The 138785-nt window shown below is 38.3% G+C and overlaps 3 protein-coding genes across 4 annotated transcripts; 2 read left to right on the top strand and 1 right to left on the bottom strand.

Moving 5' to 3' along the window:
• Positions 1-29962: 29962 nt before the first annotated feature.
• nsmfa (NMDA receptor synaptonuclear signaling and neuronal migration factor a) lies at positions 29963-84780 on the top strand. The gene is given in 14 exon segments (XM_059358653.1): positions 29963-30274; positions 45061-45122; positions 45366-46283; positions 47021-47093; positions 60435-60487; positions 63317-63406; positions 69537-69667; positions 70923-71006; positions 71126-71159; positions 72794-72864; positions 73104-73183; positions 76182-76284; positions 82424-82499; positions 84241-84780. Coding segments are annotated over 14 exon segments (1944 nt in total). The 5' UTR covers positions 29963-30203; the 3' UTR covers positions 84339-84780.
• Positions 84781-100743: 15963 nt separating this feature from the next.
• Positions 100744-104861, top strand: LOC131992914 (uncharacterized). Its single transcript, XM_059358625.1, has 7 exons — positions 100744-100920; positions 101057-101156; positions 101524-101766; positions 102848-103034; positions 103386-103513; positions 103781-103860; positions 104663-104861. Exons 3-7 carry the CDS (start codon positions 101716-101718, stop codon positions 104859-104861), a joined length of 645 nt encoding a protein of 214 aa, XP_059214608.1. The 5' UTR covers positions 100744-100920; positions 101057-101156; positions 101524-101715.
• A 4419-nt stretch (positions 104862-109280) lies between these two features.
• Positions 109281-138302, bottom strand: LOC131992231 (calcium/calmodulin-dependent protein kinase kinase 2). Of its 2 annotated transcripts, XM_059357725.1 has the most exons (18): positions 137971-138302; positions 130531-130824; positions 129256-129591; positions 126421-126468; positions 125428-125481; positions 123583-123634; positions 123273-123406; positions 122188-122224; positions 121946-121967; positions 121755-121843; positions 120124-120323; positions 119828-119881; positions 119643-119716; positions 119226-119313; positions 118293-118424; positions 116600-116703; positions 115700-115753; positions 109281-113486 (listed from the first exon to the last, which is right to left on the bottom strand). In XM_059357725.1, the coding sequence occupies exons 2-18, from the start codon at positions 130756-130758 to the stop codon at positions 113414-113416; spliced, it is 1779 nt and encodes a 592-aa protein (XP_059213708.1). In that variant the 5' UTR covers positions 130759-130824; positions 137971-138302; the 3' UTR covers positions 109281-113413. The 2 variants fall into 2 exon arrangements, with proteins under 2 accessions (XP_059213708.1, XP_059213709.1); XM_059357726.1 differs by lacking the exon at positions 115700-115753 and having other exon boundaries at positions 137971-138301.
• Between the last annotated feature and the right edge of the window lie 483 nt (positions 138303-138785).

Raw genomic sequence — 138785 nt, 5'->3', positions numbered from 1 at the left:
ACTTTTTTCCCCTTCAGAGATGGACAAGCAAACAGGAAGGGCCTTTATAATAAGCACCTGGGTTTCAATTTCAGCCCCAGTCCTTTCCCTCTAACTAAAACCAGTAGTGGAGAAAGTAAAGGTTTTTACATTTTTATATATATAGTATATAGGGTTGCATTCAGGAATTTTCAAAGTTGGAAACTTTCCCATTGAATTTATATAATAAAAAGGACAAAACTGAATTTGCGAAATTGAAGGTTGGCCTTTAACAGGGAACTTAAATATAGTTGGGGAAAATAAATATTTTTTTTAACATAATCTTGACTAAAACAACCAGATTTCATGCAAGTAGACTTAAATATCTGCTATCCCTCAATCACATGCACATAGCACACTGCTTACTGCAGGGCTGCTGAGGCCACGCCCCCTACATGCACTTAACATTTACATGTTAAATGGGACTTTTTTTGGAAGAAGGGGGGCTCTTTCATTTAACATGTTGAATGGGACTTTTTGGGGATGGGTACATTTTACTTAATTTTTGAATGGGTTGGGTCAGGGGGATGAGTAATATCTAACTCAACATTTGTGCTTTTGTTCAATGAAAGAATTGATAAACAACAAAATCATTCAAATTGATTAACTTCTACTTTCAAATAAATCAGTTGAAATTTCTTTTTTTTTCTTTTCTTTTTTTATGAGTATTACCAAAATTCCCCAGCTTAATTTCCCATGGAAAGTTTCTGGGTATTAACCGGAAATGTTCCACCCCTTTGCAGCCCTAATAGTATATAGTAAAAATTAAGTATAATCAGGACAATGTACCAAAATATTAAAACTAAAAGTATCAAATGCAGGAAACCACAAAATGATTTTATTTTTTTAAAATAATTAGAAAAGGACTTACATGTTTATTGACAGAAAGAAAAAATAATTACCTGTTAATCAAGTAATGGATTACTCAACTATTGTTTTACCTCTACTTATAGCAAAACATACTTTTTCATTACCTTTTTTTAAAATGAAAAACTCTTATTTTGGAAATGTAAGCTGTTGTGAAGAGTACATGATTTCCTGTAAATATAAACTGGCATAAAATGAAAAGACTCAAGTTAAGTACAAATAGGTTTACCCTATACTTGTACGTAAGACTTAAGTAAAGTAAATGTACTTAGTTACATTCCACCAGTGGGTAAAACTAATGCAGTGTAATACCACAAATCCCTGAAAATAAATCCTATCTTCATGTTTTTGTTGACACTATAATCTTTTTTGTATCCTAACAATCATCCTGTGACCCCCTCAGATTCACTGTAGAATCACCTTCCAACCTTTAGTTTGGGAAGCACTGCCTTTTCACTAAATAAAGCATAAGGACCAAAATAAACTGATGCAGAGCATGTGGTTCAGCAGGGTGGCAGAGCCTCTCAGGATAATGCAATACACTTCAACAACACCACAAACTAAGACCTTCAAAATGACTAAACTTAAATCAACAACAATAAAAAATTCTGTTAAACCTTTGTGAACATATGTCTGTTCAGGATGCCTTTCAGTATGTCCCAATACAAATATATTTCACATGCAAAAATACCAAGATGCTCTACTGCATCCAGTTACATTTTGCAGTTCAGAAGCCAGCATGCTTTTCTGGCATTTTTTATCCAAACGTTACATCATCAAAACTGCCAAAATTTCACAGACTAATGACAGCTCATTGACAAAAACTGCTGCTGATATATGAGCAAGAAGGTCAAAGTTCAGTGTGCAATGATATGACATGAATGATATGAAGTAATACAGTCTGTCCCTATTGCATGCTTACTTCATGCAACAGTGCATACTTTGTAAGGGCAACTGTGGTCCGTATTAAAAGTTAAAAGAAAAAGTGTGCTATTTGGAATGCAGCACAGGAATGAGAATAAGTAAAGACAATTTATGGCTTCAACCAGTCCAGAAGACTGAAGAAAACATTTGATTTATGTTACATTGAGCTCAAGGGAGACAGCCAAAGAAAACAGAGATTATCATAAATGAAAAGCTATCGCACCTGCAGGCCTGTTTACGAAACACTCCGAGCTACGGATCGCACATACCGATGGATGATTAATCCCACTTTATTGATGTGTCCTATAATGAGCTTTTTCAATCCCCCACCCTCCCTGGGGAACGCAGACTTGCATCAGCTAATTAATGAGCACACTGGGGGGAATTTAGGTCACGAGAGGAGAACAAGAGGGGAATAAGTGGCACTCGCTTCGATCGATACATCACAGGGAAGAAATGGGACAAAAAAAATGCGATGAATGAGTACAAGCCCTCTGGATATTAGAGTCTTTTGACAGAAAGACAAGGTTTAGGGTGAACAAGAGGTACTGGGGTGCTGCTGTGTTGGCGAACAATGACCCCGCTCTGGACTGAATTACTGCGACAGGCAGCAAGAGATTTGGAGAGCCATTTATGGGAAATGAGGCAGGGGAAGAGGGGTGACAAGGGGAAGTTTCTGTCCTCAATGAGACAGACAGTTTGATTTATAGAAGGTCACATGTAACAGTCCAGGACCACATACTGTATATCTCTCTCTCTTTCCATCTTTCCATCCACACAGCCCCTCTCTGGTTTCATTGTATCCCATTCTTCTTCCCCTGCCTACGGGCCTTTAGAAAATGGGGACAAAAAGGACTTAAACAGGGAAGTGGGTCACACTTTTTTGTTGCTGTAGTGAAAGTACCTCTGTGACGTGTGAATACAAAAATAGAGTGTCAACACACACAAAGGTCCCCGTGCGAAAATGTATTTACATTAGAGCCGGTCGATATATCAGCATGGCAAATAAAATCAAAGATATATCTATATCTAATGGTATCTGTGTCTATATGCACCGACATGAAAACTGCATCGGCATTTGTCTCAAAAACATATATCAGTCAGGCCTTAATAAACACCACTTATTGAACCTAAACTCATTGAAGGTTCATACCATATCTCACATATGTGATTCTCTGTCTTGGTCACATTTTTAAACTAGAATGAGAGCACAGACCTCCACCAATGGTGCATTAAATGCTCCTCAGGTGGTCCTGAGCTGGCAAGTCATTAGGAGTGTGTGTGGGGGGGAATTGATACAGCAAAGTATCGTGATATTTTGCGTGGCGATATTATATTGATTCATGGCTGCTAGGTATCAATGCTTAGCGTTCCGGCAGTATTTTAGCTGTTTTAGGCCATAGCAGGCTCACTTTTAAGAATACCATGGAGATACTAGCATCATATGAAACTAGAAGATGCATCAGGATATTGTGTCAGGAAGTTGTCGAAATAATGCTGAAAAATTTGGCTTTTTTATGTTAATGAAAAAAATTCAGAGCAGTGAAGCTTAAAGTTGAGGAAAGTTTGAGAAAATGCTGCAGTTGGTGTCGTCCATACATCCGTCCGTACATTTAGCTTTCGTATTGTCCAACTTTAAGACGCTTCATTTGATGTTGTCTTGGTCATTCCGATAAACTAGATTATGGACAGGTAGTTTATCTCAACTGATGTATTCAGTTTGACTGAATACTTTGTTGGTCAGTCTGTAGGTTTGACTCTCATTGTGGAGAAATAAAAATACTGAAGTGAGATGAATAGACTGAGAATTTTCTGTTATGCGACAAAACAATTCTTGATTGAATTCAATTTTGTGGACCCAAAAACAGTTAAACAGTGAAATAGCAATATATTGTATAGCAATAGTCACCATATCGCAGAGTGCTTAAAATCCCAATAATATCGTATCGTGACTCAAGTATCTGGATAAAATTGTATTGTGAGGCCTCTGGTGATTCACACCTCTACAAGTCAATCTTCTGATTTTAGTGTCTTCACTGCCTTCGTCATAATGAGAAACAACCTTGATGCTACAAAAAAGATGTGTTGTATTTTATTGCTCAGATCGACAACACCTTGATAGCAGTTATTATTGTTCACTTTAATTTTCCTGTTCGAGAACAATTTTTCCTCCATCATTCTGGCAGCATAAATGCTCTTTTGTTGTGATCCAAAACATCAGTAGTTTTTTCCTTGGCCTAATCTAATTACTCCATTCTACCAACCTCCTGCAACCCAAACCTAAAACTTGACATGCTTAACACTGAAATTGACATTAATGAGTAAAGGAAATAAAAAACAAAAAAATGGAACCGCCAACAACTAACTTAAGATAATTTGATTTTCCATGTGTCGCAGCTGGACAGTCGTCACCATTCTGAGACGGATGCAGGCAACCATCAACAGTGTTATGCAATTATTCTGGGTAACAATTACATGCACAGCTAAGTCAAACACAATACCTTCAGACTGCTGTATCAGTCAATTTTCTTCTTTTATTCCAACATTTTAACCAAAAATGCGGCCAACCTATGAGAGACCCATTTCTGGTTGAATCACCTGCATTTCCATTTAAAATTAACAAAGACATTTGAAGGGAGAAAGCAATGTGAGAGTGTTTTTTTCTATTTTTCTGAGACAGATGCTGTCCTAACAAAATCGGGTGTGGGTTGATGTTGGACTACACTTGGGATTCTCCACAAAAGTACAGTAACTGGTTTTGACTGTTATTGAGGCCTCGCAGCTGAAATCATTCTGCTGCAGTCACTTTTCTTCACTGCCTCCGAGTTCAGAGTTCTGTCAGCCCCGCAGCTACCGCTTGTGTAAACCTTTCCCCCTCAGTTTGCCTCTGCCATCCATAACATGTGACACCTTGTTCCAGGACAGAAGCAGCAGCAGCAGCAGTCTATCCAAACATGTTTCCTTCTGAGAGGAAAAAGCTTTTGAATATGTGATTTTCCAAACTGCGGCACCAAGTGTGTTTTTAAAAATTTGTATTTGATAGAGAGAGAAAAAAAGATATATTTAGTGAATAAAGTTGCTGCAATTGCAAATGGGAACATAAAATGAGCACTCGTCATTGAAGTTTCTGTCTGAATGTTACCGTTTATTTTTTGAAATCATACATGCTGGGGCTGAATCAAAAGTATTTTCAAGTGGGTTGTGTAATCCCTCAATTTCCCTTCCTGTTTTTCTGACCTCGCTGTTGAAATACTGCAAGTAAGGATGCAAAGAAAACAAGCCAAGGGAGACAGATGTTGTTTCATCAGATGGTCAAAACAAAAAACAACACAATGCTATAGACATATGTAAATGCCCATAAAGTACATCTGGCATCCTATAAGCTCCTTTTGTGAAAGCTTGTGCTATTCATCTATGTTTGAAGTTGTTTGTGTGAAAAGCAACTGATTCCAATTAGTGCTGAAATGATTAATGGATTATTCAGTCAACAGATAATTAATTCAGCTGCCAGGGTCATGCCTGAACCCGTGATGGACGAGTGGGGAACTGAACCCGGCTCAGCAGTCTCTACGGACATCAGGCCAGAGGCAAAAAGACGAAAGAAGACATTTACGGAGGAAGCTAAGGAGAGAAAAGGAGAGGGTGACCGAGCAAGAGGCCGTGAGACAAGAATATCTCTCGACAGGCTTTTAGCTTTGCTAAATAAAAGACTGCAGGCAGACGCAGAGTTGAGAGTTGATAATACTAGCTGGCTTGCTATGTCTTGTGTTGCTGCACTGGCTTGATGTTTAGATGTTACCAAACTTGTAAACTCGCTAGTTCTGATATTAAGTTATCATACAAAAAACAGGCATATAGCTGTCCATAGTTAAAACAGCAGTTATATAAGTATATATATAAGTAAATTGCACTCTTAAAGTGTGCAAAATCACAAAAATAATACCAGTTAATGCGTAATGCTGCGATCTGAACAAGTTTGATAATCAATTAATCAGTTACGCCAATAGAAATACCAACAGTTTGCTTGTTCTGAAATGTGTTAATTTGCACATTTTCTCTGGTGTGTATCATTGTCAATTTAATGTATTTACATTTATTTTTGTCAGACAAAAAGCTATTTGAAGAGGTCATCCATTTTGGACCTATAGGAACAGGTGATGTGCATTTGGCACTATTTTCTCTTATATTTTACAGACTAGACCACAAATAAATTATGAAAATAACCATTTTTATCAGCCTGTCAGTGGCAAAGATCAGAGAGCCGAATTTAAAATTTCCAAAATATAATCACACATTGGTAACTTCATGTGTTGTGTTGTGTACAGAAACTAAATGTCATTTGATCTGTGTCAGAGATGCAAGCTCGAATAAAGAAGAAAGTTTCTCACAAAAACCTAAGCAACGGTGTGCTCCATCAGCTCCGGGCTCTGTAGAATCCAGTAATTTAAGGCTGTCCGTTATCTCTAGATTTTCCCCTTCTTTTGTCTCAGTTTCAATCTGTCTCAGTGTGAGTCAGTTGATCACTGCCTGCGGCCTGTACAGGACGGGGCGATAAGAGCAAAATGAGATCGTCTGTTGTTCCCGTACAAACACTATCAACGTGTAGCTGTTGCCTCCAGGTTTCTTTTTATTAGTATGTGAGGACACGGAGATGATGATTCACATTTGACTTTACATAACACACATTTTATCTCCCAGACATACAGTAAATGATGTGCTTAAACATTTGCAGCAAATGTAAACCCCTGCTGCATACACTACCAAAGCACTCATAACAGAATAAATCTGTGCACGACTTAGCTGCTCTCATATACAGTGCAACACTTACATTAAAGAGACACTCATACAGTCATCTAGCACCGATTACCTGATTTACATGCTAAACATGCTGAGATATGTGTGAAAGCTGCAGCCCACCTGTGAGCATCTCATCGTCGTGAGTGAGGGAGATATTTCTAGAGTGCTACTGTCTGTGAGGAAATTAGTTAATATGCAACCAGCGGAACAGCACACGAGGACGTAGGAACAACAAGACAACATTCGCCCACCACGCAGGGTTTAGTGCTGGTTATTGATCATAGCGCAAAGAAAAAATTAGTATACTGTCTAGAGAAACATTTTAATAATAAAAAGAGTCAACAGGCAAAGTCCTCTCTCTCTCCCTCCCCTTATCATATCAATATCTTTCAGCAAATGTCTGTAAGCAGCCAAAATGTACATGCAGAAATTGCACTTAGTCAGACAATCTACAGCTTCACTATTCAAGAACAATTAGGGGGGAAAAGTGGCAAATTTACTTTATTTTATTTTTCTGGCCATCAGCCTGAAAAGCCAGCAGCTATCCTCTACTCTGCCTCTGATTGGTTTACCCTGATATTCTTACCCTAACCCTAACCAATCATACACCTTATGTCTAAACATAAAGGAGGGTCATGACTTCGCTATCTTATGAAAAATACATCACTGGGGCAACGGTCAGTGTTTCTGGGGTTCCGGTGCAGTTAGCTAGTGTCTGTAGGCCTAGATAGCACATTTTTTAGGACGATATATTTTCCCAGAAACTATGACGATGAATGATAGTATTGTTGATGTTTCTTGTTGTTTTTTCATGCCGCTAATATGATATTAGAGCATAATAATTCAAGTACATCCTTTTTAAGAGCAATTAACTTTTAATTCTCAAGAATATTGAGCATTGGCATTGAAATGCTGCAAAAAGTCTCTAAACGCTGGTTTCTCAACAGTGTTGAGTGGCTGCATCTCTTTCGCTATAAAGTGAGTAACGCTATTTGTGAGCATGCGCCATTTTTGCTGTCACGTTTATATTTGCAATTTTTGGCAAAAATATCCTTAATTGCAAGTTGTCGGTAGGTGGAGGGCGCTCCATGTCCAGCGGCTAGGCATCTGTAATGGATATTCAGGCCGAGGCTTCCTCTTCCTCATCCAATTTGTAATTTTCTCTCACAAGGGGTCTCTCAATTTAAAACAATAAGAAAAGATGGTGCAAGGCAGTCATTGTAGTCAGCTTCTCTAGGATTCCTTTACTGTCAGTCGTTTTAACCAGGAGTCAAATTATCCACAGAGGTCTCCTCCTCTCCAAAACAAATTAACCAGGTGATTAAACCACTGAGACAGTGAATAGCAGTCGTGCACTGGCCATTGTTAGCAATGTGATCAGATTAAACTTTGAGATAATCTCTATACAAACAGATATCTTCACATGAATGCATATAAATTAAAAAATAAATACATAGAAAGCTATAATATTGTTAGACAACAGCCAATGGGTTCCAATATTACATTTTGGCTAATGCCTTACAACTCTTTCTCTTTCCACACAGACTTTACATGCATTCAAACACCGAAATGCACCTGCAGATACTGCTGGGGTCAATGTGACGCTCAACAGAAGACAATTCACAGAGGACACAAATTGACCAAAAAAAAAGATGTAAAATGAAAAAAAAAAAGACACAAATTGACCAAAAAAAAGGCAGAAAATGACCAAAAAAGACACAAAACACACAAAATGACCAATACTTGGCTGGGGCTGTTTGACTTGAATTACTGGAAATCGACTTTTAGCAAAGGTGGTCAATACTAATCAGAAAAGAAATGGAAACCAGAACGCCTCAGATACTAAAATATTGCCCCATCACCTATAGATTCTGCATTCATATGCATATATCTGTTTACAGAGATTAAACTGCCAATAACAAGACTTGAATACTGGCTGTTAAGGTCAACTACATTCCACACAAGAAAACAACCAATATTTATTGAAATATAATTTGCAGGATGGTGACCTTACAGTCAAGACTTCTCATCAGTGCACTCTATGTTAATGTTGACATCAACCCTCCATCTAGATGTTAAAGTATGAGGATGTATCCAGCTGAAAATAACATCATGTCCTCAACTGGCATCTTGTGTGGGTCTGAATATGAGTCTGCAGAAACCCAGTAGGAATATGGCTGCAGATCAGTGTGTGGGAGTAAGGGTCCTGTGCGCTGTGTTCTGTGTAATACGCTCACAGACACACAGCATCTGAGGTCAGGATGAAAACAAAGATGGAGTCACAGCTGCTGGTTGATCCAGCATAAGGTCTGGGCAGAGCCGCTGCCTCTTTCAGCTCTCTGCCAGGCTAATAATATCCCGCTAACGCGGAAGATTGGGAACACGAGGTGAGAGCACCTCGCCGCCAAAGTACGTCACCAGGGTTTGCAGCTGCTAAAAAAGAAGCATAACTTCTCCCTGGATAGAAACAGGGTCATGGGTTTCTGAATATGCACAACAGAAATACTCCCACATTACCTGATATAGCGAAAAAGAGCAAATAAAGACTGAGATGACGCAGATAATGTATTTTTACAATTATCTTCTTCAGGTTTGGTTAGAAGTGTATTTTAGATAAATGGAAGATAAATTTAAAAAAGGTGTGACCATGTGTCACCACTTTTTATTGATATGCTGCGTTTGCAGTAAACTTCTTGTTTTCTGTACAAAGTGTATGAAAGTTCAGTTACATTGTTGATTTATTTCGGGCTATGGATTGTCTCCAAGTTTGCTTTGAAGGCAAAGAAAAAAGTTGATAAGATTTCCCGTCCATCCCTAACCTGCTTGAAAACAAACATTTCAGAGCGTCTAATTTAGAGCGATTTAGAGTCTCCAGCCCACCTAGTGTGCAACTCTTTGAGAGGAAACCTTCAGAAACGTAAAATACAGTCTTCTGTTTTTGCAACCAGACTACATTATACCAAGTAAGAGCAAAAAACCTTCACTCATGGAAGAAAAGTGTACAGCAGCGGAAGGGAGGCTAGTTGACAGAACTTTATGAAACTAAACTTACTGAATAAAACACCACATTTGAAAAGAAGCAGCAACTTGTTTTGGTAAAAACATTGCCATGCAGTTCACTTCTGTTAGCATTTTAGCTTTATTAAAGCAGCCACAAGGAGTTTTTAACTGGGTATGAATATAGTTATTCTTTATTCCCCGTCAAATCAGAAAAGTTTTTTCTTTACAGACTTTTAATGTTATATGTTGTGGTTATGTCCGGTACTGGGACAGGATCCACAAAGAGAAAAAGAACATAAATGGCCGAAGAACAACAAAAGCTAAAAGGGACAGTGACAGTTACGTTGTGTGACAGGGTTTTATAACAAAGTTAGTTTCACCATCTTCATATTACAGTTATTCATCTTACATCACCTCAAATAGACACATTACTTCATCACTATGCAGCCTGCAAAAAAAGACAAATGGTATTAAAAAAAGGTGCACTTGACTCATGGAAACACTTCTGCTTTTGTCCACAGGCGCTGCTAAAATCAACACAAAATTATTATCATTTTCCATGTTATCTCATGCATTCAATGTATTCTATTTTTGTCTTATTTTTCATCCAGTTTTATCAATTGTGTTTTATTTTCCATTATTGAATTATATCCCTTTTTTTCCCCTGTTTTTATATCCCTGTTTTTATGTCTATTCTATCTAGTCTTTTTCTATTCTAATATCCCATATTGTTAATATTATAATTCTAATGATAAAAACTATTATGATATAAATGTGAGTTCCTTATAGTTGCTATAGAGGCTAGAGGTCTCACTTTTCCTTATATTTTTTTGAGTATTAGGGCCACATTTAAAAAAAAATAAAATAAATTACAAGATTAAAGTTGGAAATATTGAATTAATTACGGGAATAAAGTTGAAAATATTTAATTAATTACGAGAATAAAGTTGAAAATATTTCATTAATTACAAGAATAAAGTGGTAAATATTTAATAAATTAGGAGGAGAGTTGTTAAAATGTGGAGCATTTCTGTGTTTGTAAACAAATGTACTTTAAGATAGGTTTCACAAACAAGGAGATACTAAATCTTTTGGCACATCAGCATCACATTATCATAAGTATAAGCACTTTAAAAAGAATATGCAAGAAATTGCATCTTTTCTGCAGAAGGAACCAGATGGACTTGGAGGAAATTGCTGCTTATGTGGAAATGGAAATGGCTGGGAGTGGTCGACTGCAGGGCTATCGGTGGATGCATCAGCGGGTTTTGTGTCTCAAGAAAAAATCTGACTCATTATTAAGATTTTGGATCCAGAGGGAGTCGAGCTGTGGCATTCTCGGCTTTTGTTGTTAAGTTTAGACCTACTTCCGTTATTAGTAGAACAACCTTTTATTCTCGTAATTAATTCAATATTTAAGACTTAATTCTTGTAAATAATTCAATATTTACGACTTGAATCTTGTAATTAAACATATATTTTTTAAATGTGGCCCTAATACTCTTTTGTAACAATTTCAGAAATAAAAAAAAAAAAAACCTCAAATATTACAAATGTCTGATGTTAGATCCATGTTCATCTACACATATGTGTGTGTTCCACCCTGTTAACCAGAGCAAAACTGTAAATACGGCTCCATTTTCCTAAAAGCTGTCATCAACATGGACCGTATCACTCTCCTTCCCCTTGAAGCTGGTGTGTATATGTGTGTGAGAGAGTGTGTACATGTGTTTAAGTGTGTGCATCAGTGTTAGGGTCTGAGGGAGTGCAGAGTCTGTCAGCACCAGGGTCTCCCATAGCTCACCCCCCCTGCTTTCCGATGGTCGCTCGTTTATCACTTTCTCCTCTTGTGCTCTGCTCGCCTGTCTGTTCCATTCTGTGCTGGATGGGCTGTCAACCCCAGCCCCCTTCCCTCTATGTTTCATTTCTCTCCGTTTTCCCCCCTTCTCCCCTCTTCTCTGCTGTCCAAACATCTCTACATAAAGCCACTATCTCATTCACAGGTTCATTCATTCATATCTTTCTAGTCCAGGCCTTAAATATTTCCTCTCTCCACTTTTCCATTTCTCTCACCGTGTATGCTGTTCTCTGATTTCTGTTTTCCTTGCAGGAAACTCCCCCTTCTCCTATAGTAAAATCTATCTTTCTCTCATTGTTTGCCAGCACACAGTGATGTGAGGCTTGTTGGCAGGGCCGCCCTCAGAGGCATCAGGCCACTGTGAGTGAGAAACCAAGTCAGAAAGAAATGACCTTTCCCCAGCCGAGCAGCGAGAGGGAGAGCACCGGGAAGCAAAGGAGTTTAAATCTGATCAATGTGCCCTTTGTCATCTCGCTGTCTGCCCTGTCACTCTGTGTATCTATCTGCCCATTTATTGTCTGTTTGCCCATTTTCTGTGTGTCATTCGTTAGACTATCTTCTGCCCGTCTTTCAATCTGTTTGATCTGTTTTGTCTGTGACACAAAGGTGTCTGAGCATCAATATCAATATAATAATAGGTTGGCTGATATTCTTTTTTTAAACTTTATGTTCTTGTAGACAAACTATTTCATAGCAGCACTGTTTCTACACTACCTTAACCCTTTATAGGCCACTCAATGAAATACTTGGAAATTGAAATTTTCAATCCTAAAGTGTTATTGGAGGATGTTACAAGACTTTTATTTTTGTGACTTTTTACAATATCTTTCATTTTTATGTCGCAAAAAAAGGTCAATTGAGTTATTATTATTATTATTATTATTATTATTATTATTAATAAAATAAAGTACGCACATATTTGAATAGAAAAATAAAAGAGAACAACATTGTGGTTACTGCACTCTGTTTTTGTATTACTATTAGAACCTTTTATAGCAAAACCAGAGTGCAGTAACAATGTTTTTGGGGTCAAAGGTCAAATAAATAATCATGATTTTTGAGCATAAAAATTACATCATCAATACATGTAGAATTAGGTGTCATATCCCTTATCTACATATAACCCATTTGGCTGACCAGTTATAACACTTTAAAAAACTTTAAAGCAGTTTTTCCTCAATTTTACCTTTTGCTTAGTTACTGCAGTTAGACTTTGTAGGGCAGTACAGTGTTATCATTTTTTTTATTTTACACTATTTCTGATGTAATTTGACAGTGTTTTACTGTAATTTCTACAATTTTTTTTATTTTATTTTTTACAGTGTACGTGTGTCCATTCCCGTCCTGTTTCTGGTTTCCTCTGTCCGTCAGCTGTTCTGTGTCACTACACATTGCTCTATATCTGCCTCTTTGTCCAGTTGTCTCGCCCTCTGTCTGCTGTGGTTGTGCAGGGACGACAGATGCTTTCTGGCACTCCGGCTTCACATTCAGCTTCATCATAATGTCCCTGGAGCTACGGTAAATCACTAGCCTTCCTGCAAGGACACATTGTTCCTGAAATTTTTTTTGTACCCATAAAGAGATTTCTCAGAATAAAAGAGCAGTTTGTTTGTGAGTATGAGAAGGAAATGCTGTCAGCCGTCTGGTGACATCATTTATACCTTTTGCGTTTCTCTCTCTCCCTTTTTCTCTTTCACATGCAGACTGGAAGTGAATGAATAAAGCAAGGCTACATTTGTATGAGTAAACAGAGACAAACAGGCCTCCATAATTCATTATTTAGCCTCTGGGAGGACAGCCAGCCCTGGTCTCACTCTTTCATTCATCTGCAGTGTAACATCGCTGTAGTGGAGCTCCATTCACTTTGGGCAAAGCCTAAATATACCCAGTGGACACCTCCCAAAGAACCACTCAAATCTGTTTACATTCTAATACCTGCTAACGCTGCAGGAGTTACAGTAAAGAGCGTCCCACTGGATCACAAATAACACATTCATGCTGTTCTAGTCGTAAATATTGACACAATAATAGTCCTTTTTACGGTGTCTTAGATTGTTTTACAGTTTTATATGATGCAAACACACCGAAAAACATCATAATCAAAGCTTGGCAGAGGTGCACATATTTACTTTTTTACAGCTTATTGAAGTTGTAAGTTCCCTTCAAGTGCTCTGTTATTGTCTTGAGGCATTTGCCACTGAGACAATTTTCTAAATAATCCTGTCGGTGCATTCAAGGACAACATCAGCATGATTTTATATTTGTCTGCCAAACACCTTTTAACCTTTTTTTACTAAATGATGCTCATTAGTTCATTAACGGAGTGCATTTTGGTCGCTCCCTCTCAGACGTCAGGTGTCAAACAGCCCTTAAATAATAGTTTTCAGACTAGTCCGTGCTTCATAAGGCTGGGGATCTGTGCTCGATGCGAACATAAAAATTAAACATTTTTGAAAAAGTCACAAAAGTGAAAGTCTTGCAATATCCTTTAATAACACTTCAGGGTTTTCAATTTTAAGTATTTCAGTGACTGCTCAATAAAGGGTTAAGGTATTCACGTAAATAACCCACTACTAAGTAAACTTCTCCAGTCAAACAGTACCTGCATTCATTCTTTCTTTTTTATACCTTCATCTAGAAAAAAAATGAACTGGTTTAGATCAACAAAGCTGCATGAACTTACTTTTGTCAGAAAATAGCAGTGTAATGTATTACTGGCTAATATGGCAATAAACCGTAGAAGAAGAGATTGAGCAAGAGAGAAAAAGTAATAAAAAAAAGAAGTTGCTAATTTGGCCACTCATGAGAGAAAATGTCTCACCTCAAGCAAGCATAAAAACTTGTATGCGCATTTTTGAAAGTTTCCATCAACCTTTTACATGTGAATCTTCAAAATGCGCACAGAAATTTGTTGATGTAAACGCGGTTACTGAAACACATCAACATCTACTGGATGATTTGGCATTATATCTTTTAGGGAACCCCTAAATGGTTATTTTTATTATTTCCTCATACATTTTTTTTTATTTGGCAACTGTTGAGATTTGCACTTCACACTACATTTTAGATTTTTATTTATTTATACAGACAAAAAAAAAACATATTTTCTATATCTTTTTAAGTATTTCGTAATATCGTCAAGAACATCGTTATCGCAAAAATAGCCTGAAATATCGTGATATTCTTTTAGGGCCATATTGCCCACCCCTAGTTTGATACCATGAACACAGAATTGATAACTTTCTATAGACGTTAGCTACAAATATAGACGGGAGAGACAAAACCAAGCCACATAGTGGAAAAGGTCACCCCCTCCTTCACCTTCCACCTCAACATTGCCATTACTCCTGCAGATGTCGCCCACACCTGTGCCCTTTATGTCCATTACACATTAGCCATTTCAGTTTCTCCTTCTCCACTTTTATTCCCATTTCATCCAATCTCTTCCACTTTCCCCTCCCCATCTCTCCTCATTTTACACCACCTCACCCTTCCATCAGCTCTCTAACCGGCCTCTCCTTTACCTCTCAGAGAATCAAACCACCGCTCCTCAGCCAACCAGCGCGCGCGGGAATCTATTAAGCATTATAGTGGAAATATGTCACCTGGGAGTCGATGTTACGAGCGATTTAGTATGGAGGGAAGGGTGGAGAAGAAGAGCAGCACTGGAAGAGGGGAGGTGTGCTGCAGTACCAAGGTGAGACAAGGTGGGGATAGACATGGGTGTCACGTACGGAGAAGGCCTTCCCTGCCTCTCTCACACACACACGCGCACGCACGCGCGCGCTATTCATCTCAGAGGTGATTCTGTATCAGTAATGAGATTGGAGGACTGCCCTGTTCGAGTTATATCATCCTTAACAACACCATGAATTCACCTGCTTACACCGCAGCGGACAGACAGACATGACATGTCGATTTTTTTCCAATTTCCTTGGACTTGATTTTTTGTTTACTCCTAGATGCTTCATATCGTACAGAGCCAGTGAATCAAAGTATTGGTTTATCGCGTTGCGTGTAGACAAGAACAAAGGTTTTAAAAGCGATTAATACAACACTTAAATACTGTTCTGATTTGAATATTTGGACTATAATTGAGACTTTTTCTTCTCTAGATTACATGTACTACATTGCACACTTAGGAAGTTTTACTGCGACAGTAAAGGATCAGTACAGAAATATACTGTATATTACCTACTTTGCATAGTTTTTTCATTCCAATATACATTTGAGGTCATAAAATACGACGTGTTGATGACTTCAAATTAGAAACCTGATTGATGGTAATGTGTTGGCTTCATATTTTAATGCTGACTGATCTAAAGCAGTCGGCCTTTTAAATGAATCTGAAGATGTTAATCATTTAGCTTTTATCTGAATTTGATTTAGAGAGATTATTTTATTACAGCCTGACTGTAATTCTTCAGGGTCTATGGGACAAATGGAGCATGTGCTAACTTTCCACACCAATATAAAGTATTGTAAGTAAAAGTATTTACATTTCAGATCATTGTAAAAGAAACCATAACACTACATTTTATATTAATATGTATGGATATGTGTTGTGATATGCCTTACTTTTGACCCACACTTTAGAGAAAGTTGTCAAGTCCTGTTTTTTCAATTTATGCTCCATCTCCAAAATCAAACCTATGCTGTTACCCTCTGACCTGGAAAAAGTCATTCATACCCTCATATTCTCCTGTTTAGATGACTGTAACTCCCTCCTCTCCTCTCCGGCATCTCCCAAAAATCCCTTTCTCACCTCCAACTGGTTCAGAACGCAGCAGCTCGGCTTCTTACTGGTTTTTAACAGACGACATCACCCTGATTTTAGCTTCCTTGCACTGGCTCCCTGTTCGTTTTAGGATTGATTTTAAGATTTTACTGATCACTTTTAAAGCTCTTTTAGGTCTGGCTCCTAGCTATTTAACAGAATTACTAACTCCATAGGAGCAGACCCGCGTCCTTAGATCCTCGGGTGGCGCCCTTCTGACCGTTCCAAAGTCAAAACTAAAAACCAAAGGTGACCAGGTTTTCTCCACCAGAGCGCCCGACTCTGGAACGGCTGCCCGAGGAGATAAGGTGCGCAGAGTTAGTAACTTCTTAAAATCACGTAAAACCCACTTTTATGTAATGCTGTTTATCTCACCACTCCTTTTTACTTCTTCACTTTTTACTTTTTCACTCATTTCACCTTTTATTTTCTGTGTATCTGAGAATGTCTTGTGATTGTTCCTCCTCTTTCTCTTATTATTTTTCTCTTAATGTAAGAATTGGTTTTAGCCTTATGGCATCATTCTCTTTGTGATTAACTGCTCTCTATCAAAGCACTTTTTAAGATGCTGTTTTTAAAAAGGTGCCATATAAATACAGTTATTATTATTGTATTTTTAACCTGAAAATCTCAATCTCAATCAGATCTGTACCTTAAGAAACAAGGTCCTACACTTTTCTGTTGAAGCTGGATTCAGTACTGGCTTTTCACATGTAAGATTTCTGTCTGCAATTTTGAATTTGAACATGATGTATTGTATAAACTGCTATAGGTTAAGTAGAGATTATCTGGTAAATGTTTCAGCTTTCGTTCTCCCTGTACATCCCGGCAGCTCCTCATGTTTTAATTACTGTATGTGCATCCCACATCTCAGTGATATTGAATGTGTCTGCTTGAACATGTTCTATATGTTCTTTAGAGGCTTCAGAGGCGTCCTGTGCTGCAGCTCGAGCCAGCACGGAGCTCCAATAAGAGCAGAGATTATTCTGTCAAATGACATTTCTTAGTTAAAGAAGAGTAATTATATGCACACCACGTAGGTGCGAGAGTATTGGAAAATCGTGACAGTGGAGAAATATGTAATGCCTGCCCCCTTAATCAAAGCCACAAATGTTTAATATTGACATTGTTTTGATCATAGTTGGAGCTTTGTCAGGTCAGAATGCTTGAAAAACAAACCCACATTCATCAGGCTGACAAGCTGTATGATGGCAGGTTTGGTCCATCCAAAACATCCATGGTGATAAAAAAAAATGCAAATGTTTATGTATATATTATGCATGCATTATCTATAATTATATTTCTTTAATGTATATAATATTGCATGAATCTTACAAGTCATGCATGTGTATCAGTGTAACTTGTGCATTATTCCAGATGCTAAAACAGCTAAAACAGAGCACTGGTGCATTCAACTTTGTGACCCAGATTTTTTTTTTTTTTGGCACATTAATTCTACTTTCTTGGCATTTCTGCAATGACTTCTGCCATGACCAAAATTTAAGAAACCTCTTAAGAAAAAAAATTATTAATTTAATTTATGAGAGTTTAAAAATGAAGAGGAGGTTGGAATACAGTAATGTGCCGTGAGTCTACGTCAACTCTACTTAAATTGTATATGGTAATAGGAACATTATAAACAGCTTTTCAACAAATATAGAAACGTTTTTAATAATTATTTCAGCCTTTTTGCCAGCCCCAAGTACTGGTACCATACCAATTACAATAAACTTGCATTAAAATTCAACTGCATGTGAAAAGTATCAGTTGTGTGATTCTCTTGGTCAATGCATGAGAGTTGGTGGAACTGTAAAACATATTTTCTGGTCTAAGTTACATGCACTGGTGCATGTAGAGCTGAGAATTACATGCACAGCTCAAAGTCTAACACGCACTACTATGCATAAATGGTATTTCTATGCTCGGAGAAGAGTAACACAATCTTTACTCGACTAAGAGCTTCGTGTGTGTATTGGCAGCCTCTTCTGTCAGAGAGCCCTGCAGGGGAAGATGTGACTGTTTGACCTTATAGCTGAAGGAGCTCTGCCCTGGCTCTTCTCTGCTTCTTTGTTAGGAAGAGAGCCTGCTTTTGTTCAGGAGAGTGCAGATGACAGAGCTGACAGTGATAACTGTCTTTGTAGAGCAAAGGGCCATCTCATCACTGTCAACACCATGCAGAGCTGTGGTATGAAGAACTTGCAGTGGCGCTGAGGCAATTCAAAGTACACACAAGGGAGGAAATCTCTTTTTATGCGGCCGATATCAAATGTTGAGTAAGTGGCATCTAGAAAAACTCATAAAAAATAACTATTATGAGTTAATTAGTGAGGCAACTGGTCTACATGCTTAATCCTACTGGTCCTAGGTGAACAGATTCAGTCAGAACATTTGTTGGATAATGATAAAATGATTCCAAGTGTCTCATGAGGAGGTCTGAGGAGTAGAAGATGAGGACTGAATAAATGAACAAGAGAAAGAAGTAATAAATGGCAGCGTGCAGGATGATATCTGAGCTTTGCCATTCTCTGTGTGCTGTCAATCCCTCATCATGCCACTGAATTAAGACCTTAAATCCTCCGCATCATCTACGGGATTCCGTGGCTCATTTCTATCGCTGCAGTCTGAATGTCACGGGGGCGTCGGGGGGGACGACATAACTGCGGGGATTCCCGTTAACCAGGGAGAATGACAATTACCATCAAGCCACCTTTAGCCCAGTGGAGAACAGACGTGGAGCGATGGCGGATGAGTCACCAGGAGAGGAACCACGGTTTAGCTCTCTAATGAAGCTCATGTCCACTGGTGATAAATAATGAGGGCTGTCCTGAGTCTCGGGGGAGGCGAGGAGGAAGTGGAGGTGGGCTTGCCGTGTGACGCAGGTTCACTTTTGAGACTCGGTGGACACATGTAGTCACCGGACATAAACTCCCCCTTCTTTGGGGATAGTCATACTCTCGATCTCTCTTTATCTAACATCTTATTTCATTAGTTGTTTCATTCCCCCCGGGCCCTCTCTACCCCCGTCTATTAAATCTGTGTTTCCCATCTGCCCACTTACTGTCCTCTATTTTGAAGTATCTGTTCTCTCCTTTCTGTTTTTCTCCTTGGGCTCATTTAGGGTCAGCCATCTTTTTCCAACACTCTGCCAAATTCTCTGTCTAGGTCATTCTCAACATTAGTATTCACAGCACTCATTTGCCTCAGTGGTTCTCCTTCCAGTCCTGGAGAGTGTCTGGTTTCAGCACCATGGAGAGCTACACAGACTTTTATTTCCACATCAGACAATCTTTTATTTGTAGTTCCAGCGAATTAATTCCCCAGAGGTTTTAAAACATTCCAGTGGATTCCTGAGCACTGGTGACATGGCAGAGATGCTTCCAGCCTGTCTGGTGTTACCACGTGATGATACCAACAACACACCTGCATTCTGTCTGAGGATTAAAAGTAATCCTCAAACAGTAATTTTAACTCAGAGTTTACAATTTTCTTCTCTACTTGTGGCTTTTTTAGGCTTTTCTTATTCAGAGAATAGATAAGTTGTGGCATTGGGTTGTTCAGATGAATTGGGGATTTACAAAGGATGAAGAAAATAACAAAAAAATAAATAATGTAAACTGCTGATTTTGTCAGCTATAAAAGATCACTGCTTTCATACAGTAGGTAGTTTTTAAAGAAATAACAAAAAACGACAGTGAACAGAGCTCCAGAGAGGCCAAATCATTTGTGACCCCAATCGCAAGCACATCGGTCCAAAGAAATTGCAGAGTCATTAAATATAGAAAGGGAGACAGTCAATAACAGAGAAATTACATCTGACAAACAAACCCCATCAACAAAAAGCAGTCACAACTTAAAGGATAATGTCTAGTACACACACAGTCGGGTATTTTGGAAAACAGGCGTTTTGAATCTTTCTTCAAAATGAATCCCATCCACACAAGCTCAGTTTCTGTCAAGAGCGTGCCAAACCAACAGGTGCAGATATAACCCTGAAGCCGCGTCAATCATGCAAAGAAGAAGAAATGTTGGCCAATCAGAAGTCTGAAAAAAAACTACTACCGAAGGCTACCTGGCTGCAATGGCACATCTTAAAACGGTAGTTGAACTGTACACTTATGTGTAGATATTTCAAAAGTCCTGTTAGCAAGGTTAGAACAATTTTGGCCACATCTGTCATTGAAGGAAATGTTTCCTCATTTGTGACACCTCACAAAAGGAGATAATGGTGCATACTGACATTTCAAAACCTTCAGCTCATACATGACTACGAGTGAGTCTTTGTGGCATATTTGAATTATATCCCACGAGGCATTCCTGAGACACATACAGTATGAATGTGTGTGTGAACGGGTGAATGAGCGCAGTCTGTAGTGTAAAGCGCTTTGGATAAAAGCGCTATATAAGTGCAGTCTATTTACCGTTTGCCATTTAGATACCATGTTCACAAGTGAACAGACGACCTGACACATAATGTCCAACAAGTTCTCCAACCTAAACGACAGAAGAGGTAGTGTGTCATACCACAAATTATGGCCCGTATGTACGTATCGCAGCTCGCTTCTCACGGCTCACAGCGTGTTCTAAAAACAGCACACACATCGCACACGGCTGCAGTTTCTGTGGATTTATGTTATAAAACCACTGACCCTATATATATATATATATATATATACACACACATATATTACTTCCAGCTTTATCCTTTAAAACTAACAGACATGATGTGTTAAGCGAGTGCTGTAATTGATCTGCAAACGAACATGATCCACCTTTGTAGCAGTGTTTGAAGTGTTAATTCAGTTTTTACATTATTTTATCTACACGCAGAAGTTACCAGGCACTAAAATCAAACAAATCCAAAACAAATGATCAAAACAGCTACTTCGCCTGATGGTGAATATAAAATAATGCTAAAATGACAATGTCATTTCAGATTGAACAATTTGTAAAAAGCCACATTAACATAATTCCCAATTACTTATTTAGACGGAACAAAACAGCTCATTCAAGCTGCTGCTGGCAGCTTGTCAGCTCTGTTTAGTGGACAAGTACGAGGCGCTGACATCAAGAACAAATCTGGGTGCATGCTACAGTCAAACCCCATGATAGGGATCTGCTAGTATGGCAGCTTATTCCCTGCACAGCCTGCCTGCCTGTGGAAGTGCTCATGGTTCGTTTATCAGCTACAGTGAGAGTGTGAGCCATCGTAATTGTATTCACACAGGCTTCTTAGGGTGAGATTGATGTGGTGGCTAGTCCTCGTATGCAAAAGGGGGAATGAATGTCTCTTGGCTGACCTTGTTTGTGAGTTTATTTGCCACTAGCTGTGTTTGGCTCTGGAGAGAGGGTGGAGAAAACTGAATCACTGCACCTGAGAGAAATGTGTGGTTGGGATTTTTTTTCTATGCTTATTGTGCTGAGGAGCAATTTATCAGAATAAGGTCAAGATAGCCATCAAAGGAGTTTAGTATTCTAGGCCTTTACAAGGACAAGTCCTGACAAAAACACTGTCTCCAGCGAGCCGCAGCCGGAAAATACAACCACTCCAACAGATTAGGAGTCATTTTTTCTCAATTTGTAGCGATAATCTACATGTTATTGAAGCATCAGTAATGGGATGTAATATGATTTGTTTTATGTTCTGGTAGTCAATCTAAACGGAGACTTGAGACCTCTCCGCTTCACCCCCCAGTTAAACCTGACACACACACACACACACACACACACACAACCCACATTCTCTCTCCAGGCCCACGGATTGCACTATCCATCATCTGCCCGTGAAAATCTCTCGTCCTCCACCAGCACACTTCATTTCTGTGCCTCTTTTTCTGTCACTTTACTGCCGCCATCCATCTCCTCTCGCCCCTCCCTGCTCCGCTCTGTCAGGTGAGTGGGGTCCTCACTTACACACAGATACACATTGCTTTTTGATTCCCCCTCTTTGAATACAGACAGTGATGTGACAGTGATTAACCAATACACTGAAATAGATGTCGACCTTTTCTTCTGTCTGTTTTAATATTCGTTCACACAAAGTAATGCCGGCAGTGAAACACATTTTTTTTCACTCTTCTCGCCCATCTTTTTTCACCCTCATTTGCCCTCCAAGCTGCATTCCTCTTTGCTTTATTCCCATCACTGTCTTTCTTCTCCCTCATTGCCTGCCTCAAGAGAAAATCGCTTACCGCAAAAAGTCCTTGATGTTATTACAGAGTAGGATGTAAAGTTTGTGTAACAAAAGTTCTACACAGCAGCGCGGGACAGATTGATGCACAAATCAGAAGCCTATTTGCTTAAAGGGTTAGAAAAGCTTCTGAGTTTTCCCTTGATATATGGAAGCAGCGGTAGTGGTAATGGAGGTACGAGCAGAGCCATCATTTACAGCACGCTTGCCCATTTCCTCACTTAAGAAGCTGACTAGTTATTCTTAAACAAGACATATAGACATGCCAGCAACTCTGTTAAGCTGTACTGAGGCTCAGTAGCGCTGTGAGCTAAATGCTAATGTCAGCATACTAATATGGCCACAAGCGGCAACCTCCTGGTCTGAGCAGTGAGGTAAACCAGGAAGTGCCTTAAGCTGCATTCTACCAAAAATTCCATCAGGGGGCGCTGACGAAGGTTGTAGAAGCATTTGGGTCCATTCAGTTCAATACAAAATGAGAAAATTTCCCACTTGATTTATTACCTCAGAAATAAAAGAAAAAAATCGTCCTCAATATGATGTTAATTGTGTAAAAAATGGTCCAATTTAGAAGAAAATAGAAGATAGAGGATTGTATGATTTGGGGCGCGGCTACCTTTGATTGACAGGTCACTAACAAGCGAGCCGGCATCAGGAGAGAAGAAAAGCAATGCATATCCACATCACTGTGTCAATAAAGTTAAAAAAAGAAAAGAAAAAAAGGACATTCATTGGTTTGGTCTCATTACTTTGACCCTTTCACTGTATTTTCACTTAATGACAGTTTATTTGAACGTTTTGTTCGTTAAAAATGTCTTGTTCAGTGTTTGGTTGGATTAATAGACATTTCAAGGAGTCACTGTCCATTTTTTCTTAGGTAAGTAACATACATTTTGTTTTTTGCTAGCCAAAATGAACATCCCAGTTAATGCTAACATGAATTAGCAGCGCCTTCGCTCAGTCAGGTTGCGGTGTAGAGAGGCGTGTAGTCAGTGATCAGATCCCTCTCGCTCCTCCACAGTCCAGATATGGTCTGCTCCCCGTTTCCAGAAACAAGAAGGCGATGCAAGATGGCAACGAGTGTTAAGCCGAACTCGATGCCTCAAACAGGCCGTCCATAAACCAATGGGTGACATCACGGTGACAACGTCCATTATTTATACAGTATATGTATGGCCAAAATGACAATGCTAACATGCTGACGGTTAGCAGGTGTAACATTCATTATGTTTAACATCTTATATTAGAGTGTTGGCATGCTAGGGTTTGCTAATTTCCACTTAACAAAAAGTACAGTTAAGGCTGATGGGAATGTTATTGGTTTTGTAGGTTATACGGACATAAGGCTGGAGAAATATTGTTTTCATGGCACTTAATGGAGGATTCAACTAGAGGGCACACCAGATAAGTTAAACCATATAGAACTCGGAAGATACTATATTGTTAATTCTGAAATCATTGCAGAAGTAATGACAGCAACACCATCGTAGATGATATGTACGGCCCTGAAATCAAGCATGTTGAACATTAATTTCTGAGGATTGCACAACCAACGCTCAAACCAACAAACACAGTGATGCAGCCATCATGCACACAAGAATGCAAAAGTAAAAAGTTTATCTGCAGCTCAAAGCACTGTAAAAATAGAAATGTTGACCTGATGATGGTGCTATATGAAAAAGTCTGGGATCACCAAAGTCATTAGAATATATAATCTGGGGAACATGAATGCCTGTACAAATGTTAGTACCAATCTATCAAGCAACTGTTAAGTTATCTTACTCAATATTAAGAATGTTGACCTACTGGCAATGCTGGACGAAAAGTCCAAAAAAGTCCAAAGTTGTTTGGGTTCATCCTTTCAGGACCTTGAATATCTGGACCAAATGTGACAATTGTCTGGACATTTCACTCACAACCAAGACTGTTAACCTCATGGTAGCTCTAAATGAGAAGTCAGAGGATCACCAAAGTCATGAGAGTTTATCCTCAGAAGACCATGAATGTCAGTGTCAATCCAGGCCACCAAAGACTAATCAATAAATAAGTGCATACTCATGACAGAAATTAACACTCAACTAATTGGAACAGAGAGACGGGTAAAAATATAATAGACCAACCATTCAGCACAATGGGCAGACCATTAAAATCTAAAAAACAAAGTTTTGTGTGACATTTCCCAACAATTAATAGATGCATGTCTTCATATTCTGCCATGTAACAGACAACGAAAATTAAATAAAGGTTATGAAGTACTTGACTATGAAGCTTTATGCAACCGTCCTCTCTAATGGTCATGAGACTTAATTAAGTGGTCAAATATAGCAAATGAGATTATAATGCACTATCAAAGTTCATTACCAATGGGACACATCATTCTTTAATGCGGGTTGGACCCTCTAAATCATCCCCCTTCAATTAAACAGTATATTTCAAGAAACAAGGATTTTAAAAGAGTTCAGTGTTATTAACGCCCTCTTGGGTCAGAATCAGACTTTAATATCGTCTCACTTAAAGCCTTTCCAAGCTTTAATCCACTCTTAAGCTTTACTACCCCCCACTATACCATCTACACACACATTAATCACCCCCTTCCCTGAATTTGATCCTAAAATTTCCTCAAAGTCTCCAAAAATAAGGCATGCTTCACGGTTTTGTTTCACGTTTGCCTTTACTGTGTGTAAATTAAATATCCGAAATGCCCGAGAGGGACATTCACAATTCATCATCGCAATTTCTCACTTCTTCTTTGGCCCGGTCACCCAACTTCTGCCTTTGATGGTATTTTTATCGGCTGGTTTGCACACTTTTTTTCACTGTCAGATGGACTGATACAGTCTGAGATAAAAGCACTGATGGTATGTGACAGCAGAATGTGTTGGAACAGTACAAGTTTGACAACGCTGACACAAAGTGGAGCTGGGTTTGATCTCTAAGGAAAAGATTCTATGATCCACCAAAATATCAAGACAAAGGATGTGCTCACACCAAACGCAAAGCAAAACTTTCCTGTGGCGCGATTAAATACAAAGTAGAGGTGTGAATCAGCAGAGGCCCCACGATAGGATTTTATCCCGATACATGAGTCACGATTATTATTATTGCTATTTTAAGCATTTTCGATATGGTGAGTATTGCGATACAATATATTGTGATTTAACTGTTTAACTGCATTTTGTGTCCATACAATTAAATTAAATCAAGAATTGTTTTGTCAAATAACAGAAAATTCTCAGTCTATTCATCTCACTTCAGTCTTTTTTATTTCTCCACAATGAGAGTCGAACCCACAGACTGACCAACAAAGTATTCAGTCAAACTGAACTCAACTGATAAACATGTATGGACGACAACAACTGCAGCATTTTCTCAAACTTTCCTCAAATTTAAGCTTTGCTACTCTGAATTATTTTGGAAGAAACATTAAAAAAAACCTTAATTTGCAGCATTAATTCGACAACTTCACGACATGATATCCTGACACAATCAATCATCAATCGGAACTCCATCCAGAAAAAATATATTTTAAATTTAATTTGCTTGTCATCTTGCAGGTGGACCTCATAAAGCATGAATACAGTCTTTTTACAAATCTGCATCATGATGACGTTATTTCAGCATACTTTTAATCCAGTCATTGCAATGAAATCAGAGCAAAATGTTTATTTTATGTCCATACAGCTGTTGTAGTGAAGTAGCAAAGTTCCTGGAGAAGGTGGTGAAATACACCAGACTGTGTGCACCTCCGAATGAAGTTATAACTCACATACATTGGTTTTCTGACCAATCTTGGACTTCCAAAATAGAAACAAAGCAGCAATAGTTGATAATAATTTATTTCAGCCGTGGCTATTGACGAAAAAAATATATATTATAGGTGATAGAGCTCTAGACAAATAAAATGATCTTTCTTCTGTCGTAGAAACTAGGGGGATGTTTGCACCATTTCTAAATCACCATCGTTTTTTGCATTGGATGTTGTCCATATTGGTGCATATCACACAACATTATATACTGATACCAGTTGATACCAGTGTATCTATGAACGGCCAATATCGGCCAACTAATATATCAGTCTTGTTCTTCTACAAACGGACTACAAACACAAACCAGAACACTTAAAATACCAAAATCTCGGCCCGTTGTGATAGATCTGGTAAAAATATCTGTTTATAGAGATTAGCATGTATGTGAATGACTATTGCAGTGCCTAGACTAACAATTGATGTACTGGTATGGAGAAGAAGTTTCCATTTTCATCAGGGGGCCAATTGTATATGAGTCAAGTTAAATTAAACTTACTCTTCACATATAAAACGATATATACAGTGTGTCAACTTGGTTATATTGTTCATTAATAGTGTATGAATTTCCTTCCCTAAACTGAATCAGTATTTGAGAGAAATCAGATTGAGAGTGTAAACTCATCCCCCTCAGAGTGACTCTCGGACCACTTGGCTGGCTGCTGTTGTAACCGCCGCAGACTCCAATATTGATCTGCTTTGCAATCAATCAAATGGTGAGTGCTTGTCAGGGTCAGAGGAGACACTAATATCTTGGGCGGATATAGATTTATGGCTGCATGTGTCTTCCTTGTCCTCCTTTTTTTCGCTCCCTTTCATCTATTTTGTCGTTCCTTTCCTCACCTCTTTCAACATATCGTAGCACAGCGGTGTCCCGCTGGGTTTGCTGGTACCAGACACATTGCTGCACTCCTCTAATAGAATGAAAAACATGAATCGCTTCTTTCATTCATCCTTGTGGTTCCCTGTTTTTTGTCATTCCTCTGCACGCTGCCTCCCTCGCTTCGCTCTTTTTTCTGATTTGGATCCCCGCTGCCCATTCATGCCTCCTCTTTCCATCATCTTTCTCTTCTTCTTTTTTTCTCCCTCGTGTGGGAGCTCCACCGTCCTGTTCTCCTTCCCTCCATCCATTCATTCATCCCTCCCTCCCTCCCTCCCTCCTCCCGGGCTCATCTACAGTCCATCCACACACGTTCACCTCAGTCTCGTCAGAGCTGCCTGGAATTATTTACTGCTTAACGGCCCACAGCAGCTCACACCAGCCTTGCAGTGCTTTGCTTTATTTATTGATTTTCATTCCTTTTGTCTTAGTGTGTGCAAGACACTAAAACTTAGAATGTGTGTGTGTGTGTGTGTGTGTGTATGTGCAGGCAAAGCACATTTTAAAAGGTATAAAGCTCAAGGACAACCGGCACATTGGAGCTGCTGGTGAAATGACCTGTGGATTGAAAGATTGATTGGTTTGATGTTTGAAGGCTAATCGACTGTTACTGGGTGATTCACCTGCTCCCTGTGCCTCTTTCTGTTTATATGATACGTGTGTGTGTGTGTGTGTGTGTGCGTGTGTGTGTGCGTGTGTGTGTTTGCGTGCACACACCACAGCACCCAATCTTACTATCTTCGATCATTGACTAGAGATTAATTATCTCTGAGTAGTGCGAGTTAACACATTGTCTTTACTGCTGGAACGTCTACTTGCATTGATTTTTTAAATATATTTCATGCATTTGTTTAAGTGTTTAATGGATTGTTTTGTACTGCATGTTTTAGAGCCCTTTATTAAGTAAGGCCTAAAGACATAATGAAATTTACATTTCTGGTTGCGTCAATTGATTTAAGTGAGAATAATAATTCCCTGATTTACATGTTTATATGTTACATGATTTACACATTATTTAAATCCGTTGTTCTCATTTGTAATGTTTTATTTGTACAGAAAAAGCATTGATTCATTCTTGATTGAATGCTACTTGGATGAAGAGTTTGACATATTTTGGATCGTCGTGTTTGAATGTGCATCCCACTACTACCCAATTGTCTTTTTTCAGACTTGATGCTCAGCCTTTTTGGTGTTGATCCCTTAAAACAAAGCATGGTGAGGTCTACTGTATTTGTCTGATTATCATTAACTCTCAGACTATTAAAAAGGTGGTGATACCTACTAAGAATATTGCACTCAAGTTCATATATAATCCACAAAATCAAGTAGCCATAGAAATTATAAGGAATGAGGAAGTGAGTAGTATAAAGAGCAAAAAAGTCCGCGAAGGGAGGAAATCAGGGTGGGATGGGTCAAAAACAAGACTTAGTTAACTTCCGCATGTTGCTACATGTTCTACGTCACCTACGTAACCATTTATACAGAAGAAGTTATTTTAACCCAAAACATTTTTTTTTTCAAAACATAACCAAATAATTTTATACCTAAACCTAACCGAGTAGTTCGGCGTCCAGTGCAACTCAGGAAACTCAGGTCAAACTAGGCAGCAGTGATCAATTATGAATCAAGATTCTGATTCTGTGTTAACCATTTCTTGCCTCACATGTCAGAAACACATTTGTGTGTAAAATTAGGCTGGAATTTGAGAAAGTTGTGACCAGGCCGCCGCGTTATTCCTGCCTGAAAACAGACCAATCACCATCCTAACTTACATATATCACTCACATGTGATTGGTTGTAGGTCTATCCATTGTCTTTGGTCTGCATAAGTATGCACAACCGTCCAAAGTTATCTTATGAACCATTGTGTATACCTTTTCTTATGTTATGACATCAAACAAACTGTTGAATGTAAGTATATTAAAAAGGCTTGAAGAAGTAAAACTATTTCACAAGTTTAAAAAATAAAGTCATGAATAACTTTTATTATTGTTATGTGAACTACTTCTTTTCTTCTTTACTATCCCATTAATAACGTCACAACCTCTGAGATTTATCGTGTGACTGCTTGGAGAGGTCCTCACCACCAGGTTACAAACCAGTGGGAGATAAGATACTAATCTTGAGATTTCAAAGGGTGACAAAGTGCGCTGTTTTTGAAATAAGAGCCATCTACAATTGCTTTAATTAAGCATTTTTATAGAACTCAAGTCACGGATCATCAGCTGTTTACAAAGTCATTGCAACTCTTGCATTCACAATTGCATAAGAAAGTAAATACAAAAATCAGAGCACTGTGGATGACTGAAGAACAAAACATCTCACAGGAGTGCTAATCAGTAGCTGCAAGGTAATTCTGCTCTACAGATACTAGCTGCCCTTTATGATGTTCCTGTCTCATGCACTCTTTTGAATACTGATATCAGTAGCAAGAGCAGGAAAAAAAAAACATCACAGTCTGAAGCTATTGTTATCATGCTATTTGAAGTGATGCTCACAGAGCACTGCAGCACCTCAACCTCACTGCTCCCTCTGTCCTCAGCTGTGGATCAAAACCATTTCAACACACGTGTGAATGTGTGTGAGAAAATCACCATTTATATAACAGGAGGTGATAAACTAAATAAGGATGCACAGATAATGGTCCAAAAATGGAAGACATGAAAGACAGAGGTTCCTACGTGGATGGCACCATGCAGTGCCTCCCCTCCCCTGTGTGATGATGGTGATGATGGTGATATCACCACCCCAACCATCCTCCCATTCAGATCAATGAGAGAGAAAGAGAGAGAGAGAGAAGGAGAACGAGAGAGAGAGAGGTCTGTGTATTTTCAGCCACACGCTGACAGCTGTGCAGCTACCCCACGTACGTGCTCATATCCGGAGAAACACACACAGAGAGGCTGACATTCCTCTTGTTTTGCATCTTTTGCTCTGCAGACGCGTGCGTGACATATCTGCTCCCGGATTCCCCTTCAACTTTTTTCCCTTTTTTTGCAGTTTTTTTTTTAAAATACTGTTTTCCTTGTCGCATTCTCTCCAGAGGCTTTTGGAATGAACTGTTTTCCAGCCTGCGTCGTTTCCATGTCAGCATGGGAACTGCCGTGTCCAAAAGGAAGAATTTAAGAAACGATGCGATATCCTCTGTGGCAGCAAAAGTTAGGTGAGTGACACCTGGAGCTCTCCGCCTTTCTAACTCCATCATGCAGCAGCCCCCGGGGGACACTTGACAGGTATATTTTTTTAGACCATCAGGTGCGACCCGATTGAAGTTACCATGTGTGACAGTTTGAATTACCACTGCGCTATCCCGGGTGTGCTAGCCCTTCTTTGTAATGCGCAGAGAGGCTCTTTGCGCTTTTCGCACGTCTGCCGACTGTCCCGTCTAGCCCCGGGGCGTGCGTCTGAGCCAATGTGTGCTTAAATTAGCCTTTGTTCTCTCCCAAACTGCACCTGTGATGAGCAAATGTAGCCAACTATAGTATAAAGATTTCAATTTAATTCCACGAGGCTGTGTTTTTTATTTAGCTGGAAGAGGGTATTAGCCCCTGGCGCGTCGGAGCTTTTACTGATGTTGTGAATGAAGCATCATTGTGTAATGAAAGTCATGCAGAGGCAAAGCGAGGGCTGCCTGTGACTCACAGTAACACTCATGCGTTTCCTCACTTTGGCATCACCTAAAATAGACTATCATCTGCTATAAAATATAGCCTGTCGTCTTATTTTGAATGGTAATTTAAAAGGAAACGGCTTTCTGTCTGGCCGCATCGACCCGAGCGGAGCGCGCACGGAGAGGGGAGGCTGCTGCCTTCACACCCCGGCAGGCAAATGATCCAGCCGTCAATTAATCAATCAACGCGATCGATTCGGTCGTTTGCAGTGATCACCGATCACGGTCAGTTATTGGAGCGGTCACAGAGGACAGCGCTGCTGGTAAGCGGCTGTTAATTTATTCACTGGAAAAAAGAAGCAGTGGGACTCAGACTGTTTGGCACGAGTCCAACCCGTTAAAAGCTGTAAACGACTCTCTCGTTCACTGTATGGGGGCTGTATGGATTTTTTTAATGGCTATGTCTGCACCCAGCAGTTCTAGCACCATCTTCATCCTGGCTGCATGACTGAGCTGAAGCTGCAGTTTTTAGCCGAAAAAGCACGTGTGACTGTGCTCATGCGTCCACACATGAAGTGCGGACAGCGAAGCTGAGTGAGATCAGAATACAAATTTAGCCTTTCTGCGCTTCAGCAGTGGCCTCAGAGCAGGCCCTGCTGTGTGACTTTAATTCAATCAATGAATGACCTTGACTTGTGCAGCAAGTCTCCAGCATCCACAGATGTGGGGCTGATGTGCTATTACGTCACTATCTCAGTGTGCGTGTGTGTGTATGTGTCGTCCTTACATTGCACAGGGTGTGTGTGAGCCTTCTTTGCATGCATTGCAGTGCGTGTTTCTTCTGTGTGTGCCACCTTGAGACGAGGATGTGATGCTCATACACAATGGCAAGTGACTACAGAGGCTGTCCTGGGCAGGTAGCCTACTGTAAGTGTGTGTGTGTGTGTGTGTGTGTGTGTGTGTGTGTGTGTGTGTGTGTTTGTTTGTGTGTGAGGGAGGGAGGGAGAGAAGGAGTGAGTCTATCTCAAAGCCAACAGTCTTGTCTTCAATGGAACTGCTGAAATACTACTACACATCTGGCACAACTGGTTCTGAGCATGATCCCTGCCCTACACACACACTCATGCACTTTTTTTGGGTTATTTATAATCCTCATCTTTCTTTCTTGCTCTCTCTCTCACACACACAATTCAGAGTTTAATTTTTCGGAGTTAATGGCAGAATGAACCTTGCCTCACTCAGAGGGGAGAAGCAGCTGAATCGCATCCAATATTGATCAGCCTTTCACCTGCGCACGACCTCATGAATGAGGAAGCATTCAGAAGTGGTTTCTCTGCATCTCTCCACCTCACACACAAACATATACATGTCTACAGTCATGTGCATGCACCGCTCTCTCCATTTCATCTACTCGCTCCTCTTCCTCATCCTGTCTGAGTGGCTGGCCGGACTCTGAATATTCTCTGCAGATTTTAAATGCTAGTGTTCTGTCTGCAACGTTGCATGTCTTGATATATTTCACACATAGAGAGCAATATATGTTTGTATTTAAGATTTCTTCCCTCTGAAACATAATTTTTAATTTGTTTTATTCTTCCATACATTCTGTACATTGTGTGCTCATTTTGTGTCATGCCAGAATGAACTTTACAACCAGAGAAATTAAGCAGCTGGATGCACAACAGTGTCCCTCAGTGAAAAATCTGGAAACAACTGCAATTATCTGCTTAGTAATTGTTTGGGTTTAAAACTCTTTCCCTCTCTGTTTTACTGATGCACAGTCAGACAGCTAATTATTTTCTTATAATATGTGGCGAGACTGTGAAATGTCTGTTTACTGCTATTTGGTTGCAACTCTGGAGGAAAATAGAAATGTTTATGGTTGTGGTAAATGTAAAATGTTCCTGCAGCCTAGCATATGGCATACATTCATCTTCCTGCATGCTGGGAATTGTGTGATGGGTGAGGCTAGGTGTGCATGCACGCACACACAACAGTCTTAGCTGAGTTTTGACTCATCAATTTCTTATCTGCACCTGTAGTGTCCACACATGCACGCACACGCACACACACACACATTTTGCCAGTGCAACCTCCTTTCCGTCTTTCCTTCTCTCTTTTGCATACTGTACACTCAAAGCCACACACTTTTAATCAGAATCCTGAAGGCAAGTGACAGCAGGTGTATGTGTACATCAGTCTGAGTCATCATCCTTTGCCAACACATTCAAACATACTCACATAAACACCTTTTCTCTTTCCAATAAACACTTTTGTCTCACAAGACCTGCCACTGACTTTAATCACTGTTTTATAACCATTCATACTACACACATAACCACCATAACCCACTGTAATCTTAATTACCTAACACCATGAGAAATGTCGTCACTCTTCAGACTCACACAAAAGAACCCGCAAACTGCACATAGAACACAGACTAATTTATCATTCTTCACAGCTTTTGTAATCTGTTTTTCTTGCATGAACCTTGGGCTGAGAGAAGCTTGTGAAACCATTTATTGAATAAGTCGACCTGTTTGTGGAGGTCATGGCATCGACTGAGTTTGTTGCGCTTCAGTGATTTGTGCAATGAAGCAGACCATGCACCGCATACTGTGAAGACAGCAGTGGTCATTTATTCAAATGGCTAACACAAACTCATATTTACTGTATGTTTTCCTGACTGATGGCTTCTTGTGGTTGTGCAAATAAATACTGTATTTTTCCAAAGTAACCAAAAAAATTGGTAGTCTGACTTGCATGATGTAGTGTGAAAGATACGCTGCATCCTGGGGTTAGCACCGCCCAAGATGACTGTGATGGGTTTAAGAAAACTACAAAGAGCCCTGAACTGTTTTTTATTCTTAGTCCAAAATTATAATGGGTTCAGCAAGACCTTCCTCCAGTGCTGGCTAAGTTGGTTAAATGGAGCTAGGCGTGGTCATTTGTTAATTTGCTAATACCTCCTCAAATATAATCTAAATATGTGTGGAATTGGGAATAGAAAACATCTGGATTTGATATGGGAGACCAGAGTTTGCATCCGTTTTTGCACCAGCTGTTAGTGTTGGTTGGTCCATGTTTTACTATAAAGATGTTTTTTCCTTCACTTAAAACAAGAAGAAGTAAGAAGAATAAAAACTAACTCCATTACTTATTTTTCCCATGACCACAATCTTTCTCTTGCTGGTGGCGCTACAAGAAATGTCAGTGGCTCACCAATGTAAATAGGATCTATCCACTGGGGACCATGGATATCTACCTAATTCCATGGCAGTCTGTCCAATAGTTGTCAAAACATGCCACTTAAAACCAAAAATGTCAACCTGCTGGTGGCACCAGAGTCAGGGGATCACATAAGTCTATAGGCTTCACCCTCTGGGTACCACTAGTGTCAAATTATTTGGTAATCCATCCAATAGCTGTTGAGATATTTATTTGTGGACCAACGTGGTCGACAAACCAGCATTGGCATGACATGAGGAATTACTTTAATGCTTAAAATGTACAGAATGTCCTCGGTTTGTTTGTCGGATCAGAAAAGGCTCATAAGAGTCAGTGAGCTCAAGAGTAATTTGGGAAATCACTGACATTGATGTGTCATTACGGGAGACTTGTAAGCGATCATTACACAGAGTAAGTGACCACATCTCTAAGATTATGTACAAACAATGCAGTACAAAAGACGCTCAAGCTTCTGGTTTCCACTGTTTGTCAGTGCCTGTGTCATCTTATGCATGTTTATGGATTGCTGGTTATGAAACAGGTCACACTCTCCCCTCCAGCATCTCATGAGAAGTACTAGCAAGCGACTGAGAGCGAAGGGAGAGAGAGAGAGAGAGAGAGAGAGAGAGAGAGAGAGAGAGAGAGAGAGATTACCTCCAATTTACACACCACAATTTTGCGACATTGAGTGAAAAAGCAAATGCTTTGATCTTCCTATCAGCCAGAGAAGGGCTTTGCTATGGTTCGGGTGAAGGGCGTTGGACAACGGCGTTCGCAGAGCTGTGGGGGTGTGAAAGATGGCATGAAAGATGAAAGGATCGGTTTCTACGGACAGATGCAAATGAAATATTGTGTCATAGTCCAGTGTGAGCAGAGGACAGGTGCAACTCTCTTTGTTGTAGACCTGCAGTCACTCTGTTCATGGAGGTCAAGGAGCTGTTATATAATTGTTTTAAAAAAAAAACAGTTATTCAGATTGAATCAAGCTCAAAAAAGAGAAACAAGTTCCCTCTAAGGTTCTAGGAATAGGTTGCTTAATTCTTGTTTAATTGTGCCTCCTTATTTCCTTTTCACTCAGGTATTTAAAAACATATACATTATGTATTTTTTTTATCTTTTGTAGTATGGGTCAATGTGTCTAAAACTGAGCATTTCTACTACATCTATCTCCCCATCTTCTCTGTTCAATCACACACTGCAAGTCTTTGCCATAAATATGCTGAATGAGGCAGATTTGACTGATAACAGTCTGGAGAATGATTGGGGCTCCAGCAGTGTTGTGTGATTGTTTGTCTGCTGCTACGGTGCACGTTTATTCTATTTTTTATTCATTCTTTTAAGAAACAATCTCAAACCAAGCTTTTAAGTAGATTTTTTTTTAAAGTTTTCTCTTAATATCATTGGCAGCTGAGCAAGCTTAAATTGCAGATGAAGACCTTGGGATATGGCTGAAAGCTCCAGAACAAGCAAGAAACTGGACCTTGAGTGAAGATTTCTTTGTCAGTTTCAAAGGGCATACTAACGTTAATGTGTTTTGAAAAAATTCTTTGAAGTCATTTTTTTCTTTTAATAAATAATATACACAATAAATAAATCAAATATTAAGAAAAAATAAAAAGTCTGCCACAAAAAAAGGCATTTTATTGATTAGGAAAAATAATATTAAATATGTGTAGGCGACAGCAGAGAAGCAGATACCTTCTGTGTGTGAATCAGTTGCATCATTCAGTGCTGTGTGTGGTTGCATCGAGCCGCCTGTGTGCTGACATTTTAATCAGCTCTCGATCAGGTGCTTCGCTCCCACATGTCCCATAATGCACCACACTTCCAAGAATTGCAATTAACATTCCCGAGTCCCGTTGGCCCTCACCACACGCAACAAGCCTCTCAACAGGTTCTCACACCCCAGCTGTGCATTTATGTGTGTGCTTGTGTCTTCATGTGTGTGTGTGTGTAAACCCAATTCAATTAGAACATCTGAGAGGAGGATTCGATTAAGGAGCATTAAGAGTGAGGAATCTCTTTGCTTGGCAGCCCATTGTTTACAGTGGAGAGACGCCCAGGGAGACATCAGCTCTGATGATATTCAGACCCGTGGGAACGCTGCCAGGGGAGTGATGGCCTGTTTTCAGCCTCCAGCCGCTTGTCCTCGAAAGATATATGGTCACAGTGTTAAATGGCGTCAGAATCCACAGGGGAAGGGCAGGACATGATTAAATATGGGTCAATAGTGGAATGAAATACTGTATGTAGAAGCATTATACTACATGCCTCTCAATATGAACCTTTAATCTCAGTGTAACCTGACAGTCTCCAGGGTCCTTTTTGTAGCCATGGAGATAATTTGTTGGTCAAATGTACAGTTTAAATTTGATGACAGTGCAAAAAACACTGCATTTATACCTTTTTGTCATAGAAAAGGGTCAAGGTTTGTTTTTTTCTGTTCAGTTTCATGAAATTATCTTTTTTAAAACTGGGCTTTATTTTACATTTAATTGAATTGATTATACTTATAATCCCAAAAAAGGTGCTCATGGCAAAACGAAAAAATAGGTAATTTGCCCCTGACTCTAAAAACAACATGTATAAACTAACGGATTAAGGTTGTGAAACAGTTACACGATTGCAGTTTCAAACATGTACACATAATGATTATGTGAAATTATTTATGTTAAGGCACCAAAACGTCTTGATTGGGTTTGGAAAAAGATGTAACAATAACAAAGTTTAACCTGAAATAACTGAACGTTGCCTTTTTGTTGAACACAGGACAGGAACATTGGTCCCATGGATGAAAGCTGTGCATTGGTTTAACTCCTTTTTGTCGCTTTACGTCACCTCACTTTCTCCTTTAATCCATCAATAATAACTACAGCCACTAGAGGTCGCCACCTAACAACAGATGTAACTATGAGCTGTAACAACGCGTTAGCACAGATGACCTTTGCAGACTTTCTGGGGTACAATCCACACATTACATTAACTTTACTATGTCTGCATTTGGAAGACAAAGTGGATTTGATTTTTAGTAAACAATGTTTTTCTTTCTTGGCGCATATCCAAATGTGGGTGGCCATTTCACACCTGTCAGAGCAAAGCCAGCCAGAAATAATGTTTGATTGATGAGCACTAAAAATGTAGGTGTAAAAGCAACCTAAAAAAACAGGACAGTTGGAGAAGATAAAGTAAAATAAGAAAAGGACAAAGTAACAATGGAATAAGTAATGAGTAATGCTTCACCATCTGTATCTATTAGTATGCACAGTTTTGAAGAAACTAAAGATAAAGGGTGTGTTTGCAATGTTCCCATCTGTCAAGTATCTAGTTATGCATTGTTCTTTCTATATCCATTAAAAGAGATGAAGTGCTGAGGTGTATCTTCCTGTTGTTGAGGATCCTTTTATGCGACTATGAAATGGTTAGTGGAGTTATTGCAGAAAGTGTTTTCAGGAGTGGAGTGTGTGTAATTGTGTCTGACTCATTCAACTTGTGAAACACTAAGTACACTACAGTATGTGCTGAACTGTAGACCCAGACAAGAGGCAAAATATGCTCACATCACTCTCACTCGCTCACTACAGCTTCAGGTAGCACGACGCACCCACAGTACTTTACATAACAGAATTAGAGCTGCACTTGGAGAGGAGCTCTGTCCAAGACATTGGACTATTAGCATCCTTGTTGCACAATATTGTCGTTGTAATCTTTAAGAGATAATGCAGAATCTTATCTCTGGCAAGAGAACACAATTTTGGTATCAGAAGCGTTCTAGTTTCCATTCGTAGTATGTTTTTAGTTGTAGTACCAATCTTGATCGACATTGACCGATCACATTTGAGTGGGCCTTGGTTACATGGAGGTGGAAAGGAAAAAAGAGGAACCCATTGGCCAAAATGCAATCTCAGAACCCACTGATTATCGCCTAATGACGATTTGGCTTTTAAATAACCTTTTTTTTTTAATTTACCTGCATTCATATGCAGATATATGTTTATAGAGATTAGACTTAGATGTTGTCCAGGCCTGGAATTTCGTCATTTTAGGGGCAAGGCCCCTTGGCCTTTTGTGTTGTCATTTTTTTGAGGGCACAAAGGACAAAAGCCAGGGCACCAAGGCTATAAAATAAAACAATGATTTTAAGTCCACGTTCATATTGGAACTAATTTAAGGACTAGTAATGACTCTTCTGAGGAAGATTGGAGTCTCGGTTGAAACTGTTAAGCAGTTAAAGAAACATCTCCTTGTAAAGTAAAATGCATCAATCTTGTGCACTTTGAGAGCTAAATGAGAGCAAACACTTCACATAACACTTTTCACAGTCGGGAGATACCATATTATAGATTCTTTGTTATCCTACTGTGTCATTTTAAATTGCTGTCAACATGCTTTCCACTAGGACATGGAGTAGCCAGCCAGTGTGGAAAAATAGCTGGCTAGAATTTTTTTCCATAAAAGCCTAAATTTGGTGCCTCTCACACATTCTAAAGCAACTATTCCATCATATACACTCATCTTAATCATTGCATATTTTTAGAATTATTTTAAAGGATAATAAAGGTTCTTGATTTATTTAAGGCATCTTATTTTGACAGTCTTCTTGTAAATTCTGTGGTCGATTCTGTTAAGACACTGCGCTCTTATTTTTGAAAGCTGCATGAGTTTAGCACCAGGAAGTTATTCAAAACAGTAAGTCACAGTTTAGTGTGATTAAAACAACTTTAACTGTTAGCTTATGTTAGCTTGCGGCTACCAAACGGCACATGCAACAGTGTATTTGGACCTCTGAAGGCCCGGACAGGTTGATAGTATTTAGCTTGGCACGCAGTGACGGTGAGACACGGAGCGATCATGTGGGGACGAGTGTGTGTGTAAGCATGTCTCAGAGGAGGATGGAGAGGTGGGTCGGGGTTTGAATGACTGACGGGTGACAGACACTCTGCTGAGCAGAACACAACACAAAATAAATTTATATTATAGATCATGTGACGTGACGCAGCGGGGCGGGGCATCAAGACCACACTGTGGCCTCAGGGCAGATATGTTTTTTAAGGGCACGAGGCCAAACTTCTAGGGTCCTTGTGGCCCTCGTGAAATGCCTGCCCTGATGTTGTCTCTCAAGTGCAACTCTATTCTCACATCTCAAGTTGCTTAATTGCAGACAACAGCAGGTACATAGAAAAGGCAGTCGTAGACCGGATACCTGTTATCTGGATATCTGCTACCTAATACGTCGATGCCCCCAGGGGCTAAATCTTTGTCAGACCAATAGCAAATGGTTAGAGTTAGAGACTGTCCTCCAGACAAAGACAAGACCATTCGTCATTTCAGCTAAAGACCAAAAATTGCATGCAAATGTTTACGTTAAAGTGGCAAAGCCTATCAGTGGCTGCAGTATTTACGACTGTTGTCCATCGCAAGAAAAAAAATGAAGTGAGGTTAAGCTTAACCTTTGAGTGACAAAGTGTACACATGGATGTCAGGATTGGTCATCAAAATGTCTGATTTTAACACAAGAGATCATTTTTCGTTCCATGATCTTTCCCTAACCAAGTTGTTTTTGTGCCAAACCAAACCCTAACCATAGCAATGTCACACAGCAGACATGGGCATCAGATGAGAAAATGCTTATACTGATGTGTCATTGTGGAGGGTAATAACAAACAAGGTATTTTGTCATTGAATCTCTGGACTTGTTGGATAGATGAGAGCTGGAACTGTTTCCAAAACCCCTGATTGTTGTGTTCAAGGACGCTGTGACAGCTGAGTTGGCAGCTAAAAAGCATTCAGCAGTGATGTCAGGAGAATATCTAACCTTCAGCCATGTAAGACAAACAACAAAGCAAAATTGGAACGAACTAGATGCGGTGAACGTCCTGTCTTACTGTAAAAGCTAGCACAATTGAAGAAACTCCACAGATAATCAAAAGTTACATGTAGAAAACTGGGATGAACACCAAGATGTAAAATGAATATGGTACAAGGCATGGCGGAAAAGAAATAACGACATTTGTTTGCCAACTCCCATTTCCCATAATAAGCCAATGAACATGTCACCATGGAATGGTTTCTCAAACATTACAGCAATAACACTTCATCAAGTCTCTGCAAGTAAATGTTCATACTGTGGTAAATGGAAACTTTATGGTTTACTGTGTTGTAAAACTGGCGTATTTATGAGTGGAACACAGAACTCTACTTTACCTTTAAGGTTAAATAGATATCGCTCCCACACAGCCAGTCTGCTCCATCACTGTCAGACTCTCTAATCTGATCTGATCTGAGTCCAGGACATGAACTTGAACCTGTGCCATCCTTGTCACTCCTGTTTGACGCATGACTCACAGCGTATATATTGAACTTAATGGACATGTAGAAGCCACTTAAGAGGTTAAATGACACAGAGGATTTTAGGGTTGGGTTGATTCCAGAAGATGCAGTTGTCCTGGGGAGGCATCAGAGTCTGTAGTCAGCTTTATCTCCCTCTTCCTCCTTGTCCTGACTGCGCTCTTTCTGTCTGCCTCTGTTTCCTCAAGTTTACTCCACCTTTCATTTTTAATATGCCCCCATTTTTCTCTGTACACTCCTCTCGCTCTCTGCTGTAATCCTCCTCAGAAACTCCCCTCCCTAACTCATTCCTCTCCCCAACCCCCCCGTCACATGTCTGAGAGCATGCAGGACGAATTTCATATCTGCCTGTCAGGCTCTCCTCCCTCCCTTACTTCTCTTTCTTCATTTTTCACATGTTGCAAATGGGTTTCTCTCCTCTGCTGCCTCATGCACCTGTGCCTCTTTCATGCTGTGCTCCCATATCATATATGGAGTGGGCGGAAGAGAGTGATAGGAGACAACACAGAGAGAGGGTTTGTTTAATGGATGGACTGAGAGGCGTTTTGCTGTATCTGTTTCCAACTTGGTTTCCTCTCATGTATAATGGATAATGTGAGTCTCTTGCACCATTGTTTGCAGATTCTAATCAGAGTGCCCAGCCTGTTGAATAATAAAACAGGAGGGCAAAATGAAAATGTCTCAGAGCTTCTGAGGAACACCTGCTGATAAGAGCGTAGACTTCATTTATCACAACTGTCCTTAACGGGACTCATTGCTTGTTACATCACCACACACACACACACACACACACATACACCTTTTGCCTCTGAATATATTATACGGACTGACTCACACTCACGCACTTAACCAATTGCATGCACACACAAATCTCAAGGCTTGTAACTTGAAGTTCACCCTGTCTTGTAGAGCCTAATTTGGTTTTAAAATGTTAATTTAAGCCCTGATTCGTACATTAACAGGGCATTAAATGAGTTGCTATTTTAATGTTTATTGTTTGGCTGCAACCTCTAGTGGCTAATTATGATGGGAGCGAAGGAGAATGTGATGTAGTATAAGGAGCGATACAGTCCGTACAAAGAGAAAGGTCGGGTTGTTGGCTAGCTTCTGAAACACAGGACTTCAACCAAGGAGACCAGAATTTGAGTCCTGTAAGGTCCTGTGAATTAAAAAAAAAAAAGGTTTTATTGATATTTATATAAGGTATTTATTCCAAATCATGAGTTTTTTTTAGGTAATCCAACTGTAGTATTTTTCTCCTTAACATAACCACATAGTTTCAGTGTTCAAACCTAATGAAACTGAAAGTGAAAGTAAACGGCAACTGAATATTTAATGGGTGGATAACAGCCTTTTACATATACAAATAGGTACAGCAGACACTTATGCATGAGGCTGATAACAAGCCATTTAATGAGCGTATAACATTTGAAACGTGCAAAGCTTATATTGTGCTTACAGTGTTTATCCATAAATAAATTACTGTTTAATCATATTAATAGAAACCAACAGCAAAGATGCCCTAAGTAGTATTCCAGCATTAGAGTACTGGTTGGTTTGTGGACTGCAGGCAGAATACAGTATGAAGCTGCTTTATGTCTGTGTGCACTGTGCCTGATGATTGAGAGGCTATGAGGGCTTGAGGTCATTTCTGCCTTGCAGGGACCTTCTGGTGGATTCATCCTGCATGTTGTGAGCCCGGGGCAATAATGTCACATACTATCATCCCCAGTACTGTAATACAGTCTATTACAGATATTTCTTGTTATTATTGTTTTTTCATATTGTCTTTCTAATGGTCCAAAAAGATTCTGGAGGACCTCAGATTTTCCCAAAAGAAGCTATAGCTACAATTTTTACTGATGGGAATGATCAACAATTAAGTCGTATAGGGTTGGGTCAATGGACAATGCATCTACCACTGACTACAGCTTTAAACATTAAAATTATCCCTATTTATTTTAACTCTTGCAGACAATGTCTTTTAACCATTTGTTTCTTTAAACCTTTGTCAATCCTGTATTTTATTGCACTTTATGTACTTTTATGTGAAGCACTTTGATGCAGCTCATCCGGTATATGCACTACAGAAATACATTTGACTTGACATCTCCCCTTCCTGTCCTCACAAATACTAGGGAAGAGGCTTGTATTGCCGCTGATGGCATTCATTCACTGCATGCTTTAAAAAATTAACAATTATGATTCATCAGCGTTGTGCAGATTGATTTTCCAAGCACAACTGAAGGTGAACGCTAGGGCCGTCCCCGCAAAAAGTTTGTACAAATCCAAAGTAAAATGAAATAAATTCAAACTACTTTGGGCTTACATGTAATCAGAATAAACTATTATACCCCCTGGATTTGAACACATTATCACAGTTTAATTAGTTACAATTATAGTACTAACCTATTATAGGAGAAACCCATAACACGACTCTCCCAACAAAATTGTCCATCGTGACCTTTCACTGTGGACATCAATGCCAATTTGGTAGCTATTACGCAACCCTAAAGTCATAGTTCCATTTAAAGGATGCACTCAAGTCAAATATGCAGCATTAACACAGTGTTGTTGTTAAAAGGTACCTATGTCAAATATAATGTCTCTTGACGGGGCTGAGTTTTAAATAAGAAACTCTGTGTAAGAGAGAAGGAAAGATGGTGCATCAGAGAGAAGTCTGTTTTCACTGCACTCCTCCTCCTACTGTATGTGTGAGTGTATATGTGTGTGCCTGCGGTGTTGGACTGGCTTTAATAATTGACAGAGCTGTCAGGAAGGAGGTGCTCACCCACAGATTCCCCTGTGTTCAGGGGTTACTCCAGCACAGTCACCTCCAACCTTTATACAGCAGCTGAATGAAAAAAACAAGTCACATTCCTGCATGTCGGGCTATTATTTAAGGTTCACATCGATATTCATTTAATAAATGACGCATAATGCTTGATGTTAAAAAAACAACAACTGCTGACTCACAATTCATCCATTAGTTCCTGTGCTAGTAGATCATTACATTAGTAATTAACTCATTAAAACATCAGTTTTAAAGAGATAGTACGCCTGAAAATGAAAAAATACATATTTTTCCTCTTACCTCTAGTTCTATTGATCAAGATTGTTTGTTTTGGTGTGAGTTTGCTGAGTGTTGGAGATATCGGCCGTAGACATGTCTGCCTTCTCTCAAATATAATAATATAAAATATAATGTAATGTTATGAGCAGTTTTAGTAGGAAACGTGATTATGATCATGGTTTATCTTGAGTTACAGGGTCATGATTCTTGGAAAGAGACATTGCAGTTGAGTTTTTCCAAATTATTAACACACAATACGCATTTAGCACAATACGCATAATGATATCCAAACAATCTAGATTGATAATTTCCCCAAAGCTAAGAGGAAAAGTATGCTTTTTTGACATTTGGGTGAACTGTCCCTTTAAGAGTCAGTTTCCATACAGTGAGTTTTCTCATAAAAAGCTGTGAAATGAGAATAACAATGCTAAAAAAAAAAGTTTAAAAAGTACAGATGATGCGATGCAATGAGTAAGTCAAAGTACTCATTCATTCTGAATGATGCTGAAGTGTGTTAAATTATTGATATTGTATGTGTAGGAGCTGTAGGAGGCACTCCATCTTACTTCTTTATATACTGTTGGGTAATTTAAGTGACATCACAAGTCAAGTAACAGATAGAAGTTGCAGTAGTTCCTCTAAAAGGTAGCGGAGTAAAAATGTGTCTCACAAAATGGAAATAATCACTTGCAGCAGGGCCTCAAAAGTATACTCAACTAAATGTAGTTTGTGGTTAATAAGGCACAATCTCTTTCAGTCATCTGGAGAAATGGTTCTCTCCTCATGATCCTTTCAATAGGAGTAACTTAATATTAATAGCATACCATATTAAAGTAACTAACATTTTCTCCTTTCCTCTCCTCCCTCCATTCATTCTTAATTACTGTCATGAATCCTTATTTCTAATAGTTATTGCTGCGCTTCATTTCCTCTCAGTTTCAGATTGACATTGAAGGCACATCTTCAGAGTTATTCGTCTTTCTTTTGCCCTGTCTCTCTTTGCTCATTTTCCTCTCCTGTCACACACTGACGAGAGGAACATTAGGAGGTCAGTGTCATTCAACTGCGAGACCTGAGGCGATTTTATTAAAAGCTGAAGCCCCTCTATGATATTGAGTTTTAGCTGAATGTGTGGCTGAATGAACGTCTGTGGCGGGGGTTTTTTCTGTCTATTTCTGTGTGTGAGTAAAAGAAAGACCAGGAGAAAAAAAATGGAAGTACCACAGCATCTATTTTCAGCACGTCTCCAAGCAATCTTCTTCAGTTATTGTCAAAGTGTTTTTCTTGACATGAGGATACGCTGCTGTATACATCCACCCATACATTCTGTGTGTGTATGAAACAAGGAGACAAACACACTTATGGTGTGCCAGCTGCAATTACATCCACTGACGCAAACTGAGGTCATACTGAGAAATGAAGACGAACAATCCTTCACTCTATCTCCTCCGGCTGTCTCATACTCTGTCTCCCTTTCAGTCCGAGGCTGCCTGAAGTGTGGAGATAAAACAGCTGCATCTTTAATCTGTGGGTGGCACACGCCTACAAAAGAAGGCAATTAGGTTTATAATTTACAATTCCCTTGCCCCCCCCCCTCCTCTCTACCCTTCCATTTCCTCTCCTTTCAACTCAGCCCTCCTTTCCACCCATGAATTAATGTCTTTATGTGTGTCATGTGTGTGTGTCCCCACAGAGCAGCCCGAGCATTTGGAGAGTACCTGTCCCACACACACCCTGAAAACAGAAACGGATCAGGTCAGCGTCTCAGCCATCCTGCCATTTGTCCATCCCTGCTCTGCCTATGTGGTCTTTAATCCTTCCTCAACCTGGTTCACCTCATCATCTGTTGAAATGCCAGGCTGCGATCATTAGTGTGTAGCTGATATCCGAAGAAAGATAGTATTTTCCTTTGTCATGCTCAGCTTTTCTCTCTTCTCTTGCACCTTGATGCTTTTCTCATTTTTTGATGCTCATATGTCTTTTTCGCTCTCGTTCCAGCTCATCTTCTGTGTGAAACCTCGGTGGGTCCCGACCCGGAGTCCCCAAGTGACACGATTGGCCCCAACAACAACAACCACCTCCACCCCTGCTCCAACACCGCCAAGGGCTGCGAGGACAACCGGGAGCCCAGCCTGGTGAAACTCCAGCCGCCACCCCCTTCCATCACCATCTCGACCAAAGCATCGCGACTGTCCCTCGAGCGCAGCTTCTCCGCTGAGGAAGACCAGCAAAAGGGCATCGAGTGCACCCTGCAGCCTGCCCGCGTGTACACCATCACCACCCAGCGCGGTATGCTGATGAGCAGCGGCCGGGGCAGCAAGGAGAGCCTAGAACTGGACGTCCTGAAGGAGAAGCCGGGGAGTGGCGGGGTGGGATCCAGAGGTGGCTTGATCCAGCCCTCCACCTCCCCTTCCTCCACCACATCGTCTCCAACCCAGTACCACCATGCCAGCAGCGGCCGTGGCTCCAGCCACCATCACAGAAACCATCACGACACTCGGGACCACGGGAACCACCACCACCACGGCGTCTCGGGCACCAATGCGCCTTCCGGTAGTGGAGGAAGTAGCGGGGCGAGTGGCAGCAGCAGCAGCAACCAGCAGCAGCAGCAGCAGTCTCTATCTGTGGCTGGATCCCACTCTGGATCCCACCACGGATCGCACCACCACGGCCACCACCACCACCTGTCCCAACCTCCGCTGCAGACCTCCGTGAGCGCCCACAACATCCGCGGCTGGGGCGAGGGCGGGAAAGGGGAGGCGGAGTGCAGCGGGCTGGCTTGTGAGTCATGCAGCGGCGCCCCCTCGCGGAGCCAGGGCTCCCTGGACCTGGAGAGCACGTCCCGAGAGGCAGGCAAGCAGCACCGACGCTTGGAGCGGATGTGGAGTGTGGACCGGGTGACTGGGCTGGAGAGAGGTGAGAGGGCGGAGGACACAGAGCAAGGGAGAGGCGCCGAATTCCAAACAAGAGCGGGAGGGGGGCAGGGTTGACCCCGTGGCTGGGACTGGCGGGTTTGGTCTTGGACCAGAGATGAAATAGCATTTGACAAATTTTAATCAATTTGGTTGTTGTTTTTTTTTAAAGTTTAAAATTAAGGATCAATTTAAACTTGCTCCCCCATTAGTCAAGTGTTTTTGACAGTTTAATTATATGTGTTTACAAGTAATAATTCTGGGCTTCATGGAAGTTAAAGGACCACTTCAGTGAAAAACAAGCAACAAATCACCCTTTAGTGAGCATTAAGTGAAGAAACTTTGCAGTTAGTGTTTTATTCAAGTTATTTTAGTGTGAAATCAGAAATCACACAGATAAGACTTAAATCTGGATGAATTTAAGTGCATCATCCATTAAAAGTTACTACTGCAGGTCAAATCTATTTCATCTCAGCTCTGGTGGGGTTGAGGGTTTGTTGTTGGATGTGACGTGGTGGTCTGTATATCTGACTCTTCGTCTCCCCGTCTCTCCCCTGCTGTCTCCTTCTGTGTGTCTCCCTCTCTCCATTTGTGGAGTGGTGGACTGTAAAGTGCTGGTGCTGTCGCTGATTTTTGTGCTTCCACATTTCTATGATATAGTACATTTGCCAATACAACTCATAGATTTTTTTCTGTTTTTTCAATTAACTCTGGAATAATCAATTTTCTCTCTAATTGCAGAGGACACTAACTGGTTCCCCAAGGAAAACATGTTCAGCTTTCAAACTGCCACAACAACCATGCAGGCGTGAGTGTCCAATCTCCAAGCACACATATAAATCTTACATGTACACAAACACACAGAGTCACATTTATGGAGTATGAAAGGTCAGGCTGTTGTGTGAGTTAACGGACCGTGCTGGTGTTTTTGCATGTTTTAGGTCATTAACTACAAACTGCATACTTTACATAACCGCAAACCATTTTCCAAAGCTCGCTATAGGTTTTTAGATTGATTTCTCACCTTCCAGGCTGCCATTGATTTTCATTTCAGTAAGCTATAAAAATGGCCGGCAGACCCTTAAAGCTTGCTCAAGGAGGACAATCCATCATAGTGAATATTTTGTCAATTCTTTTTCTTAAAGTTGAAAAATTGATGCATGGGAAAGCAGTTGTAGGGTAGGGTTTGTTTTGAGATCTCACCTTGTGGTTCATACGACATCTGAGATTTGACCGTTGGATGCTGAGCAGCAAAACGTGACTTCAATCTCATTATCACTTGCACAACATGCTTTTCCAACAACACGCTCTCATTAAATAATGAAAATAAGGGTTAATTTGCCACCTTTCATGTCTTGTCTGATCAGGGCTGATGGTAAATGAATTCAAGTGGAAAAAATTAATTATTCAGTGCTTGCTGTATTGACCCTAAAAGCTGATTTCTTCTGCTCACTGAGCCATGCTGTCAATGCCTACATATACCAGGATGCATTGCACCCAAGCTTCTGTCCAACATCAGAAAATAGAAAGAGAAAATACGTTTTTGACAGGCATCAGAGCACACCCCGCAACTGCCAAGGCTGGAATTAAACTTTGTATTTCTTACTTGGCTCCAATTGAGTCACTGTCATGTCAAATGACAATGCTGAATGTTGGAAGAACAACAGATTTTGCAACTGCAAACTCACCTTACTCCTTTGAGCAGGTTTCAAGTATTTGCAAGTTGATTTTTCATCTTATTCCCGTAAATCTAATAGTCTGCAGCCATACTAGCATCTGTGTGAAGCTGTAGTGGGTAAGGGTTAGGTGCTTTGAGCTAAATGTTTACACCAGGATACTAACATGGTCACAATGATGATGCTAACATGTGGCAGAATGTTTACCATTTTCAGCATCTCAGTTTAGCGTGTTCACATGCTGGCATTTGATAATTGCAGGGTTTTTTTTAGTTTTGCAGATATTTGTTGAATGTATACAATTAATTTGATGACATTTTCTTGATTTTAGGGTTCAATAAAAAGTCACAGGATCAGCAACGTGACTGGAATTTATCCATCCAAAAGTTGTTGAGGTATTTTAGTCTGGGCCAAAGTAATAGACCCACCTAGCCTAGCATCGCCAGACTGATCAAAAATGTGTTTCAGTCTGGAATCTCTCTGTTTATACGTGGCATTATCAGTGAGCACAGACCAAAATGCCTCTGTATAGACCATAGACTGTATAAAGGTATAGACCTACAAACAATCAAAGCAACAAGACACGGGACATAGTCCTGAACTACACATGCAAGATTTCAAGCAGTGAAGAAAATGGTAGCCTGGTCACCAACAACAGAATCTTAAATCACTTTCCATCAGCGCAGCCTAGTTTACAATTTGATCAGAGTTTCATGAATGGTGCTGGATCTAACCCGCCCCGTTAGAAAAACAGTTGTGATTGGCCTGCCCAGGGCCAAGACTGATGGAAATCTGTCTGAATGGGAACAGGACAAGACACATCTGCCAGAGCAAATAAATCATGAGCTCGGCAGATTCATCTGGTTTCCAGGCTAGGATCAATAGGACGCGCAGACTGGCACTGCCATCCCCAAAGACATGCTGCTAGTGTGGCTAAAAATGAATGTAATATAAATGCAGTTTGTAGTTTGTAGGCCCAACTAACAGTGTGTTTCTTTAAAAAAAAAGAAGAAGAAAAAGAAGAGAGAGACATGTTTGTGCAATTGAGAATGAGTGCTTGTGAGCATCTGTGCGAGCATGATAGCAACCTGAAATTCTGTCTCAAGATCACCTGCAGCTGTAAGAGATATCTCCACTGTCATAACCACTTCACATCAAATGTAGAATCTCAAGTAGCTTCCAGCAATCTGCTTCTCCCTGACTGTCAGTATTTCTTTTTAAGACACTTTTTAAATGCATCTTTTGCACTTTCTTTGTGCCTCTCTCTTTTCATCCTGTAGTAGATGCTTGTTAAATGTTCAGAAACACAAAGGCAGAAACAGTCAATATATAGAAGTGTTTGTTCATTTGGCTCATTCAATAAGCACAGTCCAATAGTAATTTACGCTTTATTCATAGAGGTCAACTATGACACACACGTTTTGTCTCTGTCTCATTATGCTCCTCCAGTTTCTCCTCTGTCTGCTGTTTTGGACTCATTGCTCAGTGGTGCCTGAACTGTGTTGTTTTTCTCTCTCTCTCTCCTCTTGCATGCTAATTAATCACGGGACACTCCAACAGGATATCGTGAGTATACATCCCTGCCTGCTTCCTTTTTTTTTTTCTTAGCTTGCTTACCTCTTGTTCTTTCTTAACTGCTGTTACTTAACTGTGATGTCTACCATTTAACCTTCATCCTTGGGCTGGGTGATTGAGTTTCAGTTGAAAACAAAATGTTAGATAGAACCAGGGAGTGTACAGTAGAGAGGTCTGTGTATGTGTTTGTGTCTGTTACTGGGCGGACCTTTTGTTGTTTGCGGTTTTTCTGGCCAAGCAAAAATTATGTTTTTTTCGAGAGACATCAATCATTATCTGACTTGCAGTTATGGATTGGCAGGTGGAAGCCTAGTCAGCACAAATAATGTATTTTAATTAAAGTAAAAAGCCAGAAGGGGAGAAATTGAGTTACAGGATTTCCATGCAACAGCAGGGATAAAGTCCAGTGTAATCCACTGCAGCTGAGCAAGACTGCCAAGCTCAAGTCAGGAAAATGTCCGTCTGTGTGTTGGCTGACCTAAACCGTGTCAGCTCACATCCGCCCAGCAGTCCTATGTCCATTTGGCACACACACCATCCTCACTTAGGGCACAGCGATAGATAGAGTTTGTCCATTTAAGATTTTTGTGGCAGTCATGTTAGTGCTTTAATCCGGCTTCACAGCCGTCGCCAATTATCACTGAATCTGTGCTGGCTGACTTTAGGCGTGTTTGGAACTGACAGTGGCAATTGGCTCTAGAGAGATTTGTTAAGAACAAGTATTTATAGTGCTAACATGTGATCTCTAGTGCCTTCTGGAGAAACTATTCTACCCACTGTAGTTTGAGAAGAAGTCAGTTATCAGTAAGTTTTCAGCTATCAAAGTCACATAACCTTGGTATGTTAATATCCAGGGTGACATTTGTTGAATACGAGTCACCAACTTCTGTCAAAGGAGTTTATAGGTGAGCTGAGAAGTGGGTAAAGCAATCAGTTATGTTAAAATCGATAACAGTGATAGTGTATTTCGCCTTAACCAAGCCAAGTCTTGACATTTCATACTGCACAACCCCTGCTCCAACCACATCTTGCCTAACTAAACTCAACTAACCCAAGCTGCTCCTAAATGTTCTCAAGTTCTTTGTATGTTGACCGAGCTAACCTCCCGCTGCTAGCTTGAAGCAAATGTTGAGGGTTCATTCAAACTTACAATAAAAATAGAATAAATCTGGTGATATTCTATGTTTCTAACGGTTGACAAATCCCATGAATAGACCAAAACAAAGTATTGTCTTTGTAACCAAAGTATATATGCCATTCATTGTTGAAAACTTGTTGGTGAAAGTCTACAGCCATGCTAGCAGTTATATGGAATTACACCATAGATCTGGATACTGGACTCCAAAATGCCACTTATTCACTGGAATTAAATCTGCCTACCAAGTAATTAAGGCAAATACTCTTTCTTTCTTCCCAATTTACTTCTGTGTAATATTGCCTCCTTTACATAAATAAAATGTTCTCCCAGTGGACAATAGACTTGACATTGGGATGATGTCACATGCTTTGAAAATATTTTACAACCTTCATGGATTAAAGATCTATTTTTAATGGTGGTCTTAATCCTCCAATGGCTATATTTGGACACAGTGGTGCTTCGAGATAAATATTCATTCAGCAGACAATGTTTACCTTATCTATTCTCATTAGTTTCAATGGTATTTGGACATACCGTAAAGTGTTGCACGGATTGAAATTTTGACCTAATGATGGTGCAAAAAGAAAAAGGGCCACTGGGTTTCATCTTGTGGAGACTATAAATATCTGGTGTGGTAATCCATTCAATAGTTGGTGAGATATTTCAGTCTCCACCAAAGTGGCTGGCCAACTGACCGGCCAACTGACCGGCCAACTGACCGGCCAACATTGCCATTCATAGAACCAGACCACAAGCATAGCTAGGGATTAACACATCAATGAGCTGCACTGTTACTGCGGGGAAACTGTTCCTCCATTACATTGAACATGGGTGGTGTAGCTTATTTTGAGTAAAGCCCATAGATGCCATCACGGTGCTGTAAATAAGCACCATCATGGCACCAAATGCTTATTAAACTTGTCCAGTACAAATTCAGCATATGTTTACTCCTGTTTGAGTTGTATTTGCTAAAAACGATAAAAATCTTGTTTTTTAAAAAGTGACAGTCGATATCTTTTTTGTGGTTTTTAAAAAATGATGGCCGTTTGTTTGACTGGGCTTGACGCTGAGAGCCACAGACTGGCAGGGGAAGAATTGAGAGAAAGACTAATGCATTTTGGTTTGGTCTTTTTATGGGATTTGTTAAAAAAAAATAAAAATAGAATAATGCCAGGTTTAACCTTTAAAAGAACATTTTGTTCTTGGGAGAATTTTATAAGCTACTTTCCACTACTTACGCAGAGTCGGTTAATTATGTTTAGGATGCTTGTTGCTCTATCTCTAGCTCAAGCTCTGGCTCTGCTACTGTTAATCAGCTTCACAGGATTGTTGGGTCACATCTTTCCTGGTTGACAACAATTAAGTCTGTTAAAGACAGATTCACACATTGACAGTGATGCTTTTCACACCATGTTTGTACTTTGACACGTAAAGTGGTGTCGCCTTCTGCTAGCCTGAACATTTTCAAAAGTTTAAGTATGATTTAAATGAAGGACAGGCATCCTCAACTTTGCTGGCGACCTCTTGCTGGTGGATTACAGCTTTAACATTCAAAATTTATCCATGACAAATGAACACCAGGCTGTGAATATAAAGTATTAAAGCCTCAGCATTGGAGAAGGTGCACTATTTCAAGTGGAGCTACTAGACGAGCCCACAGGTGCAGAAAGACACTAAAATGTAAAGATTTCTTTAACAAGCATCCATGACTGATTCTGGGAAAGTATCAAGCATCATACAAGTCCCCCAAAAACAAACAAAAAGAAGAACTACTAAAACGACACATAAGGTCACAAGATGAGCGTCTCTTCTGGAAGACGGATTATACCGCATGCAGACTGGCATATTTGTTGCAGAGGTGAATAGAAAATAAGATTTAAGCGAGTGATGTGATTTGACTCGCTGGTCTTTATACTCAAAGCTAGCTGCTGCCTACCTACAACAGCCTCCCCTTCACAGCCAAATAAACCCTGCAGCTAAAAGCCCTGGCATCAGCCCCCACCCCCCCTGCTCTGTCCTACCCTCCGCTACTCTAGCATTCTCGCTCTCTCATCCCTTTAATACTGTGCCACGTCCCGGCAGGGCTTTCCGGGGATTTGTGCAGAGAAAAAGGAGAGAGAGGGAGCAGGATTCTGCACAAGTCATCCAGAGGTACGAAGCAGCCCCTGGCAGGGGTGTGCTTTGCTGTTGTGCTGTTTGCGCTTGTTTCTGGCTAGAGCTCCGTTGTCACTTATTTACAGCCGCGTCTAAATCTGACTAAGCCAAAGAGTCACAACATGGCATTTGAAGGTGAGGACGTCAGCAGCTTTGAAAGGGATCTTCTTACTGGATGCCCTGCTAGAGTGCCCCAATTTCTAGGCCGGATTTTTACTGCCACCCACAATGAATCGGATTTTTATTCTTAGACAAAACTGGAAAGATCAAAACGGATGCATACTTGATGGGTGGTTTGAAAAAGAAAAAAAAAAACTAGAAATGTTCTCATACTGTGGATTTCACAAAGCAACACCTAGATTAACTGTATTGTTAGCACACATGCACGTAATCCGGAAGGGTGCTTTTGTTGGGTTGCAAAACACTGTAGTCATTTATTCAGCAGACTTCATCATTCAAAACTACAGTACAAGTTGGTATGTCACTGCAGCATTCTGACACAAATATTTCTGAACTACCCTATTTCACTAGTTCAAAGCAAAGTAATAAAATGAATAGCATTTTTGAAATCTGTAGGAAAGAGTGGGATTCTGTAACACTTGCAGGAGTAATGACCTCAGTAACAAGTTCGGAAACCGTCCCACATGGGCCCAGATGCTCCGTCACACAGGGGCAGATGGTGAATGTGACACCATGCAGTACATCTCAATTCCTTTGACATCTCCGTGTCATCCATCTGCGGTGTCAGTGCATTAAAGTTTGGTGTTATTTCATCATAATGAGTGATTTGAACATGAGGAAAAAATAGCAGAACAAAGTTTCAGAACACTTTGCCTCCCTGTACTAAAATCCACTGAATAAAACTGCTGCAAACCACCCCCCACAGAGAAGATTATTAGCCTATTTAGACAATCTAAAATGCATTGTCTAAAGTGCATTGCATAAGTGAGCAAGGTGTAATGGGCAAATGGGTTGCATTCAATTTCTTATTTAATCATAAATGTGTTTTGGGCGTAACATGAATCAAACCAATAAGTGCATTGCAATTTACAGTGCACTGTAATTGGGGGATTCAGCATTTTGGAGAAGGGAGGGTTTTCTGCCTCTGCCGTCTCCGAGTCAACAACTGTTCCATTAACAAATCATTTGACTGCATATGAGCAAATGCACAATTAACTTATTCAACTGAGGAGTGTAACTGTGTGTATAACATTTAGAGAGTGTGTGTGTTGTGAGCCCACCTATGTAGGCGCTCTTACCATCTGAATAATGCACCCTTTAAATGGCAGGACAATACTACGGCATTGACTTTAGACCAGATTTTTGTTTGTCAATGGTGCAATCGCTCTGCCTCAACCGGACAACACTTAATTTTGAGGCCAATACACCCATGGGTGCACAGATGGACACAAGTATTTGCCCTTTATGTGTGCTGCATGCACAAAGGGGCACTGGGCATGGAAATGACAACTGTGGCAGTCTTAAACTAGTAATGATAGTTGACAGCAATGATGCCAGGTATCAGCTCAGACTCTTTTCACACTAAGTCCATGGCCACCCAAAAACAGTCAGACTTGAATGCCTGTTTGTTTATTTACATTCTTGTCTTTTAATCTCACTAAACTATGGATTTGACCGCTGAACAGATCAAGAAGTAAAACCAGCTCAAAGTGAAAATTACTCGAGACCTGACATTTCTTGATGATCAGTATGTGTTTTATTCCTGTCTTGTTGGAATGCTTTGTTCTTCAGCCTTACTTCTTTGAAACTAACAACACTTTGAAAATAGCAGAAAGCTTTTTTTCACACGGTATAGAGCTGCTGCCTCAAAATCAAAGTGTTTCTGTATGCATTTATTTTTATTTCAATCTGGATGGCTTGCTTTAACAAAAGCAATAGAAACACCAGTGTGGATGAAAAACCTTTGACACGTAAACATCGTTTTTAAATCTATCTGCGTTCTTAAGATACGGCCTGAGCCACAAAGCCGAGCGGAAATGATTACTTTCATTCAGGAGCAGTTTGCAGGCAGTGCTTCTGTCAAGAACCACATTCCCATCCCCACATATAGATAATTTCAACCATAGTTATAAACAACAGCAACAAAAGAAAGAGTCATTTCAGCATTGCTCTTCATCAGCCCCTGTTATCTCAGAGTGCTTTTCATCAGAGAAAAGTAGATTGTACCCAGTACTCTTTGATGTTCAGGCTTCACGTTCCTTTTCATCAGGCTTTACCATCTCTAAACAATTAATATGGTTCTTTTTCAAGGATTTTCTGAGGTCTGACTTTTCTCAAAGCAGACATATGATGAACAACGTACTTTTTCAGTGCCTGTGCAAATACATTGGTACATCTGGAGTGCCTACCAGGTAGGTTTGGGCGATATATTTATATAAAATAATTTTAAATGTGATATGGAATTAGACCATATTGCATATATTATAGTTCAGAAGTTTTCTTTCTTTATATTTAAATGCTGCCCTTACTAGTGTTTGTCATATTTAGTTCTTTTGTAATGTTCATTATTCTTTTCTCATTTAAATATATTTATTTCAGAAAAAGATTGGCCTATTTTATTTCATAGGCTATTTAAATGTGCACTTTATGATTTTTTTTTTTTTTTAAAAAGGTACTGCTGTTGTTATACAGTATTTATGTTCACTTAAATAAACGGTTTCAGTAAAACTATTTGACATGTCAAATGTGGCTTTGACTGAACATTTGCATTCAATATCAGGATATATATCGTATATCGATATTCAGCCTGAATATATCAGTATATGACTTTTGGTCCATATCGCCCAGCCCTACTACTACCAAGCCACAACTGTGAAATAAGACAACCCAATTAGTTTTTGTGAGCTACCTAGGTCAGAAGACATCAGATTTAATAAGCCATTTAGAAATATTACCTCAGTATGAATGCCATATGGGACAGGAGAAGGCAGCAGAGGAAAAAAAAAAGTTAAATGTGAAAATATAGGTGAAAATATGGAACATATTAATGGAAAAATAGATTGAAAAGTGTTAGAAAAAGAGCTAAAGGAGAGGACCTGTCAGATTGTCTTTAGTTGGAGATGGAGGTGGCCATGGTTTCTCTTTCTAACTAAATCCCATTAACTGTGACCACACTTCTCTTTTGTGGGCAGCTGAGGTTTAAACGCGGGACATTCAGGGTGAATCTGTGCATTAGAGTTGTTTCAGAAATCTTTCTCAAAGTACAAAGTAAGTAGCACAACAGTTTTGTCGCTTATCTGTAATTGCTACTAACTTGTATTAGCTCTTTATTAGAGCATGTTTTGGGTATGATGTAATTTGTGTCACCCATTAAATAAGCCATGAAATTCATTGTTTGATGTCGCTTGTTAACTGTTGTTTGGCTGACATCTTTATAGAGGTAAACCAAGGACGAAGACACCAAAGTCTATTTCTTTTTCCTTTTATGTTGCTTCTATTTTTATGTGCTTCTCCCGCACCAGATAAACATGGACCCGCTCACAAACACACACACACACGCACACACACACACACATAAACCACATGCTGAGATCATTAATCATGAGTGTCGACTGGTAGCTTGGTGTACTGAAAGTGAGTGTAGATGCGACATGGGAGGGAGGCTGAGAGATAAAAGGATGTTTATCTGGGGCTCTTGCATAGAACATCATGTCAGGATCAGGCAGAAAGTCAAAGAGAAGAAGACTGTACAAACCCTACTGCTTTGTTGTTATTAAAGACACTAAATGGATTTCAAGTGGAACACGGTAATGGAAGGTCTATATTTAATTACTTATAGACGACAAATGTATAGTGGCGTCAGATCGTTTTATGGTTGCCAGGAGACATGGCAACTGACTTTTAGGAGGCTAATGCAAGTAGAAGAACAGTAGAAACAAAAAAAAAAAAACAAACAGAAGTTACCTCAGCATGTTTGTAGCCTAATAACACAGCATTTTATTTGATAGATTGACATTTCATTTCATTAGATATGTGAAACAACAGGAATGAGTGAAGTGTCATTACAGCCGTGTTTGTGAAATATAGGGTTAAAAAAAGTAAATGAATACAGTTTCACCATTTGGCAAATGTGTATAAACTTTATTTTTTCATAGTCAGGGTATAAAAATTACAATGTGAATCTTACAGTCGAAACCACAGTTCTGCATCTGTGAAAAATATTCTTCATAATAAAGCATCATAAGTCTGAGATTAGCCTCAATGAGATACAGTAGTGCAGATTCTTTCTAACTATATTTAAATAATGAGGATAAGGAGAAAAACCAGACTGTTTTTTTTAGACCTAGGATGGTAAATTTGTTGTGTTTGATGCCGTTTCCACTAGCAGACTCAAAAAGAGCCTGAACATGCATCGAGGATAGATGAATTCACGAGCTGATTTATGTGCATGGCTCTCAAGCAAAGCTGCCGTCATTGCAGCATTATTTCCGCTGACAGTGAAAGTAAAGTTGTTGTATGTTTGGGTTGTTCATGGTCCACTCGGCAGTCGCAACCCAGCCTCGGTGGATGTTATGCAGTCTCACAGGTGTGAAATTGGTTATGACAAAGAAAAGTGTAGCAATTCCGCCTGACCTCCACAGTGTGGGTATAAAGGTGGTCAAGACGTATAATCTAATAAATATCTAAAATGGTTGAAGTGAACACATATGGTGCACCAAGCTTTCAGGAGATATACAGGGTGGTGGCTCAGTCCTGTGTAGGCAACATCTAATGGCTATAATGAAAATGAATAAAGGTGAAATTTATTTCATGGAGCAGATACTTGTGAATTTTGCTTGACTGTCGGAGCAGCTGATGAGAGCACATGAGCCAATGTTAGCATCTGTTAAAAGGTGTTAAAGGCGTTGTTTAGATGGAGACGATCTGGACAGAAAAAGCAAAAGTGGCGTTGCGTTCTCACTTTTTATTTCGCGTTTGGATGAGCTTCTTTAGGGGGAAATCTGTGTGCAAAACGATGACGCAAAAGTCTGTGAAATTTGATGTAGTATGCATGGCAGGTGGCTAGGTGGGACCGTGAAGCACTGCCACACAACACCACCAAGAGCTCACGCATGCCTAGACACTTCTCTTCTCTCCTGCTTCTCTTAGTAGCGCAAAATAGAATAGAAATAGAAATAGAAAAAATTGCCCTAGGTAATTAATGCGCCTTCTCTGCTCTGTTATATTATCTGTGATAATTGTGCTGAACTGCTGAAATGACTCCTGGATAGCTATCAGAGCTGCTGGGGGAACTTGAATGTCTGACCGATGGAAATAATCCGACATGTTTGTTGTCATTTGCCTGGACTGCACTTGGATGTTACGTAAAGGCGTACGCAACGATACCCAGCGTGAGCTGATCAGAGAACACTTTTGCTTCTTCAACCCTTTAGACGGTAAAGCAACGTTTTTTGATTTTTTTGCGTTTTTAATCTCCAAAAATAGTGTCGCCGTCTATACGAAAGGCACATCTGATAAAATATTTTGTCGTTTTTTCACCCAAGAGAAACAACATAATAACTTTCCATTTAATGGCATTTCATGAATTAATATTTTACATGTTACAAGATCTACAGGATCTCCTAAACATATTTATATATACAGTACTGTACAAAAGTCTTAGTGTGAAAAAATATATAAAATATGTAAAATATGAATGCTTTCAAAAATAGAAATGTCAATAGTTTATTTTTATCAAGTAACAAAATACAAAGTGAGTGAACATAGGTAAAAATCTAAATCAAATCAGTATTTGGTGTGACCACCCTTTGCCTTCAAACCAGCATTAATTATTCCAGGCATTTTTTCACACCTGTCCTTTGCATAGTACTATATATTTATCTTTAAGATCTTGGTTGAAATCAGAATTTGAGATTTTTCAACCCAATTCCTATTTTCTCATGTTTTTGTGACCAAGTGTTGCACAACAGTTTTTAAAATTGTTTCAGCCCTGAATGAGCACTCGCTGTAAGGAGCCACTGGGCACTCTCTATGTTTGTCCTCTAAAAGTGGTGTTTTTTAAAATGTCATGCTCAGATTGTTATTACACAGTACGTATGTGACAACATCATAGAAAGCACACTACAGAGAAGGAGGAGAGGAGAAGTCTTGCTCTGAAATCTTGTTACTTGTTTGGAAGACAACTATTGAAACGTGACAGAGAGTTGGAGAGGCGAGAGCCAGAAAGTTCTGTTGTGTGAAGTAGAGAAAGTGAAGCTGTTATCTCAAAGATTTTCAGTGTTGTGTGATAAAATCTTTGGATGGACAGCCATATTTATTTGAGTATATAAATGAAAAATGAGGCGATCTTGGCCTATCATAGATACAGTCATGGAAAAAATGATTAGACCACCCTTGTTTTCTTCATTGCATAATGCCTGGTACAACTAAAGGTACATTTGTTTGGACAAATATAATGATAACAAAAAATTGGAAATATGGAAAAAAAATTCAAGAACTGATATCTAGTAATTTTCCATGGATTTCTTGATAATGATTTTGGTTATTATCAAGAAAACCATGGAAAATGGCTAGATATCAGCTCTTGAATTAAACTATGAGGTTTTTTTTTGTGTTATTATTATATTTGTATATTCAAAGAAATGTACCTTTCGTTGTACCAGGTATTATAATGAACAATAAATTGAAGAAAACAATGGTCTTATATTTTTTTCCATGACTGTGTATATCTGTATCTATCGATATACATGTTGTCTGATATGCACAAAGATGGAAATTATTTTTAAAGTAAAGCAAAAAGCGCTTGACATGATTTAGAAACGGTGTCGACACAACCAAATAAAATGTTCTTTCCTCTATCGTCTAAATGGTTCAAAGGAACAATCAGTGAAGAGTAGAACTACTTCTCAAAAGATGGTGATGGACACCTGCAATGCATTGTGTGTACAATGTGTAATAATGTTAAATATGCTTTGGGTAAGTTATTTCTTTAAGAAAGCAGCCTAAGAAAGTTTTCTTTTCATTCCAGCTCAGAACTTGCCTTATATCGCCGGTCATATCAGTAGCCTAAAATAAAAAAAATCAATCAGGCATGAACTTCTTGGCCAAATCCCGCCCGTGTTGAACACACACAGACACAACACAGACCAACAAAGCAAAATCTCATCCGCCTGGAGCGAAATAAAGAAACACACCACCAATATGCACCAGTTTATCTAAATAACCTCCCTGTGATGCACCCTCTGTGCCTCTGATGTGCTTCTGCTTTGAGCAGATGCATCAAAACCTACAAAATCCTAAAGAAGGGTTTCCCTTTTGGCTGTTGTTACGTGAATGAATCTCCAGTGTCTCATAAATCTACACTGTAAAGGATGAAAAGAGGTACTTTGGCAGTGTGGTACACTACACCCACACTGCTCCTGTGACAAGTATTTCCCACTCACATTGACAAGGAAATGAGTATATTTACCTATAATTATCTCTTTTTCACCTCTTTTAGTGGAAATAGAAGCTTGACACTAAATATTCCTATTTGTCTTTCCTTGCTTTGTTTTTTCCCGCCCTCTCTCCTCCTTCTCTTCTTTACATCCTGGCTCTCCCTCCGTCCTCTGTTATCCCTCCTCTGCTTTGATTCCTCTACCTCTACCCACAGGAACTTCCGGAAGCATCTTCGGATGGTGGGCAGCAGGAGGATGAAAGCACAGAGTGAGTCAGAGATGTGTGTGTGTGTGTGTGTGTGTGGTGGATATGTTTGCTCAAACTGACTGTAATGTTGTTCACCCCACCATCATCTGTGTTTGTTTTCCCTGTTTTCTGGTGTGTTTTTCTGCATGAGTCTGGCACCAAACGCGGCTGTTTGACTGGGATATGTAACGCTGTGTTACATTAACTCGGGTGTGTGTCATCAGTGTGTGCGTGTGTGTGTGTGTGTGTGTGTTGATGAGACGGCGATATGAGTCTGTGCATGTGCGTTTGTATGGATGTGTGAGCTGTAGCTGTTTTTATCCTGTTGCATCGCTTTGAATGTTTTTGTTCGGTTGGTCGTGAAGTTTGAAGACAAAGATGCTAAATTATGAATTATTGTTAGATTATTAATGATAGGGGTGTGTGTATGTGAGTCTGAGTGTCGCTGCAAATCCATTGACACCAATAGAAAACTAAAAAAATTCACATTCCTCTTTCTGGACTAGATGTAGCTTTAGTGGCAATGTGAGTGCATTTTTAAGCACCTGATTTGTAATCCATTACTTTGTCCAGTGTTTTGACCGTGGAAATCAAATGGAAAGAAAATGGTGAGGGACCAATAAAGCAAGCTTAACTATTAATCTTTGCCACGGTGGATAAAAACATTGGTTAAATGTTTTATTTATGTTAAATTTAGATGTGGCGTTAATGTGGCAGGTGACTTGGAAAGGTGATAGTGCAAAAGCTTTATGAACATATCGCAAACAAGATGTGTCAGAATGAAAATGTGTAAAAATGGCTTATGTCAGGTGTGAGACGCATTATTTTATGTGAAATTTTTTTTCAAAATTTCAGCTGACGAGTCAAAACCCTAAAATTTATATAATTTCACATTTGCAGCTTCTATTAAGGTTTGAATAAAGCTTGAATTATCGGCGTCATATTTTATGGCGACGTGTTCCAGAATTGAGGCAAGTTTGCTACGTACAGTCATGGAAAAAATTATGAGACCACACTTTCTCTTCAATTTCTTGTTCATTTGAATGGCTGGTACAACTAAAGGTACATTTGTTTAGACAAATATAATGATAAACATAATTTAAGAGCTGCTATCTAGACATTTTCTATGGTTTTCTTGATAGTAACCAAAATCATTATCAAGAAAACCATGGAAAATTGGCTAGATATCAGCTCCTAAATTATGAGCTATTTTTGTTTGTCATTATATTTGCCCAAACAAATGTACCTTTAATTGTACCAAGCATTAAAATGAATAATAAATTGAAGAAAACAATAATAATTTTTTCCAAGACTGTACATTCTACAACGTCTCTTAGGTTTTTGGATGTAATAGATCACAAAAAATCAAGAAATGAAAAATAATAAACTGTACACTTTCTGAGGTTAAGTTTATCTCTTTTAGTTGTGTTGACTCATTGTAAAACACACTTCATGTAAACTCAATCGAAACAAACTCAACAAACAGTCATGGTTAGTCTTTCTACTGTTCCAATGACAACCAATTCCGGTTTGTAACATAAATCATTAATTTGCTTTTACTTAATTTAGTCAGATGTGAAAATATGCTGCTGGCTCTACAGCTTCTAACTGGGCAGCTTGTTCTCCAGAGAGGGACCAATACATTAGCAAAATGAAATGACAAAAAAATCAGCCAAAAAATAATCAGCCATGTACTCATCCAATCGCTGATAAATGCTCCCGATGACGAATTGCTTGCGCAGCATTGAAATGATAATTTAGAATTGGAGTGGCGACATTATGAGTGAGGCTTTGAAGCTTCCAACTATTCAGTACAGCACTACCCAAATGTGTCCCCCCATCATTTCAATTCACTATATTTTGTACCACGGCAGATTTTTTTGCAATGTACACATTTACTCAAACACACAATCTTCTTGATGCTGTAATGTCCTCAGACTTTCCCTGCTGTGAGGAGGAACTAGTTCTCCTGCAGCCAGTTGTCCTCACATCTCTGCAAAGCTTCAGGTGAGCGGACACTCTCCTCACGGTCAGAGAATCTGGTCTCAGACTGATGCAGAGTTGACGAGGCCAAATCAAATAAATTATATATATATATAAAAAACCCATTAGATCAGTCTGAGTCTGACTATAAAAATCAATACTCTGGTCTAGATCAGAGTATTTGTGATGTTCGGATCACAGAATAGGAATAGGACTGTTTTGATGGTTATTTCTAAAAGCAAACCTTGAAAAAAAATCCTTTTGAGCACAAGGGGGAAAAAAATAACATTAAAAAGTTGACCTTATGAAAGCTTTGGCTAATGAAAAGACATTTGTACTTGAAAAGAACAAGTCGGTGTCAGCAGCAAAATGAACAGAAAAGCATTAGCAATGATCCATCCGTCTGGAAACCACAGAGACCAAAAAATACGGAGCCTTGAGGGACACTGTTGATTAACCGTGTCAAACACTTTCAAGTAGTCTAAAAATATTCTAAGAGCAAAGTGATTACTCTTCAAAGCAGAGCTGATTTTATCAGGGCGCAGTAAATTTGTGAAACAAGGACGGCCCTTTTAAATCCGCAGAGATATTGAGCGGCAGGATCCTTTATAATGTTCGAGACGATTGTCAGCATACTGTATGTGTATGTTTGTTTGACAGTTTGTCTCTGCAGGCATTTGTTTGTGCATTTGTGCAGAGGAGGGGCTGCCATCGTGTGTACACTATCTGTGAGCTGCATCCGCCTTTCCACTTGTGTGTTTTAAGGTGGTGAGTGTGTAGAGGAAACAGCCGGTGCAGTTTGTGGGCTTGTCGGAGTGTGTGTGTGTAGTGTGTGTGTGTGTGACTATCTCTCCATGCCTGCACTAGCATTCGCTGAGCGTAGATCGAAGAGTTTCAGCCGTTCCTGGAGCGACCCCACCCCTGTCAAGACTGACTCTCCAAATGAACCCAGAGACAGTGAGTTAACACAGACTCACGCACGTGCATCTACACACTCACATACAGATGCTGACACACGCAGTTTCTGAAAGTTGCAGTGCCTGGGCAATTAAAAAAAGGGTTGAAAACTCTAAAGTAACTGAATCACATCAGTGTAAATTTATGTGTAATGGAAATTGTGCTCTGTAAGTTATTAATTTGTATTCCTAGCATGCACGGAGAGAAGAAAAGAGTAAAAATTTAAGTGGACCTGTTAGACCTTGTCTTTAAAATGATGTCAGACTACAGTCAATTCTAGTTTGTCTGCAGATAAAATGGTAAATTAAATATTACAATTACTGCCAGATATAAACATGACTTTTTAGGGATGTTAAAGGGATAGTAGTCAGTATATAACTGAGTTATGAAACATTCAGCTAAAGTCATCTCCCCAAAAATCTCCTCTAATGACCGTGTGAAGTACTTGGCAGGATTTGAATTAAGAAATACAGACAATATTAAGCATGTGCATAAGCCAAATATATCAAATATAACTGTACAACATGGTAAATCCTCCTAAACAAATATACAAATAAACATACTCACTGGCATTCCACAAGAATAAAAGAAGGATGAGGATTGTTGCTCTTCCGTATAACAAAACAGGACTTCTTTAACCATGAGGAGACCGGAGAGTTAACAAAATAAAAGTTACCTCTTCAAATTAAAAGTTCTTTAATTTCTCTTAACTGCCACATGACAACCAACATGGAAGCTAAATACTGCTGTGGACAGGGCTAGCTGCTGGTCTACCACTGCCTTGATTGGTTAGTTTGGTGTTTTAAAGGGTTTCTTAGCATTCACAAAAGTCACATAGTAGCAGAGGTGGAAGAAGTATTCAGATCCCTTACTTAAGTAAAAGTACTAATGCTACACTGCAAAATTATTCCACTACAAGTAAAAGTCCTGCATTCAAAACATACTTAAGCAAAAGTACAAAAGTATCAGCGTCAAATGTACTTAAAGTATCAAAAGTAAAAGTACTTGTTATGCAGAATGAATCCACTCAGATTGTTTTATATTCCAAGTATATTGTTGGATTGTTATTATTGATTCATTTATGTAAGAAGATGTTTACTGTTGTCCAGATAGGGCTCATTTAAACTACTTAATGTACTGTTATGAGTTTTAATTTTAAAAAAATCTAATTACTTTTTTACGTTTTTTATGTTATATATTGACCTGAAAAGTAACTAAAGCTGTCGGCTAAATGTAGTGGAGTAAAAAGTAAAAAATTTGCCTTAAAATGTAGTGAAGTAGAAGTATAAAGTTACAAAAAATGGAAATAATCAAGTAAAGTACAAGTACCTCAAAATGATACTTAAGTACAGTATCTTTAGTACTTTTCACCACTGCATAGTTACAAAAACAAAGTCACTCAAAAACACAAATTAACAGAAAGAGGCAGCGATAGCTCCGTGGTTCTGCAAGGTAAAATTGCTATTTTTGTAGTGGGGAAATGGGGGCTTTTATGAGAGCAAAGATTAATTTATCGGCTTCAGTTCTCAGTCAGAAAGGGCTGTCTGACAGCTAGGCAAAGCAGTGAAAATATTCTAAATATAGCATACAAGTACCTCATACAACACTAGTTGAAAACATCCAAACTATCTTTTTAAGTCTCCACTTATTCTCAAGTGCTTGTAATCTAAAACAGCTGCATTAAGACTTGTGAGAACACATCCTGAACAAGGTACATGTGTACAGTTATAAATAACCCATCTGACCCTCTGTGTCCTCACTTCTTGACTGGCAGATTGATTACAGCTTAAATTTGCTTCGTGCTAGCTCAGTACTTTTGTCATTAATTAATTTCCGTACACAGGTGACTCATTCGGAGTTGAAAGCCACTTAGCGGCATTTGTCAGCTATAAAATAAGTTCTGGTAAGCAGCACTTTGATATATGAGCCAACTTACAGCACAGCTGAAATGAGGCCAAATAAATGAAGGTCAACCAGGCAAAAACAATGCAAAGTACCGAACTTAATATAGAGGGCAGAAAATACGGCCAACTGCAAAAGTCCTTTATACAAGTAAGTACAAATTTGAGGTAATTTCACTTTCTCAGTCCAATTTGGGAACTTTTCTACTTGTATTTGACAACTTAATAGGAGGAAATATTGCAATTTTTCTCTACTTAATTGATCTAATGGGTGAAATTTGTTAATTCATCAGGGTTTTTTCCCTTCTTTCCTCCTTTAACTGATTTTGAAATCCTGAAATTTCCCAAAACAGCCGACAGAAAAGCCAAACTCTGCTTTTTTTAACTATGAGTATTACTTTTAATTTTAATATTTGGATACATTTTACTAGAGGTGTGAATCAGCAGAGGACCCTCGGTACGATTTTATCCCGATACTTGATTCACGATATGATATTATTGTGATTTTAAGCATTTTGTGATATGGTGAGAGTTGCCATACAATATATTGCGACTTAACTGTTTAACTGCATTTGTGTCCAGAAAATGAAATAGAATCAAGAATTGTTTTGTCAAATAAAAGAAAATTCTCAGTCTATTCATCTCACTTCAGTCTTTTTATTTCTCCACAATGAGAGTCAAACCCACAGACTGACCAACAAAGTATTCAGTAAAACTGAACGGAACTGATATCAAACATGTATGGACGACAACAACTGCAGCATTTTCTCAAACTTTCCTCGACTTTAAGCTTCACTGCTCTGAATTTTTTTAATCAAACATAAAGAAAAGGCCAACTTTGCAGTGTTATTTCAACAACTTCACAACACAATAACACATGGTGCCTATAAATTCCATAGATCTTCTTGCTTCATATGATACCAGTATCATAAAAAATGCTATATATCGATCCTTAGCCGCCATGAATCAATATAATATTGCCACGCAAAATATCGCAATATACTATGCTGTATCGATTTTTTCCCCCACCTCTACATTTTAGATATTAAAGTTACTATATAAACCAATTTACTTGTACTTATAGCTTTGGATTGCCAATATGTGAATTGATCTGAGTAATTTAGTGTTATTCAGATTATGATACCGCCCATTTTTTCCATTTTTGTCCAACTGGCAGGCAGCCTAATATCACTCACATTTATATATTTTCAATGGTGATTTAGTTACTTGAAAGTTGAAGCCACTTTTCTTCCACTATGTAGAAGCAGACACAGGCCGAACAGGACTGGTGATATGACAGTAGACGGCACACTTCTCTGATGAAGTAAGGTGACAGTTTGTCATCGCGGCTTTACAGCTCAGTTAGAAACAAATAACACCTCAAAAACTCAAAAGTCACGAGCACATAAAACACTCCATCACACGTACAAACTGACTGTCTCTGCTGTTGACTCTGACCCTGTCCATCTGTCTCCCTATGACCGTGGGTCTTTCTTCAACTTTGTGATGCTCTCTCTTTCTGTGAGTATGTCTTCCAAAATGGAGTGCGTGTCTCAGTCCGAGTGTGTCAGCTGGTGCAAATGTTGGTGCAAATGTTTCTCAAAGGCTTTTCAGTATCAACACACACTGTTTGCATGTGCTGTTTGTCCATGTTGATGTCTGAGGATCTGTGGTTTTATGTTTTTCTCCACCTCCATCTTCAGTGTTTCTGTGTTATAAAAGATAAATGAACAGTGTAATGATGTGGATGGTGCCTCTTTCCTGAGGGAAAGGCGTTTTTCTCTGGAGGAGTGACTTTATCGTCAATCTTTCTTGTTATTTTCTCCTTTTTCATTCTCTGTTTCTTTCTTTACTCTCTGTTCTCAAACTGTTATTTCACCCTGGGTGCCTACAACTTTCTTTACTCGATGGTTTACAAAACCCATTGGAAGAATCTTGAACCACAACTAGACTAAAAATGGATTTTGATACCAATATAGATATTTGCGTTTTAACACTTTTAACACAAGCAGATTTCTAAAAAGGTGGGAGGCTGTCTAAGATATATGGCTTTGACATATGTTGACAACTGTACAAAGACAATATACACTTACCAGCCACTTTATTAGGTACAGCTGCTCAACTGCATGTTAATGCAAATATGTTATCAGCCAGTCACATGGCAGCACCTCAATGCAATTAGGCATGTAGACATGGTGAATGGGGAAGAAAGATTTAAACTTGATGTCATGGTTGTTGGGGCCAAAAGGGCTGGTCCTTTTATTTCAGAACCACAACCATCTGTAGGGTTTACAGAGAATAGTCTGAAAAAGAGAAAATATCCAGTGAGTGGTAGTTCTCTGGACTAAACGCCCCGTAAATCAAATAACCACTCGTTACAACCAAGGTATGCAGAAGACCATCTCTGAACCCACAACATGTCCAACCTTGAAGCAGATGGGCTACAGCAGCAACAGCTTTTGACTTTTGTAATTAAACACTCCAAATTCTGAATTGGATGCAGTTTTATTTACATTTTTCACAGCATCCCAACTTTAGGAATCAGGGTTATAGATATATTAATAACACACAAGAACTCCAACATGCATACTTCATAGGTCACAAATATAAATAAGTACATGGCAAACATAAGTGTTGTGTCATAACCTCACATTGTAATTAAACTACCTTGCCTGACCATAGGTCAAACACTGACAGCTCAGAGCTGTCTCAGATCAACAAACATGTGCCTCTCATTAGGTCTGTCCATTACGCAGTAAAGCCCAAAACATCACACAAAGTCAACAAAACATCTGATAAATATACACATTATCCATGCAAACGACAAGCCCTAGGAGCTGACTTCATGTCCATCTGACATAATTTAAATATTAGGAACAATGTCTCAGTTAAACCATAAGAGGCTGCAACACACTTTCTGACCAAAAAAAAAAAAGGTTAATATCAGGCAAGAGAAAGCATCAGCCGGGCTCTGCTTTATGCTTTTCATGTATAACACATGTGTTTCAACATGAATCAGGTCAGAGTTTATGAATGGTACATTTGGACCCTGTTTAAGTCTTGTAGTAAAAGGCGACCAGATCATAAGTGAACAATGCGAAATAAAAGTTTACATACCAAAAAAACACATACTTGTTACACGATCACTTAAACCACTTTGCTCAGGTATTCTGGGACACATTTGACCATATATATTTTATAATGTTGGAACGATAATGCATTGTGATGCACCCCGACAAGGACGTAAAGGAAAACACGCCATCAGTGCAAGACATGATGGCTTTTTTGGTGATAACCCCCAACACTCTATAACCTGTTTTATGAAAAGTTTAACAAAGTCTTGTGTAACTGTCCGTCATGGTGCTCTATGGAAGAGATGCGTTGTCTTTATAGAGCAAGACACATATAGCAGACATAGCAGCGTTTTGTGCTATGACAAATCTGAAAAGTCTGCTGTTAATAAGCTGTACTCGCCTTACACGGTTTAAGGAGAGAGGACTAGAATCACTGTTGGTTCTATTGTATGTAAGATTTTCACACCACATTAATAAATCCCCCGAGGTTTGAAGTCATTCAGCAGCTGTTTGGTATTCCAAGGTTATACAGACATAGAGTCTAATTAACAGAGTTTAATTGAATGACAAGCTAATAAACTAATAAGTGCCTCTGGCTCATCAGTGTTCAGAAGTCTTTAAAACAGATATGGAATAGTTTTAGACTTAAATAATGAATAATAATTCTGATAGTATAATGAGTTATTATGTTAGTCATTACATTACTACCAAGTCGATGCTTTTATAGCATGTCAAGGTATAAATATAGTATGGATTATGATAACAAATGTCAAATATTTGATGGTAAACATCACCTTCTCTTTTTAGAATAGATGCCGTCTGATCCCAGTTTGGTTCCATATCTCTCCTTGTCAGCTGATGGCAGAAATCCTGCCACCACACTCACTATCACTCACTCCTTTTTTCTCCTTCTGCCAGCTGTCTCTTCTTTTCACCGCTCCATCTGTCATTTTCTGATGTCACCACCATTATTAACAACTCCATCCTGTTTCCTCTCCTCCGCACTCACCTCTCTCCACTTTCCGGACACGTTCTCCCTTCACTCCCAGATTTTCTCTTTTTGTATCACCTTCCTCGCCTCCCACCACAACACTTCTGCCTACACCCTATTATCTCAAGACATTTTGCTCAGCGGTGTGTCATATTCTCTTCTAGGCGGAGACCTGCAGACCTCCTGTAGTACTTTGGATGAAGGAGGCCTTGATGACAACATGGACTGGGAGGAGGAGAGAGAGATGGAGAGGCTGGCCTGTGAAGGAGACGACTTCGTACCTCCAAAAATCATGGTAACAGATCATTATAGTGTTACATTTAAAGTTAAAAGACTGACAAGAATATTAAAAAGTTTGGTCAAAATCAAAGCAGCTGAGGCTGAGACATCCTGACTTTTAGGTTTAAAATATTGATCAAGTGTCCCAAAATAGTGATTGACGTTTTTTCTATGACCAATGCCGGGGACAGATTGTTGATTATTGCCTTTTTTTCCCCGCTTTTGATTAATTAAAACTGTTTAATAAAAATAACAAATGAGACACAAAATTGCTGAACTTAAATTAACATTAATGTAACATTGTTAATGTAATCCAATTGTGTCTGATTGCTGCCATCTGTCCGCACTGCAGAGAGCAGATTGTTTTATTTTTTTAAATTATTTTGAATTAAAAAAGTATCAACTAGAATAATGTCCACATGACAATAAAAAAACTTTGTATGAAACAAAAACAAACTAGAGTTAAGTTATAAAACCTTATACCCTTAAACAATAATATATATATATATATATATATATATATATATATACACACACATATATATATATATATATATATATATATATATATATACACATATACACACACACACAAACACACACACACAGGTAATTATTATAAATAATAATATAAACAATATAAAATGTTGCAAAATAGCAGCATCTCCTTGTTTATGAGTGAGCATAATTTGTAAACTTACATGAATAATAAATTAACAGTGTTTGTCTCAGTGGAATACTAATAATAGGTCTACCAAAACGCCAAAACACTGTATCCTACACTCTCACAATGTAACTCACCAGCATCTTTTGTTCGACCCTCTCTGCCTGTTGAAGACTCCTGTAGTGTCCAAGCCCAAGCTGGAACTGAACATTTAAAATCGGTGACGTGTCCCTTTTAAAATGTAGGCCCTGGAGTTGTTGCAGCTAAAAATGTAATAAAGTAAACAGGGCAAGCTTTTGGAAACAGTTACTTTAGGATCTGGGTTAAAATGAGCTTCATCTCAGGTAGGTGAATTTATATGCAGGTGCGGTATCTTAAATGCATTTAATGTATTCTCAACCATCTCACTGTGAATATTATATAGTACATCCCCTGCAGGCATGAGAGTGTGATAGAGTTTGCTCCTTTCCCTTTTCCTCTCATTCCTCTGAAATTCCCCCCTCCCGCTCCTGACTTTGCTCCAATTTTACATCTTCCACTCTTTCCTTCCCTCACTTCCTACTAAACCATCATTCCTCTGCTTTTTCTGTTTCTCCTTCACCTCCAGCTGATCTCTTCAAAGGTCCCAAAGGCAGAGTACGTTCCCACTATAATCCGCAGGGATGACCCCTCCATCATCCCCATCCTCTACGTGAGTCCAAACACATTCAGACATTTGCACAAGTCAAGTGCCAAGCACACAAGTTGTTTCAATGAAAATTAAAGCAAAGTGCAGTTTTAAATGATAGTGTTTTGTATATTTTTCCTTAGGACCATGAGCATGCAACTTTTGATGATATTTTGGGTGAGTAACGAATTATGTTTATGTTAGTTTCTGCCTTTTTCACCTGTTTCACAATTCCATAGTCCATAAAATACCAATAAATTAGTACAACGAAGAAAGGAAACCGTCTTCCCCCCAAAATCAACTGCATAGGTTATTTGTACACGCAGCTTATTACGACCCATTTCTAGTTTCTGGTATGGTAATAATGACAGAGAAGGAGGAAGTCAGATCACGTAGTATAAAGAGCAACAAGATCCATTTATGGAGGAGGTCGAGATGGACAGATGGGTGAAACAAATACAGGAATTTTGATCCAGGAGACATTGACTAATTTCAAGTTATGAGATAGAGCTGTAGGTAACTTGTGAAAAACAAAAAAACTGAATTTGCACCAGAGACAGAGGAACCTGAGTTTATCTGTCTTACTGTAAGGACATAGTCACAGTTTCAAAAAATTCAATAAGACAAAAACATAATTTTTAAAAAGTTACCAACTGTAGCTTTAAGTGACGTAACGCAGATATGTTACATTAGTTAATTGTGCAATGTTACATAACCACATCACATATGTAACTCTGTCACATCCTTACACACATTAGTTATTATAATCCAAACAATGATCTTTTCCTAAACAGAACCAAGTAGTTTTGTAGCTGAAACCTAACCAAACTGCAACCATGTTTCATAACATTAACCACAATGCAGTTTAAAACTGCAACGATTTTGTTCAGGTTTTAGAACATGTTGATCTCCTGTCACTGGTAGGAGCATATTAGAGGATAGGAACTACCTATATGGTTGTATGGGCTGGAGGAAAAAAGATGAACATGAGAACAGAAGAAAAAAAGAAAAATATAAAAGTGACAAATGCAAATTATGTTGAGGAAATGGATAAACGTAACACTAGATCTAATGAAAGCTGTCTTATAAAAACAAAAATTATTTGAACATATATACTGAAAGTTTAGAGATAATACACTACAGGAAATAGAGCCATATATACATTTATACAGATGGACAGATTTATTTGACATCAGCCACCTTTAGTCTTGAGTCTGGGCTCTGCCTCAGCTTGCCTGAGGAGAGAAATCTGAACTCTGACTCATGCTGCGGGAGTTAAAGGCCAGACAAACAGCTCCGGGCTAAACCTTTACCTGATGGCCAATATCTTACAAAATAGCTTAGATGTGGCTTAATCATTATATTACTTAATTACTGTTTTTAAAATTAGTTTTCTGCATTAAGAAAATTATATTCTTGCTCATATGAGAAGCACTTACAGTAAATGGTCCCTGGAGCTTCACAAGATAATAATAATAATAATGAAGTCTGCAGTGAATTCAGCTCACAGAGTTAGTGAGCGGACGCCAATGAATAATTCACACGTATAGATTTCAGGGTTCCATTTTGCTGCCTTTCATTGACCTGGTTTATTTTGCTGTGACATTTCTTTAAGTACACAATGTTTAATTCAATTTAAAGTACATCTTCCATTCGTGTCCCTGCTGACTGTTATTTCACCTGTACTTGAACTCACACGCCAGAGATTTACCATTCACATTTCTCACCCTCTCACTACATTGTTGCTCATCTCTTTTTATATTTCGTTCTTCATTCACATCAATCAAACCCCTTTTTCTCTTTTCTCACAGAGGAGATTGAGAAGAAGCTCACAGCTTACAGGAGAGGGAGCAAGTTCTGGAGGATGCTCATCTTTTGTCAGGTGAAGAACGAGAAGCCAGAATAATAGAAATTCTGTATTTCCTGTAAAATTGTAGGTTTTGTTTGGAATATGTGGGCTTACGTGTTCATGCAGTGCACATGGAATCCCCTGAGTTACCAGTTAGACTGTGTTACGTACCTTCCTTTGGGATCCAATCTCTCAAGATCTTAATTAAAGTAGAGGCAAATTAGCAATTTAGATGTGCAGTAATGTATTTTATTCTTGTGTGTGTTTCTTAGGGAGGCCCTGGTCACCTGTATTTACTGAAGAATAAAGTGGCAACTTTTGCGAAGGTGGAAAAGGAGGAGGACATGAGCCAGTAAGTTACCACTGGACTACAGGTTCCATCTCTATTGACAAATAGTTTACGTCTCCTAATGAGTGCTGCAGGAATAAGCCCTAAAACTCCCTCGTATTGAAGCTTTTTGAATGGGGATTTTGGTTAAATGTGTGAAATGAGGTCTGTGGTTAACACACGTTTAAGAGATTTTCACATTTTAATGACATATAATTTGTCAGTAAATACCCCACTTGTGGATTTAGAAGAAGAACAAGTGGCTAAATGATACAGAGGTTTTTCCAGGATATCAGACATTATCATCAGATTAGCGGTGATGAAGCTCAAAGTCCTGTGACTGTGTTGTTTAAAGCCTAATGTAAAGGCCGAGATTCGTTCTGGCGACTGCATTTATGTTTAAAAAATTATCTTATCTTGCCGAAAAAAATCTGTAAGTCTCATGAAATAGTATTTGCCAAATATCTTGGTTTCTACAATGATCCAAAATCTAATAGAGAAATTCCATTGGCCTTAATTGAGGCAGTGTGATGCCATCATCTGGGTTGGCCTACAGGAATACAAGAGTTTGAGGAAAAAATAGATATAGCATAGTATCGCGATATTTTGCGTGGCAATACTGTATCGATTCATGGCCGCCAAGTATTGCGGGTCCTCAGTATTTTCACGTTTTTTATTTTTTCCGGAGGCCCTAGCGGGCTTATTAATATATATATAATAAAGATGCTGGTATCATATGAAACGACAAGGACTAAGGAATCTATAGGCACCATGGTCAGGATAATATCATGCCGGGAAGTTGTCAAAATGTCGCTGCAAAGTTAGACTATTTTTTGATGTTTCATCCAAAAGAAATTCAGAGCAGTGAATCTTAAAGACGAGAAAAGTTTGTTGTTGCTGCAGTTGTTGTCATCCATACATGTTTTATATTAGTTCAGTTCAGTTTGACTGAATACTTTGTTGGTCAGTCTGTGGGTTTGACTCTCATTGTGGAGAATTAAAAAGACTGAAGTGAGATGTATAGACCGAGAGTTTTCTGTTATTTGACAGAACATTTTTTGATTGAATATAATTTTGTGAACACAAAATGCAGTTAAACAGAAAAATCGCAATATTCACCATAAGTTTAAAATCGTAATAATATCATACTGTGACTCAAGTATTGGGATAAAATCATATCGTGGGGCCTTTGGTGATTCACACCTCTAAAGAATACGTCATCCCTGCAGGACTCTATGACCCCTTTTTGTCAAATATCATGACAATTCACATTCCCTATGTCTTTTAAAGCACTGACCTGTGATGATGCTTTACCAGATAGAGAAAAACATGACAGAGTCAAAATCTAGCTGTCAATAGAGAAGTATGGAAAAGTAGGGATGCGCAGATCAGATATTCATTATCGGTATCGGCTATAGATTTTCAAAAAAATCACTGTATAATTCGATCCAAATCCATAATCCTAATCTATTACATAGATGCTTCATTAAAAGGCGACCTGCCATAGAGAGGCGAGCAACATGTGCCACGTGAACAGTTAGTGTTACATTAAGGTATTGATGTGGCCAATGTATTTATATGTGTAGGAAAAAATTTCATCAGCTGAGTTGTTTCAGGGAAAAAGACGGTACTGGATTGGTATCGGTATTGGCAGATACTTAAGGTTGCCGTTTCATTAATGGACCTGAAAAAGTGGAATCCAGCCATCCTTATTGAAAAGTACAGGGAAGAATTTTATTACTGAGATAGCCGAGCTGCACTTTCATTGAGGCTTTTACTCCACCAATAATCAGAAGAAGGGCTTAATCAAATAAAAATTCCCTTTCTCAAAATCTCAATCAAAAATAACTGGCTCTCTCCCAAAGAAATCTTCATTCCATTTTAAGCATCAAGGGATCAGAGATTGAAACTAATTTGTGATGTAAATGCTCTTTACTATTTCTGTGAGCACTCGCCAACTTGATTTAAATCAAAGATGTTCCACTGAGAGGATTCAACACTCTCCGTACATGTGTTTGTCCTTTATGAGCACCACCCACTACTTTTATTGGAGTGATGCATCAATCCCAGGAGGGCCATCTTTAAATATAGGTGGTGTTTCAGAGATTTATGATTAAACTTTTATTGAGTTTTTACATTTTTTACAGGACCACACTAACAACCAATTAAGAAAAGGGGGAAAAAAGAAAAAGAAAAAAGGGGCAAAATTAAGATACACAATCTTGTGATAATAAAACATAAAAGTAAAAACAATAATAAAAATAAGTACATAAGAAGTCCAAGACAGGTACAATTAATCCATGCTCAATATGTTAAACTGTATTAACAGGAGACAACCACCACACTGTTGCATGTCTATTCATTGTCCCATGTGAAATTCACTGTATACAGGTAGTCTTCCAGTAAACATTTCCCTGTAATGAACCCAGTCTGCCTCCACCTTCATTTCCATGCCAGTCCCCCAAGAACAGCCCATAATGATCAGTGTATGCAGATACATTTTAGCTACCCTGTAGAGAATATAGTCCTAAAAACATTCCCCATTTGTCATTATATTTATCAATATCATTTGTTATACTATAGGATATCCTTTCAAAAGCAGCTACTTTGCCTAACTCTGTAAGCCAGTCTTGAAACACCAGGCCCTCTGCATCTTTGCACTTTCTCATTATCATCTGTTTACCAATCATTATACTTGTCTGAATCCAGCTGGCTAAGGGTTTTACAATATGGGCCATGGGTTTAGGGTTACCTAATGTGTAAAGACTGGGGCAGAACTCAAAATCCACTCTTATGACCTCTGTGATGTGTTTCAGAGATTAAAAAAACAAAAAAAAACCCCACAAGGCTCACCTCCTGTTCCATAAGCATCTTCTGTTAAAACAGCTGCTTCGGTGCAAAAGGGCAGCAGTTATCCAATAGAGTGAAAAGTGCCAGACACAGGCTTAGTTACGTATGTTGAGTATTTTATTTCATTGGTACTGTGCATTAGATAGTAACTGTGTCCTTTGTCTTTGTTCAGATTCTGGAGGAGGCTTAGTCGCTTCATGAGTAAAGTCAACCCAGAACCCAACCTCATCCACATAATGGGATGCTACGTCCTGGGCAACCCCAACGGAGAGAAGGTATGCACACACGACAACTGAAAACATGAAAAATCATCTTTAACACCTCTAATGTTTCAAAGTATTTTAAGGATGCGCATATAAAATCAGCTGAGAAAAGATGCCAACATTTGGTGTCACTCAAGCACACAGTATTTCACAGAAGATATTATAAGGTAGGGACTCATACATGTGCCAGCTATTCACTGGTCTTTCTTCAGTGTCGACAATGTGGAAGATACAAAGATACTGCATGGAGACTGCAAGAACCGTGCTTGAGTTTTATCCATAGACTGTATAAAATAAGTGGATGTAGCCAACCTGAGCCAAGTTATGAACTAGCGTTAGTGCTAGCTTGGTTAGCCAGGTGCAAATAACGGACTTTTTAGAGTGTCTTTTAGTAACATGGAATGCTGAACAAGACATTTTTAGGCTACCAATATGTTATACATTTAATTCATGAGTTTCATGAAGATGAACACACAACAACACACAAACTTGACAACACTGTCAACTTGTCAGTCACAAGGTAACCACTAGAGGTGTGAATCAGCAGAGGCTCCACAATTGCAATTATTGCAATTTTAAGCATTTTGCAATTTATCTGTTTAACTGCATTTTGTGTCCACAAAATTAAATTCAATCAAGAATCGTTTTGTCAATCAAATGTATGGACGACAACAACTGCAGCATTTTCTCAAATTTTCCTCAACTTTAAGCTTCACTGCTCTGCAATGTTTTTTGAATGAAACATAAAAAAGCCTAACTTTGCAGCGATATTTCGACAATTCCCTGACACAATATGACGCACATAGTACCTATAGATTCCTTACATCTTCTAGTTTCATATAATACCAGTATCTCCAGTATATTCCTAAAAGTGAGCCCGCCGGAACGCTAAGTATTGATATTTGGCGATATTGATATTAACTATTGATATTTGGCGGCCATGAAATGATATAATACTGCCACGCAAAATAACTCGATACTATGCTCTATCGATTTCCCCCCACCTTTAGTAACCACACCCTAAAACATACCCTACTCATTTATTTTACTCTAAATGGGACCATGATTTACAAAATTAATATCATGCTACAATGGAGAAGACTTGAAACTCACAATTGAGACCATAAACACATTAGGAAAATGTTTCTTGAGGTAAAAAATCAAGTGAAAAGTGTGCTCGTCTTCTCATTGACTTCTATACAATGGGATTTCATCATGTAGCCAGTGGAGTCACCCCCTGCTGGCTATTAGAAATAATGCAGGTTAAAGGCACTTCCACATTGGCTTCACTTTTCAGGCCTGGAGGTTGCTGCCTGGTTTTCTGGAGGAAAGTAGTAAAGCCAGTTCCACTGTAAACGTCACTTTTTATCAGTGCATGAATGTTCTGTGAACAAGATTACTTTGACTATCAATGATTGCACAATGACAGCAATCACAAATTTTGTAGTGAGACGAGTCAAACCCGCCCTCAGTCACTCTATATCCCAAATTGAATGAAAGAATGTAAACATAATTACAGTGGAGTATACGGGCAGATAATGCACAACAGATACAGAGTGGTGAAATCTGATGCAGAACTATGAATCAAATCCGACGCTGGTGGGACCATCACACACCGTGACGCAGAGTAAAAATCCAATTCATTCATAACAAGGTTTCTGTTCATTTACAGAACATAACATTTATGTGCCGCACAAACAGAGTCAATAAATGCCTGAGGAATATAGACGCTTTGTTCCCTGTCTCTTACCATTAAAGTGAAGTGAAAGAACACTTCCTGCCTCTCTTTGTCCTCCCTACTCATTTCCCTGTGCTTTCATATTTATTCTCACGGTGTCTTTTGTCTGATAATCCTTATATTATCCACCTAGCTGCCTCAGTTTCTCCCTCTCTTCCTCCACATGTGTGACTATCATCTCCCTCTGGATATAGCTGGTAGAGCTCACATGCTGAATCATGCCTCTCCACCTGACATGAACAAATAATAAGACACATACAACAACAACAAAATCACAACACACACAAATAAGCTGACAGACACACACACAGAGAAGCACAACATTGCCAGCGGTGTTTGTCTGACCTAACTGTCTGTTCCAGTCACGTCTGCCAAAATGCTTTGTTATATAAAGTGGATCTCTCCGGGGTTGATGGACAGTCTGGCAGTCTGCAGAACAGACTGCACATCAGTGATATCTCCACCCCAGCAGACAAACACAGACACATGCAGTTGTTTCAAGAGAGCTTGAATCCAAAACAACAAAATTGTTCTGTTTTCTCTTTTTTTCCCAAGTCTTGGTCCCAAGATCCCAAAGTGTTATTTTCACACTGGCAGCTTCTCTACTGTAGTCTGAACCTCAGTTAGACAACAGATTCGGTCTTTAGAAGACTGTGTACATACATATACGTTTTTTCATCAAACCTATTCTCTATTGGCAACTACACTACACAGCCAAAAGTATGTGGACACTTGACATTTGTGCTGCTATAAACAGCAACCACTCTTCCAAAAGGTCTTTCCACAAGATATTTCTAGCCTGGCTGCAGGGATTTGCTGACATTTAGGCACAGGAGCATTAATGAAGTCGGCCACTGATTAGGGGTGGGCGATATGGGCAAAAAAAAATCTAGATTTTTTTTTTTTATTTCTCTAATGATAATCCGACTGATCACTTTGTTTGACAAAAAATAAATAAATAATAATAATAATTAAAATTCTTCTTGCTTATCAGGACATCTATGGATGGACACAATGTTTCAGAACAGCTAGTGTATATTTTCTTTTAACTTAAGCATTCAAGAGCCTCCCAATTAAACGTCAATGTAGAGAAATTAAATGGGTAAATATCAGTTTGTTTTCTTTTTGAGATCTTCTAAATACTCAATAAAATTGCACATCGTCAAAACAACGTTAGCAATATTATCATAGATGATATATATCGCCCACCTCTACCAGTCAGGACGTTTACATGACACTTGAAAAAAACAAATTATTGCCTTAATCTGACTGTTACTGGACAACTGAAGTGCATGTAAACGTGTTAGTTCTCCAACTAAGATTATGACACCCAGATAATGCAATTGGAATTTCATTTCCATTTCATGGTATATATAAACTGCTGTCTAGTGTTTTAGCTTTCAAACTAATGGATCCACAGCTGCATTTACATGCCCCTCGGACAGTCTAATTTCCTGAGTTGTTATTCCAACTTTGATGTGTTCATGAGCTTCAAGTTGTAACAACGTGGAAGCTACAAAGAAGACATGCATTTTATTTATTAGCATTTAAATATTTTAATATCACTTTACCTGACTTAATGCTAATGAATAACTTTTTTAAGTAATCTAGGTGACTTGAAATGAACAACAACTAACATTACCATAATTACAAATGACATATGAGCAAAAGTTGGCATGAAGTAGATGGATTAATACAAAGTTTCTTGCCATTGACCCAATATATTTGTTTTGTTTGCCTCGTTTCCGCATAATATTGCCACGCAAAATATTGTGATACGATGCTGCATCGATTTTTTCCCCCCATCTTGAGTAACCACACCTTAAAACATACCCTGCTCATTTATTTTACTCTAAATGGGACCATAATTTACAAAATAAACATCATGCTGCATTGGACTTGAAACTAGCAGTTGAGACCATAATAAATAATAAATAAATCAAGTGAAATGTAGGGTCATCTTCTCATTGATTTCTATACAATGGGACTTCATCATGTAGCCAGTGGAGTCGCCCCCTACTGGCTATTGTAAATAATGCAGGTTAAAGGCATTTCCACATTAGCTTCACTTTTCAGGCCTGGAGGTTGCCGCCTGCTAATGAATAACTTTTCTAACGAATCTAGGTCACTCGAAGTAGACACCAACTAACATTAACATATTAAACGTGACATAAGAGCAAAAAGTTGACATGCTGTAGATGGATTAATAAAAAGTTGCTTACCATTTACCCAATATTTTTGTTTTGTTTGCCATTTGTCTGCATAATATCATGTCAACTCGGCAAGTCCTGTCCCAAAATTGGTTATTTTGACTTGACACGTGAATTTTCCAGGTCAGAGAACATATTTTTCTGACAACACATGAATGCAGCACACTACTTCAGGTTTCTTGATATTGTTACATGGTACTCATACCCCACCAAGGCCATGTACTGTATTATTACATTATTTTTTCTGAACAATCACATAACCTCTACCAAGAGACGGTACATCATCAACAGAACACATCACTCGCAGCCTGCTTCTGTTTGCCAAGTTTAAATGGATTCAGCCCGGGTCCCAGTTCAATTAATATTTAAACAGCAAGTTTCAAAGTTGCCAGATGCTGTGTACTCCAGACAGCATAAAACAAAAACTTGTTAACACACAACAGTAAAGGACAGGACTTAAATTAATAACACTGAAGAAGTTAATTCAAATACCAAAGCCTGTGTTGAGCTGAAGCTTCTATTGTAGCATTTGAAAGCAAACATAAAGTGTCTAAGTTCACCTGCTGCAGCTTCATGCACACACTGATGTATGTTCACATGCTGCATACGAATATGTAGAGTTGTGCTTGGAGGAACTTCGATCTTGATATAAATATAATATATATATATATATATATATATATTTAAGCTTATAAATATTGACGTGCAGCCTGCAGCCATGAAAGAGTGGGTTGACTTCAACAGAGAGATAAATTAAACCGCCACCACCCCCTCTGTTTGAAAGGTAAACGTTTAACTCATGATTATGAATAAAATCACTCCGAGCTGAAATTGTTATGCATTACTCACACTTGAGAAATGTAATTTTGAGACACAGTTTCTGGGGCTGGAGAACAGCAGGTGAGCAGGTCAGAGAGGCAGTCTGACACACTTTTATCCGGAGATTTTCCTGCTTGTTTTCGTTTTGTCAGCACAAATTCTGCACCGGTCTTGGCAACGGCAGCCACCGAGAGCTTGTGAGAAGCCACATAAGACAGGAAACGAACTAACCGACTTTTAACACATTATTTGAGATTTGTTATTTGCCTCCAGCTTTCTCTGCACCACAGACGAGCCACGCTGCCTGCGTCTCCCCCAACCATTCTCTCCTCCATATCTGGCATGTATCCATCGTCCTTTATCTCTTTCAAAGGACTGCAAACACAAGGAATGAAAGCTGCCTTTTCTTCACCACCTCCATTTTAACATCATAAAGTGAAAAACAAAAGCTCATTTGGCTTTTGATTTCTCTGACAGAGGGGTATCGGGATCCCTCATGACTAAATTGGAGCGAGAAATCAGTGAGCTTCAATTTTTAATGTGCACAGCGGCGCGTCAGTGAGACACTGCAAAAGAAATGAGTGAAAAAAAAATAAAATCATTGCACCGCTGCAATTAAACAGCCATTAAATCATTAGGGCTGCAATTAATTATTATTTTCACTATTGATTAATCTAATTTTTTTTTCTCCCTCTTTCGATTTTGATTGAACAATGGTTTCGTTTAAAACGTCAATCACAAGTTCCCACAGCGCAAAGTCTTCAAAGTGCTTGTTTTGTCCAATCAAGCATCCAAATCCCCACATTATTCCATCAACAGTTGTATAATACGGAGAAAAATCGGAAAATTCTCACATTATAGGAAGGTGGAAGCTGCAAGTATTTCACACTTTAGCTGATGGATGAGGATTTGTGTGCAAAAGGGAACATTTCATATTATGGTATGAGAAGAAAACCATTTGACTACACATGCAGGCTATCAGCGAGAATCTCATATCCGTGTAATTAGCAGATAAATTGTTAGATTATAATCTACTTTCTTTTAATTTCCTGAACATGAGAGACTTCACCAGGGATATAACAGGGACTGGGGTCCTTCCCTAAACTGTTTCATGGAGAGGCCCAGAGGTTATATGGAGACAAGCAGGAGAAATGAACACCTTTGCAACTTCTACGCTCACCTCATTTCCTGTCTTGCTTGTTACCTGCTCGGAAAAAAATGTGCATATGTCTCTTTAGCGGTAATGAGCTGGATTTATCGCCTTGCGTTCTTGTTTTTTTCTACGTTCGTGTGTTGCGTCTGAAGATGCAGACTCCACCTGCTGCGACTGTATCCAAGTGCAGTAGGATTAATTGGTGTTTACCGTCTTATCTCGGCCCAACAGCTGTTCCAGAAACTGAAGAATCTGATGAGGCCTTATTCTGTCGAGTTTGAGTCGCCGCTGGAGCTGTCTGCGCAGGGTGAGTGTGAACAAACACCCCAACATGCAGATCACACGGTCACGTGTACAGTGATTCACACATGCTCATACACATGACGCATCCAGTGTTTATGGAATGCAGCAGACAACCCGTATGTCTCTGTATTAACATCTGGAGGAGGCATTTGCTCAAACAGCTGTTCCCTAATATTAAAATATGATTCATTTAAACAATGTGTCACTGGCTTCTCATCCTGTTCTTGTACTGTACCCTCAGTTGCTCTCTCTCTGGTGCACAACACCCACCACACAGGAGAAAGTAGTCATTCTACTTTGCACTCTTCTCCTCCCTATAGCTGCAGGTGGGAGTATGGACGAACTGTACAGTCTATTAAAACAACACTCAGTATTACAAAAGCCTGCTCTCAGTTCCTGCAACAACTGGAAACTCCCATCGCTTAAGCACAGAAATATTTCACAGAGACTTCTCTCCTGTACTTGTGGTGCAAGCTCTGCACCCCTGTTGATTTACAATTTACACGTAACATAGACGAGAACAAATTGTCTCTTTTCACAGATAAACTATGAAACTAATCAAGACTTTCAACAAGTTAAACTAACTTAAGCACACTAAACTCCTTTCTCCTACAAATTATGTCACTAATTGGCAAATATCGGACATGCAGCTTTGGCTTTGCAGCTATTGCAACTGCTATTTGGTCAATTAAAAGGCAGCGCTTAAATTTGACGTTCCTAAATTGATTTCTTGATTTATACGCATCACTAGCAGACCTTGCATCTAGCATCACTAGCAGGCGATTTTTACCTAAATGTGGCAAATTTGCATGCCTGAAAGTAACATTGATGCGTCTTAACTTTGGTATATTTGTTACTGCACTTCAATATAATGCACTATTTGCTTACTTGCGTAGTATTTATGCTCCTACAGGGCAGTGCTGTCTCAAATTGCACAAGGCCGTTATGCACTTAGTGGCAGCTTGGTCAACCAGTGACAGTCAGACACACACATCAGTGGTATACTTCCATTCAAACTGAAAAATAAACCCATTAATGGCTTCCATCCCACTACAGTATACTGCTACTTAGTGAAAAAAACAAATTTGTATAGTTCTGTGTTTAAATCACAACTGCTGCAACTCCATCGCTGCCATTGTCCCAAGTTTAAAATAGGCTGTTGGTCACATCATTTCCCCGTATAGCAGAGGTACTCAGGAAATTGAGTACTGTCTGTGTTTGAATTTGAATGACTTCCCGACTGCAAGAGCTCACTGAGCTAATAACTAGACACACAATCGTTCCACACTCAACTTTTTCACCAATATGAGTACACAACAAAGGGACACATAGAACACCACATTCTCCATACTCTATCTTATGCACTCAAAATGTCAAGTGTAAGTACAGAAGTACTTAAATTGATGCACAGCATCCGAGGCAACATTATTGCCATTTGAATTATAGCTTTTATCAGCATGATCAAGAAGGCTGCAAAAGTCTTTATCCTTCCTTGTGTTGTATTAACTCTCAAATGTATGTCGCTTTGGATAAAAGCGTCTGCTAAATTACATTGTAAAAGGAAAGTTGAAAAATTCATTCAGCTCTCTTGCACAATTGCAGAAAAGCTATGAGAGCAGTTATGTTTAGGCACTCACAGCTCTTGGTTAAGGTTGGGAAAAGATCATGGTCTTGGTGTATATTATGGTGTATTCTGCTTCCTTAATGCATGATTCAAACTTTTCCTGTCTCATCTACCAATCAAGGCAAAGAGATGATTGAGATGTACTTCGACTTCCGCCTCTACCGGCTTTGGAAGACGCGGCAGCACTCCAAACTCTTGGACTATGAGGAGTTTTTGTGACGCAGAAACACGGATAAAGGGTGCAGCGAGCGGAGCCCTTCCAGTGCCACGAGGAATCTGTTAAAAACTGATCCAATGACTGAACATTGTTCAACTCTAGTGCTCGACCCGTCAACTCAATATAAACAGTCATACCTGCTTTCATCCTGGAGGGGAGCGGGAGAGGAGGAAGAGGGATGACTGGCAGGACGCGGAGGCTGAAGACAAACTAAATTGTGCCGTGCCTCAGCTCCTCCTCAAGGATCGAAAACTCACAAAAAGGGCCGAAAAAAATACACATAAACGCAAAAATGAGGAGAGAGCAGAGATAAGTGGACTGTCCACGTCTTCGTCATCAACTCCCTTTGCCTCTTGAATTTGAAAGCAAAAGGAGAATCAAAATGTGTAAAAAACAAATATCATTTTAGTCACACCTCTGTTGCAAAGACACACTTTTTTGAGGCTCATGTGCTTCAGAAAAATTGCTTTTCTGCCATAACGTGGTTCTGTGTTTTGACTGGACCTCTCAGCTGATGTCAGACCCCGGAGACATACATATACATAAATAATCCATATGTCGATGTGTGCATATATCACATGAATATATTAGCATAGCTTTAGTCATGCAAATAATACTCTATATGAGAATAATGATGCATCATTTATTTTTGATGTGCATTGTTGTGCAGTTTCATATGGAAATACTTTGGAATAACTCAGGTTTTAGCCATGAAGTAATTAATCTGTTTGTCTATTCTACCAAGATATTGTAATCTTCATCGCCATCGCTTGGAATGAATGTATTATCTCTCTAGAAATGTATCTTCGGTTTGAGGAATTGAGCTTCATGTTTTGGTAAAAAAAAAAAAAAATTTGAAAAAAAAAGTGCTGATTTTGTGTGCGAGTGTGCGTGTTTGAGAGCGTTTTCCATGTTGAAAAAAAAAGAAAACATGCAGATGTGTTGTGTGTATTTTCTCTTTCTGCTCCTCTGTTAAAGCAAAAATAATTGTTCATCACCTTCACCCCGCATTTTCTCACTTTCCGTCACATACATACGAACACAAAGACAGTCGAGCATGATTCATGATGTCAAGAGGGATGTAACAGCCATTCAAGTGCTCCAGCCACTGTAGTGTAGGAGTTGGCCTATTGATCCCTCCTGCTCTTTTGCAGAAGGTTCAGGCCACTTAGTCGGCCCCTGTCAACGGCGCCAGCTGCTCTCACTATCTGCCAAACACTCTTGGCTTCTCTTAATGGCAGCCAAACGAGCTTCCGCCACCTCACTTCACTGGGCTGTGATCCAGTCTGAGGACCCGAGTTCTCGGAATTAAACAGATCTGCCGGGGGTTTAGGCTAACGGCCATCAGCTGCCCTTGCCAGGTGACAGATAGTTAAAAGGCCAGAAATATGCACTGAGTGTCTGTCTGTGTCCGAGGCCGTCACATCGTCTGAGTGACCCGAGCCGTCTCGTCTAGATTATGGATGGTCAAATGTGGAGAGAGAGCAGTGGAGCCTACTGCTGGACAGCAATCTGAACCAATGCGCAAGTGCTCTCACACACACACACACACAAAAACACACAAAAGCTGTGATAAACAGAAATGTTAGGAAATCAATCAATCAGTCAGGACAAAATTAAAAGGAAACATCAATTTGTTAAAACGTGTATAGGCGTGTTTCCACAAAGTACTTTTTGTAAAGCAGTGTTTTGGCTCCGCCCACTAGTTAGTTCCCCTCGGCCTCTGTTCCCATGCAGGTACTTTTGTAGCGGCTAACCAGCGGAGTTCGAATGTGAAAACAGACCGACACGGCAAGTAGTGTTGCCAACTTAACGACTCTTCAGACCCCTCTAGCGACTCTTTTTTTAAAAAGCGACTAGCGACAAATCTAGAGACTTTTTCTGGTGTTATTGGAGACTTTTGGAGACTCGTTCCTACTCTTGTTAACAAGTAGCAGGCGTCCTCCGGCAGCAGTCTCTCCCAGCTGCAGATAGAGCAGGAGATGTTATCCACTCAGTGTCCAATTTGCACCAATCTGTAAATGAATCACCCATGCGCGAATTCGTCGCTCAGTAGCGGCTCAGAAAAGTACCTACCCAAGGTGGGTAATTTCTGAGCCGCTAACTGGTGAAGTTGGGCGGATCCTCTCTTCCAAGCCACACCCATAGCGGCTAGAGGGAAAAGTACCTAATGGAAACACGCCTTATGAGGTCTGCTGTGGGGGAGATTTCAAAAGTCTGACATGATAACACTGGTGATGTCACCAGTTGTCAGCTTTAGCAGGTGCTTGGGGCTGTAACCTTACTAGGGTTTGGACCAAAACAACCACAACGAGATCCTCCGGTCTCAAACAAACTCTGCTTACTCAACTTTGAGCTGAACGGCTCCTGCAGCCAGGTGCACCCAGCATTGCAATCTGGGATGCTGCAAGCTCATGCAAACTGTAGCAGCTTGCATACTAGAAGTAGCAGCTAGCTGGAGAACGGCATAACAATGTTTCTCTCACAGAAATACGCATTAGTCGAGAACACAGGACCTTGTTCCTGCATTTACTTTCTTGCTCCCTCCTCAGACACAAATGACCAATAAGAGGAGTGAACGCTCTCTCGTGGTTTGTCGTGATGCTTTTTGGTTCACTCTTCTCTGTCTGAAAACGCAACCCAGCTCCATGGGAACACAGCTCTTAATCACAGAGTACCCCTTTAATAATAATATCTTATTATACAGTATTCAACAAAACCAATGTTGTTGTTACATCACCTAAACTGGGACATTGACACTTCAGAAGCACAAAAGATGTCAATAATCAAGCCTCAGTTTGCCATTTGATTTCTTAGGTTGACATGTTTTTGCAAGCAGCTCAGACAAAGGCAGAAATCGTTTAAATGAGTCACCCTATGAAATAAGCTGAGACCAGAGTATCGGTTATTTTTATGTTTCTTGAGTCCTATGTGTTCCTCAAAACGATGCCTCATTTCAGCCATAATTTTTATGAATGTGGCTGCGATCCAAAAAGACATTGCAAAGTCACGCCACGGCTCACCGCTCAGCCAATCACAGCAGTGCCCGACACTGACAACAGCCCCTGAATGTCAGTGAAAAACATTGTTTAAGAGCAACACTTTGACTTTAAACCAGTCATTGAGTGTTTGGATAGGTGAGGGGCGTGCAGACAGTTTACAGAGTGCATGAGCAAAATCATTTTATTAGATTTCAGGGGCCCCAGCCCTGCATAACACACACACTAACACTGAACACACACATGGGCAATGATACTCTTCATCTGTGTATGGTAAATACTTTTCCATTTGTCATCATTTGTGTGGATGTGTTAATATTTGGAGCATTATGTGCAGGCTTTTTTGTGTTAAAGTCAACCAGTCTCGCTGGAGTGCTCTCTATCTCTCTACAAGCAGAACTCTGGTTTTTATTTGCTTTTGCCCTCTCTCTGACATTGCAGTGCTGGCCTACAGTTTGTCTGGCACAGACAAGTGCTCTCTCAGCCTGAGTCACGCAGTACATGTTTTCACTCCAGATTTAAAAATTCAACACTGACACAACCTGTCATATCGCTGAGCCATTTTAATTCCAGCAGAAGCATTAAGCTGCCGAATTCTCAAAGACGTTGCCCTCAACAGCTGCTGGGTTTAATGGAATCGTTTTTTTCTAAACTTTACATCCTGGTAATCATTTCAGATCAGTAACATGGACACTGTGTAATTTACAGCAAAGCAGCAACGTGATGGGTTCAGTCAATACAGAAAGTGTTTTTGTGCCATAGAAAACATAACAATCCTCATATCCAGTCTGTGAAGAAATTACTGGTAATTAGTGTTCTGTTTTAATTTATTGGGCTGAACTGACAGTGATGTGAAGAGCACTCTGACTCAGGAGTTTGAGAGAGCTTTCTTGTTTTCTTCTTCAGCATTTAAAAGAAAAAACAACAAAAACATTTCACTGGAAATCTAATTAAAGATGCAAACGCGTCTATTTATCTCTCTCAGTCTGTGTTGTGTTATTTGCCTTTTCATTTCATTCACACACTGACAAAATCAAACAAGAAGTAAGATTGCTGAAATCTGACCTTTTGTTCTCATTTTCAAGTTCTCGGTGTAATGACTTTTACTTCCTTATTATACCAAAGAACTCTGATGAAAGTCAAAATCAGACAAATAACTGAACAAGGTTCAGACCCTCCCACATTTCAAATGATAGTGATTCAGCTGATAAAACCAAACAACAACTCTTCTCCTCTGTGTTTTTAAGCTCCTGCTGCAGCACCCTGGGCTTAGCATCTCCTCACACAATTTTGATTGGTGTAAAGAAATACAAACAAACCAAAGCGTTTTTTCTCCTAAACCAGAATGTTGATGGGTGCAGCCAGACTTTTCTCGAGGGCTTACACAGTGCTGTGGCTATGCATGACTAACTACCCACATACAGGCATGTTCATATTACAAAACCTATTTCCGGTCCAATTTAAAATACCATGCATACCATTTATTACATGCATATTTTCCAGCACATATGGAATGCAATCAAAGTCAATATTAAATGAATAAATAAATAGGTCTAAAAAATAAATAAATATGTCTCTTAAATAAATCTGAACCTGACTTTAATAAATGACGCTTTAAATACATACACAAGTATTTATGAAATAAAAGTCCACTGTAATTAGGAAATGTGTAACTCTGAAATAAAATTTCCTTGAAATAAATAAAAGGAATTAGAAAATAAGACTGCTGAAATAAATAAATTAATAAATTAATAAATGTAAAATTAGAAAATAAAAGTCTTAAGAAATTTTAAATGTAGAAATCAAGTCTGCTGAAATAACAAAAATTACATAAACCTATTTATTTATATATTCATTTGTTTAAATTTTGAACAGCTATTATATAATTACTATATAATAATATAATATTTACTTATTACATATATAAGTATTATTTTTGTATTATTTTTTATTTACATATTTATTGCCTAGTTTATTTATTTCATTATGTGTTATGCTATAGATGCCGTTTTTCCACAGCAGCTATATACAAGAAAATCCGACAAGCTGCATTTAAGTGTTGATGAATTTAACTGTAGCCAGTTAGGGATCAATACAAAGGTCAAATGAAAAGCTTTGAAGCACTCAACCTCTACTACATAGCTGTCTACACTATACTATACTGATGTGAGGCCATAGCAGAATGGAGAAGGTTGGATAGAAGTTATAATGAAAAGAAGAGAAACAGTCATCATGTATTAAAGAGGTGGTTTAACTCTGGGTGGAATAAAACTCAGTTCAGCCTCGGTGCCAGAATAAACTAAAAGCACAGAGGAGACAGAAAGAGAGATGTGTAGACAAAAACAACATGTATTTTTAATTATTTTGTCAAAGGTGCATCTCAGTATGCAGTAATGCTGCTAAGGCAGTCCTGATACACAGAAAGTGGTCTTAAGGTACCTTATCTCCCTGGCCCAGAAACGCCTCGATCCCTAATCTCCATACATTTGCCTTTCACGCACACTGCTTCGAACACTGCTTTTCCACCTCCGTCTCTTCTTCTGTTCTCCACTCCAGTTAGAATTAGCATAGAGTTTGATATGCAAAACAGAGTTTGCAGACATCACAGACGGTTTGTTAATATTCAACTGCAATCCATTCAGCTCAATCCACAGTGTGCCCTGATTGTCGAGAAGCTTTAAGTCCACTTCCTTTTCCTGCTGCGCCAACACCAAATATTGAAAACGTCCTTTTTATCTTTCTTTTGTATGACAGACACAAAAAAGTTAACTGATAATGCTTTAAACATACAGTACTTCTAAGGAGACAAGAGTTAAACTTCCTGTTAACACAGACAGCTTATGGAAGCGAGCATCCCACAGTAGGAGTTAAAGACGCTGTTATCTGAAGCTGTTCTCTTGAGGCCTTCAAGGTTAAAAAGCATCTCTGCATTGCACCCGAGGCTACAGACTGCAGAGAGCAGAAAGAGGCCACGCCTGGTTTAACCCTGATGAATAAGGTACTAAGGTACATGGCAGGGTTTCTACATCATAAAACTGGTATTTGTACTTAGACTTAAAGGTCATGTAAAACTACACTGCATTGTCCTTACGGTAAGAGGAAAATGTATGTTCTCCCAAGTCAAAGTAAAATAAATGGTTAATTGTAACAAAAGTACTGGGTTAGGTTTAAGCAACAAACCTACTTGTGTTTGGTTTAGAACAAGACCATGGTTCAGGTTAAAATTACTACATTTGTTATGTAACCTAAGTTAAAGTAGGGCTGAACGATTAGTCGCATTTGCAATTATATCGCTATGATGGAACTCGATTTTCTAATCGTTCCATCGGTCAGTCGGTAGGTCTCTAAACACCAAGCACACCATACAAAATACTGAAAAGTATATATATATATATGTTAAATACTGTGTAGTAAAATTCACAGACCGTGTTAAAGTGCATTTCCCATGTTTATTCCCATTATTATTATATATAACAACTTGTACGTTTTAAAAAAATATTTCATTATTTTTATTTCATTATCACCTATAGACATTGCCAACAGGAAATAACATGTTATATGCTGATTTTATAGAATTGTGTTGGTTAGACTATAGAAGGATTTATTGCTTGAGAATGGAAGAGAAGAATTGAAAAAAAAATTGCAGATTAAATCGCAATCTTAATATTGATGGAAAAAAAACACAATTAGATTATTTTCCCAAATCGTTCAGCACCAAAATGTTTGTGTGACCCATTCAAACTCCGACCTCTTCCCTGCGTAGACGTAATATCTCGAAACATAATTGAGAACACAGTTTAGCTTTATGAAAAGCATTTTTTAAGGAGACCAGCCTACATAAGCAGCACTTTACCGCTTCTCATCCTCTCCATAAAACAGATGTACCACTAAAATGGAGATTAAAATGTCCCAGCACTTGGGGCAATCAGGACCCCTGGTGGGGGCTTACTGATAGGAAGAAAAAGAAAAGGGAACATAAGACAGTTGATATTTTGCATCTCTAGGCTCTGACCTAGCCACTCTGACAAGCATACACAAAGCTCAGCACAGAGTCACGATATACAGAGTCACACACCAGCTACTATGTGCTCATTCAGCATCAAAGCATGTCCAACCACGCTGCAGGGTTAGGCCACTTGATGCATAAATCTTATCGCAGCAATGTACCGGACATCCAGCAGTAGGTTATGACACATCAGCAAAAGATAAATGGAAATTTTAAAAATCATGGCACATAATCTCTATAAAATATGTGTGATGAGCAACAGGTGACAGTCAGTGCAGAGATGAGTGCACAGCAGCCGCAGAAACCACAAAACAGGAGATCAGCTGTTTAGAAAATATATGAAGAGAACGAAAGCAAGCTGGCAAAAGCAGCAAGAAACAGTTCTTTTGAATGAGAAATATCTCTAATGCTAAGCTGAATATGCGGAGTCTAAAGAAAGGGTGAATTAACACCTATAGCCTGCACTGTAAAAAAAAAAAAAAAAAAACAGTAAAAGGTATGGCATTAAAAATTACCAAACACTTACCACTTTTTAAAAAAGTATTAATATCCTGTAAATATCTGTATTTAAAATATATATCTGCAGAATAACTAAAGTTTGCTTTTTACTTAAATATGATGGCAAGTGTTTGCTGCCAGGCTTTTCTTTTTAAAAATATTTTTTAGTTTTACTGTTAAAAAAAAGGAGCAAAAAGAAACAAAAACAAATAGAAAGTTGCCTTAATTCTACATTCAGTAATATATATATATATATATATATATATATATATATATATATATATATATATATATATATATATTATTTGTAATAACCGTAATGTGAAATGTTATTGTATAGCATTTGCACTTGTAGAATAAAAATAAATACATTTACTTCCTGAAAATAACTCATTTTTTTTAACAATGTGTATGACAATGACTATGTTGAGTTTCCCATCAGGCATGTGTACTATATCCATGAAACCAATTCAGCGCATAAGACTCACTCATGAATACTAACATTTCTTCAGCAAACATGAAAGCATCATTTCCCAAACAACAACCACAACATAACCGAGCTCAGCCAGCAGATAGACAGATTCATAAATACATGGGTCTACATAGGTAGATATCACAGCAGCTGAGAGTTTTAATGACAAAATACACAACAGGCTGATCAGGCCACCAGAGGACAGACATGATCAACCACAGACCAGCAGCAGGTGCATTCAATCACAGCAGCCAGCACTGATAAACAGCAGCAAACGCACAAACAAAGCAGACAAATGATCAAAAGTAAAAGCAGCAAGCTACCTTGAGGTTAGCTGGTCCCACCTGGCTTCAATCATCGGACAGTTGATCCACAACGAGGCAACATCAGCACGATCCTGCACGATCACGTCCCGTAGTAACACAATGTTAACACAATGTGCTTGTTGGTCGGGTAACTTATTTATTAAATGCTTCATATATGAAAGTGCACTGTTACTTTCAGCGTTAGCAACAGCGCTAACGGGAAGAGCCGTTACAGCAACAGGTGATGGGAAGTTTAAATAGCCCGCCTGATTAAACGAAGGGTGCGTTTGATTTGTGTTACATGTGGTGGGGTATGTAGTTTAAAAGTCAGCAAAGATGGAAGAAGTATTTAGATCAAGGGTCTCAAACTCAAATTACACCTGGGGGCTGCTAGAGACAGTATCAAAATGACCAAAAAAAGACAAAAAATTACAAAAAAAAGACACAAAATAACCAAAAAAGACACAAAATGACAGACAAAAATATTACTTAAAAAAAAAAAAATTACCAAAAAGACACCAAATTACTAAAAAAAGACACAAAATTACCAAAAAAATCACATAATTACCAAAAAGACACAAAATTATATATATAAAAAAAGACACAAAATTATTAAAAATGACACAAAATTGTTTAAAAAAAGACACAAAATTATTTTAAAAAAAGACACAAAATTACCAAAAAAAAACACAAAATTACCAAAAAAAGTAATTAAAGGGACCTTCCACACACAACACGGTAAAGTGCCATTCATTTAAAACTCACATTAAACTTTCATATCAAGGTGAGGGCCACAAAATATCATCACGAGGGCCACAATTGGCCTGCAGGCCGCAATTTGAGACCCATGATTTAGATCATTTAATTATATAAAAGTAGCAACACCTCAGCATACATTTCGTCATCAAATTACCAAAAGCAAAAATAGGCACTATTAGTGGCTGTATATGCCTATATTAATGGATTATATTTTTTATGCATTAATTTATAGCCTATGCATCACTTTAATATGATGGTGGCGGGTGTACAGGTGCATCTCAAAAAATTAGAATATCATAGAAAAGTTTATTTATGTCAGTAAGTGTAAATAAGAGAATGAAACATTTCATGTCTTCATTTATTTAATTTCTTCTAATTATTATGATCATAGCCTACATTTAATGAAGACCTAAAATTCAGTGTCTCAAAAAAAATTAATGTTACAAAAGACCAATTTTAAAAAGAATGTTTAATATGGAAATGCTGGAAATTTTTTGAGAACAGAAAGAGAGTACTCAAATGAAGTACAAGCATCCCAAAAATTAAGTACAGCTCTACAGCTCTTCCACTACAAGTTATGGTGAGGCTAATTTTAATGCTTTATACTTTATCTGCTGGATAGTTTTAGTATTTCCCCTTCATTAAGTTATCACACACTGTATACTGTAGTGTAGTTTATATAGACTACTGTTGTGTAGCTTAATCCATAGCAATGCATGATTTTTTAAAGAACTACAGCTGTTAAAACTTTAACGCAATAAAGACTACAGTATTCCTCTTGTGCATACAAGCACAATAACCTAAACATGTACTGCTCTTGAGTGAATTTACCTGTTTATTTGCACCACTGAAAGCCAGTGAAGTGAATTTGTCCATGTGAAATAGCCTGGAGGCTTTGTTTAGCTATAATCTTGTTAAATATTTTATAAATCTTTCCAGAATACCAAAGGAAACAAGCTTAATATGCAGCGGCCTGGTATTCCATGTAGAAAACTCTACATGGTCTGAATTCAAACGTGGATTATTTGACATTTGCGCAGAATTAAAGGTCACTGTACACAAGTCAAGCACTTTTTTTTTTTTACTCACGCTGCATTCATAATAACCAACATTGTGTACTATATCTCTTCTTCATATTCCAATATGGATTAGGCTTGGATTAGTATTTCAAATATGGTTCAGATTTAGGAAAACTGGCTAAATAATTCCCCATCTGCTGACAATATGTTCAGTAAGGATATGGAGATAATATTTACTGTTTTCTGTATGTATATGTGTGACTGAGCTTTGTGTGAGTCTTTCTCCTTCTTCTGTTTTCACTCTTTGTAAAAGTGCAATCATTTTTGTCCAGTGACAATTTTCCATCATTTTAATAATGTCAGTAGGATGAATTTGACACATATCTTGATTTGTGAATTATGTTTTGATTGGGGCACATCTTGTAAATAAGAGAAATTGAGTTGTGTTATGTTTTTTATTTAAGGCACTGCCAATTGTTTAATGACTGTCAGTGTCAGCCCTGTCATCATTAATCAAACAGAACCTCTGCAAGCGATTCAATATCTTCAAAAACTTTAACATTTCCCCACAAATGAATTGTCCTTGACTAGAAGTTAATTTGTATTTTTGAACTAATGGTTATCTTGAAATGACTTGAAGTCCCCCACAATGTATTTCTAAAGGAAAAACATGCTAAAAAACACTTTAATATTGAAATGTCAAGTGAACAGAGTCTGACTAAAAGATGGTGCTTCTCATTGTTAATTTATATTCAGCAGCAACTTCCACGCTGCAAAAAACGTATCTTTAATTTTCATGACTGATGTCAAGTGCCTCAATTGAGTTCTTTTCTAACTTTAAAGGCTTTTTGTAGCATAATTCACATTGTCCTTTAATCTTTCCAAATGCAGCACTGGCAGTGAGTTAATTTCGTTACGCTTTGCTGATAATTGAAAGGTTCTTTTGCTCTCTATTCTACATTTTTTACTCCTTAAACTTTTCATGTTATGATCTTTCTTTTTCTGAAAGCCACAGATAGCAGCCAGCTTTAATTGGGCCAACTATAGATACAGTTTACTGAAGCAGGGCAAAGGGGGTGTAATGGAAGAAATGAACTTAAACATCTCACCTGCAGAAGTAGGTCTAAGTGTGCAGTTTTACAGAACGCTGAACAAGCCTTTTGTTGTATTGTTGAGTGCATTTTTGTTCTCTTCTTACCTCTGGCAGCCTGCAGCAGGTAAACAATTAACTGGGCACAAAGAGTGCACGCTCACATTTTGTCACAATCAGCATTTCTTACTTGCTGATGTGATGTTTAAGGTTCCCTTAAGTACCCCAGCAGGGGGCCAAACGCCACAGTTCAAGACCTCTGAACCGCGTTTACACTGTATCTTATATGGCAAACATTACACTATACTGCAGTAAGCCTGGTTTGTAATGGGCTTCAGCCCCAGAGACTCGACCAATTTTAAACCTGCACTTTGGATTTTTTTATGCTGATGTTTTGCTGTTCATGGCTGTATTTGCTGCAGAATGGCTGATGCTCAGTCTTTATTGTTTAGCTCTTCACACTATATAACTTACTGATTTACTGGGTGCATCAAACAGCAGTTTCTATTTTGATTTTTTTCATTAAAAATTATGCCCAGCACAGCAAATATTTTATCCTGTATTTGTTTAATTTTTGGCGATTTTTTATTTTTATGAACTTGATATCATTTATCTTAGCATGAACCTCAGTAGCACCTATGATGCACCTATAACCATCAACCCTTTGCACTAAAACAATAAGATAAATTTGTCATTTATTTTTCTGAACTCATAAAGGACCATGTAATCTGTTAAATAATAAGTTATCAGTTATTCCAAAGTTTTTCACATGGACAGATGAACGGTAATTCTTAGAAATCAGCACAAGAGGTCAGCGTCACACTTTGTTCCTAAAAATGTGTGAAATATGATTTTTTTTTAAATGGTAATGACTTTACAGGCATATCAATGATAGAAATGGGGAAAAGGAAAACATTTATACATATAGAAAAAGACAAAGAAAACAAGGTGATGAGCAGAACTTGGCATGATACATCTAAACACAAACTAATCATGATAAAAAGAGTCAAATGGTTTCTAATATTAACAACTAAAATTTAAAGTACCAAGTGTTTCAAGTGGAAAACTGTTATATATGACATGCCGCTTATGTGCATGGTTGTGTGTGTGTAAGAGAAGGGAAAATAAAATAAACAAGCAGTACTGAATGGGCCCTCGCAGTACACGCGTGTCGGGGCATGCTGCCATCGGGGTGTGCGTTACAGGAGCCAGTCTATACCACCCCTATGAATTTCATTGCCTTAAGTGTTATAGTGTGGCCACGGTACCAAATATGAAATTAGACTGCCACCACAGTGCCACCTAGGGGCCAATCAATAAAACCTTAAAGGGTTATCCTCAGGAAGGCATTGACAATAATTGTACCAAGTTTTGTATAATAATGCACAAGCTATCCCTTTAATCCTCATACAGTTTCTGAGGGAGGACTCTTAACTGATATGTATAAGTTAGAAGAGGCAGGTAGCAATGGTGGAAAGTAACTATGTACATTTACTCAAGTACTGGACTTTTATGTACATTTTATGTAACTTTATACTTCTACTCCACTACATTTTGAGACATATAATGTACTTTTTATTCCTCTACATTTAGCTGACAGCTTTAGTTACTTTTCAGGTCAAGATTTAAAATGAAAAACATGATACATTTAAAATGATTACCCATTTTTATAAATTAAACCACTTAAAAGTTTATTAGGTAGTTAAAATGAGAGGAGTGGAGTCATTTCACAGTGTGGTATTAGTACTTTTACTGAAGTAAAGGATCTGAACACTTCTTCCACCACTGTCTTTTTGACTTCTTTACTTTTTTTTTTACATCTTTACTTTTTTTTTTTACTTTATTTAAAAAAAAATGTTTAATGTTTAAAAAAATTTTAATTTTAATTTTTTTTTTTTTTTAATTTAGAAAAAAAAAAATTTATTTATTTTTTAAAAATTTTTTTAATTTATTTTTAATTATTTTTTTCTGCGTTTCTGCGCATGCGCGGCCCCGCTGCGCTTCTGCGCATGCGCGGCTTTTCCCCGCTTCTGCGCATGCGCGGCTTTTTTTACGCTTCTGCGCATGCGCGGTTTTTCTGGACATTGCGCATGCGCAGAAAAGCCGCGCATGCGCAGAAGCGCCCAAAGAGCCGCGCATGCGTAGAAGCGCTTAAAAAGCTGCGCATGCGCAGAAGCGCAGCGGGGCCGCGCATGCGCAGAAACGCAGAAAAAATAAATTTAAACATTAAAAATTAAAAATTAAAAATTAAAAATTAAAAATTAAAAATCAAAAAAATTAAAAATTTAAAAATTGAAAATATATTTTGTGTGTCAAAGTACATTGACTCTTTCAGAGTTACTACAACAACAGTTGGAGTAAGATACCGCCCAGTGTTGGTGAAAATATACGTTGTTAAAATAGGCAGTGTCAAACGTACTCTGGAAAGCTCCGCCCACCTCCTCCTGTCTAACGGAAAGTTCAGGCCTCCATTTTCTTGTGCCAACGACTGCGGTAAGTGGCTCCTTGTTAACTATCAAAACGCATTTTTTGTCCTTTCAACAGAAGCAGCATTTTAGAATGACCTTATATCACTGTTAACTGTGAACTTCAACTCAGTCTATGTCTTAAAATGCCGAATTTCAGAAGGCTAATATATGTAGTGACCGAGTGAATGCCAAGTCCATGTGCGAGCAGCATTAAGGTAGCTAACGTTAGCTAATTAACATTAGTATTAACTAGGAAACATGCAAATTATCAATAGTTATGTTAACTCTGTTAATACAGTGTGGTTAGTGATTGTGTATTTTCTTTGTGACGTTCGAATATTATAGTGAAATGGCGAAGATTGCTTGTGTGGATAAACTAGCTTAAGTTCATGTTAGCTGGACTATCTGATGTCTTTGCATGAGCGGGTAGACATTAACTGTTGATACAGATACAGAGTAAGCGTTGTATTTTGTATTTTAAAGTTACTGCAGGTGTTACTGACATTTTTAATGTGTTGGAGACATTAAATTTAACCCGAAAGCCCACCGGGCACGTCTCTGTCTTCGCTGTTTTCATCGGTCCGGTACATGATTTCAAACCGGGAGAGTTTGAAATCATGTAGAGTTTGTTTACTTGCTCAGATTTTGGTCGTTTTATTTCGTTTATGTGCTTCTAGATCTTCTTCTCTGTGTGGGAATATGCTACGTGGTTAATTAGTTTCGCCTTTGTCTGATTTTACTACCGGCAGTTGTTTTTTTCAGCTTCCGTCCGCTCCAGGTCCTCTGTGTTGACACGGGCTGCTCGCGGTGTCGGAGGCCCGCCCCGGTGCTGTGACGCTTACCGGTGTCGTGCCAAAAAGTGATTGCCTGCCAGAATCTGATTTCTGGCCGCGGCCGCGGGAGCGCGCACGGCAGCCCGTTGAGCGGCAGCGTAAACACGTCTGCTTTTCTCTGGATTAAACGGTCTTAATATGCAGATACACACAACTGTATTATAATGTAATTATAGCAAAGGCATGTGGCTTCGAAAGTTTAACGTTTGTTGTTGCGTAATTATTACAACTGTGGCCAAAAGAAGTGTAGTTTGTAGCGAAATCAGACATGGCAACTACGTGATAGACACGTCTATTTCAGTTTTCACCTCGCAAAAACTGATTGAAGGCATAGTATAGTTACTGAGAGGTTATTTCTGCCTTTCTGCCAATTCCTGCAATCACTTTTTGGCACGACACCGGTGTCGTGCCAAAAAGTGCCAAAAAGTGATTGTCTGCCAGAATCTGATTTCTGGCCGCGGGAGCGCGCACGGCAGCCCGTTGAGCGGTCAGATCTTTCAAGTTCATGAATGAGATCAAGTCATATTTAGGCAGAAATAACCTTTGAGTAACTGTATCTGGCCTTCAATCAATTTTTGTCAGGTGAAAATGCCTATTTTGTGTTGTAATGGTGCTTTAAAGGGATTCCAAGCTGTCCTGTGAGCTCTAGTGTTTACATTATGAAGCTCATGAATGAGATCAAGTCATATTTAGGCAGAAATAACCTCTCAGTAACTATACTATGCCTTCAATCAGTTTTTGCGAGGTGAAAACTGAAATAGACGTGTCTATCACGTAGTTGCAATGTCTGATTTCGCTACAAACTACACTTCTTTTGGCCACAGTTGTAATAATTACGCAACAACAAACGTTAAACTTTCGAAGCCACATGCCTTTGCTATAATTACATTATAATACAGTTGTGTGTATCTGCATATTAAGACCGTTCAATCCAGAGAAAAGCAGACGTGTTTACGCTACCGCTCAACGGGCTGCCGTGTGCGCTCCCGCGGCCAGAAATCAGATTCTGGCAGGCAATCACTTTTTGGCACGACACCGGCCCGCTGCTGTGACGCTTACCGGACCGGTTTTGAAACATTGAAATTGCTTTTGGTGGGTTGACAGTGTTGTCTCAATGTTAGTTTGAGCCCTACTGTAAAAGGTTATCCAGATTCAGTGACTATTAAGTGAGTAGAGAAATGTTATCATTAGATAACCTTTACACAAGCTTTTGTGCCTGTTTCCTAGCATTTGCAAAGTTTGGTGTCCCAGCTGTAACAGAAGGTGTGAAAGTTGTCGACAGTTCAGGGACTGAGTTGGATGAAGATGTTTTTGAGGATGTAGTAATGGATCCCTCAACTGAGGTGTTAACCATCAAATATGACTCAGGTTTGTTTCTGTTAAATTTCTATTATGTTATGATGTTTATTAGAAGTGACAGGTTAGGGTTATCAGCAAACTCTATATAATGTGTTCTTATTTTGATTTCTCAATCCATGATTAGAATCTGTCTCCACGGTAGTCTCTCCTGAGCAGTCATCCCTGAATAATTCCTTGGACTCTGAGGATACAGACAACATTTCTAAAAGTCCCTCCAGAAAACGCCAGAGGTTGGATGCAGAAGCTAAGCAAGTAAGTTCTTATAAATAAGTTCTTAAGACATTTACATGGTTTGAAGATATTGTTGATCTCATGATTATGTCTTGAAGTATGTTTGTTTTTTTTAGCCCCTGAATTTTTTTTAATTTCATTATAATAAAGTGCACTTCAATTTATTAAAATCAATTAAATGTATATATTTGTTTTATTTTTGTATTGTGTTTCAAGTTGGTGGAATCCATTCTCACCAACAAACCTGGTGGGGAACGTGTAATAAATGAACCGAACCAACCGAACCAAATCCTTGATGGATGAAACCAGACGAAAAATAGTGAACATACTGGCAGCTGACGTGACAAAAAAAATGGGTAGTTTGTTAACAGTCCTGAATCTAGCTTGGAGAATAATTTACAATTGAAATTAAATCCAGTGAATATAACTGCAAACTCCTTTCCCCAACCAGTACATCCCCACCCAGGCAAGTGAAAGAAATGTACGCCAGAGGAATAGTGACCTTATTCCCCTACCTCAATGACCCATTCTCTAAGAATGGTTATGTGAGTTGCACACAGTAATAGTTGTAGTAATGTTAAATGCTGTAATGAAAAAAATGTAATCCTATCAGAGCCTGTTGTTTTCGCTTTTAAATGTTATTAATGAATGTCTTTTTTTGTTATCATTTCATCCTCCCAGGAGCACTATTATGATGGGGAGAGTGGAACTGGATACTTGGCCTGAAGGATTAAAACTCTTCAGAGAGGCACTGCTAAAGACAGGCGATCGTCATTTGGAGGTAATACTGGAAAAATGTATGGAACAAAACAGTCGCCGGATCAGTTATTGCATTTGTTGCACATAATGTTTCTTGGTAAAATAATACAATATTTTTCTTAAAGTCTAACTACACCCTTCAGTCCCTCTGACTTTGTCTACAGGCTGACATGGCAAAATTTTAGGGTGATTCAAAACAGTAGACATTTTGAGCCATGTCCAACATACAAAATAATAGTAATAATCATAAATTGTGAAGGAAAAATGTCAATATTAACACCAGCATTGATATGTTTAATCACAGTCCATTAATTAATTAAAGTTATTCTTTTGAGTAGAGTACCTCCTTTAAAAGTTTTTATTTACAATACTCTTCCCATGTTATGTAGAATCAGCCAAAGGATCTGGTGAAAACATGTCTGGAGGTCCAACTGTCAGACGAGAGTCTGAGTTTGTTCCAGAGACTGCTTTGACTGAAGATGAGTGCAACGAGGCAATCTCATTGATGAAACATTCAGCTGATGAGGACACTGTCAAGAAGAAAATGAAACTAACGTTTGTGTATCGCCACAACATGGTCCATGACCCCCAGCAGTCGAGCAACATACTGTCCGAAAGACGTCAAATGCTTGGTAATTATCTATCATATTTTGAAAATATTATGACAGTTGCGTGTGTAGCAGGCTGCTTTCTGCTCTCATACTGCGTTGTGTTGAAATAATTGAGACGTGGTTGAGTATCTGTGGGGTTTATTCTTCACAGGAAAAATGGAAAAAAAACACAGGCGTTACACAGGAGCCGCACAGCCACTCTCCACCCTCACTTTGAGCACACACAGCTCTTTCTCTATATCTCACAATAAATGATATAGCCTATACTACATTATAAACAACATGAAAATACATAAACTCTCTTACACACCTCTCACAGTCTAAAAAAATAATTTACCCACATATCTCATTTTTTACAGTGCAAAAATATTAAGAACATGAACTAAATTAAACAACTGGCATACCTTCACAGGAAAAATGGAAAAAAACACAGGCGTTACACAGGAGCCACACAGCCACTCTCCACCCTCTACAAGAAAAATAAAATAAAAATTCATATAAACCACAATAAAACTATACATGACACATGAAATAACACAATTTAAAATCAGCATAAAAGAGAGAGAAATAAAAAAAACGTTTCAACTAGCATGAGGCTTAGTTAGCTAACTCTGAATGCATAACTAGATTTAAAATAAAATTTATAAATTGTAAGTCATTGTAAGCTTGACCAACAGATTCTTAAGCTTCTTACATAACATTATATATGAACATATTGTGGTTTTGAATGGAAAAAATAGCGAAAATAAATAGAGAGAAAGAGAGAGCACTTTATCTTATGACTCACCACTTTGAGCACACACAGCTCTTTGACGCTAGGTGGTGTAACGCCAAAACAACTCCCCAGAGGAACAAAAGGCATGAATTGATGACCACCATGGGAACTTTTTTACAGGGGAAAATAATTATATATTTGGGGAAGTTCACAACACACAAAAAAAAAATATTAAAAAATATTTTGTTTAGGGAAAACAAATAAACAAAATTAAATTAAAAAAATTGACCTGGCTACACGTGCAGTAAAACTCCAAAAACTATCACCCTATAACATTGGTTGCCTGTCAGACAATTGAAATTGTCACCCATCACCATCCCACCCCAGGTTGAACAGGATTTCATTCTGATGTTTGGAGAGGAAACCTCAAGCAAGCTTCTGGAGAGGTGGCCGGTCATGTTCAAGAAAAAGATCATCCAACAATGCAGAAAGCTTCCAACCACAAGTGAGCTTGAAGAACTCTTGCTGGCAGCTGATCCTCCTGAGGATGGCACTGAAGTTGATGTTGATTTTGGTAAGCAGATTGTTCTTGTTCTATTGCTCTCATATACTTGGAACATATTATCATCATGTCTAAACATTTACATATTAGAATAATACTTAAAGCTGGATCTGTGATAAATGTAAGTGGACATTATGTACGCAGTATATTGAACAAAACTTCCAAAGAACTAAAGTGTTTGAGCTATGGTTTGAATTGGATAACTTCTAGTGATGATGTAAAACAACTATCTTTCCTTTATGGTTTCTTTTTTTCCTGTTCTTTTTTAATATAAATGCTGCTGCCATTGCAGAGCCGCTGAATTTTGTTGACAGCCAGCATAACTGAAGTGTGTTGAGATTGAACATGTGATTGTTGTTAGAGGTTGGGACAGTGACCTTTCGTCGATTTTATTGCTGCTACACCTGATTCCACCCTCTGCTCAGGGTCGAAAGAGACCAGGAAAGGTTTTGGCATCCCAAGCAGAGAAGCATCTTGTGGTCTTTAAGAGGGTTTGTATTTTTGGAGATTATTAAGGGACAAATCTTATATAATTGCCTAATAGTTATAGAATATGGTCATGCACAATAAGGCATTAATAAAGTGCTTTATAATGAGTACTCACAGCCAATATGCTGCTAACGTGTATTCTAATAAGCAACTAGTTGGTGAATATGTCTAACTTAAAGTGTTATTTAGTTTTTATGTTCCTTCTGTTTTGGTTTCATGTATTACAACTGTCTAATTGTAATCATATCTTCATGTGATTGTCTTCGCAGACTGGAACAAACATTCAAGAGCATATCGATGCCATCACCACCAGAGCTCAACCCCATCTCCTGGCTGTTGGAGTTGAACTGTTTAAGGCTCATTTATGTTTGGCACATCCTACAACAGCATGCTCCACAACATGTACACTTTCATCCAAACCACAGTGTACAACATTGATGTTGGCAAGGTCAAGGAAAGTCCTCATGTCTCTGAAGTTAGGGCAAGGTTGCTTTATTAGTACTTGAAGTTTCTCCTCTATCATGCAGTGTTTTGTTTGTCAGGCTGAGTTAACAAGTTCAAATATGCTTGTTAGGCATATACGATTAGGTCATGGTTACTTACCTAGAAAAAATCTCAGGCTTAAATGTGCCCAGACTGGATGTGGATGTGTGGTTTTCATATTATGATATATTCTTATTTTAAGTCCATTTCCATGTTAAATCTATTATCATAGGCAAGGCAAGGCAAGTTTATTTGTATAGCACAATTCAACACAAGGTAATTCAAAGTGCTTTACATAAACATTAAAAACAGCAAGACACAATTGAAAACAGTTAAAACAGTCAATTAAATCAGGGAAATAGAAATAAAAATATAAATAGGATAAAATAAGATACAGCAGGATAAAAAAAAAGATAAAATAATCAAAAGCACAAGTCAAATCATCATAGTCATATTTAGCTCAAATAAACTGTCAATATCTCTGAAAAAGTCACATTGAAATATTACTCAGGGCCCTCGAGCCATATTTGCACATAGTGCATAGAGCATAGTGCACATGCGAGTTCTCGAACGCTGGGAGGGAAAGAAAGAAAGCAAGATTCTTTCTTTTCACTCATGGCCTCAAGACCCTGGATTCAATCCCCCCGACCCAGCATGCCTTATTCCAGCATGGGGAGCGTGCCCTGCTTACTGCAGCTTTTGTCAGGAAGCAGTCCCTCTCCAAAACTCCAGAGATTCCAGACCCCAGTGAGTGGGGTTGGGAATGGAACCACAGAACGAAGTCTGGGTGCCATGTTGGACAGAACTGGAAGATGTCAGCAAGGGATGCTCACTCCTCCTCAACTGTGGCTGTGTGGTTGCCTGTAAGGGCAACTGTAAGTGCCACTGAGCTGGACTTCGCTGTACAACATTGTGCAAGTGTGAGGGAGGCTGTACTAATAATGATGATGAGTGAAACAAAAAATCTTTGAAATATTACTCAGGGCCCTCGAGCCGTATTTTCAATGTGACTTTTTCAGAGATATTGACAGTTTATTTGATAATAGATTTAACAGGGAAATGGACTTAAGATAAGAACAATATATCATAATATGGATTCCTTGTATCAAACAAAATTTTCAAGAATTGCATCCCAGCTAAATATGAAATGAAAGATTCCTCTTTGTATGTTGTTCCATATTGTCATTTTATGCAGACCTAAAGTCAATATTTGAAATGTAGATTGTATTCTACATGATATGTGGGGAGCTGCTATTAAAGATCTTAAATGCATTATTTTGTTGAAAATTGTGATTTTTACCTACTTTATTTGGTCTAAGTTGAAGTTTAAGTGTAAAATGAACACTGCTAAGATTTATTTTTAGAAATGGTGTCAAATTTCATTCACACTATACAGTGTTAGAATTTTACTCTATATGAGCTTGTTTTTCACTGCAAGGGAGTAAATTATCAACACAGTAGTGTGTAAGTACCCTCCAGTGTTAACTTTTAATAACTCCATGCAGTGTTAATCTGTACTGGAATGGAACTCAATCTGAGTTGATTTGACACCATAGAAGAGTAAATTATCAACTCTACCAAGAATAATATTTACACTCTTCAGTGTTATTTAACCTTTGGTGTAAAATTTCATTAACACTATTCAGTGTAAGCGAGTGTTAAATTTTTACTCTATTTAGAGTTAATTTAACTCTGAAATTTTAAACACTATGGAAAGAGTCAATTTAACACTAATTCAGAGTGGGACCATATACACTCGGAAATGGTGTTAAATTGATCTCTTTAAGTGTTACTTTAACACTGCGAAATTTACTGTGTACTAAACTGAAATGACTCCACTCCGCTCATTTTAACTACCTAATAAACTTTTAAGTGGTTTAATTTATAAAAATGGGTAATCATTTTAAATGTATCATGTTTTTCATTTTAAATCTTGACCTGAAAAGTAACTAAAGCTGTCAGCTAAATGTAGAGGAATAAAAAGTACAATTTATGTCTCAAAATGTAGTGGAGTAGAAGTATAAAGTTACATAAAATGTACATAAAAGTACCTCAAAATTTTACTTTAAGTCCAGTACTTGAGTAAATGTACATAGTTACTTCCCACCATTGCTAACTGCCTCTTCTAACTTATACATATCAGTTAAGAGTCCTCCCTCAGAAACTCTATGAGGATTAAAGGGATAGTTTGTGCATTATTATACAAAACTTGGTACAATTATTGTCAATGCCCTCCTGAGGATAACCCTTTAAGGTTTTATTGATCGGCTCCTAGGTGGCACTGTGGTGGCAGTCTAATTTCATATTTGGTACCGTGGCCACACTATAACACTTAAGGCAGCGAAATTCATCGGGGTGGTACAGACTGGCCCCTGTAACGCACACACCCCGACGGCAACCTCTCATTGAAAACTAAAAACTCAGTCAACCAAATAGTAAAGTGGTCTAGCAGACTGATTGGTGAGCCACAGCCCAACGTGGAGACCTTGTACACAAAACAATTACAGAGCATTACTGGTTAAATTCCATTGCACACAGAGTTTCAGCTCCTCCCCTCTGGGCGTAGGTTTACAATCCCTAAGTGTAGATCAAAAAGACAGTCCCTGCTATGCTTTGCACCGGTGTTTATTTATTGTTGCTTTTATGTATGTTTTTACTATTTCTATATATACATTTTAACCTTTATCTACGTTTACAGCCAAAACAAGTTTTATTTTATTTTGCTGTTTTATTTTGTTTATTGTTCTGTCTTCTTTTTTTTTTGCTATTCGTATTTTAGTTCACATCAATATCTAAGTATAGTCTGGACCTCTAAGAACTTTTAATTTTTTTTTTTAATTTAACTTGCCATTTCTTAACGCCCACTGTCTTAAGTTGAATGATGTGTGATATGTGCCTCTTTTGTGTGTGTGTATGAGGACTCTATTTGTACCCAGAGGTAGATTTTGTTTGAAGTATGAAGTAAATAACATGGATAAAAAGATTAAAAAAATATGATAATGATAGTGAATTTCATTGCCTTAAGTCATGGTCTGGGCACAGTGCCAAATATTCAATTAGACTGCCACCAGAGCGCCACCTAGGGGCCGATCAATAAAACCTTCAAGGGTTATCCTCAGGAGGGCATTGACAATAAGTATACCAAGTTTGGTGTTAATCAATCGGCCAAAATTTTGCACAGAGCCTCAGGGGCTCATGGGGAAGTAGGATCTTGAGTTTCATGTCATTCAGACACACCAATGTGGAGATATGCAACACGTGTTTAAAATAGCACCACCTGCAGGAAGTTGTTATTTAATAACTTGAGTATTCTTTAGGTTATCAAAATTATTTTAAAATTATAACTTTTTGTTATGAGGGTCCATATATGCTGTGTGCAAAGTTTGGTGCAAAACGATGAAATTACCTAGGAGGAGTTCAAAAAAGTATGTTTACGACATTTTGCAAATTTGCCACAAAAAAAAATCTAGGCGAAAATGGGCGTTGCCTATATCACGAGATTCAGCACAACTCAGTGAACGCGTGGATATAAGGTTTTTGAATGTGCGATAAAGTATGTGGGAGTTATTAGCCAAAAAGCACTTTCCTTTAATATAGCGCCACCTAGTGGTGGAAATTCAGGATGACAATAGATTATAAAATTTTCTGCCAGGTGTGACTTATATTTAAAGTTTCATGAGTTTTGGGGTATGTTCAGGCAGTGAAAAGTGCGATCATTTGGGAAGAAGAAGAAAAAATAAATAATTTGAAATACAATAGGGACCTCGCAGGTCGTTGCCTGCTCGGGCCCTAAAAATAAACTAAAACATAAAAAAAAAAAAATACACAATAATAATGATACATACACTACCGCTCAAAACTTTGGGGTCACTTAAAAATGTTCTAATTTTTAAAGGAAAAGCATAATTTAAAAAAATAAAATAACAGACATACAGTCTAGACATTGTTAATGTGGTAAATTACTAATAAAGCTGGAAATGGCTGATTTTCTCATGAAAGAGCTATTATATGTTGTCAGCAACCATCACTCCTGTGTTCCAGTGGCACATTGTGTTAATCCACGTTTATAGTGTTGAAAGGCTCATTGATCATTAAAACACATTATGTTAGCACAGCTGGAAACTGTTATGTGCTGATTTGAGAAGCAATAAAATTATCCTTTCTCAGGCTAGTTGAGTATCTAGAGGTAAAGTTGGAGATTTGTACAGGTATTATTTCTACCCTTGTCGATGTCTTTACTATATTTTCGATTCATTTTGTAACTCAGTTCATGAATAAAACAGTTTGTTTTCATGGAAAACAACAGACATTTTCTGAGTGACCCCAAACCTTTGAGCACTAGTGTTTATTATAGATATATTAAAAAATAAGGGACTGATAATAAATAAATACTTTGATATTAAGAAATGTCAGCTGTTATGTATGTATGTATGTGTGAAACCTCCTGAAGTGTGGAGACTGAAGGTCATCATTTTATGTTGACATGTATTCCACACCAAAAACCAGAAACCATGATTAGGAAGTGTAATGCAATATGGTCACTGAGTATCCATACATTAGGAAAATGTCTTTTCAATATTGGTAAGAATTATGGAATGTGTTCTTTCCTCTATTAATGACACAAAATTATTTACTTTTCATACTAAAACATTTTCTAAAGGGCGTTGGGATGCAAATATACGTTTGGAAACTTCAAACCACAAACCTGTAACATTTATGAGGACACAGTTTCAACAGTAGTTCTCTATTATTAGGAAGTGAAGAAACAGGGAAACCCATATCTGTTCAGTCTGAGTCAGCAGGAAAAAGTCCCACTTCTCTTTGTCATCTTGCACAATTTGGATATTTTTCTTTTTACTCAAGTTGCTTGACATCAACATCTAGTGGCCATTCGAGGAACTAAAACTTCAGTCAGTAAGGTATTAACTTCTGCTTTTAAATGCAGGTTTAAACTTGTTTAAACGCAAATTTACCAAACCTGAAAAAACATTGAGTGCATAAATCCTGTCTGTCTAAGTAATAAATCATAAGCATGATATAAAAGCAGAAACCTAGTAATAAATGCCCCAATTAATCTGCCCAGTTTTAACGTATTAAATTCGAAGCAGACGGTAGAATATGGCAGATGTAAAAAATCTGCTGTCGTCACACACAAGAAAAGAACAAAATGTGATATTCAGGCTCTCAGGAGTCTCCCACAGCATCTGAAATGTTACGGTGCACAGCACACACTAGTGGTGCATGTCTGGAAGTGTTAACAACAACATTCACACCAAAAACATTGCAGAAAGGCAATAATATTTTATTCAAAGATGAACAAGATACAGTATGTATAGAATAATTAATTTAAAGGTCCCGTTTTGGTGTCAAGGACCTGCCATGCTATGACAATACAGTGGTATGTGTTCAGTATGTTGGCATGCATTTAGGGGAAAAGAGCCCCCAAAGCTCTTAATGAAATAAATTTACACTACAGAATGCAAAACCATGTGAACGATAAAGGTTAATCACTAAGTCTGGCCCATCTGACGAGGAAGGGCACGGACTGTATTGAAACAAACTACAAGTTTAAATATTGTATGTATAAAATATTTATCTTACAGCTTTTCTGTGGCTTGCACTGTCCTACAGTTCATTCCTGTCGGTCATGGAGGGCAAATATTCACACCAAAAGGGAAGAACCTGTCCTGTTTCTTTACGGTCAAAACTATAGCAACTTAACAGTATCTGAGTCTCACTTTCTATGATTACGTCTGTAGTGCATTATGAGGACATTTATTGTGATTATAATGCTTTAATGCATCTTACCGCTTCATGACTACACTTATGAACACACATATTGCTTTATGCTGCACTGTATAACAGCCATAAAACATTAGAACTGACTTTTATAGTTTCAAGTGTGTTCTAGATGATCTTGTCTCGATGTTTTAAGTAAAGTGAAGGACATATTAGTGCATCTCTAATAATGTATAATAATGCTCTATCATAATATTATATTGTTGCTGGTAGGTAAAGTGTAATGCATTTTTTATGCATTTAAAATATTCTGTGCTGCAATATTTGTGAATATTATGTAAGATGGTAAAATATTAAAAAATAATTATGCAAAGAATTACAAGTTAAAGATTTTAACTCACTGTTTTCATCCCATAGTGAAGATATTATAATAAGACACTATTTTTTTTACTATAATTATCTACATCTTAATGTTCCATTCCTAAAGATGACTCAATTTCAACAGTAATAAAAGTTATGATAAAGCACAAATTAATAAAAATGCACCAATACATACTTTACTTAACAAATTAGGTCTGACACAATATCAGATTTTCACTACATGATTATTGTCGGGGGAAAAAAAGGTATTACAATGTTACTATTGCCTTACCTTTGGACTATTAGAAAATTACTGTGTTCACTGTGCATTTTGTTTATTTTTGGGGGTTAATTTTAATTACACAGAAAATATTCATGTAGGGAGGTGGAGGGAGAGCCTGTAATCATAACTGTACAAAAAGAACAGAAATTATTAAGGAGAAACTTTGATTATTCACATAATATTATTATGTTTATTCTTAACATTCATGTGTTCTTAATTTTTTAAATATCACAGTTATGTCAAAAGCCCTATAACACATACGATGATAAATTATGATACCGTATGGACCAAAATGTAATTGAAGTCCTTAATACAGTTGATTGATGAAGAGTCTATAGTCAGTCAACCTCTAGTCAAGACGAGTTCAGAGCATCCATAAGACACTTAAACGTATAAATCATGATGTCATCTGTATTGTTTTATGACTTTAGTGTATCAGAATGGGATATGTGTTTATCAGTGTAGTCATGAAGCTTCATAATGCACTTTAGATGTTGCCTTCATAGAAAGTGTCACCAAAATATCTCATGAATGTGTGGAAAGTATACGTTAAGTATGTTTAAATGAGGTAAAATTTCACAGTATAACACAAATTGAGGCATTTCTGAAATGAATTATCAGTCTAAATCATTGGCTATCATCATTGAGTATTATCATTGAGAAGTACAGTACAATAACTGTATGGAAATCTAAAGCCAGAGCACAACTTAATCAGATCTTTCTGGAAAACACATCGGGTAAGCAAAAATAAATCAGAATGAGTACAACCACATACAGCCCTCCTCATGCAGCCACTACTGTACATGACAGTCTGCCACCAATGCACCATACAGAGAAAGACACATCATATGCATAGTACTAGTCTTAGAAAACAGTTCAGAGTGACATGCGAGTATTACATTAAAAAGAAAGAAAGAAAAGAAAAGTCCCTTTTTGATACCTTGAACACACATAAGTGCTAAGGTAATTAGTGCGTGGAAGCATTAAATGTAATTAATATTGTGCCAATGATCCATGTTGGAGATACATCAAATGCCTGTATCTGTACTTAGACAAACATATTTGATAAAAACAAATGAAAGTCAACAAAAGGGAAAAAATTGTGGATAAATGCTAATTTACTGCTTTGGGATCATCTAAAGTGGAACACATCAAAACATAAAAAAGTAATTCATAATTAACTAGAAATATCTGCAGAGTGGCCTACTCCTCCCACCAATGATGACAACAGGTTTTTTTTTTTTTTTTTAGGTTTAACAACCTTTACAGTTATGACATGCATAGATTTGTACAAAGGTCTGCAGCTGCACTATGCTTCCATCTCAAAACTTACTTCGGTAGCCAGCTCTAAAAGTTCAATAAAGAACAAATATTTTAAAGGTTGGTTTTCTTTAAGGTACTGTACTATACAAAGAAATGAGACAGAATTGAAGTTTTTGGTGTCCTAAAAAAATGTGCTGTTTTACACCAATAATTCTTACAATACAAACAAATAAAACAAGAAAACATTCACAATTTAAACTTGAGGTTCAATAGTCAGAAGTTTCTGTTTTCAGTCTACATACAACACAGTTGAAACTTGTGAATCTCTCCCTCAGTATCACAACACACAACCTTGTTTGTCCAAATAACTGGAGCCAACTAGGACGGCGTATTGAGCAATTGTAGGTAAAAAAAAAAAAAAGTCCATATGCTTATGATAATATGTTGACACAAATATTTCCTTATTTCTTAATCTGACTGCTATGTCATCCAAAACACATTTCACAAATTTATGACTTTATAATCTATGAGATTATCAAGTTTTTTCCTTGTGAATTCACCACTTGAATCCTATTTTTTTATTTTATTTATCACTGTCATTTTTTAAACCTTTCACTACTTTTTTATTTTTTTTTTACCTACAATGGTCCTAATACGCCATTGTATTAAAGAGAATTGATTTGCATTTTTAACAATAGAAAACTATTTGAACCATTGCAGACAGAATAATTATGCACCAACACATTTTGTTTTTCTCATATGCATTTGGTAGATCAGTATTTTTTTTTACTCAAGTTGTTGTAGATCTATTAATTTAAAAATCTAAAGCAAACACCTAAAAACCATATAAATGCTCACTTCAAAAAAAGATTCACTAAAAGTGGAAAACCCCAATTTTTTCTATTCTATTGTGTATGCAGTAGTGATGAATTGGATTGTTTGCAAAGCACTATATCCACCGTTTTTAAAGCTTTCTATTGATTGTAGTAAATGTGTCTTCATAAAGAGCCAGTTATAAGACTAGAAAAAAAAACTGTGTCAACCAAGTGTGTATATGAGCGTGCAAATGCTTATAAATAGCTTATACAGTGTTTGCATTGGGAACGTAAACACATGCATTCGATTAAGTAAACATTTTTTCACTCCCCTTTTTCATTTTGGGAAAACTGTACAGATTCCTCACTTTAAAATATGTTACAAAACTGGGCACTGCTACCCTGAAGCAGAGTGAGCCAGACAATCATTGTCAAGAAAACCTGCTCTACGAAGGAGAACGTCGAGGTGATGGCGAAGATGACCATCCCTCCCCATGAACCATCACCCTCGCCTGTTCCCATGCCCTGTATACCTGAAAGTATCGTTAAGTAGGAGAAACACAAGTTGCTAGACTACAATAACACACAAAACTGTACAGTTGAAGCCTGAGACGAAGCATGCTAGGACTATAAACGCATGCGGGAATAGAGGAGGAAATTGGGTTGGGCGATAAGAGCTGAAGACAGGTTTAAGGTTCTGGAGGATCCTCTCATGGAAGGCTCCAATGGGACAGTCTCAAGTCCCACAACAGCAAACTTAAAGTTTTAAGAGGATAGAATGGAATAAAAGCTTTTAAATTGTTCTTAGAACCTAATTTTCTATTTTTTTTCTGCGTCCGCCACACGTCCACCTTCCAGGAAATGTACACAGGCTGTCAGTATAAAACTGTGAGTAAAGGGGTGTTGTGCTGTGTGGTTGCAGGTGGGCAGATACCAGCATGCATAATGAACCCTCTGCATCAGGAAAGAGTCTCATCCTCTCCCACGTAGGGCAGGTCCATACTTCTCATGCCATCACCGCTCTCCTGTTTCCTAAGTAACACACCAGAGACAAATCATTAGCTAGAACACTGCCGTGGGCTTGCCATAAATCCTATATCACTGAACAGAGACAAGAATAAGATACTGTAAAGCTATGTTTAGGAACTGAAACCAGCCATTTAACTGTTAGATAATGTGAGGCAGCAAGCATTAAGGAAACGCTGTTGGGAGAGTTTACATAGTATACACTAGGGGAAAGAAGGGGAAAAAAATAATCAGGGAAACTTTATATTGAAGAAGTTAATAATTTATGTCAAGGAGAGACACAAAGAACTTAATTTACAGATTAGTTGGATTAGTGTGCTTCATGCAAATTAATGAGAAAAAACCTCAAGATAAATGGATGCTCTGGGCTCATGATGAATCAGGCATTGTTTACATTTATGGAAGTAGGTATAGCACTATTATATTGAGCTGCATTACACATTAAAGTATACTACGCAGGATTTCTCTTTAATAAAAAATTTTAAGAGTCATACAAAAATAATCCCACTTAAAAGTCAATTATGGCCCAGTAGAAGTGTGTGGCAGACCTTGCCCTCTGCATGTATTTACTTATTTTCATCTCATTTTGCTACATGTGGGACATTTATGAGCGTCACCCTTGGGCAGTAGATGTGTAGCCACCAGCCAGTAACAGCGCAAAGGGAAGTTTGGTATTCATAAATGTTGACGACTAAATTACATTGCTGTCTACAGAGCTGTAGCTCTGTCTGTCTAATTGACTGAGGGCAAGGCTGAGCCATACACACATTGAGCGAAGAAGCCCCAGAGGAGAGGATGAAGCATGTAATGTGCTCTGACTGCATTCAAACATAATCTGATTATGTTGCACATTCCTGCAGGGTTGTGTGGAGGTGTGGTTGTGTTTTATTTGTGCTTTAGAACATAACAGCCATGAAGAAAATGTTGTTTTATTCCTTTGATTCACTGTTTGGTTCTCGCTAATGCCGATCCCTCTCTTCATTCACTCTCTAGCTCGCTCGGCCACCACTGCTCTCCAAGGTTATTATAGTTAACGAAAACTAACGAAAAAACGAGAATTGAAAAAAGATTTTCGTTAACTGAAATAAAAATAAAAACTAGAGTTTTTAAAAAAACGATAACTAACTGAAACTGTATTGCGTGGTTACAAAACTAACTAAAACTAACTAAAATTATAGTGAAAATGTCCTTAGTTTTCGTTTTTTCATTCATAATTCAGTGTTTCTATTTGAACATGCAACACATGGTAAATATGTTTACTGAGACTTGTCTACACTCGAAACAAAATTCAAAACACCCAGAACTGTAAGAGTTAATAACCTTATTGGGGCTGAGATGGATAAACCAAAGGAAATAAAGGCAAAATTTATTATGACCTCTTTGAATCTGGCACCCAACATATAGCCCATTACAAAAAAAACTAAAAATAACACTAAAACTAATAAAAACTCAACAAAAACTAAGCATTTTCAAAAAATAAAAACTAAACTAAAACTAGAAAACTCACTCTAAAAACTAACTAAAATTAACTGAATTTGAAAACAAAAATTCACAACGAAATTAAAACTAAAACTAATGAAAAATCCAAAACTATTACAACCTTGCTGCTCTCTCCATGTCTCTCTTGGTCGTTGAGCTGGAGAAGAGCAGCTAACTGTGAATGATGTGTTTCTACCAATCCTGTATAGCATGCCTTTAACCTTTAATAATATAATGTCAATCAACACAAGCAGTCTCAAGTATTACTGAAAGGTTGTGTAAACACTTCTCAAACAGTGTCAACTAAAACTGTGTCGTGTGCGAGTTTTCATGATATTTTCTCCATCACTATAATGGTGTTCGTTATTGCATAGATCAGGTGCTCAGAACATAATAAGTTCTGGTCACTTGTCATGGATTTACTATAATTTGTTGTATAATCAGTGGAATTTTCTGCAACACGCATCACATGCTTCCCCAAAAGCACACTTAGACTTGAAATGTACAGTGAATAATACTGCAGTTACTAACGACTCTAAAGCACAGCACAACATTCCCCAAGATGGCTTGTCCAAACAACCCCAAAACTAGCACAGGGTAGTTTGCACACTCAATGCACAAGAATATTTGACCATAAAAGCCATATTGCTGCTTATATCATCATGCCAGGGGTGTTAAAGTACACTATCTACCACTTAAGCAGTACTACAGCAGGCAGGAGTTGTCCTAAAGGTATTTACCTTCTTTGGTTACAATGAATGTAGCAGTATTTCATTTTGCCTGCTCTGCCTTTCCTGCAGGGCAGGAGAGGGAGAAGAGAAATAATAACAGGATACAACAATAGCTTGCCATACTGTATAAAAGTATAAAGGACCAAGCATGTCTAAGTGAGAATGTGGCAGTGACGGCACAATGCTAAGAGTACTTTGATCCTAATATCCCTGCAACCTTTGCTAATGGAAGTTAAATCAGGATGGAATGATGAAAGTTATCATTTAAAGCTATGTTACTCTTAATTTATTTCACTGATAATCAGTTTGTGTGTGCTGGGAGTCTAAAGGGAGTAAAAGCTTCAAAGAAGTTATAAAACTGCACCAGTGTCAGGGCCTCATGGAAGTGGATTATTGTGGGCCATGTTACATGATGTAAGCTTGATGTTGAAAACATACCTAGGACATATACGGCATGTCCTTTTTTGGTTGAAGCTTGTCATATATAATTTTTGGGAAAGGTCCTTATATAACCAGTCATGTAAGACTTCTGCATGCATGTATCTATAAAATATCCACTCTTTGGGGCGCCCCGGTGGCACACCTGGTAGAGCGCGTACCATAGAGGCACCGTCCTCGTGAGCAGGCGACTCGGGTTCGAATCCGACTCGGAGCCCTTTCCCGCATGTCTTCCCCTCTGTCTCCCCCTTTCACTCTGTTTCTCACTATCAATAAAGCCTTGAAAATGGCCAAAAAAAAAAAAATATCCACTCTTTTCACATACTCAGGTAAAACTCTCTAGAATATTCTCTATGATGTATTTTTTCTGTTAACCGATTTATGCTTTGTGTGTTTATATCCTGAGTCCTGATTTACACCACACTGCATAGAGAGTTTATAATCTGTGCTGTGTCTGTAAACAATCCTTACGTGATCGTTTGCCCCGGAGCACACAAACTGCTGCGGTCCTCTTTGCGGCCCCAGTCAAATGGGTTCCCAAAGGAGCGTTTCCTCAGCATAGTTCTCACCAGGATCTGAAAAAGAATAGTGAACAATATTAAATAAACACATAAAGTAAATACATAAAGCTTTGCTTTCATTATAAATAATATTCTGCTGTAAAACAATGGTGGGGTTATGGTAACAACAACAACTATTTATTTCATAAATTTCATAATGAGCATCCAATACCAACAGGTCTGGTATATGTGATCCCTATTACGCAGCATTTCTGTCCCAATAAATTACTACTTCACATTTTCTATAAAATGTGTCAAAAATGAATACAAAATTACTTAAATGACAGCTTTTTTTAATCACACACACACAAATTAATGCACTTTAAAAATGTACCTTTAAAAAAAAAAAATGACTAAGCTTTTTTTGTACATGTTCAGTTTTTCCACACAGCCAGTGCAAAGTGATTAACTTCTACAAGAACTATGAGCCATAAAATGACAAAATTCTTAATATTTTTTCTATTTTAAAGTTCATGTTAAACAATCTTTGATTACAATGTATATATTTGGGAAAACTATAGTTTTCCTTTTCTTTTATTTAGTATTTATTTACCGTGCATCTGTCTTTTTCAACCCTGTTAGTTTGTTGTTTCTCGCCTTCCTCTTTTTTACATTTCATTTTTAAATGGTTTTTGATATTAATCTGTCACATTCTTAAAGTTCAACCCAGTTAGACTTAATTATAAAAAAGTTGGTTTGATCCAATAAAAATAAAAATAAAAAACACAAAAATAATTTGAATCAATGATCAATATAAACCAGACCACCCAGAAGGATTATTATTATTTTAGTGGCCAATATGTACAGTTAAACAAGTCCCTATATTCTTATTTATTGCAAAAAACCTGAAATCTATTTTTAAACTCAACTCAACTCAACTTTTAAACTCAACTCAACCTTTTTTCTCCAAAGGTTTTCACACAGAAATGTTGCTGCATAGTTAGGATAGGAATGTCCCTTTTGGCATTTCATTTATTAAACGCCTTAGTCTTTCATTCTGCAGAATAATAAACAGCATAAACCATTGAGGAATCATTGGACATCCATTTGCATGTAATGAACCTGCACAGCAGAGATCATTGTGCCGTGACAATGAATGGCAGCATGTCGGCAGACGTGGTGAAATTACTTTCCACATATTTACTTTCTTCATGCAGAGGCCTGGTGTGTGCATAATTATGTTGCGTCTGTCCTTTCCACTTAAACACTTTAACTCAAATTCATCCCAAAAAGGTCTTTTATAACATTTGGTAATAACTAATGGATGTGTTGACTAATGAAAATAAATTAAAATGACTTAATGAGTCATACATCTGCTGCAGAGGGAAATCAAGTAGGTGGTCCTGGTGTGATTCAAACACAGTTAAAAATACAATAAAGTAAATAAAAGATCTTGAAATATATCCTTCTTACTAACACAAAAGCACTGATAATTTGCTCCTGAAAAGCATTTATTATGTTATGTCTCAGTAGGTAACTGAAGTGAAAACAAAATATCCATTATATTCACTTCACGGCACCAGAGGCAAAATCAAATTAAACAAGGGCATGACGGTTTTATTCATTAATGTGAGTTCTGAGACAGAACCAAGTCATAAACTCACCACTGTAGCCAGGCTGGGGATGTGTTTGACAGAGTTCTCCACCTCTTCCTCCGTCACCTCAATCAGCATACAACAGTTGTCATCCTCCGGTGGAAGAGGCTCAGCACCGTGCCTCGTCACCCATGGGTGCACCTGGACGCAAGCATGGAAAGCAAAGGATATCTTTATATATTATTTTATGATTCCAAAGAAACAATGATCAAGTAAAGCGGGACACAGGTTATTTACGGACTCCCATAAATTTTGTATTCAGAGTTAAATAAAGAGATAAAGAACACACAGTTTTGATATAAATCTGTAATGCCAATCCAAGATTCTAAAACTGACAAACATTTAAAACTGACAAAAGTTTAATTTGAACAACAGGAGATATTTTTTTACCAACAACAAAAGGTTTATATTACATCACAGTGCATGTCACTGAGATCACCAGAGATTATAATCATGGACTACCTCATATAACTGAATTTGACTGTTAAATTTTCAGTTTGCACATGCAGAATCGCACTGCTTACATTTGCACTGTTTTATTATTATTATTGTTGCTTTTTTATTATCACATGCTTACTTATATTTTGTTATCTTGTAACTTGTTGAGTATATATATTGTATATTTTTTAGCTTCAACATTGGTTGACATTTTACAGACAGCAAAGCAAGAATGTCATTGTACAGGGAAACATGTTTTCTACTGTGCATATGATAATAAACACTTTGAATCTTGAATCATTGAATCTTGAATCACAATCGGGACATTTTATTGTGTAGATCAAATAATGACCTCCTGTAACATCCACTGGCCTTTCTTCCTTTAAAACCCATTTACACAGGCACAACAGCTCTTATTGAAGTTCTGTGTCAGGTGGTTTACTGCAACCTATGTAAAAGAAAATGCAAAATAATAGAAACAGGCAACTTTGAAAATGGGTTTACCTTAATCTGTGGAATTGATATTCTGGTCTCTGGATTCTTGTCCAGCATTTTCAGCAACAAATCTTTGAGATCATCTGAGATGTCAGCACTGTTGAGACAGAAAGAATCACAGCAACAGATTAAGTTGCGTTTAAATCACATTTTGCATAGCAAAGGATGAAGTAAAACATACATAGGTCTGAATATCGGTAATCAATACCTTTATGGTATCAACAGAAATAACCTAGAACCAAATTTTAGACAACTGAATGCTTCTATTCACATGACGGCTACTGAATGAAGTACAAAAAAATTAAAAATGAAGTGCTCTATTTGTGTCGGTATCACTTAAGGGATACTGGTATTTGTACTGGTAACATACTATTTTAAACAATATCCAGCCGTTTGACATGGGATGATTGGAGGAGCAGAACCTACTGTTCAGGTAACTCCACAGGTTGTGTCTTGATTTTTTGATGAAGACTAAGGATGCGCTCATCCATAAATGGACACTGTGAATGGAAGAAGACCAGTGCATTGTCATTCGGGAAAAAAACAAAAACAATTTAAAAAAATAAATCACAGTATAAACTGTATCTATTTTAGTCAAAACACAGACTCACCACTCCAAAGACAAAGCAGTAAAGTGTCACTCCCATGGCCCAAACATCCAAAGCCTACACAATAAAAAAACATGATTTTTTTTTTTAATGTAAAGTAATAGATCCTTCAGTGTATGGTAGCTGAAATCCACACAAAAATAATTCAGTCAACAGGAAAATACGAAAACTAGGACAGCATATTCTTTATGAATACTAAGAAAATGTGTATTCATATGGATCAAGTAACCAAAGACAAAGCATCATGCATTACTCTAAATCAGCCCCAGAGGGCAGTAGTTAGCCATGTGTGCCTTCACCTTTCCAGAGAAATTCTTTCTGGTCTCTGAGAGTGCTTCAGGGGCGAGGAAAGCAGGTGTTCCCACTGTGCTGGTCAGGAGAGCATCCGTCCCCTCAAACTGGTTACTGACTCCAAAATCTGCTATCTTTATGTGCCCGTCTTCTCCCACCAACAGGTTGGACGGTTTGACGTCTCTGTGGATGATCCTCTGGTAATGTACTGTTGAAATGGAAAAAACAATAACGAGAAATTATTGCAGCAACAAGATTCCATTTGAGGAATTCTGTTTATGGTAAGAGATGGTGAATTGGGGTCATTTTTAATTAAATAAATCAATTGTCAGTTTGATGGCTTGTGTAGGAATCTCTGGCAGTGCCCTTAAGACAGGTAGCTGGATAAACAATTCAGCAATTAGAGCCATCGAAATATTTTTTTTGGCCAAACTATCCAGCTTTGTTCAGTTACGAGAACGTATAATGAGAAAGAATGAAGATTCTGACAGTTTCAGTGTTGCTGGTGCAGAGCCCTCCTTCTCCCTCCCTCAGTAATAGTCTCCTAGACGACACTTCTTGCAAAACCTCTTCTGCTGTGCTGAAATACATTAAGAGCCACTGAGCTGATGTGAAATGAGCCTTGTGGGTGGCTAGAGTCAAGAACAGCACCGACGAGGGACTTGTGTAAATGGCATGGAAGGATTGTAGCATGAAGGCAGATTGCGACATAACTTCATCTTGATTATATAACATCATATCACAAGTCTGAATACAATAGACATGTGTATCTGTAGGGGACATGGATGAGTTTAAGTACAGCTAATTATGGGCTATTATTCTGCATTAAAGGGGACATTATGCTGATTTTCAGATTTTCTTCTTATATTTTGGGTCTCTACGGGAACACGTTTACATGCTGTAATCCTAAAAAAAACATTATTTTTCTCACACTGTCTGTCTGAATAAACTTGTATTCAACCTCTGTCTGAAAAGCTCTGCTTTCTGCACCTATTTCTTTAAGCCCCCTTTCTCAAAAAGTCCAGTCTGCTCTGATTGGTCAGTGTTTCTGTGTCATCCCCATCTGCTCTTTCAGCATCTCTGCACAGTCATTGCAGCCAGGGAATGACTGTAACAGCACTGTAGCTTCACCTATATAAAGTATAATTGTGACACCACAACCTGGCAGCTGGTTTAAAGGCACAGTTTCTGAATACAGGCTGTGTGCATTCCTCCCTTTTCTTTATTTTTATACTTTCACAGTATTCATATAGCAGGCCTGCTTCGTAATAAAAAGGGCATTACAATATAGGACCTGTAAGGATAGGATCTGTATTGGTAAAATGTGTGGCTGTCTGATAATATAAAGCACCAGGCATAACAATAAATACATATTAAGAATAAAGATTGGACAATTTAAAAATATTGAGTTTCCTTTTTTAAATAAATGTTACAGTGTAGGTTCAAATTAATCTAAATCTGAGAAATATCTTATTATAGCAGCTGAATCAGTAACGAATCAGTTTTAAATCAAAGTGTATCTAGGTGCGTAACAAATCATCTGAGAGGGAAAGATAAGGAACTACTGTAATCACCCCATTGTTATTTCTCTACCATGCAGTCACAGACTGGAGTGGAAAAGTAGGTTTGGAAGACTCACAATACTCGATTCCCCGGAGCAGATCTTGGAAGTAAAAGCGTGACTGGTCCTCACTGAAAGGTTTATCTGTCGGCACCTCCATCACAGCCCTGAATACATAACACACACGCTCACACAATTAGCAATCATAACTAATGAGATTGAGCTCATTCCAGTGACACAATCATTACCATAAAAGAGGCTTAGCTTACCCTTGCTTGACCAGCTCGAACACTGTGACAGAAACACAGATGGGGTTAGTGACAAAAGCTTTTCAGTTATAAACAAACTTAAAAACATGATTTTCTTAGGATAGGTTTCAAATACCTTATTTTATACTTGCTTTATGCATGACTTTATGTGTATGTGTGTGTGTGTGTGTGTGTGTGTGTGTGTGTGTGTGTGTGTGTGTGTGTGTGTTGTTCTGAAGGCTGACTGTCTGGCCACAACGTACCCATGTACAGATGGTCCTCGCTGGGGTCATCCAAAACCTGGCACCAAATCACAGAGAAATGGAAATGAGTGTAAACACACACACACACACACACACACACACACACACACACACACACACACAACACACACACACACACACACCATCATCTTTTGTTTGCAGGAACAATAAATACACACACATTTTTTTTTGTGTGTGTGGGGCTCTTGAAAGGGCTGGGAGGTTTCCATCATTACAACTCTCTGGCTTCGTTTTGCTTCCCTTTTGCACAGATGTATTAGAATGAATAAAACGCAACAATGCAATTTCTTTCTGCTCTTGAGAGAGATGAGGCACAATTCCAAAGCCATAGCCCTGATTATTTTACTGTATACAGCTTTAGCTTGAGTATTTCTTTTTTGTAAGTGGGGTTGTATGACGTATGTATCCATAGTAAATGTATTACCTACAGTAGATGCCAATCGACACCCCGACCCCCAAGTTTGGAGAAGCAGGCAGGAGTACCAAAAATCCATATCAGCTCAAGTGTAAGCTATATTTAGAATATTTTCCCTGATACACCTTGCCTCTCTGACTGCATGAAATAAACATGCAGTTTTTTGCATGTGATATTCTCACCTGCAGTATTACTGTGGTCCATTAACAGTCTTCAAATTGCATAACTTGGGTATGGTGGAAAGCTGAGACTTTAATGAGCTCAATTTTATTCACTGAGATGATGGGATGAGGGATGATGCTAGTCCCCATGGTAGCATTTCATTATAGTGTTTACTTCATGAAACTTGATCTTGCTGTATAAAATTACCTGTTGTGACCTCTAGAATAACCACAGCCTCATGAAACTTGACAATCAAAAACTAGAAACCTAGAGCATTCAGTACATATGCATGTATGTTGACAATAAGGGGAGTTTTTGATAACAAATCACAGCATGGATTTTATATGGTGCTGCTCAGGGTTTTGGTGTCTTAATGTGGTATTTTTTTCAATTCTTGCAGTCAGAAAAGGTTAATTTAGCACTATACTTCTGTGAGAAATGGTATCAACTCAACTGCAACAACGTATGATGTTTATTTACCACCTACCTCGACGAGTTTCACCACATTAGAATGGTCCAGCTTTTTCAAGATGGCAATCTCTTGATAGACCCGCTCCAGGGGTCCTTTAGGCTGAGGGGGACCCTCAGGGACAGCTTTGGCTCCACGAGGGGGAGGTCTCCCTGACGGATGAGAGGGACAATGTGGGTGGGTGGGCGTGAGTGACAGATGATAGAAGGACAGGACACGGTGAAAGACAGGTGTTCTGTGTTGATAGAAGTGTTCATGTATCACTGGAGCATTATAAGAGAATGCGCTCTCTGCTGTTTAAACCATCTGCCCCTGGCTCCAGACTTACGTGGGAAACCTGCCTGCCTCATCAGCCTCTTCTTGGACAACACCTTCATCGCCTACAGGAGAGAATGGGAGATGGATTTGGACAGAGGGGAGGATGAGAGAGGCGGAGGGGTTTGGAGAGCCAAGTGGGCAAGAGATCCAGAGACGAGATGAACAGAAAGGTAGACAAAAAGAAAAAAAATAAGGCACAGCAGAGTGAGGTGATGCATATCTGACAGTGCACCCACTCACACACCTACAAATCTCGGCACCTATAAATTTCTCTCCTCACCTTGAACATGCTTTGTGTACTTGTGACTGCTAACACTGACCAGCGTCAGCAGCACAATAGATTATAAAAGCTAGACTTACAGTAATAATGAAGAACCCTGGAGCAAAATGATTGAAATGCAAGCATGCATGAAGTGTACATTGCCTTATTATTCCTTAAAAAAATACCATATGCCAACTAATTTCACTAATTATAATGTTTAGCTTTTGAGTTTCACATATATTTCCATAGTGAGGTTTTCTGATTAACATACAACAGTTAACATTATAGGACATACATAACATATGCATGGCAAACACATATAAGAGTTAAATAAACTAGTATTTTTTGTCACACTATCGGGTCTGTAACAGAACTGTGGCACTTTGTTGATCAAAAACATAATTCCTCAAAGATTTTCCTTTTAAAAACTATTAAAATGGAGAAGTGGAAAAAACAGGAATCAACCCAAAATAGAAGATGTTTTCAAATATTTTACAACTTATTTTAGACTACCAGGTCATAAAAGGGTCTTTCTGTATCATCTCACCTAGACCTCTTAGTTTATAGAGTTTGTTTTTGAAAAAAAAAAAAAAATTAGGAATTGACTAAAAAATGACTAAATGATGAAGGATAGATAGAACATCTTTAAATGTTCTGTATATATGCAAATGATATTAACCATTTACCATAATAAAAGTTTCAAGAAATTAAAACAATCCTTCTTTGGAAAAGATACAGTGTTTTTTCAGCTCTGAAGCTTTATTTAGCAAGCAGTGTTGCACAAGGAATTTTTTGCAGGACCAAAATGAAAGATTCTTCATTCAGATAAGAAATTGTTTATTTTTATTGATACAAACTACAGCTACGACTATTAACATGAAGATATGTTGAGCATTAACATTATCCTCAGGGTTTATTGGATGTTTCAATACAAATTCCTAAGTAAAAATGTGAGCTAGATCTCATGAATTTAATGAAAAGAATACTTTTTTCAAAAAAATTGGAGGTTTAAATGAGTTGGTATGGAATTACTCAAAACTTCAGCATTTCTTTTATTGGTCCATCTAAAGTTTGGCTGTCTCTTCACACAGGTCTTGAACAATTACCGTCGCCGACAACCATCTGGGAAGCACTGAACAAAGGGCGCCATGTGTGACAGCTACATTGTTCGGTGGATATTTTCTCTGTTCTGGGGAAATAGACTTTTTTAATAGCCTCAGTGCCCTCAGTTATTATGGCAATGATATAATCACTCAATGTGGCATGTGGGCTTTGTCACTTGGGAGGAATATTAAAATAATCCCCATGTCATTGCCTGTCAACATCATGTAGCTTAATGAGAATTGCAGCAATAATCATGAGCCGCTAACAGAAATCTCAAGCTGATGTGATATTACAGTACTCAGCGAGGCACAATTAACTGGATTCACATGAAATGGCACCAGTTAAAGTGACAAGGGGGTTTGATTATTATGAGGTTTGTCTGTGTGACAAGTAATAAGAAATGAGAGATAAGTGAGAGAAACAGACGCAGTGTTAACAGTTAATGGTTAAGAAATCACATCTGCATGTGTGTGTGCATGAAGAACTCACATAGTATGTGTTGTCATCTTCATTGTAAGCCAGCTTGACAACACCATAGGAGCCCTGGTCCGGAAATAATAAAAGAGAACAGAAGCCAATAAAGTGAGATTGAGCAGCTGTCTTTCCTCGTGTGAAAAATAATATCACACTATGTACAAAGCAATCTAAATAAATACAAATACACACAGGAACCAATACACAAACATACACACACACACACACACACACACACACACACACAAACAAGGGAAGTGTGTGGGCTGACAGTGTACACTGAAGGAGTACCAGCTGCTTCAAAGTGAGAACAGAGAAATTCAAATCATCTCTCCCTCTCCCTTTCATTTTTGATTTCAGGCTAATTAAGGAAACTGGATCTGGTTTATGCTATCAAGCTCCCCAGCCCACACACACAGGGAATTCAGGATAAAAACTAGGCCCAATTAGTAGCCTGTGTGCACAAATTCATGCCCAAAAACAAACAGAGAGAGAAAGCGAGAGAGGAGGGGAGAGACAGCGGGATCAGTTCCTGCTGGGGAAGCAGATTGGAGAGGCAGCACACAGCTCATCCCACAGTCCCAGAGATGATCTGATAACAGGAGCCTCTCCAACAAGTCCTGAAAGGCTCTAATTGTCTCAGCTGAACACAAAACCACACACATTAGCATGTCTACCTTCATGCAGAAATTCACAGCAGCACATGCACATTCTGTCTTATGAAACCCACAATCTAAAACACACACGCACTTGTATCCACTAAGCCTTGCACAACCCTTAGAGAGCGCTATTTATACCAGCCTCTCACCCATCTTCCAACTCTCCCACGGCCTGGTAGTTTACACAGAGTTTGGGAAATGAGGACAGCCGGGAAAGAGGATAGCAGAGACTGTTACTGCGTGTCCTTGATGATGTGCGCTACTTGACAGACATGCAGTAGGCGGAAGGGAGAAGAAAAATGGGAGAGTCAGTAAAAGGGAGCAATCAGTGAGTTGTCTCTGACGGTACCTTTCCAATCTCATCTTTCAGCTTGTACTGGTTGAGTTGAACACAGTCCTTGAAGAGAGAGATGTGAGAAAAAAGAGAAGAGGAGAAAACGGTTTCTTCTCAAATGAAATCACATCTGGAATTAGATCAATCAGTTATATACCCTAGATACAGCATGAGCAAACCTACAAAATGTTATTTTTCCTAAGAACGACATACAAAATCCTGTCTATTAAATTTCTCTTAAACTCATTTTCTTTTTTTCTTTTTCAATTTCAACAAAAAGTCACGAGTACAGCATTTTACACACAAGTGTTCCCAAAGGTACCTGATGTCTCCTGACACCTGACATGTTATGCTTGTCAGCATGTCAGTATGACTCTGTCACAGTTCTTTTTGGTCAAATTAAACTTCTACAAACCTAGTTTAAGATTTGAGGAGTAAGATGTGTTGCCCAGCTATCACAGTTTAGTCGTATATTTTGTAAAATTCGGCTTCTAATTGTCAGCTATTTGATCTAAGGAACCTAGTCTAACTGCCAATCTCACATTCAAATGGTGGCAGTGGTGGAAAATTGAGGTCATTAAACAAAGGGTCATTCCATTCTGGCTACATGGGGGTGCTAAATGTCTGATTTTACATAGAATGGCTTGGTTTCTCCCAATAAATCCTGATATAAAGCCTATTGTGGTATAAATATCAGCCTATGAATCATACTATTACAAAAAAAAAAAAAAACTCAATTTCAATGAATCTCATTACTGTGTGTGAATAAATCACTCTGGAAGACTACGCGACATTATCGAAATCTGTGAGACCATCAGAGCCTCAGAAAAGCTTAATAATAGATGAAAGAATACATTTATGAATCATAGCAATCACCGAAGATTGTAGCATTACCATTAAATATTTTTTTTATTTCTGAAAGATTTTCAGTCACATTCAGAAGTGGTGAAATTAAGTTACAAAAAAAAAAGTAAAAGTTCCTTTTACAACCATGAAAGCAAGCAAGCTACAAACTGAACTCAATGACATGTTTTTTTCTGTCTGTCTGTTTCAGTATGAACAGCACCACACCTACACACACACGCCCCCTACACACAGTAAACAGCATTGGCCATTGTTCTGAAACAACAGCTAAGCGATAGGCACATGTATCTTGGCCAATCATTTTGTTGTTTTTGCTATTTTTCTATAGATACATAAAGCTTAAAGACAAGGGGATCAATGAGAAAGAAAAAAACATCAACCATAGGTAGCACTGGACCAATCAGATTTAAATATGTATATTCTCAGTTGGGGACACCTTTAATAATTTGTAGTCCTGAAAATGAACTAGATTGGTCAAGCACAGGTTATTTTATTCTGGTTAAAAGCGAATGTGGAAATTAAATAATAATGATTGATAGGATTCAGTGTTGAGAACAAACTGAACCCAGCCTACAGAGGATGATTCATACCAACACTGACTAACCATTATTAGTTTTCATTAAAATAATTCCTGCATGTAATTTATCTGATTGTTGAACTAGATTATTAAATGAACTAAATGCCAAGAAAGATAGCAAAAATCTGTAAAAATGTATATAGAATTCAGAGGAATAACAACAGCATTACGCGTCAGAGACACTTACGTCATTTGCTAGAAAAGGAAGTCTACACCGTATGATATTTAAAAATATGTCACCTAATTAAAGTGTATGTGTAGTCTTTCCACAACTTAAATAGGGCTGGGCGAAATTACGACACGTATTGTCAAAACAATATAAAAAAATGTCACCTGTAAATAACCATGGAAAAAAATATTAGACCACACTTGTTTCTTCAATTTCTTGTTCATTTTAATGCCTGGTACAACTAAAGGAAATGATAACAACAAAAATAGCTCATTAGAGTTTAATTTAAGAGCTGATATTGAGCCATTTTCCATGGTTTTCTTGATGATGATTTTGGTTATTATCATTATATTTGTGCAAACAAATGTACCTTTAGCTTTACCAGGCATTAAAATGAGCAAGAAAATCAAGAAAACAAGGGTGGTCAAATCATTTTTTCTATGACTGTATATATATATTTCTATCACAATGTCCAAAAACCAGCACCCAATCTGTGTTAGAATAATATTTCCATCCTTTGGAGGATGCTTGTTGTTCTGATTTGGAGGACGCTTTATGTTCTGATGCTTGCATGTGGGAACAAAGCTGGAGCGAATGTTTTATGTACAAAAAGGCAATGTGATTATCGAAAATGTTGGCCATATCGCCCACCCCTATTCTACAATATGTGATTCTGTAAAAGGAAACCTATATATATATATAAAGCTCTAAATATAATATAGGACAACCTCTGCAGCCCCTAAGAGAGATTCTACCTACATTTCCAGGTTTCTGCATCTATGTAGAACAGGGATCACAGCTAGCATCTACATCTACTGAGACCGTAAGACCTTACCTTTGCATCCTCAAAGCTCAGTCTTTACCAGTGTGCTGCTGCTTTTGAGACAAATGTACATGTAGTTCTGCTTATTTTCACACAAGTATGATGCTGCTGGTTTGATAGATAGCAGATGTTCAAGAGCCTGGCTCATTACTGTTCATTCATGTGTAACACTTCAGGCAATGCAATCCTTAGGGGAATACACTGCTCAGATGGTGCAGAGACCATACATTATATAATGAGAATTATTATTATCATTATTATTATTATTATTATTATTAGCTAATTTCCTGGGATTTTTGGACTGACTTGGTTTTATCATTTTATGTTAGCAGTTCTTTTGTTGTTCCACACATTTGAAGCATCAAATTCATCAAATGCATCAAAATAAGACTGTTTAGCCCCAGGGCGTGAGCATACCTGGAGGTCTGTGATGGAAACACTGTGGGACTCCACAGTGGGCCGGCGGGGCAAGCGTGGAGAGGAGTGGGGAGATGTGATGGGAGAGTAGGGTAATGACGGGTAAATATAACGCCCGTTCAGTCCCGGAGAGCTGCAAGGTGATGTTGCGGTTTGCGAGCGCTCCTGCAGAGATAGTTTCCGGTCCGACAGGTTTAATCTTCCCCTTTGGCCTTCAGGTAGTAGAGCCTCTGACCGGCCAACTGTGTGGGACAGCAGGTCACAGGAAGGAGTCCGGAAAGATGCCGCCACAGAGGAAGCTGGTTCTGGAGTCTCAGAACTGTCCATGTCTTCTACCTGAAATGTAATACAGGTAAATCATAATCTTATTATCATTCCTTTCATTTTCATTTCATTTTTATTTCTATTTTTATTGCATGTTCACATATGTAAGGTCGTCTATGTACAGGTATCATATGATGGTCGATATATGTAGTATTTGACTGTTTGTATCAGCTTTATATGATACAATGCAGCAGTGCCAATTTCCCAGCTGACATTCTACATTTCAATTCAGGCTGTAATATAATTTAATACAATATTTACTTTCTTTTTCAAGTTACAAAGTTAACTACAAAGTGCTGATTTCATAAGTCTTAACTAGGCCTAACACATTTTTTAGGATGATATATTTTCCCAGAAACTATCACGATAAACGATAGTATCATTGTATCAATGTTGTCTTAGATTTATAACGATATTAGAGCATAATAAGAACATCCTTTTCCACAGCAATGACTTTTTTAATCTCAAGAATATTAAACATTGGAATTTAATTGTGGAAAAGAAATATTAAAAACATCCAAGATAAATAAAAAAAATAAAAAAAAAACAGCTAAAACAAACATGTATTATATTATTCTATTATTAAAATATCATATAAACAGGAATGGCTGCTTGGGAAACATAGTTTTTTTTCGGCAATTCATACTGCCTGTCAAACATTTGCAGTATTACTTTCAATTCAACACAAAAAAGCACAAAAAGTAACGCATGTAAACGACAATATATTGAGTCCAGAAAAAAACTATCAGGTCCATTTTTATATATCACACGATAAGTCGATATAGTAATTATCGTGACAGGCCTAGTCTTAAAAAGGGTTTATAAAAAAAAGAACTAAGCCATGTGTTATCATGTCATGTCAAGCAATCATTTTGTCCAGCAGAAACCCAAATGGCCAATTAGGTGCCATCTCTGGTACATATAGTGTTACCAGGGTGTGTTTCATCTTACCTCCTCCTCTCCAGCCTCTCCAGGTGGTCTGCTGGGTTCGTACTCCGTGACCACGATGAGGGACTCCATGGGGTCTGGTGAGGGCGTCTCAGAGTGGGTGTTCAAAGGTGGAGCGGGACAGCTGCACAGCAGATCAGGCAGGGGTTGTGAGGGCTGTGCTGGGGGTGCATGACCGCAGGAGGCCGGCGGCTCAGCAGAGGGCCAGGGGGTAACGTGACAAGGAAACATGGTGTCTCTTCACAAAGACTGACAACCACTGCTCCATCAGATGGGAAACTTGAGGGAAATCTGTGCCTAAAACACAAGAGAAAATTGCAGATTTAAAAAAGTACACATGGAGAAAATTGCTGGCTTTCAGGCATCTACAGCACTATTAGCTGATGGAGCTCTTAAAGGGTACAAAATACAGAGATAGAGCAAAGAGGCAATGGACAGAAAGAGTACATTCTGCTTTATTTGGACAGTGTCTTTTATAAATGGCAGCCCTGAAAAGCACCGCTTTCATGAAATTCTCGTAAGACCAGTAATATACCGCACAACCAGTGTGTCTCTTCTGATTTTTGGATTGTCACAAATTTGCATTTCCCCCTCTCACTGAGGAAGACATCTCCAAACTTCTGTTCTCCACCCATTTCAACACCTGACATCTGAACCAATTCCCTCCAGGTCCTCTCAAGCCATCACACCTACAGTCATGCCTGCTATAGAGCACACTATTCATGCTTTATTGGCAATTTACTGCATTCCCAATGTGTCCAGAGTCCCGGTGTTCACAATTCACAGTGTTTAAGCAGACTCAGGTTACCCTTTCCCTTAAAAAGCAGACAAAAGTCGAAACCCATCTCAAATTGAAAACTTCAGACTGATCCAAAGCCTTACCTAAGCCTTCCAATTTTATTCTTGTTTGAAGTTGTTCTTGAAGTCACTGAGAATTAAAAGAATATGAACTAATTTGTGCAAAATTAGCATGAATAAATGTTGCCTTTTGTCTTGGTTTTGCCTTTGTGTCTTTACATTATTGCAGCCAGTTGATACAACTCAATAATCTTAGACATTATGCTTTTGAGCCATAATTTGCCACACCACCTTTCACAGCCGACTTGAGTAAATACTGAAATTAAAGAAATGTGCTGAATCAATTCAATTTTGTATCGAATCGTGATCCCCATGAATAGAAATCAAATTAAAATGTGAGATGACAAAAATAAAGCGCAGCAGACATATGTTATGCTGTCCGATATGTGTTGTAATTAAAACTTTTTACACAATAAATAATGTAGAAAATGTTGCTCGGCGAGATTTAGAAATGGTGTTAGTTATTAATTTTTTTCTTTTTCTTTTTTTAAATAGTCAGTGACTGACTGACACAGAACAATAATGATGTTTATTTAGCTTTTCTATATTTTCTCGGTTACCATTTATAAAATAGCTGACAATGTCATACATTGTTTGCATAATAATGTAATACAATGTTAAATATATTTGAATTAAGTTTTATGTTTGAGAAAGTAACTCTCTGTCTACCTTTGCAGAGGCGTGGAAAATCAGTGCACAATCCATATTTAAAAAAGTCAATTTTCATTCCAGCTAAAAAATGTCAATTTTTCAATGAATTTTCCCTCTCTTAAATCAGTATCGGGATCAGTCTCAAAAATCCCATATGAGATGGTCTCTAATATTTAATCAGCACCAACATAATGCTTCAGTACTAATGTTTCATTCAACACATAAAACAACTTCACAACTACAATTGCACTGTACTAAGAAAGGCCTAAACAAACATTATATATTATGCAATAAAACAACAGAAATTAAAGGGTAGTATACTCCCTTTAATAGAGAGTGAATTTCTCTCTATTTTACAACTTAACATCTTTAAGTAACTGTGAAGTGGGAGTCCAGGTAAACAAAAAAACTGAGGGTGACTGTATCTCTTTAGCCAAGAATAATTTAGGGCTGGTGTAAATCCTGCGCCAAAGTATGGCAGAATTTATAAGCACAACTAACGCTTAATTACCTTTGCACACAGCTGGAGGACAGTGTTTGACGGGCCAGCATGAACCAAGTTGTGGGTGTAATGAAAGGGTGTCGGAAAAACAATCAGAGATGGTGTTCACTAGCTGTGAAACATAAGTAGATAGCTCTTTCCGTATGAAACATCAGCAGAGTTTGGAATTCTTCCACACATTCTGTTAAGTGCTAATTAATGCAGGCAAACACGTCTAGTATCACAAACTTCAGCTCTAAGTGGACAGATTTGACGCGTCTATAAAAGCAACAGCTCAGTCTGTTTTTGATGTCAGTTATACAACATGGTTAATTATTATACGTACAGCATCTAACCAAAGCCTTTTTGCATAATTTTCGAGAGAGTCATTTCCATCTCCACGTCCACTCAGCTTATTATCTGCTCATTATCTGTGAGAGGAATGGAGAGAGAAGGAAAGGAGGGATGGAAAGAGAGAGACAGAGAGGATCTCTTGATTTTCCGTCATGGTTTTCGACAGGATTGTAGCACTGTCAGTGTGTGGGAGCTGAGTAAATCTCACAGACACAGGAAAACAAAGGGAAGCCATAAGAAAAACAAGGCAGTGGGAGCTCCAGCCAAGTTCAGAATGAGGACCATGTGTGGGAAGAGACACCCTCACCAGGTGGCCTCTCTACCTCCATTGCCAGCCTATATATAGCAATGTAAACGCACAAAAAGTTAGAAAGAATCACCACACATTTACACATACTCATATTGAACACAACTGTTTCAATGGCAGGAACTTACTTCCTGGTCTTCTGGTCTGCCTGGTGTCTTTAGCTGTATAATTGCCATTTCAAAAAGGAACTGTCATTCAACAGTCAATCCTTAATTTAACAATTATTTCAACACAATATTTGAAGACTTTTCAGACAATAGCCAGAATCAAATGCAAAGGATGTGACTTAGTAGTGTTGCTTACAGCTCAAAGATATTCCATATCCCATATTCCTCTCCTCACAGTCCTTCTCTGATCGATAGGATTTTTTTTAGTTTTCCTGACTATTCGCAAAGGGATAGTTGAGACTTTCTGAGGTGGGGGTTGTATTACCTGTGGAGAAGCACAGGTAGCAGGAGCTGGACAGGCATGGAAGTTAAGCAATGAACTGCTGTGGACAGGGCAGCAGCAAAACATATTTTATGCACCAAACCAAAAGGAAACTTGAGCCATTAACTATGCTCTCCTAAAAGCCACCAGACTCCTTTGACAAAAACAGCAATTTTACCTCACAATGCACAGGAGTTGCTGGTTTTCTTAACTTTATTAATGGGTTTGTATTATTGTGTAACTTTGATGAATCCTGACTTAACTTAGCCTTGAAAACACTCAACCAAACAAACTAAATGATCAAAGCAGCGTTAGACCAGTAACTTCTGTGTTCTGCAAGGTAAAATTACTTATTATACTTTTCCCCCTAATGTAGTCTGGTGGTTTTGACATAGAATAGAACGGGCTGTTTAAATACAAGATGCAGTGGTATAGTATACTAATTATAGCATACACATAAGCTGCTATTGTTTTTTAGGTGGGCTTTTTAAGGTGGCTAAAATATGTTGAGCTGCTGCTTCCCCGGTCCAAAACAGTACATTGCTCAGCTTCTGTGCCAGTACCACTATCTACTTATCCAACCTAGAGGCCTGACAATCACCATCTACTCTAGTAACACATTGACTTGGGTTAAGTACCTCACACAACCTCCCAAAATAAAAAAAATAAAATTCAAAAGCAAACTTTACTGTTCAGGTCAAATGATCCTACTTTTATTCAACAGAAAAACAGAAAATGCTCTTGAAATCCAGTTTGACTTTTAAAAAATCAAATTCAAATCAAAATTACTTTATTCATCCCCATGGGGAAATTCAGTTAGTCTGGTAGAATCTCTTGAATGAGACAGTCTGATGGCTGTAGGATCTTTTGAATCTCTCCGTTCTGCAACGGAGAGAGAGGAGCCGTCCACTGCTGTTTTTTTGGTTCATAAAGGTTTTGTGTAGTGGATGATCTGGGTATTTCAGGATGGCCTCGAACATCTTGACAGTGCACACAGTATCATTGCCACCAAAGCAACACAATGTACCCTGATAACTGGACCTGGCCTCAATGGAGTGTCGAAAAATATAGATACATGACCCTGGATGAAACTCCCAATGCACCAGCTAGAGTAGGCTTTTTATATCCCGAGAAGAGAGGCAACTTACCAAGCTTGACCTACTTTGATCTCAGATAAATGGTAAGGCTCACATCAACAACCATTTCCATTAACATTAAGAGGCTTTTGTGCATTTCTACATTGGCGATGGGAAAACATTTTTACATGATATTACCACTTATGGAAAAGCACACAAATTTCACTGCAAATCTCATTCTCCGCTCAGCAGGGTTTGTAAATTAGCTCTGAATATCAGTCAGATAGTTCATGTTGTCTTTGGTGGTTTTAATGTCTGCAGTCATTGTCTGGCCAGCAGGATTTGCAGCAGCACGACAATTCAACAAAAAGAAGCTGAAGGCGATAGTTTGGTGTCACAGCCAGTATCTGGGAAGTGAGTTTCCAAAATTGAACTTATCAAAATTCTTTGCACTGCAGCTGAGAAAGCTATTTTTACACAACTAACTCACAAGTCATATCTACTAATCAGTTTTAGCGATGCCACTGGCCTCTCACCCCAAATTAGGGGGGCTGAACCTGAGTTAATACTATAACCAAGCTTTCTGCAAAACATGTGAAACAGCAAATCCCTCCTTGTTTGACATTCATGGATAACAAAAGCCTCTGAACTTGGTGTTTTAGCCCCCAATTTCTCTACAGTTAATACAAAAAGATGTTCTATACCATAGATAACTAAACTACTTCCCTGATGATCACAACAGCTAGATGCAGGACCAGCAGTTAGATTTGAGCCTTGTAAAACACCAACAGATGCCACTTCGCTCCAGATGCCGTTCTGCGCCTCTTATCATAACAAAAGTCACATGACCTGACCTTCACTATCTGAGCAGGAGGGGAGGGGAGGAGAGAGTACTTATCAGAGCTTGCGGGGGTCCGAGCCATGTACAGCATTAATAACAACATAGACATGGTCCCACAGACATACAAGTACAACACAGGGCCATCTGGAGCAGAAGAGGATCCCCAGCTTCATTAAAAGATCAACAGGGCAACCCTGTCAGTGATCCGCGGAGCCGTGCAAGAGATAAGCTCCTGTAAATGGAGGAATGAGCGGCAACAGCCAACTTAGCTGTAATGTTATCACACAATCACTGCCGACTATTACTGACAATCTGATATATCTAATTGGCAGTCAGTCACCACCTTAAGTCATTGTTCAATGCTCTTCAGAGTGATAGAGTCACTTCAACTCTGATTCAACCACAAAAGCAAAGCTGATATCAAAATCGCAACTAAAGATTATTTAATTGATTATTGAATTTCATTCTTTAGTCTGACTGAAAATCTAAAACCTATAACAGAGACATACAGTAATATTCATCAGACTAGTTTTGCCAATTGACTAAATAATTATTTGACATATTGTTTAGCCTCTAGTGGATCATTTTCTCCCGCGCAAATATCTAAACTGTAACAATTTATCATAATAATGAACGTCCATATTTTAAATTGCAAAGGCTATTTGAACAAATATACAGAAAATAGGATTTACAGTCAATTTGATCACAAGCAGATACTAGATATATTACACTATTGCATTTTGATTCATCATATGATTAACCATGTCACTGTTTGCCTATAATGGGGCATTCATTTTAATCAGGACTTTTGCAAATCAGTTGTCAACAACAGATACAACTACAGTCACAGAAAAAAAACATTATACCACCCTTGTTTTCTTCAATTTCTTGTTCATTTCAATGCCTGGTACAACTAGATGGCACATTTGTTTGGACAAATATAATGAAAACAATAAAAATAGCTCTTAAGAGTTTAATTTAAGTGCTGATATCTAGAGATTTTCCATTTTTTAAAATAATGATTTTGGTTATTATGAAGAAAACCATGGAAAATCGCTAGATATCAGAAATTGAAGAAAACAATGGTCTAATATTTTTTTTTATCTAAATATTTGACTGTATAATTTCAGGGGTGGTCCTAACACACCCCATAAGCATCAGCATACTAAGCCAGAAATATTCCTACAGGCCTATATTGGGTACTATCCTTTATAAAGAATGTGTCAATGCAAATTTGAAATATTAAAATGCTGCACATATTAGCAATGTAAACAAAACTGCCCATACTACAATCCAAAGCAGCATGATCCTACTTTAAATAACTATATACTGCTAGATGCAGTTCTGCACCACATTTCAAGACTTTAGACAAATGTGGGATTTTCCTTCATTAAAGTAGATATAGTATCGGGTACATGTGGTTTAAAACCTGCATATTATGCTGTTTAATTGATCTTTTAACCCTATAAAGCCTGAACCATGAAATAATTGCCAGAAAATTCAATTTTTGTAAAAACTGAGTGCTTATTAACCTGCTGACGAAATTGCATATATGAATTCTAATTTGTATCATATTTGATACATCAGGTCTTTTTGTGCAATTTGTTGCTCACAGTTTGTTTTTCTCGAACTAACAAAAACATATAAACCCTAACATTTTTAACCTATTAAGACTTTGACTTTTCCTTTTTCCTCAAACATGCAAAATACATATTTTTTCCATATAACACAACATCATACATCTGCAGATATGAAGTTTTTTAATGCAGCAATGAATGATCCATTCGTGGAACCTGCATATCATTTTTGCTACATCTGGTATTTTTGTGCAATTTGTTGCTCAGTTTGTTTATCTTCAACACATGTATACATCAGGTTTTTGATGATGTAGAGGTCTCAAAAATTACTGTATCTAATATGATACACTTGGCTTTATAGGGTTAACAGACTACTCGCTAAACAAAAAATAAATGTGTAAATTCCACAAAGTTGCTGTTAAGCACAGGTATCCACTATAGGTCCACGCAACCAAACCACTACACCCAGATCTAATTTACTTGCGTTAACTCTGCAATTGCAGAAACGCAAACCATCACGGTTTAGCTCTCCTGGTGCAGTAATGGCTCTCTCTTACACTCACAACTGAGAATTGTCACATTGACTGTAAACATTAACACTAGTAAGCGCCCTTTTTAATGGACGCTGTAACAAATGAACAGGGGAAAGGAGTGTTAGCGTCGTTTAAGGTCCCACCGAGCTAAGTGAGCTGTAAGCTTCAAAGCCAAACAGCTCAGCTAACGTTAGCAGCTGCCCAGCAACATCTGTGTCCAGATACAGATGTTGTTGGGCACGAGTCAAGGATGCTAGTGCGACTCTGATAGTAACGGTAACACCGTTACAGATGCCAAAATAAACCAGATACTATGTGTAAAGAATTAAACCTTACCTTAACGTGTTTTTTAGACCTAAAAAAGTGAGAATTGTGAGGTTTCTTCTCCTTCTTCGGCTGCGGTGTACAGTTAGTAGCGTATGTACTCCGACAGCTAGCTAGCTGCTGGAGGAACGGAGCAGACTGATGATAACCGATGTTGTGATGAACCAATCCAGCTGGGCAGACAGGTCCCGTGCTTCACATGGAGGAAGTGTTGGAGAAACGGCCAGTGTGGCAATTTATCGTCAATAGTCGTAGCAACAAGCTTCCTAACAACCTACACTCGCAGATGAGGTGGAGGCTTCCTTTTGTTCTACCTTTCGTTTGACTCACGACCTCGAAATAAAACACTTCATGGTTCTTGGGAATTTCTGGTGAAGCACTTTGTGGCCGACTGGCGCCCTCCTGTGGCCAACTGGAGAGTTGCACCCTGGAATTAACCCTCTGAAGTCTTGGGCTATTATGTCCATTAAAAAATATGTTAACCCTATAAAGCCAAGTGTATCATATTTGATACACAAGTTTTTGAGACCTATACATCATCAGTGTGATATTTTTTTCCTGAAAAACCTGATGTATACATGTGTTGAAAAAAAACAACAACTGAGCAACAAATTGCACAAAAATACAAAATATAGCAAAAATGATATGCAGGTTCCACTGGTGGATCAGTCATTGCTGCGTGAAAACTTCATATAAGCAGATGTATGATGTTGTGTTATATGGAAAAAAATATTTTGCATGTTTGAGGAAAATGTTAAAAGAAAGTAAAGCCTTAAAAGGTTAAAAATGTTTTTGTTAGTTCAAGAAAAACAAACTGTGAGCAACAA

The sequence above is a fragment of the Centropristis striata genome, chromosome 19, assembly GCF_030273125.1.
Source record: "Centropristis striata isolate RG_2023a ecotype Rhode Island chromosome 19, C.striata_1.0, whole genome shotgun sequence".
Lineage (NCBI taxonomy): Eukaryota > Metazoa > Chordata > Actinopteri > Perciformes > Serranidae > Centropristis > Centropristis striata.
This window is presented reverse-complemented; position numbering and strand designations above follow the sequence as displayed.

Coding starts and splice junctions, on each gene's coding strand:
- LOC131992231 (XM_059357725.1), bottom strand. CDS start 130,758: ATGTTTCCTTGTCACGTTACCCCCTGGCCCTCTGCTGAGCCGCCGGCC. Junction 126,469..129,255: donor TTTCCATCACAGACCTCCAG/GTATGCTCACGC, acceptor TCTCTCTTCAAG/GACTGTGTTCAACTCAACCA. Junction 116,704..118,292: donor TCCCCAGCCTGGCTACAGTG/GTGAGTTTATGA, acceptor ATTCTTTTTCAG/ATCCTGGTGAGAACTATGCT.
- LOC131992914 (XM_059358625.1), top strand. CDS start 101,716: ATGACCCCCAGCAGTCGAGCAACATACTGTCCGAAAGACGTCAAATGC. Junction 101,767..102,847: donor CGAAAGACGTCAAATGCTTG/GTAATTATCTAT, acceptor ATCCCACCCCAG/GTTGAACAGGATTTCATTCT. Junction 103,035..103,385: donor TGAAGTTGATGTTGATTTTG/GTAAGCAGATTG, acceptor TTGTTGTTAGAG/GTTGGGACAGTGACCTTTCG.